At 32.1% G+C, this 144,179-nt stretch overlaps 1 protein-coding gene and 1 non-coding gene across 2 annotated transcripts; one reads left to right on the plus strand and one right to left on the minus strand.

Annotated features, from left to right (window-relative positions):
* The first annotated feature begins 1,016 nt into the window (after window positions 1-1,016).
* LOC145256416 (rho guanine nucleotide exchange factor 39-like) lies at window positions 1,017-101,851 on the plus strand. Its single transcript, XM_080115292.1, has 13 exons — window positions 1,017-1,092; window positions 29,165-29,222; window positions 31,554-31,723; window positions 32,924-33,139; window positions 56,459-56,577; window positions 59,354-59,424; window positions 59,834-59,994; window positions 62,777-62,971; window positions 70,296-70,384; window positions 71,546-71,654; window positions 73,400-73,600; window positions 95,796-96,028; window positions 100,465-101,851. The coding sequence occupies exons 1-13, from the start codon at window positions 1,090-1,092 to the stop codon at window positions 100,571-100,573; spliced, it is 1,734 nt and encodes a 577-aa protein (XP_079971418.1). The 5' UTR covers window positions 1,017-1,089; the 3' UTR covers window positions 100,574-101,851.
* Window positions 101,852-115,967: 14,116 nt separating this feature from the next.
* LOC145256688 (small nucleolar RNA U3) lies at window positions 115,968-116,190 on the minus strand. The gene has a single exon (XR_013864011.1). It is a non-coding gene; the product is annotated as a small nucleolar RNA U3 (small nucleolar RNA).
* Window positions 116,191-144,179: the final 27,989 nt, after the last annotated feature.

Genomic DNA, 144,179 nt, shown 5'->3' on the forward strand with positions numbered 1-144,179 from the left:
TGTACTAAACTTGACCATTGTACTTTATTCTGCGACGTCAGCAGGTTTTTTTTTTTTTTTTTTTTTACAAACTGGTCACCACTTATCAGGCTCGGAAGCCACTCGGGGATAAGGGTTATTGTAAGTACAGTATGTTAGTGTGGATATTTAAAGTGTCTACTTAAGGGAGCGGTTCATCAGGAATTTGTTTACGTTGGACTTGAAGGCATCCAAGTTGTAGTCAGGAGGGAAGTAGGCAGACGGAAGAGTTCCACAGGCGTGCAGTTCTTAGAAAGAAGCTTTGTTCATGGAATCTACGTTTTGATTTAGGCATAGATAAAGAGTGGGGAAAGCTTTTGACAGTGGATTCAGCTAGACGGGTGTTTTTTGTAAAAGATTGGCGAGGGGGGACCAGACGAGCAGTGGAGCACCTGCCATGGAAATAACGATAAAACGTTAAGGTTACGTAGTCATAGTGGAAGGGCCTTACTTTTTTTTTGGTAAAACCCGTTGGCTACGCTCGAATAAGTTAATATACGTGTTTGACAAATTTTGATGGAATTATTTGTTGAAAATATTATTAAAATTTAAAAAAGGAAACATTTTCCAATCAGCAAAAAAAAAAAAAAGTATTTGTTAATAATTAAACAAATTACTAAATATACATACAAAAAAAAAAAAAAAAAAAAAAAAAAATACGGCCTAAATATAATGTAAGATTTTTCGACCGTTCACAAATTTCTATATGACACCCATAAGCAAGTGGATATCTTCTATTTTAGCAAATATTGTTGAGGGTGAAAATTAAGCCGAAGTTTTGATCATGCTTTCTCTTTTCCCTGATCTAACTTACTATAACTTACTAACTATTACTTTATATTAGTAAAACCTAATAACAGGCAGTTTTCTTCTTTTTTAAAGTTAATTAATTTTGGTTTCTTTTCCATTTCATGTTATAAAAAAAAAAAAAAAAATGAAGTCGCATGTTAACGGTGCAAATCTCGGACATTTCAATTTTAACCAATCAGAATCGAGGATTTTCTTTCTGTGCGGAATTCACTTGGCACGAAATTCAAATCTGTACTCGCTTTGCCACTTACACATAAACTTATGGTGAGTATAAACAGATGTTTACATATTTGCAAATATACTAACAGTCATTTATATTCAATTTTAAGTGGCTTTAAAAATAACATTCACCTGTTAACAATCAAGAAAGTCAATTTGTTTCGTAACTATAAATAATAAAAGGCAAGTTTTGTTTTTTTCAAGTTTGTTTCGTAAACAAACAATCTGAGCAATCCGTGTGGAAAATTAAAATGATTTTTCCCACATTATGATTACGTAACTAATGTATTAATATCTTCATTAAGGTATTATTGCAGATTATCCCCCCACGAGATTCTACCTTTTTTAGCGATTACACATGAACACTCTGAAAAACATGACGGAAAAAGAAACGAAAATAAGAATTTAGAGATCAGTTTTGCATATAAATTTCAATGATCTATTTCCGGACCATTTATAGCGTTTGAAAATAACCATTTTTGGACTTGCTGATCCGCGCTATTTTTTTAATCGTATTTCCAAGTTTTATGATATGTTTTTTTTTTTTCTATTCAATTGTAAGGTTAAAGTACGGAATAGGTACAAAACACCCTCCCCAGGTTAAGAATGGCCTTTAAAATAATAACGTCATTATTTTAGCACTGTGCACTAGTACCCCATTTTTTTCTGCAATATGAGTAAATACTGTGCGTTTTATTTTCGGTTTTTTTTTTCGGGGGGTGGGTACGTTTTACGTGTGGCTTTTATCACCCTGCTACTTGGAACTAAATGCTAAAGAATTTGGTTAACTGCCCTCAACGTGGCCCGAAAATCGTGAATCATTTTGCGCCAAGTTTTGCAGGATTCACATGTAATCGCCTAAAAAAGTAGAATCTTATTTTTAGGAGGGATTTAATCTACAAATTTACTTTGTAATTATTCTTCATCAAATAATTGTGTAACCCTTCTTTCATTTTAACGATTTCACTTCTACAATACACCAATCATTCAGCGTCCATGAAGGAATCAAGGGCAGACAACCGACTTTCATTTCAATTTTGTTTTTGTTTTTGGATTAATGTCGGGAAAACAACGGAAACACAAGATTTGAAACCAAACAATAATTTATTAACGTGTATTTTTTATTTTTCAGAACATAAAGTTTTTAAATAATGAAAACATTATTTTCGAAGGGTTATTTTATATGTTAAAAACAATTTGAAGAATAGGAAAATGTTTACTTTGGGTTTGTATTACTGTACACATAGATTCGAAAAAGTTGTCAAAAAACAAATATATAACAAATAAATGTTATCAAAAGCAAGATAAGTTACTTTTCTACTAAACTGGATATATTTTTTGTGTTTTTATTCAATGTAACATATTTATTGAGCTCGAAAAACATACAGTGTTTACCGATGTATTCGAAAATTCAAGATGGCGTCTCACACCCTCTTTAACACCGTAAGTTTGGAAAATGTGTTATAAATAAAAAACTATACAAAATACTATTAAAAACCCGCCGAATATATGTCAACCTATGTCACGGTAACATATATTGAGCGAGTTTTTAACAGTATTTTATCCGTTTTTTTTATTTATAACATCTTTTCCCAAACTTACCGTGTTAAAGAGAGAATCAGACGCCATCTTGAATGTTCCAATACATCGGTAAACACCGTATGGTTTTCAAGCTGAATAAACATGTTACATTGAATAAAAACACGAAAAATATATCCAGTTTGGTAGAATTTGTTATATATTTGTTTTTTGACAACTTTTTCGAATCTATGTGTACAGTAATACAAACCCGTTTACGCTATTCTAGGCACCGCCAAAACTGGGGGGGGGGGGCAGGTCAGTACTTTTTGACGGACCGTCTTTTTAAAAATCTACCAAAAATCAGGTAATTATCCGATCAATACGAAATTTTCAGCGATTATTAGGAGAAGAATGAACTTTATAACAGTGTACTTATTTTTCATAAACGATATTTATATATATATTTTTTTTTGCTTACAAAACCCCCCCTTGTTTTGAAGTGGGAACAAATATGCTTAAAATAATCATCTGAAACTGAAATCAACATATTGTGTTGTAAGGGACAGAATTATAGATTAAAAAAAAAAAAAAAAAAAAAAAAATTGTTTGCATACCTTATTTAGACGTCTGAATATCAGAACTTCAATTGTGTTTAATTATCCCGCTTTTGAGTTTTGAAGTGTGAAATTCGGTGAATATGTTAAGTAAAATAATTAATTTAAGTTAAGCAAAACAAAAAAAAAAATTTTTTAATATTTATACGAAAAAAGCTATTTTAAAATTTTTGATAAATAAATTAACAATTTTTTTTTAGCGAGCCGAATAATGCATGACCATTATTAAACAGGGCATGCTTTGAATAATCGATACCAAAAAAAAAAATTCGATAAATATTGTGCCCTTTGTGTTAAAAATAGCATCTTTTTTTTCGATCCCGTTTGAAAACGTTTGCCGCCTTTGACTATGGTGGACCAAACGCGCTGAAATAATTTTTTTTTATTCTGCTTTAAATTGCCCCCCCCCCCATTTTGGGGAGTGGCCCCCACACACATACACATTAAAAACCAAACGCATACAAATGGTCACCCATCTGGTACTGGCCAGCCTCAGCTTAATAATACATTGAAATTTTCGTCACTGAAAAATAAGTTTTTTTTGGCCTGTTTGGTCTTCCATAGTTTGCTTTTTATCAGACGAAAACGTAAACAGAGTCGATCTGAACTCTACGTCAACGCGAATATCTGGTTACCTATATGAATAAGTGGAATTATTTGAAATTCAGGTACTTATATTATAATATTTTTGCATATTCTCTTAGAAAATCATCCTAAATCTTAGTTAGACAATAAATAAATTAATTAATTATTTCAAAAACCCTTTTTTTTAAATATTTAAGTACGTTTTTTGTGCAAGACAAAAAATGTCAATTGTTAACTTTTTGGGAAAATTTAACATTTAAAATTGAATTAAAAATAGTAGAAAAAGTTTTACATTATTCTGTTTTCTATATGATAAAATTCAGGGTTTTATCTTTCTGGAAAAAAAAAGTTACTCAGAAATAATGGATTTTAATAAACGTAATTTCGTTTTAAAAAACAACAACAACTTGATTTTGCGGCCATTTTTGGCGGTGCCTACGCTATTCTTACATGATGCGTTTGCGCGTGCACGCACGTAGTAAAGTGACTTGTCACATCAAGGAGGATTTTTTAGTGGACATTTGCAATAACAAAGATTTCAAAAACAAAAAAATGTGGTTCATTTTTCTGTGTTACGTAATTTTTTGTGCTTTTTAATTGATCTAAAAAATTAAGTTTTCAGGAGCGAGTTACAAAAACATTTTTATGTTTTGTTTTTTTTAAGGGGGAGCATTCAGTTATAGAACTTGTATAGTTTTAACAGGTGCTTCTGCAGTTTAATTAACCGTTTTTGCCGGGGGTGTTTTACTATACACATAGAGTCGAAAAAATTGTTAAAAAACAAATATATAACAAATAAATGTTACCAAAGGCAAGATAAGTTACTTTTCTAACTAACTGGATAAGTTTTTAGTGTTTTTTTTTTTTTATTCATTTCGAAAAACATAGTGTTTATCAGTATATTTGAAAAAGACAAATAGTGGCAAGGCTTCTGTTGAATACATTAAGTTTGAGAAAATGAGTCGAAACTCAATATATGTTACCGTGACATAGGCTGACATATATTGAGTGAGTTTCTAACAGTATTTAGTATAATTTTTTATTCATTCAAGCAAGAAAAATATTAGAATCTAATATTTTCCTTGCTTGAATGAATGTGAAATTTGTGGCGTAACATGATTTTTAGGTACTTCTGCAGTTTAAAGTCCGATTTTCTGGAAGTCTTGCTCGGCAACGCCTGGCAGACGACGAAAACTGCCAGATTATACTGAGCAAACGGAAGTCAATAAAAAAAAGACAGCAACAACAACAAAAAAATAATAAAACAAACAACCTACTATAATAATTTCATAAATTTTACGGTTTTATTTTTTTATGGCAACTTTTTTTTTTTTTGTAATAGTTTTGTTTCTTTGAATTAGTGAACAAATATATATATTTTTTTGTGTGTGTATGGAAAGTTATTTTGGTATTTTTTTACAAATGCCCCAGCATAGTATAAACACCCCCCAACCTCCCTATGTTAAGAATGGTTTTTAGAATAAACACTCCCAACTTCTCCATGGCTTTCGGAATAAACACTCCCAACCTCCCCATAGCTTTCTGAAAAAACACCCTCAACCTCCCCATCTTAAGAACTTTCGAAAAAAAGGCCGGAGGGCGATATTCCAAGGAGAGCAGGCAACAATCTGGGTTGCAAAAAAAAAAATACCTTTTAAGCGATCCGCCCAACAGAGTCTGGTAACAATTAGTATATGTTTGCAGAAGCAAACTTCAAATGGTTTGGTCACCACGATAACAAAATCTTGACCCAGAAGAGAATGATAGAACCTGCTTTATAGATTTTTAAATTACCTTCTACCCCTTTTGTCCATAATTACCATTTGCCCTACTTCACTCATGTTAGTTTGTTCATCCCCCGACGGTTGAGCTCACCCAACGTAACATCACTCTTTATTTATTTTTTCCAGAACTGCTTTCGAGGTTGGGGGTGTTTATTCTAACAGCAGTTCTTAACATGGAGAAGTTTGAGGTGTTTATACTACACTGTGGCAGGTTTTTTCCTTGTCACAAGTCTTGTTGCTTGAAGAAGCGCAATGATACTCTGCCTTTTCTTTTCCTTTTAAACGGTTTCCTTTTTTTTCTTCCATCATTCACGGAGTGTTGCCGAGCGAAACTAAAGGAAAAATGGACTTTAAACTGCAGAAGTACCAATTTTTATATAATCTTGAAAAATAATTTTTTTTAAAAAATTTTTAAATTTAAAAAAAAAAAAAATTATAGAAAAATAACTAAATTAAAAAATGGTAAAAACTATACAAACATTCACGATTGGAATGTATGGCTAGGGAAAAAAGAAAACCAGCATTCCCTACCCCCTTTTAACTACCTAACATCATTTTCAGACAGCCTTTTGACTTTCTGACATTTTGGGATTCCATAGAATCCACACTTGGATGATTTTTCGTTTTTGGGGACTAATTAAGCTATTTTTTTTTGTACAAACAAGGTGTTTTTTCGTTATTATTTAATTCAATATCTTAGGACTTTACGAATCATCTTTGAAATACACCCAGAAAACTAATTTATCTTTCAAAGGATTTTTACAATGAATTTATTTAACTTCAACATTTAGTTGAATTTGTCAGCTTCTGAATGTCGCTGTGAAAATATTTTTCATTATAACATTTTTTTTTTCAGATGTATAAATATATTTTTTTTTTTGGAAAATTAACTTAAGGCGCTAATCTTTTAAATACAATCAAAAAGTAGTCAGAAATCTACAAAAAATATGAGAAACCGGTTTTCAGAACGATGTCTCTATTCTTTTTTGGCTATTTTTGCCGGCACCTAATATTAGGCACCTTCAACACAAGGTTTTATCATGGCTACCGAGAGAGAAGGAGGCCAGTGAACATGACAGTGTGACGTCATTGCCAAATCGACGTGTAGGTAAAGGGTACCTTAAGTTTCCTGTATTCAACCACGTGGTCATGGTAATCGGCATAAAAAATATGGCTGTGGTAATTTTATGAAGATAGTCCAAAGGTCCATGTATTTTCTTCTTCTAAAGAGAAAGAACAATTCTCCATTTGGATAATTATTATGATTGCACATTAGGATAATTTTAATTTAACAAGTGTAAGTTAACTTGTTTTTGAACTTTTATTTCTACCGGAGAAACTCGAATATTTCATTTTATTTTATTTTTTTACTGCAAAACAAACAATTTTTATATAAGAATATTTTTCAGTCTGTTCTTTTAATAATAAAACTTTTCATTGAGTATTTCCAAATATTTTAAAGTTAGAAGCATTTTTCACAGCAGTTTTGTTGTTGTTGTTAACTGCAACGATTGATGAATTCAATATTTAAGCACAGGGCGTAATTATTTCTTTCTTATTTTAAAACGTAAAGTTTTTGTTTGTTTTATAACATTTTAGTACTTCTATTTTATTACAAAATACTGTTAAAAACTCATTCAATATATGTTACTGTGACATAGGCTTACATATATTGAGTGTGTTTCTAACATTATTTTGTATAATATTTTAGTTTGAACTCATTTTCCCAAAATTAATGTATTCAACAGCGATTTTGTTGCCATTTGTCTTTTTCAAATAGATCGATAAACACTATTATTTTCGAACCAAATAAACATTTTACATTAAATAAAAACACTAAAAACTTATTCAGTTAGGTAGAAAAGTACCTTATCTTGCCTTTGATAACATTTATTTGTTATATATTTCGTTTTTTGACAACTTTTTTGAATCTGTGTATAGTAAAACAAACCTACTGTAAAAATTTAATTTAACTTGGAAATACTATTTAAAATACATGTGCGTACACTGCACAAGCACCCTTATTATTATTATTATTATGATAATAATAATAAAAAAAAAACTGGTGTAGATGACATGGACTGGCGCCAAACCAACTAGTTGTGAAGGGTCAGTTCAAATCTGGTACCTTGGGGAGGCATTTTGTCACCCAAACCCCAGGAAACACCAATGGCCTGTTGAGGACAAAATGGTCTGCTGTGTGATAGACGACCCCGCCCCATGTGTGTAATGGTGGATGTATTTAATGGTAGAGGAATTAAAAAGGCAAAAGGTTGCATAATGAAGATGAAAACATATCGTTATATATCAGTGGAAGAAATGCAATTTATTTACATAAATATACATGAAGAAGCGATAGAAAGAATGAGAGTTCGTTAGAATAAGAGTTCGTTACTTGCGATCAGTAGCTGTGAAAGGCTGACTGGCTAGTCAGGGCGCTGTGGGGGTTCATGCCACCCGGAACAGTGTTTGTTACATCTTGACTGCTTGAAGGTCCAGCGCGAAAGAGTAAGAAATATGGGGAACAGGAAGTAACGTAGCTAGGTCGCTCTTCTTAGTTAAAGGGCGACAATCGAGTTAGGCTGGGAGTTTTCAATTCCCACAGGCCGATACCAACGAGAAATCAAATACAATATGGCTGTTGCGATAACGTGCAATCATCTGCACAAGTGGGCAAGAGGTGAGAACACTGGAAATCTGGGGAGACTTGTTGTCACTCGGTCTCCAGGGAACATCACAGGTTATTGTCAGTGAGCGATCACTGATGATGGCCTGTGAGACAACTTGTAATGAGTGAAATAATAATAATAATAATAATAGCCTTTCCCAAATTCACCACCACCCTGATTTAATATTGTAAATGTTTACTATACTTTCTTAGTTTTTAACCAATGTTCACATTATATAATTGTCTTTTAGTAGTTATGTGAACTTCATTTTCGTATTCATGTATTAATATGAAAATGAAGACTATAGCGGAGTATAGGATTTTTTTTTTTTTTACAAGGTGGTCACCACTTATCAAGGCCCAGAAGAAGATAAGGGTTATTGCATGTACAGTACGTTAATGTTGAGATTTGATAAAGTGTCTCCTTAAGGGGTGGTCCATCAGGAATTTGTTTACGTTGAACTTGAAGATATCCAAGTTGTAGTCAGGTGGGAAACAGGCAGACGGAACAGAGTTTCACAGGCGTGCACTTCTAAGAAAGAAGCTTTGTTCATGGAATCTACGTTTTGGTTTTGGCACAGATAAAGAATGGGGAAAATTTTTGACAGTGGATTCAGCTAGACGGGTGTTTTTCGTAAAAGATTGGCGAGGATTAGGATTCCTAACCATGTAACTAATGAAAATACGTTACACATTTTGATGAAAAACATGGGGGAAAAATGGACATAGAAGAACAGAAAACCAACACTTTAAATATAAATTCTGTATTTAAGTAATAGTTATTTAAATATTTCAACATATAATCTTGTGGGCAAAATCCAGCTTCCCCTTATTGGGAAGCTGAATTTTGGATAGGAACAAAAATAATCTCAGTCATGAAAGATTTCTCCTCCACCGACCGAGGACAGAAAAGGTGAAGTGTAGCCTCAGAACAGATACTACACTGTGATCTTGTCCTGAAGGCCAAGAAATGTTTGTGTTTAATGTTTCTTTAATTATTTGTTCCCTAAATTCATAATTCAGTTTTATCATTATTAGATTGTATATTGCTTTAAAATTACGTAATTTTGCATATTTATCCCTATATATATATATATATATATATATATATATAGAATGAACTCATTTTTCCCCCTGTGACTTTGACCTTAATAGAATTGAAAATCAAGACATTTCATGCAAATGTAATATGCACAAACTGCAGCACATTATCTGAGGTGTGTTATAGGCCTATTACCTCTACACTTCCTCGATAATCGTAGATGCCTATATTTTTTCTGGTGAGAGTTCACTGCCAAAATCAGTTAGAATCAATGGAAGTTGTAAAATCTTTTCTCTCTAATAAATTCCTCCTACCCCCGCTACCACTTACACCGTTGCGGAATCGTTCACAAGGGACAGTACGAAGAAACACCGGTTTACGTTTTCTTTACTTCGTAGTTGCTTTAAAAACGGGAATGACATTTTAACGTTCCTTTTCGTTCTATGTTTTCTACTGGGTGAAACCACGGCCACCGAGAGTAAGAAGAAGGCATGTTAACTGAAAAATGCATGCAGGCAATGTAGGTAAGATTTATCAGACTGTCAGTACTATATGAGGTCTATTTGAAAAAGAGCAATAGAACATTTTTAAAAAGAAAAAGGAACACAGTTCGATTAATACTGAAACTGAACTTTATTCAATATAAAATATAAATATTATCTCTGTAAAATTAAGTAATTTTAAACCAATATACAATTTAATACTGATAAAACTGAATTATGAAGTTAGGAAACAAAGAATTAAAAAACATATTACACTAACGATGAATAATTTTAAAAGTGAAAACCATCGATAAATAATTTTTAAGAATGAAAACAAACGATAAAATACAAAAAATTTGAAATCAAACAAATAATTTAAATACAAACAAACAATAAAAGTTACTAGTGCAGAAATATTTTTTAATTTAATTTAGAGAAAAATCACATGGGTTGAATGTTATTTTTTGGAACTTTAGAGATTATTCGGACTAATGTTCTCATCTTGTGTGTTTATTTCATGTTTTATCATCGAATCTTGACTTCTCCTTTATTACATCCTCATGCCGAAAATGATGTTCACATACCTAAAAACATAATTAAAGAAAACATTCATACCATAATGTAAACTATTGCTAAGATCTAAGAAAAGATAGTAAACAAACATTTACAATAATAATCACAGTGTAGTATCTGTTCTGATGCTACACTTCATTTGTTCTGTCCTCGGTCAGTGGAGGAGAAATCCTTCATGACCGAGACAATTTTAATTTTATTTTTTTCCTATCCAGAGTGCCTCTTTTTGGGGAGCTAAATTTTCCCACATTAAAAACCGACCTTGTGTCTAACTGTGCCCTCGTGGGGAGGCAAGTAAATAAATTAAAAAATATATTTTTGACAGATATTCTCATGTAAAAATTATTTGTTTATAATTCTAAAAAGAAACAATTCTTATTCTTTACTTTACCCTTTACCCCCCCCCCCCCCTCCTTACACACACCTCAAAACAACCGGGCAACGCCGGGTACCCCTGCTAGTATATAAAAGCAAAACTGTATGTATGTTTGTGTGTATGTTTGGATGTCTGCTAAAAACTTTTGACAGACGAGACGAAAATTCACAAACTCGGTATCACATCGAAGCTCCATCCTTTGCTCGAAAAATATCGAAAAATTGGCCAAAAACGTTAACTTTTTCATCCCCAAATCGACAATTTTTGACAGGGCGGGGTCAACAAAAACGGTCCTCTCGTGACAATGACCGATTCTACACATGCGTCAGATGACGTGACCTGATTTACTTTAAATAGTTGAAAAACCGAACAAATTTCGTGAACGTCGCCTTAGTTCAGTTGGTTAAGGCCTTGGTTCATTATTTAAAGTTTTGGGTTCGAATCGTAGTGTGAGATGGTTTTTTTTTTTTTTTTTTTTGATTTTTTAAATTTTAATATCGAAACAGGCTTATTTAAGCCATTTTTCACGCATTCGTTTTTCTGTTTTCATCGTTCGTGTGCCTTACGTTAGTTTTTTTTCCTGCTTAGTGTTAACGTTATTTTCTTTTTTTACTTCGCTTATAACAAACAAACCTACGTCGTCGTTGTAACGCTCGACGACTTCCGGACGCGCACCTGTCAATTTGGTTCTTAAATAAATTCAAACATCTTTCACTAACTCATTCTGGCTGGCCGATTTTATTTTCAAACTTCGCCTCAGGGCTTCGGGTTTGATCCCCCCTAGTTCTTTTTTATTTAACACCACACACACCTCCAAACACCGGGCATCGCCGGGTACCCCCCCCGCTAGTATTGAAGTTTCATTATTAATCGAATTGGGTTGCTTTTATTTTCTTTTTTAACATGTTTTAAATCTCTTTTTAAAAATGCTCTCATATACATTAACATGACAGTGATAGTTTGACAAATCTTACCTACATTGCCTGCAGGCATTTTTCAGTTAACAGGCCTTCTATATCTCGATGGACATGGTTTTACACAATGCCAGTGACATCATCATTTGGTGCGTACATTATTTTCTATGTCAAGTCTACGGATGCTCAACAACGCTATAATGGTTAATGGAAGTAACATTTTTTTTGCTATCGGATTTTCATATTTACATTTATATTATATTGATTTAGAAAAATTATTAATTTAAAATATATATATACATATATATTTATTAATCCGCTTGGCTTATATTTTCCCCATTACAATAAATGTATTCTATCATCTGCAGGATGAAATATTTTTTAATAGGTTTTCCTTTTTAATAATAGCATTGAAATTGTATTTCAAATGAACAAGAAAAAATAGGTTATCAATTATTCTGTTCGTTTGCTTATATGAAAAAAAAAAAAATACAATCATCCACTACATGTAACACGATGAAACCAGTAATAGTTTTTTTTTTTTTTTTTTTAATATTGTCTATTTTTTAAAATATAAGTTATTTCTATACAAATATCAAGTCCTTATTCAGAAATGACTTTTATTTTTCATAAAATAAATTTGTAGATGTTAATAAAAATGGTGTTTATGTACTTGTGTTACCATGTTATTTTTAAAAATCATATTTTCAATTTCAATTCGAGTTCTACAATATTTTTTAATCAAATTGTTAGGTGAAAGTACAAAACAGTTACAAAACTCCCTCCCCTCATGTTAAGAATGGCTTCCTAAATACTAATGTTATTATTTTAGCTCGGTAACATGTGCATAAATTCCCCCAAAAGTAATTTCTCATATATTATGAAAAAACTAGTCTGTGTTAATAATATCAATGTAAGTGTAGAAAAAAAAAACATGCAAAAACTAATAAAAATTTATACGTTACTTGATAAACTTTTTATACGTTTTTTATGCAGAAATTTATGAATAAATAAACATTTACAATAAAAAAATTGGATAAAAAATAATATAAAACTTACCTTTTATAAAACAAATAGATTTGTTTTAACGAACTTACGTACATGAGAGTTAATCATATTAAATTAATTTTAACGTCATTCCCTGTTGACAAAATTTATTTAAATGACGGGACTGTTAATTAGAGGCCTCTGTACATTTTTTTGAAAAAAGGCGTGAAATAAAATTGCCTCTACTTCAATTCAAACAATCAAATGAAAATTAATTTTTTTGAGGCTGATGCTGAATTTCCGATTTTAACATTGCCAATAGTCATATATTCTATTATATGAATTTATTTTTTCAATATTGGAAACCTGTTATTAACAACTCTATGTTTAAACTTCATATCGCGGAATATTGGAATTTAATATCATTTAAATCATCAAAAAAATTATTTTTAGAAGTCTGTTTTTTTTTTTTGTTGTAATTGAAATAATTATCAAGAAAAAATATTATTGAGAAAAAGCGTTGATTTTTTTTAACATAATAATATTGATTTTATGTCCATTTTTTTATTTACAACTTTAAGGTAAATGAAATAATGGCTTTATATATATATATAAAACTATTTTTTAATTATTTAAATTCTTCAACTTTAAAAAAATGTTGCAATTTTTGGGCCTAAATTTATTTTGTTTAGTTTTCATAACATGAAATAAAGGGGGGGGGCAGTAGAATACCTAAAAAGAATATTTCCGCTCGTATATTTAATGAAACCTACTTTTAATATATAAGTTATTTTAAAAATGAGTAAGTATCGAAAATTTCATGAAAATCTGGCTATTAGTTGATTTTTGATAGATTTTTTAAACCTGGGTATATTTACGCCTTCACAATTGTCACTACATAGGAACATTGTTTTAAAGCATCAATAATGTAAACATGATTTTAGTCTCACGTTTTATTATTTTCATATGCTGTAAAAATTTTTTTTAAATATTAGCAGTTTATTTGAAGCTTCTTTTAAATGGTAAAAAGTTGGGATGATAATATTAAATTACAGTTACATTGTGTTACATATAGGGGAGGTTAAATGTGTAGTGCGCATTGGAGGTACTTAAAGAATATTATAATGGTGTAGGCCTTCACTTATTGGTAAAAAAATGGCAAATTTACTTTTTTGAAAAAAAAAAAAAATACTTGATCAATTTTTGTGATTTTTGGAATATAACATCTTCATTCTGTGACAAGTAGGTACACAATAAAAGTTTTTCTTCATTTTTGTTTATAAATGCCAATCTGTATAAGCACTGTGTTTTTTTAGATCATTAGAAAAAAATCCACCTTAGTGTTAACTCTCTATAGTTCAGTCCCTAATTATCCTATTGAAAAACAAAAATCAACAAAAAAACAGTACTTAAACATTTATTGAACAGTGCTGAAATAATGACATTATTATGGGGAGAGAAGGGTGTTTTGTAACTATTCTGTATTTTCACCTTACAATTTAATAAAAAAGATATCGTAAAACTTTAATTTAACTTGAAAATACTATTTAAAAATAGTGCGGTTCAATCAGTGCACAAGCATAAAAAAAGCATGCAAAAAACTTACATTAGAAAGAAAATAGCAAGTCAGACAGCCGTCACCATTTAAAATAAATTTGAAAAGAAATCCCTCACTATAACTAAAAAAAAAATCAACAGTAGATATTTTTTTTAAATTATCAAATTAAATAATTATCAATAATGATAATAGTGTATATCTGAAAAATGTAATTACTGACGTAATTTTGTGATTTGATGTAAATATTAATACAAACACTAGTGAAGTATACTTTTGTTTGTCAATTTTAACTAGTGTACACTAGTCTGAAAATAATGCACATATTTTTAATTTCTAAAGTGTGTCTAAAATTATTTTGTGTCAAGTCATGAAAAAAAAAAAACAGTAAAACAATTTTTGGTACTTATGCGCTTATGTTACCATGTTGAAATAACAACACTATTATTTAAAAAAGCTATTCTTAACATGGGAAGGGTGTTTTGTAATTATTCTGTACTTTCACCTAACTAAGTAAAACTTAATTTAAAAATACTATTTTAAAACTTGAATTTAATTTGAAAATACTATTTAAAAAAAAAAAAAGAGTGCAGTAACATAAGTGCAGAACCACCTAATTTTTATACATAAAAATAATTACAATTAATTGTAATTATTTTTATTACAAGCTCATATAACTTCAAACTTTTTCATTGTGCAATTAACTGTTTGTTTAAAAAAAGAAGTAAAATGGTTTTTTTTCTTTATAGCAAAAACATGTCATTAAATTCCTTTATAAATATCACCTTGTCCTAAATATCTTCCAAACAAAAATTGTGATGAAAAACTTTTCAATTCTCAATTTTCTTGGCCTTATTATTTCCTAATCCATAGTTAGAAGCACTGAACCATAACATATTTTGTTATTAAATGCAGTTTGACTCAAATGCAGTTTTAATGCCTTCTTTTTTCCATACCACAAACAAGGATGACATCATTAATAACTTCAAATTCTATTGAAAATGGCAGAGTTATCTGGTGTTGCCCAGGGACATGGATAACAAAATATAAGAGTTAAAGAAAGTTATATAACATCTTTTTAAGACTCATTTTCTCTTTTTGACACCTGGTTCAATTTAATAGAAAAAAAAACAAACAAACAACAGAAAAAAACAAGAAAATGTCATCAGCAGACAACTGACTCTTTGACCTAGTTTTAATCTTATTTTTGAAACTCCAGTATGAATTATTATTTTCCGTTTCCATTTTCTTGTCTCATGCTGAGATAGGATATTTTGTGAATGATTACCAGTTTTTTCTGCCTATTGTCATTTCACTTGTGTTGCCTGTTGGGATCAGGTTGATCCCCTCGATGTGACTTTGGACCACCAACATTGATGCTGGACACATTTTGAAGCATTTTTAGTAACTGACGGCAGGTAATGTGGCTGGATGGCTGAAAAAAGTATTTTTGCTTCCCCTTCACCGTTTTTTTTTTGGGGGGGGGGCGCTCAATGGGAATGGATATATCATCCCCCCCACCCCCTCCTCTCCCTACAACCAGCTCATAGGTGATACAGAATCCAATAATATAAGGTTTGTAAGTGTATCCATTAGTAGTTTCTGAGTTTTTCTTTCAAATGAAAATATAACTTTCTTTCATATGATAAACTAGCTGTACCTACTTGATGTTGCCCGAGATACAGTGAAATCATTTTACTTAATTTTTATTTGTTTATATATTTAAAATTAAAGTAGACTACTTCTATTATATTTTTCAAGCTAAAATATGAGTTCTACGCATTACTCATAGAGTTCAAAATAGACTTCGTAGCCTCGTAGGAGATGTCCTTTTCTCTTCCCTGCAACCTCTATCTCACAGAAGAGATGTTGCGAGTTTGTCTCTGATGTATCATTATTTTCATGGAAAGTGTTCGACTGAGCTTCAGTCTATGGTCCCCCCTCGCCTAACTTTCACAAGAAAAACTGAAAACACTATCAATAATTTCCCCCACTCTTTATCTGTGCCTAAACCTAAACGTAGATTCCATAAACAAAGCTTCTTTCTTAGAACTGTACGCCTGTGGAATTGTCTTCCGTTTTCCTGCTTTCCGGCTGACTACAATATGGTTGTGTTCAAGTCTAACGTAAATAAGTTCTTGATGAGCCGTTCCATATAAGTTATCAAATTTACCGAATTTTCATTACTAATGATTACTATATTGTCCAATTTCTACTGTACACTCTTTAACCCTTATCCTTGAGTGGCCTCTTGGCCTTTATAATGTGGTGATGCCTGTGTAAAAAAAAAAATTACTGATTTTTATTTTTAAATGATTATTTAAAAAATGTTCCTTATCAGCAGTTGTCTAAGTAAATTTAAAACAAATGTATAGCTAAAAACATTATATTGCCAATAACATGGTAGAGTAATAAATGAAAAATGGCTTGTTTGTTTCATTTTACTTCAGTCGAAGTTGTCAAAAATAAAGGGGTCCCTTCTTAGGGGTTAACACTTCATCTCTATATGAGATACATAGATATTTGAATATTCCAGTAAAATTCTCCTTCATGTTTCAAATGTTGAGCTAGTAAAGAACTTAAGAACATTACTGGATTTCAAGAAAAGAATACATCTAGTCTGGTGGAGTATCCAGCTTTGTGCTATTACTTGAGGTAACATCACTTGGAGAACGTGGACCATTCCTTGTAAAAGCCAGTGTGGGTTAGCCATACTGAGGAAATCTTATTTCGACCATGAATACTATTTGATTTTGAATATTTAGTCATGATTTACTTGTAGGAAAAAGTATTCTCATGCCAGATTGTCCTGACAAACCCGTGTACAAAGAGACATTTGACACTCGAGGATAGTGTTTAGTAGGCATTCAAGTTCTGAAGTAAAATTTGATGTGTCAGTTTAAATGCTATTTGGATCTGACTTTGAAAATTTGATGAGTGTATTTTTGATATTTATGAAAAAGTTACATTTTTGTCAGTTTTTTTTTTTTTTCAGTTCTTGTTGGGGAGATGAACAAAGTTTTCCTTCAGTCCTTGTTTCGTGTAAAGAAGCATTGATCCTAATTTTTTAACGGATTTTAAACATTTGAAAATTTTAGATATTGGTAAAGGAAATTTCCATTTTTCTACCATCTTAATTGGACAAATCAATTTTGTTGAACTTTGTTCCAGCAGTAGTAGCAATAGCAGCAAAACATTTTCCAGAAATACTTCATTCTGATTGGCTGATTTTTGCAAAATACTCAATTTCGATTGGTTACCCAAATTGGACTTCAACCAATCAGAAGGAGATTTTAGGAGTCAAGCATCTACTTTGTTTTAGCTGTTTAAACAACAACTAAAAAGCAGTCAGCAGTGAGAGACTCTACTTGCCACATGAACCCTTGTCAGTCACAATGTTATCAATTACTACCAAACTTCTTGTGTGCAAACCACTATACAATAGGCTCTTGACAGACAACACAAGAAACATTTGCAGACTCCTTCATACATAGTCCACACAACTTTGTCTTACTTGTACTTATGACCGCTATCACTCTTGTCAGATTAAGTTGGGCTTCCTCTTGAGCACAAACTGCGCAGTCCAGTTTCAACGATTCTGAGACACGTCGCAGGAAATGGCTAACCATCCCCAATTCTAACGCCAAAGACTAACTACTTGTGGGCCCGATAGTACCACTAGGTCATCCTTAATCATTGTCGCCCGTGTCAACAAGTTTGTGGCAGCCAGGTAAAGAGGACAGAGAGAGAGGACTTTTCGAATGAGCTCTCCCTCTGGTTGATGAGCTGCATGTCCAAACCATTGGAGATGTTGAAGAAGGATGGACTGTAGGGGGGAGGGCGTATCTTTAGTCTTTGGAAGAGAGTAGAAACTGGAACAGCTTTCTCTAGCATACAGGAAGTACATCTTTGCATGCTGCTTAGTAAGTTTGCCTAAAACTTCCATGCAAATTCTTGTAGATGTTTTCAGGGTAACAGTGTTCAATTCGTAGTTACTATGCAACTGTTTTGTGAATGAACTATGCACATGCTCCTGCTGATGAGAAACTCCAAATCTTTCATTTTGATTTTAATAAACAAATTCTTTTCTTAAGAGACTCCACATTTTTTACTTGGTTTTTAAACTGAGTTTATAAATTATAATTAATATTTGAATGAAATGTCTTCTCATTTATTGAATTGATTTTCCAAAAACCTAAGTACGTCAGTTTTCTGCATTTGTAGTTCAAATAACTTCACGTAAAATTTCTTGAAAACGAATCTTGAGTGGAGAGTCATTCTTGTAACAGAAAAATGATTCAAAAAGAAATGGCAAAAGAAATAACTTGTAGAGGAAAAAAATTCAATTGCAAATATTAAGTGTAGTTGTCCAAAGTCGAAATTGGCATCGTTAATCCAGTCAAAAAAGCTTTGAATTGCAAAGAATTCCAGGTAATAATGGTAGCATCGTTGCATAGCATAGTTCCCTTCTTGTTTCATGACAAAAAGCTATTGCTGAAGAATTCAAAGAGGTTCAGTATATTTTATACAGTGATTCTGGCACCTAATTGGTTCGTTCTTATCATCCCTGGCTATAAATATAATCGTCCAAATATTTGTCATCATATGCCAAAAATATTGCAACAACTTATCAAGCAAGTTTGAAAAAAGTCAGAAGAGAAAGAGGATAATGAACAAATGCAAAAACAAAAATCCTTTCTGATTCAGGGAACTAAAAATATTTGTTGTCAAGCGCAATTTTATTAAAAGCAGCTGCATATATATATATCTATATATATATATATATATATATATATATATATATATATATATATATACACATTTTATTACCATATTTTTCTGTTTAGTTACATTTCAGCTACGCAACTGTTTTTTGGCCGTCATGTAGCCTCCTCAGACTTTTACAGAAGTTGTTGCTTTGAAGCGCGAAGCTCCACTGAGTTCTGTAAAAGTCTGAGGAGGCTACATGACGGCCAAAAAATGGTCGCGTAGCTGAAACAATAATGTAACTAAACAGAAAAATACGGTAATAAAAAAATAAAACGCATATTTGCTCTACAACAGTATTGAACACTTTCTTCGGTTTTTATTAATTACCATTTCTATTAAATATATATATATATATATATATATATATATATATATATATATATTATGATACATTTATTAAAATGTATAATTTATTATTTTATTGATTTTTAGCCGAGAGAAGATATATTTTCACTATATTTTATTTACTGTATCATTTTTGCACCAAAAAGCTCCATTCTCGTCTGATCGTTCACATTTTGTAAACAAAACAGAAAAGAAGGGGAGGAGGAGACCTGCGAGCAAGAGGAGAAGGAAGAGACAGAGATACTGTGAACGAAAGGTGGAAGAGGAAAGAGAAAAGAAAACTCATAGACGAGAAAGAGAGGAGAGAGAAAGGATTGCGAGAAATAAACCGAATAGAGAGAATTAAACTGTATAGAGAAAGAGAGAGATGTAGACCGTATAGAGAGAGGGGGGACTGAAAAAAGTTGTCAACACGCAGTGGAGCTTCGCACTTCAAAGCGACAAGGCGTAAGTCAGCGAAGGTCAGGGTGGCGAAGCTGACGGCAGCATGGTAGCAGCGTCGCGGAGGTAAATATCAATGACACCAGCCGATGTTGGCGGCGACGGTAAAGATCTGTTTTGATCAGCGGTCAAAGTTAGAATATTGACTGAACAAAAGAATGAACCCAGCGAAGGAAGGATCCATGGAACAGTGAAATTTTTATTATAAATCAAGGGCTTCGATGAGCTTCGGAAACAAATACTTGGAGCAATTAAAACGCACGCGCGTAATGAAACATAAATAATCCGAAGGACAAAAATATGAAAATTAACCTGCACACCCGTAATCAAATATAAACAATTTACAGGAAAGAAATATATATAAAAAAAGAGACGAAAGAAAGGTCACATTTCAAAGGACATTAAGTGAGTTTTTCAATCAGAACTTTCATTTCTCCAACATCTCTCTCTTACCCTAGAACCTGTATCTAATTGAGCAGACGATTTCTTATTTTATGTGAACATTGACTGTTAATATATTTTTCTCTCGGTAGAATTTGAATCATTAAATCATTTCATTTAGTTAGACATATTTAATTTTCTTTTCTTGAAGTGAATTTTATTTTATTTTTATATAAATAAAAGTTTGTTAATTTTTCGACGATACTTGTTCTTGTTATTTTTATGTGATTTCGTTGTCCAGTACATTTCATTTTATTGTTGTCTTCGAGACGGTTGTCCCATTCCCATAACAACGCATTATCAAAGAACCTGGGAAACTTTATTTTTTTTATATATTTCGTTACGTCACCCATCTCTACCGTCCCCAGTAGGACTGGGATACGTCGTAACAATATATATATATATATAACCATCATTGCTTGAAAGTCTTTCTACTTTAATTTTCGATTTATTTTTTTTGTGGAAATGAATAAAAACAGGTATTATTGAACTGGACCTGTAAGAAAAATGTGTTAATGTTTATTTCAGGTGTTCTAAATTATTAAAAAAAAAATGGTATTATTTAAATTAGAAATTAGTCCAAACAATTTTGTTTTGTTAATAAATTCATAATTTATGATGTAAAAAGTAAATAATATCAAATTGAAAATCATAAAAATGGATATTTTATAGTCAACTAGCTGTATAAACCCGGTGTTGCCTGGTTAAAACATATTTGCTGGATTGAAGGCTTAATCACATACAGCTAACTAATACTGATTAAAAATAAATTAAATAAATCAACTTAAAATAATTTTCCTAAACAAAATAATTAAAACAATTCTGCTACTAATAACCATTAGCATAGAGCTAATTATTAAAATAAATTTGCTTGAATGTAATATGCAAATGAGGTTACTCCTTGAATGTAGATTTCCTTTGAATAAATAGTTTATATAGAAATGAATAAATAGTGAATATATAGAAATCATGCTGGAATAAAAGTTTATAAAAGTCCGTTTTCAGTATGAAAATTAACTTGTGAAACGGTTTATCTTTTTTACATATTAAATTAAATTGTGAATAAACAAACCAACAGACAGGAATACGACTTTATTATAATAGATGTACAGATTGTAAAATCTTAAACTGATTGCTTGTAAAATTCAAATGATTTTATTTAAAATCTTAGTTTAAAAAAAAATGATATTCACATTTTTAAATAGCATACATATAATGAATTTATTAAACACTAAGTTGTTTTGAATTTAAATTCCTAACTAAATGAAATTTTTGTGAAAATTATTTATTAATGTTGAAAATAATCTATATTGCAAATGTTTTTGTCTTCAAGAAATAAACCAAATGGTTTCTTAAGCAGTTAAAGTTATTTATTTTGTTTAAAAAGTCGTCTCAATTAGACCTTTCTGCATAAAAATCTTCATTAAAAATATAAAAATATAAAAAGAATTATGACAAGTTGACCGATTGAAAGGAAAAAATAAAGAAAATTATAACGGTTCTGTGGACATGGAGTAACGAGAAATTTTGAAAGCAAATGATATAAAAGGCGTAACTACAATGTATATTGGGTGCATGCTAAATTTGAGAGAGAAGGGGGAGAGGTGATTGAAAAAGTCACTGCAATTTTTTATTTTGCTGGTAAAACAGTTGTTGACAGGACATGAAATTAGAGTAGGAAAAGTAACAACAACACAATCACCTTTATCGTCCTCCTCCGCCATAGCAACAGAATTTTGAAACATGATAACCATTGTAATGTAGATTTTAAACACAACCATGCTACTAAGAATATTTCTGTTTTTTTTTTTTTGAGGACAACAAAAGCACTATTTTATAATAACACAAAGGTTTTTAACATTTTTTTTCTTATTTTGAGCATTTTTCAACATATATCAATTTTTTTGTTTGTTGGAGTCAGACAATTTTCACAGCATCTTAAAGCATTGAATTTGCTCCATCAGTTCAAAGCATCTATCTTGACTAGACTTTGAACTTTTTGGAGCTCGAATTTGATTTTGTTTGGTATTCCTCATCCATGTTTTTGATAAAAGAGTAAAATCAAACTTTTGGACAAAGAGTTGTTCTTTATAGAAAATAAACCGATTTAGATGATCACTACAATATTTAAACAAGTTTGCACAATTCTATGAAAAGAATAACTGTTCACTTATTCATATGTATGTGAGTGTGTGTGTGTAAAACAGTTGAGTCATTGTAGTGGTTGTTTGTCTGTATTTGGATGCTGTAGGTAAAAGCCATCATGTGTGTAGAGTAAAAGATGTGATCACCAATTTGTAGATGGATTGAGAAGTTAATTCTATGGATTGTTGAGTGGCTGGATATGATAAAAATGGGTTATTTTCATTTGGTTAAGGACAAACTTCCACTCTACAATTGAAATAAATTTCATTAATGCAGTTTCATCAACACAACAAACATGATCTGCAGAGAGTTATGAAAACAGAAATACAAAACTATATTAACCCAATAGACATACATATACTGTTATACAAGTGAGGTTGAGTCCTGGTTTTTCATCTTGCCTTTCACCGGAGTTGTGATGATGAGCAAGAAAAGAAATATGACATCTTGTTGACTTGACTGCCAAAAACAGACTGTTTGAAAAGTGCAGAAAAAGATTTTTTTTACTTGGGAATCACTGCTTATCAAGGCCCAGAAGCCACTCTAAGATAAAGGTTAATGAGTGTACCGTAGTTCAGTGTAGTAATTGTTTGGGGTGTAAATTGGGTATGATTTAATTATTTAAGGGGACGGCTCAACAGGAATTTGTTCACATTGGATTTAACAACCATGTTGTAGCCAGTTGGAAAGCAGGCAAGCAGAATAGAGTTCCACAGATGGGCAGTTCTAGTTCAGTTTTGGGCAAACATTGCCTTCTACACAATCAGTGTTCTTATTGAATAATGTATGAATCACTGCACGAGTAAAAACATATGTAAAAACCCCCAAAAAACAAATCATTTAACCGCAACATTATGTGTATTCATCATCAAAAAGTCTGTAGAGATGCTTGCATTTTGTTTGACTAATGTGTGTGGTATTGCTCAATTCTCACCTGATCTATTGTCATCATCATGATGCTGGATGCTGACCTTGCTGCTTGTCTGTAGCAGAGAAGGAGCTTGCTGCACACATACTATATAAATCTATCTGTTTTTTTGAGTAGGAAATATTTGATAATTCAAAACTCGTAGCAATTTTGAAACCATTATTAGTTTGATAGTGAGGATGTAGAAGAGATAATTATTCTTGAGTTTTGCAAAAATGTTTTGATGTATTTTTGGAGATGTGTATTGTCTCTTCTCCTATTGATTTTAAAACATAGGACTATAATATATCCTATAATCTATTATCATTAGTCTTAGTATTTTTGAAGTGGGAAAACATTTTTGTAAATGTTTTGTTAGAAATTGCTTCATTTATCTCGAAAGAATTAATATTTTGTTTTATTATGAGATGAAATTAAATGATGTTTGCCAATTTCACATACTAGCATGACTCGTGTCCTGGCCTTGCAGTGATGGGAAATATATAAAAGAATAATTTAACTTTAAAAAAGTAAATATTAAAGTATCATTCTAAAAAAATCAGTAATGAACTCATTTCACTGTAAGTAACTTAGGTCATTAAAATAGAATTTAGCCATGTTTTTTATATTAAGATAAATAATTGTTGTAAAAAAAGATGTAAATAAAATCAAATTAATGAAGTTTGAAGTGAGGGCTCAGTTCCCTACTATAAAGTTTTGAGTAATATAGTAATAGCAATAACTAACAGAAATTCCACAGGGGACTCATTCATATTTAATATATTGATGTTGGCATTCCGTAGATGTTCCGCATAAATGGAGACACTCTGATATTATTGTAGCTTTTTTGTTTGCAAAAGTATTTATCTAAGATTTCAGGGACGCTTAGCGTAGCTCGGTTATGAAGTACGCTTAAATATGATATTTTAATTCTTGCAGATTTCGTATATATTATTATAGAGTTATGATTTTTATATATAAAGTTGCGATTTCCAAAATAAAAAAAATATATTCATGTGACTTTGGTGCACCAGCTTGAATTGAAATGAAAACTTATGAAAAAAATATATGTATATAAATCACTTAAAAATACAAAAAAACAATCGTATTTACTGACTTTTTGTGTCAATTTAAACTAAAAGCAATGATGTCTACTTAATTATCATGTCAGAAGTACTTAAATATTACCGCATTATTTAGAAAAAAACATGAGTTCAATCTTTATCATAAAAACAATCGCCACATTTCTTTGGGAAGACGTGACATAATAACAAGAGAAGTAACTCAGTTACAAGCAAAATGCACAATTTATTGAAAAAATGGATAATTTATTGAAAAAATGGCATTAATTACACACAATTTATTGAAAAAATGGACAATTTATTGAAAAAAATGGACAATTTATTGAAAAAATGGCATTAATTACACACAATTTATTGACAAAATGGCATTAATTACACACAATTTATTGACAAAATGGCATTAATTACACACAATTTATTGACAAAATGGCATTAATTACACACAATTTATTGAAAAAATGGCATTAATTACACACAATTTATTGAAAAAATGGCATTAATTACACAATTTATTGACAAAATGGCATTAATTACACACAATTTATTGACAAAATGGCATTAATTACACACAATTTATTGACAAAATGGCATTAATTACACACAATTTATTGACAAAATGGCATTAATTACACACAATTTATTGACAAAATGGCATTAATTACACACAATTTATTGAAAAAATGGCTTTAATTACACACAATTTATTGAAAAAATGGCATTAATTACACACAATTTATTGAAAAAATGGCATTAATTACACACAATTTACCTCCCTTTGGAACTCTGCTGGTTTTTAGTGAAACATTTTATTTTTGCTAACTTTCATCAAAAAAATCTTTTTTTTTTCGTAACTTTTACATATATTCATTACTGTAACATGACTGTCAAATAAAAACCATAGGTTTGCCTTGAACTTCAATAGTAAAAATTTTGAATTTCGCTATTATAATGTAGTTGCACTGAAAAGGTTTTTGTCACCATATATGAATTATGTCTTTTTTTTTTTTATTCTGTTCTGTTCTGGAATAACTGAATGCGATTTAAGAAAAAGTACAGTATAACTTGTTTGTAAACCCCCACCCACTAAAAAGGAAGAAAATGAAATTAAAAACAAAGAAATAAAAACAAAAAAAAAAAACAAAATAAAGAAAGACCACAGAAGATAATCTGTCAATGTAGGAAAACCAAAAAAAATAAAAATGAAAGGAAGCATTTTGGAATCGAAAACATCGTTGTCTGTTGTAATTATTGCTATTACTGAAAGGATACCGTGTTTTAATTTCAATGGTTGTTTGTTTAGTGTTGTCAATCTTATTCAGTTATTCTAGAATAGGAGGATCATAACCAATCAAAACACTGTAAAAACAGAAAGCATAAGTTATAGGGATAATAGAAAGAACAAAATAATGACAGTTAATGTCTCATATGATGAAATGGTGGCAGTGGCAGTAGATTTTAGCCTGTGAATGAAAGAATAAAATTGTTTTTGTTTTTAAATTTTTATTATTTTGTAATCATTTGAACTGAAACTTCATAATTTGTGTATTCATTCTTTTGTGGATTCTTATCCACATTTTGATAGTTTTCGTTGTTTAACCACATTTCATCCAACTCATCCTCTGACTTTCTTCAGGTGATTAATTGTGACGGGATAGAAATGCTGAGTCTTGTAAACGTATTGCCAGTAATTACTGCCTTCTGTAGTTGTTGTCTCATGTTTTGGCTAAGTAATCCTCTGGCCTGTTTGGGTAGAATTGAAACCGCTATCTTCAGACAATGCTTATCTGAAACAGTAGAGACCCAACACCTCTATCTACTGCACCACAAGTTACAAGATTCAATATTCCTATCCTGCCGCGATTAATCACCTGAAGAAGGCCAGAGGATGAGTTGGCCTTAATGTGATGAGACAACAAGAACTATGAAGATGAGGATAACAATCTGTGAAAGACTGAATAGACAAGATTGCTTTTGTTTTAGTCTAATCATTGTACATATTTGCTGTCTTTTTTTTTTTTAATTTATTTTTTTATTATTTGAACGTTTTTATATGTATTTTTGACAATCAAACAATTTTAGATCTATGTAGGGAGATTCCTATGCTGAACTAATAAATAATAATATAAACAGATTAAAAAAGTAAAATATTTTCGTTTGTTAGATGGATAAAGCGTTCACCTTTGATTCAGTTTTATGATATTTTTCAGAGTTTGAAGCAAACGCTAGACATCTTTTTTTTTCTTTGCTATATAGTGTTTCAATTATTTCCTAGCCAATATCGAGCAACATCATGAACATTTTATTATTTTAATTTCACTGTGATTCTATAATAATATAATGTTTATATTTAGTAAAAAACACCAACTGTTTTTCATTTGAACTGATATGCAGAAAGGAAAAAGCTTTAAAAATCCAGCATTGGTGACAACTTCAAATAATATTGTAATAAATGGGGCAAATATTTTTACTAGGTCATAGATAAATTCTATCCAGTCCAACTCTTGAAAAATGGGCCGCCCTCATCTACATAGAAAATGTCAACTGTTAAAATGTAAACTTAACAACAAACTAATGTAAGTATAACTTTCATGAGCCAACCACAAAATGAAAAGCTTTTGGGGATGGGGATGAATTAACACTTATTATTGTACACTAAAACATAGCACAGAAAATGGATGATTATGAAAATAGTGGTAGTTTACAATTTTTTTTTTTTTTTTTTTTTTTTTTAGATTATTGGTCCCCAATGTGGTGGAATTTCATTTTGGTAGAAGGTGGTGGGATAATTCAGTGTGATTGTGTAGTTCGTATTTTTAATTTTTATTTTTTGTGATTTTTCCATCAGGTAAAAATTGAAGCGTTTGAATGTAAAATGTGATAAAACCAATTTCTTAAAATTGAGAGATTAAACTTTACAAAAACAAACGTATCAAATCTTAATTTATATTATTTGGATTATTGTTCTCATTTTGTGTCATTTTCACAAAGTTTCAACCAATGTAATTTCTGACCTGTTGAACTTGGAAATCTGCATAGAAGTTCAAATGAAACCCTTTATTTAATTCATGGGGATAGCATACTCTTGTTACCTTGGTAGAAATCCTAAATTGCAATTCTAAGTGTCGCCTGCACGGAGGACTGAACCTACAACCTCCAGAAGAATGTAACTTACAACTGAATTTTACCAAGTACTTTATTAGTATGAATTTTGGGAGCTTTAATCCTATTCTTGTTTTAGATATACAATCTTACTATTTATCTCTATTTATTGCTATATAGTATTAAGTAACTTTAACTATTATTTATGGTTTCCATATTGCATCAAATTCTATACTAGGTCTCCTTAATACTCTTCATATATAGTTTATACCTCAAATGTTATCTTAGGTAAATAATTTTGTCGGGAGGAGGAGAAGTTACAAAACTGTTTTATTTTGTAGCTATTACATAATCACTGGTTAGACGGTTTGGTTAGAAGCAAAATGTAGTATTTTCTGATAATAAACTTCATCTTTTCTATTTTCAGTTAAAAGAGAAATCCTTTTTAGTTGAGGTAATTTTTTATTTTTGTCCCAATCCAAAGTGCTCCTTTTGGAGGAGCTGGATTTTCCCTACATTAAAAACTAGCTTTTTGTTTAACTCTGTCCTTGTGGGGAGGTGAGTCAATTGAAACGCTACTGTTAAAAATATGTTGTAAGATAAACTTCAACCTTCAGGTTGTGATCAAAGTGTAGTCTGTTCTCGATTGTGAAGATCCTATTAGACTGAGGCAATTTTTAGTTTTGTTCCAATCCAGTGCCCCTTTTTAGGTAGCTAAATTTAGTAAATTTTCACTGACCTTAAGTCTTACTTTACTGTAATTATCTTATATGAAAACAATAAGTAAAGTTTCAAAACATAGGTCAGAGGAAATAGATATTCTAAAGTTAACTCAGCAAAACTCTTGGCATAATAATTATTAGGGCTCGGACAACAAAATAATCTTATCACTATATTCTGTTGTCGTAGACCTGGTGATTTTTGGAGATAAGGATTGATAATTCAGACTTCCATTCTCATCTTGTGTTATTCTCACAATGTTTCAGACATGTAACCTTTGACTTTCTTCAAGCGTCTTGTTGAACACTAATAACAAAGCCCCCGTTAGTAAATCCTGCATGATATTACAGTCAGTATGTCAGCTGTTGATCTTGCAGGATAAAATCCATATTGCTTGTCACTAAGTAGATTGCTTTTGCTGAGTTTATTGACAACTTTCAAAATACTTTTAAACTTGATATGTTTGTGAAAGAAGTCTTTATTTTCAGTAAGAATAGTTATTACTTTATTAGAATGACAGCTTTTACATTTGTTTATTCAATTTTTAAGGTTAGATAGTGACTCTAATTATTAATGTTGTATTATGAAATTTTGGATTACTTAAATTATTTGTTCTACTGCTATCATCTTGAATGTTATTCTCACATTTCGATCGATGTAACCTCTCACCTTCTTCAGGTGTATCTTGTAAAACTCGGAAATCTAAGTGGAGTTTTCAACAGAACGTTTTATTTGATCCACATAAGTAGCATACTCTTGTTCCATCAGCCATGATTGGGTTGAAATCTTAAGTAATTTGCAATTGTATTCTTAGTATCGCCTGCACTGAGGATTAAACCTATAACCTCCGGATGAATGTCACTTTAAACTGAATTTTTATTTAATGTTTCATCTGTTATGCCACAGGTCCTTGTTGTGTCCACAAGATGAGAACAGTAATGTGAAAAATCCAAATTATCAATCCTCATCTAAAAAATTGAAAACATAATATTAATAAACTGTTTTGTTTGTATTTTGTTAATTATAATGCCAATTTAGTTTTTAATTTTTCTTTTTTATATTTTAGCTTTTTGAAAATTATTCTCCCAGCAACAAGATGCTTTCAATAAGGAGCCGACTTCAAGGTAGGTATTTGGTATTTAAAAAAATATTTTGTTTTAAACCAAATCTGAATTTAAACTTTTGTAAATCTCTTTTAAACAGTTTAAATAGATTAAAAAATGAAATAAGTTTTGAATAATTTGCTGAAACAAAAGTAATTGTTTGTAGAAAAGAAACATTTAAATCTGAGAGAAAATGGATAATTGCAAAATATTGAAAACAAATCAAATCCAAACTATTTTCCGTTGACTTTTTTCTTTCTTTTTATTCAAAGAACTTTATCAAAGTAGTCTGTTTGCCAGACTCTGAGAACAGATTATTTGCAAGATTATATTTGAGCACAAGTCCAGCTATGTATTGAGCTTGGTAGACTGTTGGGATATTCTGGGCTGCTTGGCACACAAACCTGGTTAAGCTGTCAGAGTTTTTAGGATCCACTGGGAAATGGTCAAACTTCCTTTCAAGATCTTTTTGGTAGTCAGGAGAGTTCACTTTCTCAAAGATGAATCTTGTTCCAAAGGAACTGTGGGTGGGCTGATTGTAGTGTTAACTGTCATGTTGTGTTTTGGGCAGTAGTTCCAGTAATTTTTTTTTTTTTTTTTTTTACTGATAAACACAATATTAGGGTTTTATCCTGCTTTCTACCATCTGCTGTTCAAGAATTTTAGTTGCTTCCATTGTAGATAAGATAAGGTTTTCATTATAGATCAGATTAATCTGGTTGGTTTTCATTGCACCTCCATATGCATTGTTTTTGGCTACTATAGCTTTTAAAATCTCCAATTTCAAATTTTGGTTTCCCAGATAATGGTGGCATTTCAGGCATCATGAGTGGTATGAGAGGTGGTTTGTAAACAGAGTTGATTATTCCTCTGAGTTCAACAGTTAGGATTCCAATGTTTTCATCAGTCTTTGGTATTGATTCAATGATTCTTCCATTTTTTACTAGCAGGATGCTTTCATGCTTTCCTTGTGGTCTTTTTATTATGATGGTCATTCCATCCACATTTGGGTGGAGATATTTAAGTCCACAGTAGATTTGTTGCAGAGTTTGCAGCAAGTTCTTTGGTTGTTGATAGTTCTTTAATATTTAGAGATATGATAATCAATACTGAGCTTGGCCCCTCTTCATAGTTCGGACTGGTAAGCTACTAACATTCATTGAGCTTAATTTTTTGGTTTACTTTAATGTGTTTGGTAGAATTCATAGATAATAGTAAATATTACTTGACAAGGATCATGACATGAATGCTTCTACCTTAATCCTCATTTTTTTCTATTACAAACTAATAAAAGCTTAAAAGTAGTTGACTCATGTCTCTTATTTTAGTATAAACAGGAAAGATTTTTGAATATGCATAATATAAAAGACGGGTTTTGAACCATTGTAATTCCTTATTGGGCAGGATTACAGAACTTTCTGGATTTGGAACATCTTACAAGTAAGAAAGTTTCTCAAGAGGTGAAGTGAGCCAAGATTGGGAAATTTTTTTTGCTTTGTGGGTCAAGGGGCAATATTTGAATTGTCAAATGGTCATCTATTAAAATGTTCACGAGAGGATATGCGTTGCATGGAGAGAAATGATATGAGAATGATACAATGGATGTGTAATGTAAGTTTTAAAGACAGGGTTAGATGTGATGATCTAAAATGAAGATTAATGTGAAGCGTGTAAGGAGATGTGTGTTGGACAGGATATTTTGATGCTATGAAAGAATGGATGAGAGTTCTTGAATTAATAGATATAGAGCAGTTGAGGTAGTAGGATCAGTTCATAAGGGAAGACCAAGGAAAGTATGGGAAGAATTGATAAAGATGAATTTGAGAAAAAGAGGGATAAATAAAGACCTGGCTAGAGATAATTTAGTTTGGAAGTCAATTTTCAAAAGCTGTCTAACACATGCCAGCATGTGAAATGGATGTTAAATGAAATATGATCATGATGATGATGGTGATGAATCTGTTTTTGAATAAATTCAAAGTGAGTTCATTTTTTCTAATAGTTGTCCATTAATAAAATTTCTTTTCATATAAATTGTTTCAGAAATGTTTTGAATATGAAAAGTTTTTTTAAATGAAATAATTATTTTTCTGACAAAAAAACCATTTCTTTATGATATTTGAAATACAGTTATGATGAGTATTCAATCGGAGCCTCTACATATTTTCCAATGTGTGTAATCTATCCTGATGATGTTTTTATATTCTTTGTCCCTTGTTTTGGTCTTTTATTAATTAACCTGCTGAATAAAAGCATCTCTCTGGCCGAATGTGACTTGTGTGCCATAGTTTGGTGACGCCTGAAAATTGATATTCAAAATTTTTTCTGTTCTTTGTTTTTTTTTCTCTCTAGTTTTGAAGGAAATTGCTTCCGATGAAATGTCTGAGAATCCAATGAAAGAAGATCTCGCCAGGCAGAAAGCTCTTCAAGAATCTAAAAGAGAGAAGCGAAGACGAAGAATAATAAATGAAATTTTTGAAACGGAAAAAACCTACTTGAATCACTTGGATCTGATACATCGGGTGAGTTTGGTTGCAGTTCGATTTCGGGTGTTTGATATTGTCAGTTTTGAGAGTTGCCTTCCTGTTTTAGTATTGCTAGCATGATGCCCCCCCTCCCTAAAAAAAAGATGGATGTTATCATGACAACTGAACAAATACTACACTACAACTCTCAAAAATAGGATGATATCATGATAAATGAACATGGACTATGGTACCCCCTTTCTCCAAAGTAGGACGTAATACCTGGCAGGATGGTTTCATGATAACAGAACAGATACTACACTACCTGAATTGAACATTGAAAGATAGCACATATTAAAATGATATAGCCAACTGAACTAAGCATTAAATGATAATACAATCGAAGTAATAGTAGAGTTTCAGCATCAAACAGCAAATCTCTATTAGTAATAGACATTTGCTGGCATTGCTTGGAAAATAGTAAAATATTTTTTATCTCCCTTCTACATCAAGATGATATGACACAAGGGTCATTTCATAAAGTTCATAATTTTTATATTACTAAAAACAAATTTAAACAATGAAACAGTAACATTTTATTTATTATTTTATGCAAAAAAATAAGTATTATGTCAATTTTATATCTAACACTGTTTGCTGCAAACTTTAAGTCGCCTGTTCTGATTCACCAAATTCTTTTTTAGATAATTTATTATTTTTTTACATACAGTTCAGATATTTTAAAATAAATCTGTAAAACCAGAAAGTTTTTTATTTTTGGTAAAATTTAGAAATGTTTTTTTACCTAATAAGATCATAACATGATAACATTTTTTTTTTACATTCAACATTTTAAAATTTACTTTTCATATGGAATTTTGTTTTTAGCATTTCTATATAATACAGGTAAATTGTTTTCATTTTACAAGTTCTTAACATTTTTTTAGTGTATCTTTTCTCTATTGTGTAATAAATGTAAATAAAATCATGTTGCAGGGTATTTCATCTTTTTAGCATAAAGAAAGTAAACATTTTAAAATAGGAAATACTTTTTTCAGTCCTTAATAATACAACCCAAATTATGTTAAATCGTTTTTATTTTGAGAGTTCTTTATTTTATTTATTGTTAAAGCTGGAAATCTTTTTAGCATTACTAAATATATAAAATGTTTAAAATTGAAATTAAATTTTTATGCATTATTTATTTATTTTTTTTTTTTAACTATTTCCATTTTCATATTTATTTTATTGTTGTAGCATTTTGATTTTCCATTGCGTTACGCATGCATCATTCCGGATTCTGTTCATGCCAAATTGTTCAGTAATGTCGAACAGATTCAACAAGTGAACATGAAATTATTTGAACAAATGGAGCAAACTACCATTGGTCAAGCCTTCCTTTATCTTGGACCTTTTCTCAAGCTTTATTCAATGTATGCCAACAACCACAGCCAGGCATTGGCCACTCTGCAGGTGAGTCCTAATTTTGATTCTTTTTAAATTTGTAACATGTTTAGACTTTCTATCCAATAATCGATGGTTTAAAATAGACATAAAAATTGACTTAGTTTAGTTTCGCCTTCAATACTTTTTTACATCTGGTTATTATGTATAATCTTCTACGTTTCTTCAGCTCTCCTGAATACTAACCCAATCTAATGACACATCAGCAGTAACATTGGCATGTACGTATACTTTCAATGTCCTATAACTTTTCACTTATGACGCATTTTTAAAAAATTTTTCTTTTCTTTTTTTGCCGGCTTTTGCTTTACACTCGTTTTTTTTTCTCTTTCAATGGATTTATTTCTTTTTGCTATAATATTGTGGGTTGTTCCTGACATTCATGAGCAGCAAAACGTGCAAATTATATATAAAACAAAGAATAAAAATATTTTTAATCTTATCTTTATGTATCTTAAATAATTTTAATCTATCTTTATGTATCTTAAAATTTCTTTATATACTGTTATTTAAATACAAGGAGACTAACTCTGTTTTATGCCAAAAAATTATCTCCCCTGTCTTCAAAAAATAATTCCAAACTATTAAATACTTTCAAGATATGACAGTGTAAAGTCGAACAGAATGAAGGAAGAAAGCGACCACGTGTCTGCGCGTGTTGTCTTACCTGCTGGGAGGATCACAGGGAGGGCAGAAATTAAAAATGGCGGCTGTGGTTTTTGTAAGATTATTGAGCGATGATGTCAGGCCTCACGTGACTGTTTTTCTGGCCGCCGATTGGCTGATGACGAACGCTTGGACAATAAAAGGAGTATGTTCAGAAGATCGAGGACAGTGTGTATCAACTGCATCAGTGTGATTAGACGTTCGACGTGTGTGTTAATCGACTGCCATAGTTGCAAAACGAATTCAAGCTATTTGGGTGAAATGGGGGAAAAAATTGACTTCAAATTAATACCAGAGTTTGATGGATCGACCCCGGTACTTGACTGGGTGGAAAAGGTGGAATTACATTGCCTTTTGTCTGGCGTAAAAAACTTTGAACGTGTTATTCCTCTGCGTTTGTCCGGCGGCGCTTTTGCGATGTATCAACAGCTCAGCCATGAGGGCAAACAGGACTACGAGAAAATCAAGGCGGCGCTGTTCAAGGCGTTTGCGATTGACCCCACCACTACTTGGAAGCAACTTGAGGCAAGGACCTTATGTCCAGGCGAAACGGTCGACGTGTACTTGGCAGAGCTGACGAAGTTGACAGTGTTGTTTGATGGACTGCCTGAGCGGGCCTTAGCATGCAAATCCCTAGCAGGACTCCTGACAGGAGCAAAGCAACTACTACGAGCTAGCTCAAGTGCAGATTCGTTGCCTAGTAGATCGGGCCAGGACTGTAATGAAGAATTACTCCCAGATGAGGGAACCAGTAATTGCTGCTGCTCAGTCCACACCGAATGATAAGAAACCGTATCAGGGACCCGGTCCACGTGGTGGAATCATATGCTACAGATGCAGTGGACAGGGACACATTGCAAGGAACTGCCGGCAACAACCAACGGCTGTTCGCTGCTATCGGTGTAAGGAAACTGGCCATATAGCTCAAGAGTGTCCGGAAAACGGAACCGGGGACAAGGTGTCAGCGTCGACCTCTTCCCCACGCTGCCGGTCATTCCGATATATATCAACGAAACACTGTGCTCAGCACTCCTTGATTTCGGGTGCTCCCGCGCTATCGTATGTGCAGATCTCTGCCACACTTGGAGAAAGAAGAACGTCAGAGTGACTACCATCAGTGGAGAGACGCGCACATGTTGCGGGGTGGGCAATGTAAACATTCGGACGAAAAATGGAAGCTCCGCTAACCTAGAGGCGCTGGTAGTGCTCAATAAACCCCTGAGTTTTGACCTGCTCCTAGGATATGATGCCATCAGAGCCCTTGGTGGTGTCTATATAATGGCGAGAAAGCCCCAGTGTGTGCTGCGCCAAGGATCGACCAACCAGACTTCAGCGTCGAATTTGACGAGCAAAAGAGGGCTTGGACTGCCTCATGGAAGTGGTCGGAAAACCAGGAACCAGCCAAACTGCAGAATGGAATAACTGAATACCATGTGCCCGACCACATGAGGCCCGCGTACGAAGAAGAACTTCGCAAATGGATCAAGGATGGCTGGCTGATTCCCTATCCCTTACAAGAAACTTGGACCTCCTAAGGGTCTGATCCCATTAATGGCGGTAACTCAGCACAACAAAGCCAAAGTCAGGCCGGTAATGGACTACCGAGAACTGAACTCGTATGTTGATGCATTCACAGCTGATGCTGACGTGTGTGCTAGCAAACTACGAGAGTGGCACCAGCTGGGTTCTAATGTGTCCCTGTTGGATCTGAGAAGAGCATATCTGCAGGTCCGGATTAGCGAGACAATGTGGCCGTTTCAGACGGTAGTGTTTGCCGGTAGGAGGTATTGCCTCACAAGACTGGGCTTTGGGCTGAACGTTGCGCCCCAAATAATGGAGACGATCGTCAATGCTGTATTGTCACAGGATAAGACCGTAAAAGAGGGGACATCAGCATACCTTGACGACATATACGTGAATGAAGACATTGTGCCGTCATCACGTGTGAGGGCCAAGCTAGCCGAACTTGGACTGATGTGTAAGGATCCAGAACGCTTGAAGGATGGCGCTCGTGTCTTGGGGTTGAGCGTTCAACAGGAGCGAGGGACCTTGAAGTGGGGGCGTGGAACTGCAGTTCCTGAAGTGCCCCATGTCCTCACGAGGCGGGCTATATTTTCCCTGTGTGGAAAACTGGTGGGACACTTATCAGTATGTGGATGGACTCGGGCCGCGACAGCCATCATGAAGAGGAGGGCGAGTGCAGTTACCAAAGGCTGGGATGACGGTGGACAATCTGTTGCTGCGCATGGTGAAGGAGACCATCACAAGAGTCAAGCAGGAGGACCCCGCTAAAGGAGATTAGTGCGTCCAGGGAGACAGGCTAAATGTGTGGGTGCATGCGAGCTCCCTCACAATTGGGGCGCTATTGGAGATGAACGGGTCTGTGATTGAGGATGCCTGCTGGTTGCGACCAATGGATGATGCTGCTCACATCAACCTGGCAGAGTTGGATGCGGTAATAAAAGAAATAAACTTGGCACTCCAGTGGAAAGTCAAAGAATTATGCATACGCACAGATTCGCTGTGCGTATACCATATTTTACAAGCGGGGGCCACCTGAAGAGATTCTCACTGACAACGACACAGCCTTTTGCAGCGGAGAATTCAGGCGTTTCGTAGACGAGTGGGGGATCCGGCTTAGACACAGGTGTGCGTATGTACCGAGTGGCAACAGTATAGTGGAGCGGTGCCACCGAAGTGTGAAGAGGATAGCAGCAAGGAAGCAATGTACGATTGCAGAGGCAGTATATAGGTACAATACAACACCAAAGGATGACGCAACTGCTGAAAGAGCACCTGTTAATGCGATACATTGCTATCAAATGCGTGTTAAGGGCATTGACGCTTGCTTGCCTAATCAGAAGAGGACGCAAGGACGGTACAAGTTAAGGGACACTATCTGGGTAAGGCCTCCCAATAACCGATGTATGACCAGTTTCAGAAGAGGACGGATCACTAATTAGTGAGCAGGCTGTGCTGGTTGATGGTACTCCACGGCATGTGAGGGATGTCTGGCCCGCCCTTGATACAAACCAAATGGCGAACAGCGAAAGTGATGAGGACAGTGTGTATCAACTGCATCAGTGTGATTAGACGTTCGACGTGTGTGTTAATCAACTGCCATAGTTGTGAAACGAATTCAAGCTTTAGAAGTTCGATGTGTGTGTTAATTGACTGCCATAGTTGCGAAACTTGATCTTTTGGCTAAGAGCAAAGTGTAGTATCTATTCTAATATTACACTCGGTTGTTTCAGTCTTTTTTAGGCATGGCAAAAATGGTAGGCGGGAGTAAGAATTTTCTTGACAGTCTCTTTTTAAAAATCTATCAAAAATCCAGTAGTTTTCATCAACAAAATTTTCACCAATTATTAAGTGAAGAATCAACTTTATAATGGTGTACTTTTTTTTTTCATAATCGATATTTATATATATATATATATATATTTCCCCCCCCCCCCTTCTTTATTTATGGGTACAAATATGCTTAAAATAATCAGCTGGAACTGAACAAGATATATTGTATTATGGGGAGGGTGAGGATTGTAGATAAAAAAACCAAAAAAAAAAAACAACTACACACGTATAAGATTTTAAGGTTTAAAATCCGAATTTTGAATGTGCTTTATTTTTCATATCAAGAAATAACTGCGCATTTTGCTAAAATTATGATAATTTCTTTTGGCAATTTCTTGTTAATTCATATATGGTGGACCAAGCGTGATACTAGCTGCAGGAGTTGTTTTCAACACATATGATGCCTAGCATTCCCAAAACTGTCACCCATCTGGTACTGGCCAGACTCATCATTGCTTAACTTCAGAGGTTATGTAGGCAACAAATTATATATATATATATATTTATCGCTTATGAAAAACAGAATTAAACCCATCACTTAATCGCCAAATCAAACGTTAATAATACATGGCTAAATAAAGTCTATTTAGTCCTATCAAGGCATCCATATTTTATTTTAAACTACCATTAAATTTTGTTTTTATTATTTTGCTACACAAAATTTATAGAGTGATATAAAAAATTGAAAGTATTTGAAATTCAGGTACTTATAATATTTTTGCATATTCTTATAACAAATCGTTCTAAGTCTTATTTAAACAAAAAAAAAAAATTAATTAGTTCCAAAACCTTTTAAAAAATATTTAAAGGTTTTATCGATTGAGACAAAAATGGCGGTGAATGGTGTGGTTTTGAAAAATTTTAAGTTTAAAATTCTATTAAAAATAGTAGAAAAAAGGTTAATATTATTCTACTTTTCATATGATAAAATTCAGGCTTTTATTGTTCTGGAAAAAAGTTGCCCAAGAATAATGGATTTTAATAGATTTTAATTTGTTTAAAAAAAAAAAAACTTGATTTTTTTTTTTTTTTTTCATTTTTTTTGGCCATGCCTAGTCTTTTGTTAGTGAAGGAAAATTCCTCTAATTAAGGTAATTTTAATATTTTTCCAATCCAGAGTGCTCCTTTTTAAGGAGCTGGATTTTCCCTCATGTTAAAAACTGTTATAATGCAATGAACTAGCACCCCTCCATACAAATAATATACAGACAATGTAGATCTACTCCTCTGGGAATCAGAGAGTTCCAAGACATCGAGAGTGACAAACTCTCACCTTGTATCCCCTTTGTAAATAAACCTTTGTATTAATCCTAAGTAAGTGTCCTGGGTTATGATTATCTAAAGAAAGATATATCATTTGGCGACAAAAGATGAGCGTAATATTTTGGAGACAGAAAAAAAAAGAAATTTTCTTTCTAAATAAAACTCAAAGGAAAAAAAAAGTGAAACTGAATTCAGTAACGCACATGGTTGAATGGAAAAAGAAAATCCTGGAGTGTGAATGAACGACAGAACTAAGTTAAAAAAACTTAAAAGAAAATTTTAAAAAGAATACGACACAAAAAGATAACACAAAACTAAGATGCACAAAAAAGTAAATAAATTTTTTTTTTCAAAAAGAAAAAAAACGTAATTCTGTCTGTTTAGTTTCATGCTGAAAAAAAAGAAAAGAAAAATATTTTTTCTATTGCTAATCCATTTCAAATTTATTTTCTTCTAATAAGAAAAAATGAGACTGCAAAAAAAAATAAATAAATAAAGGAACTTGTTCTCATACTACTGGGTGTGTCAGCGGTCAGTTTAGTGTCACTGTGTATGTTCTTCTCCAAAGCTTTTCTAAATTGTTACGAAATAATATGTGCTTTTTAAACAAATTCATTGAATTTATTAGCCCTTTCTTTTTGTACAATTTTTTTGTTGTTTTATTCTGTACTTAAAAGTTTAATATGGAACAAATAACTGAACTCTCAAAAACCATGCAGTTGGCCCAACAAATGCAACAAAAGCAAATGGAATATTTACAAGAATAACAATTAAAACAAAGTGAATTATTACAAACTATATTAATGAGGCAATGAAGGAAATGCAAACAATAAGGAGAAGTAAAAGGAAAAGGGCTGAATGCATTGGTTCAAGCTCAAAAAGAGAGTTTCAAGATACCGAGAGAGACAGACTATCACCTTGTATCCATTTTGTAAATAAACCTTTGTATTAACTCTAAGTAAATATCCTGGGTTATCATTATCTAAATAAAGATATATCAAAATCTAACCTTGTATCTAGTCCTGTCCTTGTGGAGAAGAAATTAAATACAGACATTCTTTTCTCTTTCTTTCTCCCAACAACTCAGTTTCTTTTTTCCTCTCCTTTTTCTTTTTCTGAAATCTCTGCTTTCATCTCTCCTTTCAATCACACAAACTAGCAAAGAAAGGTTAACTATTTAAACTTTATGCCTTTCTTTTAAAAATAGTTATTTTATGCCCTCTAAAATATTAAAAGAATGAATTATATTTCCGAATTTTTTAGATAAGGATTGATAATTATATTATTCAAACTAATGTTCTTACTTTAAGTGTTATTTTCATGACAATATGAAAAATTATGCAATTATATAAATTGTAGTGCTTATTTAGAATCAAACATATTTTCAAAGCAAAAATACAGAAAAAACTTTGTGATATATGTACCCCTCAGGGAATGAAGATATCATATTCCAAAACTCACGTAAATTGATCAAGTATTTTTTTTAAATTAAGAAAATAAAATTTTATGATGAAGCAATATGTTTTGTTTTGATCCACCATGTTTTATAAAAACACAATTCGAACTGTTGAGATAAAATCAGCCATGTAATAGCTACAATTGCATATTAAAAATCACAAAAAAATAATTTTCTATATATTTTTTATAGAGACACTATTGCTATATAATTGACCACAAAGGCTAAACAACACTTCACCTCCCCCCCCTTTTTTTTTAAGTTTACATTAAAAATAATAACTATCTTAATACTCCCTCTAATTTCAACTATACGTTTAAATAATATTCGTCATACCATCAAAACTATATTTGTTCATAAAGTACAATTTATATAACAGTAGGGGATAGCTGTCATGGGATAGGTAAAAATTTCTGAACAAAACTGTTTTACACCACTTTGAGTCCCTTTACAAAGATTAAAATCCATATATAATCATACTAAACCTTATATTGAGAATTATTGTTAAAATTTCACAAAAATTGGAGGTATCTGAATTTTCTTCTCATTGTCCCTTTTTCATAAAAACAAATTAAACTAAATATAAAATATTATTCACTGCTATGCCTAGCAGCCGTCTACCAAAATTCACAATGATCAATTAATTAGTTTAAAACTACGACCTGTACATACCAATATGTAAACATATACACATACTTTGGTTCTTATTTAGGAGATTAATCTAATTAAAAATGAAAATACAGAAAAATCTTTAGGATGTATGCGCCTGTCATGGAATGAAGATGTCATATTCCAAAAATTATGTAAATTGATTGAATAGTTTTATTTTTACCTAAGAAAATCAAATTTTATTATTAAGCAAAATGGGATTCTTGTGTTGGCATCTTGAAAAAAAAAACAAGGGTAGATAAGTCCACAATAATTCAAACATGCAAGATCAACCTTGTAATGCTACCCATTTTGCATTGATCTCTTTAAATCATTCAAAAATGATTTTCTTTATAAAAATAAAACTACTTGATAAATTTACATGAGTTTAGGAATATGATATTTTTAGTCTGTATGTACATCATAAAGATTTTTCTGTCATTTTGTTTTTTTAATGAGGTTGGAGTCTATCTTTATATTGGTAGAGATCATAATAATTGAGGCAATTTTACGTGTGAGTGTGTCTTGCATCAACATAACCTTTGATAATTACACAATAAATAATTTTTTGTTGTTAATTGAATATTTATTAAAATCAAAAAATGAATGAAAAAAAATTTATAATTATTCATCACTTATCACTTGAGAATCTGTGTTAATGAGATGTTGAGAATATTATGAAAAAAAGATGAAAATGATTGGAATGGACAAAATTTAATTATGTATGAAAATGATTTATGATAACAATTTGTTCACATTGGATTTGAAGATGACCACATTGTAGCTTGCAGAGAAGTAATCCTTTGGTAATGTATTCCATGAGTGGGAAGTTCTTGGAAAGAAACTTTGTTCATGGAAATTTCATTAGGTGTTAATGTAAATATAAAACAAGATTTTAATAATCTTATTAAAAAAATTGTTTACGTACAAAATTGAATCCCGGTTATCTACACACAACACATCAGCCGTTTGCCACAGAAATTTTTACTCACTTTATAAGCCTGCCTGCTGATATTGTAAACAAGTTTGTCTATTTTTCTTAGCAAGAAAACAAATCTTTTCTTGATTTTAGTTATAGTTTTATAAGAATTTAGTTAAATTAGTGATTAAATGATGAAATTATGTTATAATGGTAACATTTCACTTTAAAAATCCTATTTTGAAATAATATATTGGTAAATAAAAAATAGTTAAAAAATATGATTTGGAGAAAATAAATATCATTAAAAGATTGAACAAATTTATGACATTACAGACGTCCAATTGGTTTTATGATAACAGATATCTATTATTTTTTGGATCTTGTAAAGTATGAAATATCTTCATTATATTTTGGAGAGATTTTTTACTTGGATTATTGTTGGTACTTTAAAAATGCCTTCTTGTTGAGTTTACTGTAGGCTGTGCTGCTGTTTTATCTTCTAGTTTTGCAATAACAGATGTCACATACTAATTCATTAGGTCTAGGCTATTAGCCACTATTTTATGTAATTTTCAAACACAATTTTAGACACATTAAGTCATTATAATAAAATGCTACATTGCATCCTAGGAACAACACCACCATCAGTGCAACATCTATAGAGGAAGGAGTCCCTATTTTTTTTATAAATATTTAATCCTCCCTCTGCTACCAGTTGAAACCAAGATCTATTCTACATTTTCCTATGATACTTACATTGCACCCATCGTAACTGGTTATTAGCTACATACACATAACATAATCTTTCAATAAACCAATTCAAAAACTAATAAATTCTCCCTTCTCAAAATCCGCTCCATCTGATTGGCTGAGACTGGCCGTTTCTATTATTCCAGAATTCACTTCTTCATACATAAACGCATGCACGGCTACAATTATTTATTTTTCGAATTTGGAGTGTCTTTTCAACCCTTACACAATCCTATTTTCTTTTGTTTTTTTTGGGGACGTTTTTATATTTTTCTTATTTTTTTTTTAACATGTACTATTACAGTGAACGATTTTACTTATATATTTTTCTATGCTTACCTAGGCTTCAATTATGTTACTTATTGTGTCAACTATTTACTACCCATACACAATGCTATTTTTTGTTTTGTTTTTGTTTGTTGACAGACAAACAAATTATAAAAACATTTTATTTTTATATAAAACACATTTTTAGACCCAAAGGCTGAAATAAAACCAGAAAAAAATTTCATTTTTATTATTTTTTCATCATTTTTTATTTGACTAAATTTACACGAGTCAAGGCTACCACATTGCTTTTATAATTTGGCCTTTCTAAAGTTTGACAGATTGGCTTTTTTATGAGCAAATTTGGTCTTTTCTACGCTCTTAATTAAAACATTTCCATGAAAGGATGTAAAAAAGGCCAAATTTAGCCTTAAAAAGGCCAATCTGTCAATCCTAAGAAAGGCCAAATTTTTAAAGCACTACAGTGGCCTCCAATGATGAAAAAATAACAATAAAATGTTTTCTGGTTTTATTGGGTCTAATAATGTGTTTTATATAAAAATAGTTTTTACATTTTTTGTGTCTGTCAAATAATTTATGCTGCTAAACTACAAATTTACCTTAAATTACATTTCCTATGGAAACACTTATTTGTTATATATTTGTTTTTTGTTTATTTCTCTTTTCTAGGCTCATTATCGGCACTGCTCAGACATTAAATTTTTTTTATAGGTAAAGTTTTATCTTAGCTCCATCTCCACAATTTCCTTTAAAATGACTACTTTTGCAGGTTTTCGACTATGTTGTATAATAACTCTTTTAACTTTTTCGGAGACTAGTAGTTTTTCAGATATAAAGGCATGCATTATGCGCTGTAATTCACTGGCTGCCCTATTTGTACGCATGCGTGATAAACAAATCTATTTCTCTCCATCTGACACTGCCACCTCTCCAATTTTTTTATTTATTTATAGTCTTTGCAGGTTGGTATGCTGACAACAAATATCAAGGTTAGATTTGAGGCAAATGCTTTGACCCCCTCCTCATAAAATGGGGTATCTATTCCAAAAGCCGTTCTTACCATGGCAAGGTTGGGGGTGTCTATTCCATAAGCCATACTTAACATAAGGATGTTCAGGATTGGCCACCAACAACAACCGTAGTTACATTTTTTGAGATGGGAGCATGCTTCCACTGGGTAACGCTGGTTAACAGGTCCTGCCAATACTTTATAATGTCCAAAAACTAATGGGGGAGGTGACATGTTATAAATAGACACTCCTTACAATTTTATTGCAAAGCCATTTTTTTTTAATACGTATATATTCCTTCATTGAATTATGTCTATAAAAATGTAAATATTTTCTTCCGAGAAATTAAGAGAAAAGGAACAATGAACTAAAAAAAAAAAAAAAAAAAGCATCCGGACAATGTAAGTGTAAAATTAAAAAGTAAAATGTTATTGTTAATTTATTCTATCTGTTTGTTTTTCTGTCCCCACAATCTCACCAAACATCCTTATATATTTAGCTCACAAGAACAGAGTTTAACATAAGTTTTTTTTTTTATGTGGTGAAAATTCACTTTCACAAAAAAAAGGAGCATTAAGGCAAAATTAAAAATGTCCTCAGTGTAGAAGTATTTCTATTTTATTGATCAAAGACTGAACAAGTGTAGTTATAAGAACAGATACTTCACTTTGCTCTTAGCCAAAAGACCAAGGTGTTGTATCTTGAAAATATTTAAGGGACTTTTAATAATTCTTAAGTAAATCATTGAAGAAAAGGGAGATAATTTGTTTGCGTAAAACAGTTACTTCCCCTTGTATTCAAATAAAAACATTCTGCTCTTAAATTTCATCGTTTCTCTCCTCAGTCAGTGAAGGAAATATATTTTTCTAAATAAAAGGTTTTACGAAAATGTTACAAACTGGTCCAAAAATATGTAATCATTTGTGATTAAGTAGTATTTATTATTGAAAGAAAAACTTTATATTTTTTTAATATGCCTTTTTACAGACATGTAAGTTTCTAACGCTTTGTAATATGATGACTTCTTCTTTTGTCTTTGGTCTCTGATATTTCTTCTTCATTAGAGCCAAATATCTTTCCTTAAATCATTCTTTTGAGCTTTGCTAACAGCATGTAGGCACTGAATGCCGGATCTTGTGAATAGGGTGGGGGCGGAAGAATTTCAAAATGCAATTCTTGTAGTTTTTCCATTATTGTGATCAACTTGTGACATAATGCATTGGTGAAAGAGCACTTTTTTCTTTATTTGTAACCATTTTTGTTGATTTCTTTGTTAAAATGTACCAATAATTCTACATATTTGCTATTGATGGTTTCTCCTTTGTCAAGGTTGTTAGATATACATGAGTTATTTCCCTTTAACCGTGTTTACTCATACTATTCTTCATGCTGCAACCTCCCACCACGTTAGATGCAATAGACATTGGTTGGCTACTATATTGGAGTTCAATAAATATTTTTCAGTGTTCACACGTGTCTGTTGTTCATTATACTAATCAGCTACAAACCTAATATAAAATGGTGTCACAATAAACTTAAAAACTGAACTTTCAACGTTCACAGAAGTAAAATGAAAATAAAAAAACAAAGAATCACAAAATTTCTACTGCATTCAAAGGAGTTAAGCTTTTCGCCAGACAATCTTGGACAAGAGTGAGAGATATGGAAAAATAATTTTAGTTGTTCTTAGTATCTACAGAGTCAGATAAAAAACCGGAGAAGGTAAAAACATAAATTTTATTGACCTAGGAACACAAATCTACAATACTTTCAATTTTGAGAACAAAGAGCAAAAATTTAATTTGGACAAAATAGTCAAAATATTTTATACACACTGCAAACCGAGAAAAAAAATCTAACTTTTTTCGTATATCAATTCCTTACATGCAAACAAAACAAAAACTAAACGTTTGACGAATATGTGGCAGAATTGCAGCAAAACGCTAACAAATGTGAGTTCAGACAACTCACAGACAGACTTATAAAAGAGATTCTCATATGTGGCATTAATGAGAACATGCTAAGGGAGCCAACATTGGACTTGCAAAAGGCAAACCAAGCAGGTCTCAGTGCCAAAGAAACGAAAAGGCATTAAAAAATAATGGCTACATCAAATACAGAAAACATATCCATGATTCACAACACAAAGAAAAATGTCACGAAAAACAAGAGGTCGACAATGTACAAGCAAGCAGACAAAAAACTGGATAGACCAATGCATGTACTGCTCTGGTTCACATCAGAAAAACAACTGTCCTGCATATTACAAGAGTTGTACAAATTGTGGAAAAAAAACAAAAAAACGGACATTTCACGTGGATGTGCTGAATGAAAAAGAAAAAATTGTACAATGTTGGAAAACTAATTAAAATCAAATTGAGCTCAAATTTTGACATCTGCCATTTCAAGGTTAGTACTTTATAAAAAGCATACATTAAAATTAAAAAAAAATTTTTTTTTGATTAATGGTGCCATTTGTATATCCGGTCTAGGACATCTTTAGTGATGCATTACAAGATCATTTTTGGGGACTATCTAATGAAATATTTATCTGTATATTTTGTGACATATATTCCAGTTGCAAACAAGAGAGGAGTTAATTTTCATATGTTGATATATAGTTAAACGCTATCTAAAGGAAATGGGCATTGGTATTCCAAACTGGGAGGCACAAGCAAGTGGAGAAGGGAGTTGACACAGCAGCCTACATGAAGGGAAGGTAGTGATCGAGAATAGGAAAGAAAGGTTTCAAACCAGCAACGACACCTCTGAAGAAACAATTCTGGGTTGCTTTATATGTGCTACCTGCGGAAAGATGTTCCACACCAGGAGAGGAGAGCTTTAACATTGGTAGACAATGCACTAAGCCTCTGTTTAGTTATTTTCACACATGAGGGGAATGGAGATATATATATATATATATATATATATATATATATATAATAATGGTGGTATTTCCCATACACCATCATTGATATTCGGATATGTACATGTTATTAAAAAATAACATTATTTTGTCTTTAACACTAATCATGTCGGTAAAATTTCTACCTTAACGCGGAATGAAGGAGTATTAGAATTAGTGGTGGGATGATTAATCGGAATCGGAATCGTTAGAATCGTGTATTTTGGGAGGCATCGGAATCAGAATCGCATCGTTAAAAAATACCTTAATTTTCCGATTCCTTCATTACGATTCTTTTAGTCTGATGTTGAAAAAAAGAAAAAAAATTCCTGATATTTCTAACCGCAAGAGAGAAATAAAAAGAAACCAAAGAAATTCATTATTAACAGGGCAATGCTTAGTGCCCCTGCCCCTCCCTTACAAGGTTCATTCATTCAGATCTATTGTACCTATTTACTATGCCTCCCCACGGGACAGAGTTAGACACCAGGGTCGTTTTTTAACGTGGAGAAAAGGTACAAAAATAAAAATTGTCTCAGTCGTGAAGGATCTCTCCTCCACCGAAAGAGAACAAGAAATAGAAGTGCAGCATCTGAAGAACAGATACTACACTTCGATCTTGTCCCGAAGGCCAAGGAAATTGTAATCAAAACTACAAAAGAGTTAACTTGAAAAGAAGTATGCAGGGCTCTACATTGCGAGTAAAAATTAAAAAAAAAACGCTTATCTTTTTGGCGATTGTTTTTTTTTTTTTACTGACAAATCTTCTAATACTGAATGAAAATGCTTTTTCAACTTATATTTTCTTAAAATAAAACGAGCAAAGTCAAATTATTTAAACAGTAAAAGGTTTAATAGAACAATATACTTTTTTTTCTTTTTTTAAAAGAAGACTTTTGAAAGAAATATCTCTAAAATGAAATTGATCACGTATTATTTCGCAAAGCTTTGACAGTAGTCGGTTTCTTTTGAAGTTTCAAAAAAATCGACCCCATACCTATCTCTTCCAAACCTAAAGTTATTAAATAACCCCTTCGTTAATTTAAGGGTAATTAATTCAATTCAGTCAAGTTTTTTTTTTAATTTCATTGAAATAAAATCCATTATTTTTTTTTTCTCCAGAAAGATAAAACCCTGAATTTGATTATATTAAAAGCAGAATAATATAATCTTTTTTCTAGAATTTTAAATTGAAAATTAAAAGTGTTTTGCGCAGTTCTTTGCCGAACGAAAAAGAAATTAATATATATATTTTTAAAAGGTTTTGTAATCAGTTAATTTTTATGTCTAAATAATATTTACGATTAATTAAATAATTTCATTTTAAAAAGTATTTATAAATAGAATTTTACTAAGGACTTATTGTTGGGTTTGTATTACTGTACACATAGATTCGAAAAAGTTGTCAAAAAACAAATATATAACAAATAAATGTTATTAAAGGCAAGATAAGTTATTTTTCTACCTAACTGGATATATTTTTCGGGTTTTTATTCAATGTAACATGTTTATTCAGCTCGAAAAGCACACAGTGTTTACCGATGTATTGGAAAATTCAAAATGGCGCCCGAGACTCTCTTTAACACGGTAAGTTTGGGAAAAGATGTTATAAATAATAAACTATACAAAATACTGCTAGAAACTCGCTCAATATATGTTACCGTGACATATTTTGATATATATTCGGTGGTTTTTTTAATAGTTTTTTGTCTAGTTTATTATTTATAACACCTTTTCCCGAACTTACCATGTTAAAGAGAGTGTCGGGCGCCATTTTGAATTTTCCAATACATCGGTAAACACTGCATGTTTTTCGAGCTGAATAAACATGTTATATTGAATAAAAACAAAAAAAAATGTATCCAGTTTGGTAGAAAAGTAACTTATCTTGCCTTTGATAATATTTGTTTGTTATATATTTGTTTTTTGACAACTTTTTCGAATCTATGTGTACAGTAATTTATAAATTATTAAATTAAATATTTATCTTTTTTATATTTAATTAGTATATATTTTCTTTCTCTTCGGCTATATTTTTTTTTATTGAATTCATTAAATCTGTTAATTATGAGGACCAAAATAATGAATCGTGTGTATTTATTCTCTAATTTTCTTGTTTTTGTTCTATTATATAAATTCTATTTTATTTGTTTTTTCTCTGAAGGATAAATTCTATTTTCTTAGTTTTTTTTTTCTGTATTCCAATTAAGTAAAATTTTCTCTAGAATAAATTTTGCTAATTTTTCCGTTTAGTTTGCTATATAATAATTTTATTTAATCCAAAACACGACGGTGTAGACATAAAATATCTCTTCCAAAGTTAGGGAACATATTTGGGAACTACCGACCATAAGTATAAAACTACCTGGTATATTTCAAAACAATAAATTCCCTAGGAATCGGAATCGGAATCGTACTTGGTATCGGAATCGTTAATCAATATTTTCCTGGAATCGGAATCGGAATCGTATAAAAATTAGGAATCGTCCCAACACTAATTAGAATGAATACTCAGAAACATGATTAGCATTGAACTATATTTACGATATCACTAAACTAAACAATAACATTGTTATCATATTTTAACTTTTAAATTAAATCTTCAACTTATACAAATATTTTATTTAAAACATTAATTACAATATTTTGTGCAAACTTTTGTTGATGCAGAAATACATAAACAGAAAAAAATCAAATGAAAAAGAACTGAAATCAAAACACAATAACATTTCAAATATGTTGTTAGATTTATTGCTGGTTGGAATGTTTCTTAGTAAAAGATAAATTAAAATATTGTCATATTTACCATTTTTACCTTGCATTAAAAGCTAAAAATAACATTTGCAAGATGAGTTTAAGTAATAAAAAAACTTGGTACAATGGTGTTTTGAAGAAAAAAATAATTTTATAAATAATAGCTATTGATTTTATTTAAGACTTTGAGTGTTTTTTTCAAAAGATAATGTTTGTGGCTACTTAATCAAATTTTTGAAGTCCGACCTTTGGGCAAAAATTGGAAAATCTAAAAACCCTACTTGTTTTCTGTAAGAAAATGAACTTACTGTAACACAACAAACGATTTTAACAAATTCGTTTTTATTTAATTATTTTAACATTTTAAAAATATGAATAATAGTAACGGTTAAAATGTTTTAATTTTCGTTTTAATACATTCTTTACTGAGATATTCTTTGTTTAATGTTATTTTTGTTTTATGAAACTGTTAAAATGTTTTTGACTCATAATAGGGGGTATGACTCCAATGATTTCGACAATCGTTTTTATAACCACAATTATAATAATCAACCAATCAGAAGCTTCAAAAGTTACTAAAAAAAATGTTGAATTTTGGATTCAATCAGTTCGCCTTTGCCTCTGTCATGAAACTGCATTTGATTCTTCGCCATTCTCTTTGTTACTAGGAATTACTTAACACTCAAGATCGGGCTACATTAATTCTTCGCCGAATGGATTTACTGCCGCCATCTTTGTTCAGCATAATGTCTCAACACTTAACAGAAACAAAAAAATTATATTATTAAAAATGGATTTCATTTCTTTGTTCTAATACATTTCAGTTATTTTATGTTTTATGAACCTAATCACCATTGACATCAGATGAATCAAAAGATAATTTTACTGGTGTCTTTAGATTTTACGAAACCTTAAATCCTTGGTGAAACTTATTTGAAGTTTCTGTTAATATATTATAAGACAAATGTTTGCTTTTATATATTAAGATACAGAAAATGATTATTTTGTTACATTCAGTTAAAAGTAATAAAAATATATAAGTGCAGATAAATGTGGGAATTTTCTTTCATGTTAATAAGTCAATTACAATATTAATTCCATCAGAATGCATTTCTATTAAATGTTCTGCTGCAATTGCACACCAAACTAGAGCTTGTTTCCTCCTTGCTGTATTCAAGTTAATATTCACTCCCTACGTGCCTGCTGATATTGTGAATAACTTTTTGATTTGCTTCATCATTCTTTGTAGATGAGAAAAATGATCTTTTCTTGATTTTTAATTGTAAGAATTTGGAGCAAAAGTTAAAAGAAATTTAAATTATTTATAGAATTTAAAGACGTTCAATTCATTATATTAGAAAATCGATTTTTAAAAATATGATTTTATAAAAGGTAATAAAAATGATATCATCAGCTGATAAAACTAAAATTTTCTTTAATTGTAAAGTTTCCAGGAGCCCTCCTAGTATTTTCTAACATCTATGGAATATTGTATAATTAAAGTTAGGTGTTCTTTGGATTATCAGGATTACTGTTCTCATCTCAGTTCTTATTCTCACAACATTTTCACCGATGTAACATTTGATGTTCTTTTTTTTTTTTTTTTTTTTTTTTTACTCATGTTCACCTCTTACAAAGCATATCACCACTTGAACGTAAGGGGCTACTATTTGGGGCCATGTCTAGGAAAGATTAATAAGATACTTGTTTATGTTAAATTTAAACTTCTTCATATCAGTACAGCCAAGGAAGGAGAATTTCAAAGTTTAGCTGTTTGAGGGAAGAAACTATTAGAATAGAAAGCTTTCTGGCATTTAGGGGCATCAACAGTGAAGGGGTGAGATCTTACTTCTAAGCGAGTTTGTTGGGGATATGTATGTCGAGGGGGTACAAGTGAAACGAATTCATCAGAACACATTCCATTAAAATATTTGTAAAACAGGCACAGTGATGCAACATTGAGGTGATGGAACAGGGGCTGGAGCTTAGTTGAACAAGTGGGACCGATTAGATTGATAACTCTTTTTTGGACTTTATCTAAGAGTAAGAGACTAGTGGTAGATGCACCAGCCAAGATGTGACAACAATACTCCATGCATGGGCGAATGGTGGCCTTGTAAAGGTACAGGTACTCTCAGGCATGAGTAGTCTTCTAGTATGATAGAGGGAACCCACCTTCTTTGCAGCAGCCTTTGCAATGTCCTCTATGTATTTTTTCCAGTTCATATTGCCCGCAAATGTTAGGCCGAGGAGTTTGAAGGTAGGATGCTAATTGTCATGGATATAGGTGGTTAGAGAGGCATCTTGTAATTGTTAAAGAAGAGCAGCTTAGTTTTCCTAGCATTAAAAATTACCATCCATGCCCCATTCTACTATAGTCAGGCCATTTTCTAACGATTCTGCCATTGTGTTAGATTTATGTACATCTGTTCTTCCCTCATGCATATTATAAAGCGTTGTATCATCAGCAAATATACCCATCTCGAACACAATATTATCAGGGCGGTCATTTATGAATCTCAGAAAAATAATGGTCCAAGGATCGACCCTTGAGGCACTCCCACATTAATGTTATGCTGCTTGGATGTACGTCTGTCAGTGACAACCTGTATGCTTCTATTGTCTAAGAAGAATCTAATTATATTTAGTATACATCCAGTTATACCGTACGATTTAATTTTCATTAGCAGCCATTTATGCCAGACTTTGTCAAAGTCCTTGGATATATCAAGGGCTACAGCCCTGGCTTCGCCCGCCTTATCCAGTACATGGTAAATGCGTTCAGAGATGACTGTTAAAATATCTGCAGTAGAACGACATTGCCTGAATCCATACCATTTGTCAGAGAGAAGATTTGCTTTTGCGAGGTGGTGAACTAGTGTTTGATTAATTAAGGTCTCAAAGATTTTAGCAAAGAGTGGAAGGAGACTAATGGGGTGATAATTGAGAGGGTCTGTTCTTTCACCAGAATTCTTGTACACTGATACCGTAGAGGCCATCTTCCAGCTATTAGGGAAGCAAGATTCAGCAAGGCATTTATTATAGAGCTTAGAAAGTATGTGGACTAGCTTGGCTGAACATTTCTTAATTAGTATAGCAGAGATGAGATCAGGCCCACATGCCTTTGAGGTATCTAAGTTTTTATGATATTGCGGACATGAGAACGGGTGATTTTTACATCATCTAATGTGGCTTCAGTCTGCATAGGGAAATTTGGGAGGGAATTGTTTGTTGGCTCTAAGGTTGAGTTGGAGGTTAATTGCCAGGCATGCAGTTCCGCCTTCTCAATTGCCGTGCATGCAACCTTATGGTTGTTGCTCAGTGGGAGAATTACTGATTGCCCTTTATCCACCACACTATTATAGATTTTCCAGAAATCATGAGTTCCTATCTTTTGCGATTCTATGCTGATTATTTCAGCATGCTTTCTTTTGAATGTCACTATTTCACTCTTACAAAGATTTCTAGCATCTACAAATTTTTGCCTATTTGTATTTGACTTATGACATATAAACCGGCAGAATGCATGCTGTCTTTGTGCAATGGCAGCTGCACAATCTGTAGTGAACCATGGGGGTGAGTGGGGCTTGCTATAATACTTCCATGTGGGAACAAGTTCTTCAATGCCTGCTTTGTACCATTCAGTTGTCTCATTGGCACACTGTTCAGCAGGAAGAGAGAAGACATCGGTCCATGGGGCATCTCGGATGTGTTCTCTAATGGCTTCCCAGTCAGCTCTGTTGTAGTACCTTATTGTTTTGAGCAATGGTTCCTCACCTTGAGGTTGGGATTTAAATGTGATGTCAACTGATACCACTAGGTGGTCTGCATTTCCAAGTGGACTGTGGGCATCAGTCACACAATCCTCAGGTACTGTGGTGAGGAATAGGTCTAGAAGTGAAACCTGGTGAGGTTCACGATCTGGTAGACGGATTGGAAACATTACTGTCTATGTGAGGGAATGGGCTATAGAGAAGCTATTAGTAGAGCATCCAGCTGCATCTGTGTAACCTGAGAAACCAAGGCAATTTTTATGGTGGACATTAAAGTCACCAAACGCATCTATTTGGCCGTTACTATCCAAGGAGAGTGCTGCATCTATACTATCAGAGACATGATCGATTAGGGTACAATCCTGACTTGAGGAAAAAATAGTAAAGAAAATATAAGTAACTAACGCAGTGGTGAAATGTTAGTCGAAAGCACATAAAAGCCTGGTCATCCGATTCAAGATTTTTCTCTCTAGTTAAAGGAAGGGTGCCACAGATATAGACTCCAAGCCCGTGCATATATCTATCCGAGTCCTTATGGCAAGAGGTATCCTGGGGATTGAAGTGTGTAAGTTTGTTTCACTTAATGCTAAGATATCCGGAGAGTTTACTAAAAGGTAAAACTCTACATCATCTATATTACCTCTAAGCCTACGGATATTTGTGAAAGCGAGCCTCAAGGGTGAAGGCAAATTGGTTTTGTTTGGGTGGTTGTCTGGTTTTATCGTGATATTTGTTTGGGTTGCCATTTCATTATGTTTTTGTTCAATGTCAGGTTGGGAGAAGAGTATTGAGCAAAGTGGGTCGGTTTTGATGCCAAGTATACACACAGTGGTCCATTAGCCAAGTTCTGTCTAGAGGGTTGTGGCCTCTAAGCGCTACCAAAGAGTTAGGGCCCCTGTACTGTCAGTCGGAAACAGCAGCTAGACAAACTGTCAATCAGGTACCCTTAACCTCTCAAAGAAGACCGGCCCAAACAAGTCAAGTGAGCACAAGTGGCATGTAAGCAAAACCAATTTTCTCAGTTTCTGATGAAAGAGAGAAATTTAAAATAGGGAATAGGGGAACAACGTTCAATGTTCTAGTCAGGAAACAAGGTCAATCACAGGGTAGCTCAGGTGAGTCCCTGGTATTGTACCTCTGCACCTGACTAATAGATAAAGAAGGAGTCTACTCCTTAAGCAAATTAGGTTTGCAAACCAGGAATTTGTTTGAGTCACCAGCTCTAGGAAGGTTGTCGTCCATGACTGAAGAGGCCTCCCTCCCCCAGTTTTATTATCAGATTTCTTTCTCTTAGATGGATGATCTGACAACATGTACAGGTCCATCACACCAAGAGGGGTAACTATGCCCCTGGTTTCTACCCCAGGTATTTCTACACACTCGCGTGCATGAAGATATTGAGTATGTTACTTTAAGGTTTTTCTCTATTCTGCATAAATAAGTGGAGGATTGGTGATAGATTCCCCTCTAACATTTACAAAAAATTGTATCTTTCAAGTACTGTGAGAAAACCTATCTTTAGCAACTGATTTGTATTAAAATGAATGAATAGGATATTAATAATTATTTGAATATGTAAGAGAATATAAAGCAAAGAAAACAAAAGAAATGGTGGGACGAGATTTACATAGAAAGGCTACATACAACACGGATAGATAGATGCACTTAACTTGGTGTTCTTCAAGTGACCCATGTTGGTCAGCTAAAAGATCAGTATCTCAACGTGAAATGAATTGGGGTGCAAAGATTAGCATTTATTTAAGAGCAGTAAGAGGGAGGGATGAAGAATCTATCTTAAGAATAAAATATGGGCTTTGATTTTATTACTTCCTTCTTTTATTAATTGAAACAATATAATTTTCTATTTCCGTATTAATGATTTAAAACATACAAACGCTCTTTCAAAAGGTGATGAGTGCTAGAAAAAGAGATGTGTATTTCCAATTTTCTATTGTATCTATACATGTATATTGCTAACTATTAATATATTACATCGATATATATATATATTGCTAACTATTAATATATTACATCGATATATATGTATTGCTAACTATTAATATATTACATCGATATATATATATTGCTAACTATTAATATATTACATCGATATATATATTGCTAACTATTAATATATTACAAACAAGATGACATGCGAGACAAATCTGGGACAGTAGAATTTCAAGCACAGAATATAGAAAAGGAATAAAATAATAAAATAAAACATGTTTTTCTTTTAGTAATTTCCATTTTAAAAGCAGATTAAGGCATGGTTATAATTATAGAGATTAAAAAACTTTTTTTTTTTAAATGTAAACCCCCCTTACAAAATTTAATTATTGTATTTTATTGTATAACATGGGGAGTAGACTCACAAGTTAATATCAATTCAGATAAGAATGGAACTCTGAAAATGTGATTAAAAATACACTATAAATATATTAAAAATTACAAACTAAGTATTGTACTTAATATAAGTTCAAAAAGACCTATTTTAGAGGTTAAAACATCGATAAGTCCCCCTCTCACTATGCGTCCAATTTGAAAAAACAAAAGGGACAAGATGGATAACAGATTACTTTAGCATACAAATTATATACCTTATTGTAAGTGATACATACCAGAAAACTAATGGACATTTAAAACACAATAAAAAAAAAAAATTTACAAGTAAAATTAATAATTTAAATTAACATTTGCATCCAATAAAATAAATAAAAATCCCAAAATTGACAACTCATCTCTTCGAAGAATCCATCTTCAAATGCAAACTCTTAGAGACAATCCTAACTTAGATTTTGCATACTGCATTCCATCAGATTAAAAAAAAACAAACAAAAAAAAATGTTAGAATCATAACGTCGTTTGATGAAATTAAACTAGTGTGTCGTTTTTATAATTACTACAATGTGCGAAGGGGGTTGAGGTAAGGGGGTGGTGGATAGACTTGTTGAGTCTTTTTAATGCTATGTTTAAAAAATGACATCTTGTTGAACTCCAGAAGTTATACAAAATTTTGAACCAAACTTTATCTCATCCACAAAGGTAGATTACTATTGTTCCATTAGCCATGACTGGGAATCTATCTTAAGTAACTTAATTATATTCTTAGTATTGCCTGTACTGAGGATTGAACCTTTGGTTTTCAAAATACTGCCACTTAGAATTGATTATTATTTAATACTTTATCTGTGGTGCAACTTCTACTCGGTCATGGTTGACGACGCAATAGAAATCTTCCCCTGTGATCTATATAATGAGTTTGGTTCATTACCTACAAATTCTTGGGTTCGATAAAGATTTCTAAGATCAATAAAATATACTTGGGGGTTACATTGATTAAAATATTGTGAGATATATCTAAAATAATCCACATAATACATTTCAAAATTTCTGAAACACAATTAAAATTATGATAATAATAGGTTAATACTTGATGTATTGAAGCGGCAACTCGTGAAAATAAAAATTTAAGCTTAAAATTTTAAATGATTTTATTTTTTTAATATTAAACATATCTTTTGTTTCCTCTTTTCAAGGAATGGCTGCAAAAGCATTGTGAATTTGCAGACTTTATTCAGAAACAAGAAGCTTTGCCTGATGTTAATGGCTTGAAATTGAATGCTTTACTCATCACACCCGTCCAACGAGTCCCCAGGTAAGAAGATGCCATCCTTATAACGTACCACTTTTCTGTCAAATAATAATGAGTGAGCATCATTTGTTTCTTTTCATTTTGGTTGCTGCAACTCCATTTATTTCATTTTTTATCCTCCAAGTCAGTTTAGCATGATTTTATTGCTAAATACATTTTTTTTTAAAAAATCAATACATGCTTCAACATTTGACAAAATATAAATATTAAATTTCAAAGTTCAAGAAAATCTTTTTCAATCACTAAATTGAAAAATTCTATATTTAGAGCATCAGAAAGTTTCATTGGGTGCCTTGCTGGCTTGGCAGACCAAAAGCAGGCTCTCCTCTAATTATGGCAATGGAGAGCCACTCATAAAATCGTCAATTCGCGATGGTCCCTCAAGAGGGTTGAGAAAGTCTCATGTGGTGGAGCCAATCACTCCACTTGTCTCCATGATTATTAGTTAGACTTTATCCTATAGTCACGTGAGTTCTTTGAAGTTATAGTATGAAAAAGCTACATTATCGTTAGTTACTGTTCACAAGAAGATTGGTATATTTTGATCATTTGCAATCCTTCACTGACACTGTTACATGTCCAGAGTTTGTCACGATTTTGTTATTGATTAGGGTGTAAAAGTGTTGACACAAGTCACATCCCATATTAGTGATTGAGCCATCTACCATTCTCTCCATCAAAACCAACTGATTAAAGGATTAACGGAAAGCCAGTGATATCTAAGGACCATCAGATGATATTGTGGAAAGGGCCATGTTTTAGGGAATGTACCAGCGCTTCCTCAACATCACAGGCTGTGGAGTTCATATGCATTGACGGATCACAATGGCACCTGTGAGCACTCCTCACTCTCAAACTTTTGATAGTGTTATTAAAAAATGACTTCTAAATAAATAATCGTTATTTTATCAGATTTGATTTTAATATTCATTTTCTTTTTACAAAATATTGTAAATTAAGAAGATTAAAATCAAAATATGATGCTACTAAACTTTATGTCTAGAATCCTTATTCTAATTCTTATGAAAATCGATTACATAATATTGATTCTAAAAAATGTCTAAAAGAGTCTTAGGAAGAAATTGGGATTTAGGGAATCTTGTTTAATTGCTATCTAATGCAAATCTGAAATATTTGAATTTTTGTTACATGATAAGGGCTGTCCCCTTTTCACGTAAGTATAAAAATAGAGATATTTAGTTAAAATGAAAATTAAATAGAATAGACGAAATTCGAACCTCGTAATTTAGGTTTAGAAATAGATTACGAGAGAGAATTAGAAAATGGAATGTAAAAACAAACCATTGTTTAGCTTAGAGATAAAATAGTTTTAAGAAAAGGAATGCAACTATAGGATAATTTAATAAACATGTTTTTAACATATTGGAAATATAGGTTAAAATTCCTTTTGTAAACAAAGGAAAATGTATTGGACACGCATTTTCAGAACACGTGAAAGAAGACACATGTTTTAACATGTGTATGACGTCATGGAAAATGGGAAGTTCTCAATATAGTTAGAAACTTTAGAGTTAAGCAGAGAGAGTCTGAGGACGACAGACGACAGTCTGGAGTCAAGAGATGAACAGTCGAACGTCTGGAAGCGAGACGGTCACTTTTGAAACATAGAATGTAAAACTTTGAATTCCTGACTAAGAAAGCCACCGACCGGTCGAAGAAGAAATAAACCCATCATGTGTTTTTATAAACGTCGTCTTTGTGTTGTAATTCTACCAAAAGGTAAAGTGAAATTGTCATTATATGTCTTATATATCCTGTGTTTTAAAATGTCTTCACATCTCATATCTACAATGTGAACACTAAGACTGTCTCAACACTGTCTCCTCACTACACTTCTAAGTATGAACATTTTATATATATGAATCTCTTCATAACACGAACACAGAACGCAACATCTCTCTTAATAAGACTCTCTAAGACTCACTTTTAATAAGACTTCATAACAACGAACAATAACAACAAAAAACAATAATAATAATAATAATAATGAAACACTATATATAACATTTTGAAGGAAAGGTTATGCCCATATTATGCACCCTAAAAACTCTTTTAAATATTAAAAATAAAAAAATGGAATTTGAGGCATATTTATTAATTGATGTCTAATACCTACTGTTAAAATTTCAAAAAAATTGGATCTATCTGAATATTCACAAAGAGCTTCCATCTTCTTTGCTTAAAACTGAATAAATAATAATTCATTTTTAATTCTTTTTTTTTTTAGTTATTTGGTATTCATTTTTAATTACTTTTTTTTTTTTTTAGTTATTTGGTATTCATTTTTTTTTTTTTTTTTTTTGTACATGGGTGTCACCACTTATCAAGGCCCAGAGGCCACTCAAGGATAAGGGTTAATAGGTATACATTAGTCATTGTGATTTTAGTATAGTAAGCAGTGGGAATTTTGTAACTTGGATTACTTAGGGGGACGATTCAATTAGAACTTGTTCACATTGGACTTTTTCTTTTTTTTTTTTTCTTTTCATAGGTATCACCACATTATCAAGGCCAATAGGCCACTCAAGGATAAGGGTTAAAGAGTGTACAGTAGAAATTGGACAATATAATAATCATTAGTAATGAAAATTTGTTAAATTTGATTATAATAATCATTAGTAATGAAAATTTGTTAAATTTGATTTTTAATTACTTTTTTTTTTTTTTAGTTACTTGGTATTCATTTTTAATTCTTTTTTTTTTTTTTTTTAGTTATTTGGTATTCATTTTTAATTACTTTTTTTTTTTTTTTTACCAGGTACAAATTGTTATTAGATGATTTATTATCTCAAACACCAACAAATCACCACGACTATTATAGTTTGCAAGGTAAGAATCAGTTGTTATCAATTGTTTTAGTTGTGATTATCATATGTTCAGATGTAGTGAATTCTTGCTCTGCTTAAAAGAAAGATGATGAACATAAAAATATAATGGTATATCATGATTGTCATTGCAATGAATGAGCAGTGCTAGGAATGGTCAGGAATTGAATTCTTGAATTCTCAAAACAACTGCTCTCTGCCAAATAAAAAGTTGGTATTTAGAGATACAAGATGCATCTCTCTGTATATTGATAGCAAACAAGTGCGTTTATTTCAGTGGCAGAAAGTGGAACTGTATCCAAGTCACTTTGACTTGTGTAATTTTTTCATTGATTTTTAATATCTTTTTAAATAAATGTTACTGAAAAAAGATAAGTGCATTAAAATCCACTTATTTTTAACATTTCTTGCAGAAGCAACGAAACAGGTCAGCCTTATTGCTTGTCATATTAATGAACATATCAGGCAACACGAAAACTTTCAGAAAATGTTATCCATTCAAAAGTCTTTGGGTACAGCACCGAAAATTCTTTCACCAGGACGAGAATTCATCAAAGAGGGAACACTTAAAAAGGTGAGTTTTCACTTTTATAACCTTCAGTTTAGTTTATTAAAGTCAGATTAGGTATTCCAAACTGGTTTGTTTTTCAATATACCAAAAAAAAAAAAAATGTAGCTATGCATATATAGTGTTATAAAATGGAACCAAATTTATCTTGTATTTAATTCTTCAGGTTTCTGTTCTCAACTTGAGTTTTGTTTTCACATTTTGGTCGATATAACCTCTAATCTTCTGCTGTACTTGTTGAACTTGGAAATCTTTTTGTTGAACTCTGGAATCTGAATGGAATTTTGAACAAACCTGTTATTTAACCTATGGGGATAGCAAACTCTCGTTCTATCAGCCATGGCTGGTAGTTGTATTTTTGTGTATTGCCTTACACTGAAGATTGAACCTCCAAGAAGATTGTAACTTTACAACTGAATTTTACAAATTACTTTATTCACTACAACGCTTGGCTGAATACCATCTCAGTATTCCTACATTATATAGCCTCTCCAAAACTCACAAATCGAATTTTATCAAGTACTTTATCCATTACGCCACATATTTCAAATCATACTTGAATTATGATCATTCAAAGTTGTACATTGCATTTTGTGTAATACAAGGCCAACTTAAGCATCATATAACTGAAGAGCAAAACTTCAGATAAGTAAAAAATCTTGATGAATAAAATGCCATAGTTTATTAAAGAAAAGATAATATAGATGGAATTAATAATTCTTAGATATACCCAATCTTAAACATTAATTAAAATCACATATCGTCACCAAAAATGTGCAGAAACGATATAGAAGAGCAACTTTGACTGTTCATAGAAGTTTTATTTCAACAGCTAACACATTGAAATTTATTACGGTTGATAATATTATACAGATTAAGGTAATCTTTTTCATTGGTACATTCATAAAAGTCTCTTATTTCCAACGTGTATACATGGTTTGTGGCTCAGTTTGGTAGTTTGAGAAATGGGTTTTACTATGAGAAAAGTTTTTTTGTGGAGTGGGTGAGGGTGGGGCTTTTTAATGGAAACATTTTAAAGGAAAACAATTTTATAAGTAATACTTAAATGTGAGAGTGCAATAGAAATGTTATATGATAAACAAACAAAATAAAGAATTCAAAGGCATGTTCACGAAAGAGAGATATTTTAAATATGTTTTAAATGATAAGAAAACATAGAAAGTTTGTTCATATTTTGAAAACAAGAAGGATTCATTAGCTGAGATATCGAGGCAGTCTGAGTTGATAATTTAAGGGCATTGAATTATTTATAGATCTGAAAAATCATAATCAATTACAAAAACTTGGTCTATAATTGAAGATAAAAGCTTCAGATACATGAAAAAATCTTCATAAAAAAATGCATCATTAAAAGAATGATAATATAGGTGAACTTAATAATTATTAGAAATACCCAATTTTAAACAATACTTAAAATCACATGCCTACACAAAAATTGTGCAAAAACAATACAGAATAGCAACTTTGACTGTTCATCGAAGTTTTATTTTAGCAGCTAACATGTTGCAAGTTATAATTATCATTCATGATATACAGATTAAACTAAGTCTTTTTTCTTTTCATTAGTACATTAATAAAACATATTTGTTGAATAATATGATAGATTTTATTAGCAGTTTTGCTTATCTTATGTAACTTAAATTTGGTCATACATTTCTATTATAGCTAATATATAAGGTGTCATATTCTTCTATTGCATGGTCGAAGATAACCAGAAGATCCTTTTTGATATCATAAGGGATGACACTATCCATTAAAATCGATTGTGCATGACCTCTAACATAAATAATAATGGGTCATCAAATGTAAAACAATAATCTCATATAAAAAAATATGTTTTGAAGTAAAAATCGGATAAAATTCTTTTGGACGTGAAAAGTTTGCAGAAAATTGTAAATATTTATTCAGAGAGAAAGTGAGAGGATAAAGAGAAAAAAGTAAGAGATAGAAAAAAGAGGATAGAAAGAAAGAGATAGAGGACAGAGAGAAAGAGAAAACAAACTTAAGAGAGTGAATGGAGAGAAAAGAGAAAAAAAGAGAGAAATAAGAAAAAGGTAGAAAATAGGGAGAGTGAAAGATACAGAGAGAGAGAAAAAAAGAAAGTGTCAGAGAAAGAATAGATATAACGACACTCTGATTTTGCTACTATTATAATGTGTATCATTGAAGAGCAAATGGGTCTCTTCATATGCACGTTGAAGTAAAGGAGAAGGCATGTTTACACATGTGTTGTCTTAACAAAAATATGAATTTACTCCAAAAAAAAATGATGTTAAATATGATCAGCATTAATTCTATTGATTATTATTGGGAAATCCTGTTCTTTCTAATGAAGCATACTTTATAAAAGTAAATTTTTCAACTTGGAAATTTTTAATGAAAATTAACTCAAAATTATATACTTACATGTCATGTTAAAATTAATAAAACTTCCAAAAATTGAATGGGTGGAAAAATAATTACAAATAAAAATAGAGTTTTTACTTGAAATGCATTTGAATTTAACTTTATTAGAAATCCACCAGCATCAAAAAATGTTACATTTTTGTAACTTTTATATTTTGCTGTTCATGCCTCTGTTGCAATTCAGTAAATGAAATCTATCAAATAAAACTTTAACTCTTTTCTAACAAAAATCAAAAATGACAATTGCAGTAAATTTCAATATGTTTTTCGATATCAATAATATATGTGCTGTTGTTTATTTAAACTCTACTATCTACCAAATACTTTAGTATATGAAGCTATATTTCTCATTTGTTGCCAGGTTGCACGTAAAGGTGGAGGCAAATCACATGAGCGGATGTTCTTCCTTTTTTCGGACATGTTGCTTTATGGGAAACCGAAACTATTGGACACTACAAATTCTTACACATGTAGTTGCGTATTGCCACTTCGGCATTGTTCTGTGCAACGTTTGTTCATGGATAAGAAAAAATTGGAAGGAGGTGGAATGTTTCAGGTAAGTAGACAATTTTTAATTCGGCCATTTCAATCGAGATTGTCAGAAATATTGACATTGTAACAATCACATATCTTCATATACTTTTTTTCTTTTGATGTAGATAGACAGGTTTATTGATGAGTGATTAGCCCATTGGCCAATCCAATGTCTGGGCGTAAGAATACTATTTATTAGACTTATTGCAACGTCCATGTAGTCTAGTTTTTTCCACTTGGAGTTTTGCAATTGTATTTGCTGGATGTTCTGTATTTGGTTCTTCACCAATGACGACATAAGATCTACGAAGATGTGTTCCACCCTTTTTTGTAAAGATTAACTAGTCTACCATATTCGTCTAAAATTTTCTGTGTATGTCTATTTAGCAGTTTTGCATGGTGCTGAACTCAAATTTACATATGTTAAGGCCTAAAACTGCACCGTTTGTTCATTTTCACCAGGATTTGACATCCTCTAACAATTTATCATAGTGAAATGAAGCGAGGTAAAAAATTCATGACAAAAATAGAGAATGTGAATGGCTAATTTAATGTTCGCTCTCTTTTCCCATTTCTGCACTTCAAAGAATAAGTATATGACCAGTTTCCTCTTTGTATTTATCAAGTAACCAGCACCTTTGCTCTATCGGTCTGCTTGCTGATTTGCTACAAGTAGCTTTTAGCTTTTTATTATTTGTCAATTTAAGAGTTAAAAATTATTCATACAATTTAAAAAGAAAAAAAAAATCAAGAAAAAAAAGACAAAAATGTAAAAACTCCCAAGAAATGTTCGGTACCTTTTTATAAATTTGTTCATAAATATTACAGACCACATCCATGAAAATAAATTGCACAAGATTATCTTTTCTTTATGAGTAAAAAATATACTGTGTACTTTTGCTCCCATCCCTGAGCCACATATTACCATTTTTTTTATTTTTTAAATAAAATGAAACCTTGTCTTTGCTTTGTAAAATTTTCAATAGCAAAAAGTTCTCTATACATATGTATAGAGTGTTTATATGCGTGGGTTTCTTTTTTATTTTCTTCATCTTTGCTTGGCCCTGTTGGTGGGGCATTAGAATATGCCGTCTGCCCCCCTGCAGAGAGTAAAAATGGGGCTACCTGTTGGCCGTGGGTGGCAACCTATGATGCCTAGGAAAAGGATCCTGGTGGCTGAGCAACTGATACCTAGAGAAAATAAAGGTATCAGTGGCAACACTCCACTTTGGCCTCGTATTAGGCTAGACGGGCGGTCGGAGAGGCCCAATCCGATCAATCGGCTGGTCAGGTCAAGCCCTAACGTGTATCATTAAAAGCCCAGTCAAAATAAGAGAAAACCTCAAATACTAAATAATAATCTCTTATCAAATACAAGACAGAGAAACAATCCAACATCATTTCTATAATAGACGTTAGAAGGCGCTGGCTAAGGGTCAATTGGTAAGTGAGGAACTCAAATCCAGACATGGCTGATAATGACAACATTTATGCACTAATGATTTGGAGAGTGTAATAAATCTGGCAACAGGTGCTCAGGATTTCCCACTTCACCAAGTATACGGTCTTGTGTAGCCCTGACATTGTCAAGGCGAATGGGTTTCCCTCGTGACAGGTCCCAATAGCAGGCTCCGAGGTGGGTGGGGAACACAGACAAAGAAAATTTCCACTTAAGTCAATGTCCAAACAAACAAAAAAAAACAAACGCACCTTATCTGATTCAGAAGAAGAAGAAAGCCTGGAATTCCCCAGATTCTACGTTATAGAATCACTAGAGGAAACCCTGATGGCTAAACTCTCCCCTTTTCTAATAGAAAGAGTATTATCAAATAAAATTAACCCTAAATGAGGATACTTGTGGAAGTGATCATTTCCCTATTATCCTCAAAAACTCAAATCCTCATTCTGAAAAAAAACAAAACACGCTGGAATATCCATAAAGCTAACTGGGGAAAAATTTTTAAAATTATGCTCATCAAAACTAAACCCCGAATCTAATCCCAGTAATGAAGACTATCTTCTCTATTTCACTAAAACCTTAACATCTATAGCAGAGGAATGCATATCTAAATCTTCTCCCTCAACAAAATTTAACAAACCCTGGTTTAATGACCAATGTAAAGAAGCTATTAGAGCACGGCGTGCAGCTCGAAGAAAATTCGACTCTAAACAACCAAAGAAAATTTATATTTCTTCAAAAACTCTAATTGGAAAAATTATATTTCAAAATTAAATTCAAACACTAAAACTAAAGAAAATTTATATTTCTTCAAAAACTGTAGGGCCAAAACCAGACAAATTATCAAAGAATCCAAAAAAACTAATTGGAAAAATTATATTTCAAAATTAAATTCAAACACTAAAACTAAAACAATATGGGACATGATCAGAAAGATATCAGGAAAATATGACAGTAATCCAATAAAATACCTCACCATAAACAATGTAAAACTCACAAATAAAAAGGACATTGCAAACCACATAGCAGATACTTTCTCACAAATTTCATCCCCCCCAAAATTTAGAAAGAATTTTCCAAAATATTAAACAAGAAGAAGAAAAGAAAAATATCAACTTTCAATCAGAAAATACGGAAAACTATAACCTGCCTTTTTCGATTACAGAACTCCAAGACTCACTAGCCAAAACCCATAACACAGCTGCTGGCCCAGACGAAATTCCCTATGAATTTATAAAACAATTGCCAAAAATTTAACTTACATACCTACTTAATATATACAATAATCTATGGATAACTAACAACATTCCTACACTCTGGAAACAGGCCACTATTATCCCTATTCCAAAACTCCAAAACACAACAGATCACTCAAACCAACCAACTATCATGACAAACCAAACAAACTTCCAACCAATTGCTTTAACCAGCTGTTTAAGCAAAATACTAGAGCGTATGATCAATAAAAGATTAACATGGTACCTTGAAACGAACAATCTACTAACCAACCTACAAACAGGATTCAGAAAAGGAAGAGGGACAATTGACCACCTTATCCGACTCGAAACATTCATATGTGAAGCTTTCCTCCAAAAAGAACATCTCACTGCAGTTTTCTTTGACCTTGAAAAGGCTTGATACCACGTGGATATATGGTATAATGAGGGACTTAAAAACACTTGGCTTAAAAGGAAGATTACCCATGCTTATTGACAACTTCCTAAAAAAACAGAACTTTTAGAGTCCTTTTTAATGACACTTTCTCAAGATTACAAAAGAGCAAAGAATGGGAGTTCTGCAAGGATGCATCCTCTCTACCACATTATTTAACATTAAAATTAATAACATCACAAAATGTCTTACCCCTGGTATAAAAGGCTCACTATATGTGGATGATTTCTTGATCTGCTATAGATCAAAACACATCCATACGATAGAACGTCAGCTTAAACAATGCTTAAACAAAATAAGCAAACGGACCACAGAAAACGGCTTTAAACTATCAAAAGAAAAAAAAACAAATGTCTACATTTCTGCCATGTACACAAAATGCATAATGACCCAACTCTGAAACTCTATGATACAGAAATCCCAATCGTCAAACAACATAAATTCCTTGGCGTTATATTTGATCATATTTACTCTCCTTTATCCCACATATAAATCACCTGAGAACCAAATGCAACAAAGCCATCCATCTCATAAAGACTATAGCCCACACTGAATGGGGAGCCGACAAAAAAACTCTCATTAAACTTTACCAAACATTAATATGCTCCAAACTAGATTATGCATGTTTCATTTACTAGAAAATCTTACGTACTAAAATTAGATACAATACACCATCAAGGTCTAAGACGCACAACAGGGACTTTCACTACCTCCCCAGTAGAAAGCTTATATACAGAAACAAATGAGCTCCAACTAAACCTAAAAAAGGCAAAAATTGGGAACACAGTACTATATAAAACTTGCTTCAAACCCTGCTTACAAAACTTTGAATCCCAATTTAACCTACCCCTCAACATAAAAGAAAACACTATTAAACCTTTCAGCTTTCACATAAAAGATCTCCTCTCCGAGACACAAATAAACATTACCCACATACACAAAACTGTCACTTCAAAAACACCCCCATGGCTACTAAAGCCTCTAACAATTAGACGTCGCTAAACATCCCAAAACTAAAACAAACCCGATCACCCTCCAAGAAAAAAACCGAATCCATCATAAATGCTTTTTGCGACTACTTACACATATATACTGATGGATCCAAAAATAAAGATAAAGTAGGGTGCGCTGCTGCACGACGAATTCCAAACAATACTTCAATATGTAGTGCTGAAATCCTGGCCATCAACTTAGCCCTAGTCATCATCACAGCAAACCAATCCAACAAGTTCATCATCTCAGACTCCAAAAAACAAGATGATGAACTTGTTGGATTGGTTTGCTGTGATGATGACTAAGGCTAAGTTGATGGCTATATATACACTTTTAAAAATACGTTAAATAAATATGTACACTTTTTTTTTTTTTTTTTCTCTAAACTTATTCATTTTGTTGAATTATCTAAAGATGAGGGAAAAACGGTTAACCAGGATCTGTTTTGATATTTTGTTCTTTGATTATTATTTTCCCTATATTAGTAATAATAATCAAAGAAAAAAATATCAAAATAGATCCTGGTTAACCGTTTTCCTTAATCCTTAAATAATTCAACAAAATGAATAAGTTTGAGAAAAAAAAAGTGTACATATTTATTTAACGTATTTTTAAAAGTGTATATATATATATATATATATATATATATATATATAGACATTGAACAACCCAACCTTCCCATACACACACATAGTTTCCTTCCCGATATGAGTGGGATTCTAACACTGTTTCCTTTTCATTTTCATATGGTCTATGATCGTTTTCTTTTTTTTTTTTTTTGCATTTTTCATTTTAATATCCTGAAGATGTCCTCTGCAATAGGGACGAAACGTTGATCATTTCATAAATTCATTCGGTTTTTCTTCTTTTTTCAAAACAACATAACGTCAACCATCGCTGGTATTTTTATTTTATTTTTATTCATAACTTGAGTTCATTCAGCCATAATGAAAACTGAAACCAAAATTTATGAAGAATTCTTGATACAATTATTTATAAAAAAAAAATAGATTACTGAAGTGCCATCATTTATTGAAACTGAAACCAAAACTTATGAAGAATTCTTGGTAAAATTATTTATAACAAGAAATGGAAGTACATAACAATTAAATGACCTGGATGTAAATGTGACACAGAAAATAACATGCTATCGTATTAATATATAGATGAAGTAGAAGGGGGGTGGTGTTCTTTTATTTTACCATGCACATATAAAGTTGAGTTTTTTGTTGCACTGACATTGATATTAAAAACCTACTTTTTCTGTTTATAAATTATTAAAACTAACTTCTTAATGTAGTCCATCATTGATATGAGCAACTTCATAAAAGTTAACTAATTTGCATAATACTTTGAAAAATCGACTGTGATTAATTATTCATTTTTATGGTTTCTTATTGGATAATTGGTTTCATTTAACATTTACACTCAGTTCTGTTTATTGCATATTTTCCACATTGTGTATAATTGCATAGCATTTAGGATGAAAAAGCTCTATCTAGCATATATATATATATATGTATATGTATATATAGTGACTTTGTGGGTTTATCTTTCTGCAACATGTTTTCTTTCTTTGGCCCCTTTCCAAGTAACACATCATTAAAAAAAAATTTGTGAAGTTAAAATTTTGAATAAAAAAAAAGTATGTTGAAGGTAAATTTTGTATTAGAGTTTAATTGGAATGCATTAAAATTGTTTTGAAAAAAAAAAAAAAACTTAGATAAATAAACATTATGAATTTGTGACATGTAGTTTAGAAAGGATTCATATAGACAGCAACAAAACTCAGGATGTTAAAATCAATTTTCCAAACAAAAGTTTCGTATCACTTTTATGTCTTTTTACAAACATTAAAATCAATATATAAAAATACTAAATATATTTCACATTTGGACCCTTTATGCCTATCAGCTGTGTTCCAAAATTCATTATGATCAGTTAATTAGTTTAGAGGTTAATCCTGTGTAAACAAACACATAAATATAATATTTGTATAACTGTCCCCATCACATAAAAGTTAGTGAGTAAAGAACAACTGCTAGATGGATTTATTTCAAGTATTTAGGGGAATTGAGAAAGCAAATCTGTTTCCATTTTTTCTTGATGTTTTTTATACATTTTTTTCTTTACTTTTTAAAACTTTACAGTTTTCTTTCTTATTTAATTTCACTGATTCACTGAACATTAGTGCAGACACTGGCAAAGGATAAATTCTTTCCATGTATCATTGATGGAGGGTGTATACTTGTTTGATAATAATAGACATTATAGATTTATAAAATCCATTAGGTTCCATAGTTGTCTTTCTTTCTTTTTTTTTTTTGTCTGCCCGCACTTTTCTCAATAACTATACCTCGGGATTTTTTGAAATTTTGCACAAACATTAAACATGATATGAGTAAAAAAGTAACAGAACGGATTTTCCAAGAAAACTCTGGTTGCCCCCTAGGGGTGCCTTTCGGATTAAAATGGCTAAAATTGACACTTTTGTGCTTATTAAAAAAAAATTGATGCCTTGGATTTTTATAACACTTTATGAAAAGTTGTAACTAACTGATTTCTATATAATTTTGTTTGTCTATACTTTACAATAATTCTTGAGTGTGCCCCAGTGGCTCTTTTAGGGCTAATAAAAAGTACTCCATTTTGGGGATTATTTTACCAGATTTGTCCATAATTTTCTGTGCATGTCTATTTAGTAGTTTTGCATGGTGCTGAACTCAAATTTAAATATGTTAAGGCCTTGGGGAATTTTGGGGCTAAATGGAGGGGAGCAAATGATGGACTTAATCATTTCTTTTTTGGCATGGTGCAGAACTCAAATTTACATATTATAAAGCCTAAAACTGCACCATTTGTTCATTTTCACCAGGATTTGACGTCCCCTGAGGACTTTTGGGGCTGAGGGAGGGGGGGGGCAAATGCTGAACTTAGTCATTTTTTTATGCTTCGTTCACTGTGCACTCACGGGGGACCATGCATGCTTCACTTGTCGTGTTTGAAATTCTAACATGCATTCAAACTGGCACTGATGGTTGTACAAATAATTTGAACAATCTGTGCTGAGTAGATTCGTTCTTGTCGATATGAACACTGGTGTATCCCTTTGATATTTTTTCCTTCATGATTAATAATTCTTTCCTCATCATTGGATAACTACAAAGATACTAATGAACCCATTTTGCTAATTTAATTTTACTATTTTTTTTGTCATTTCCAGATTATCTGCAAAGAAGAGACTCTTGTCCTTTATTCTGCGCATCCTGAAGATATTTCATCTTGGGTTGATGCATTGGAATCGGCCATTAGGTGAGATGCATTAGATTTTATGTCAAGCAAAATATGTCAAGTATTATCTGCGTGTGTCAAAAAGAAAAATAACTTCCATTTTCAAAGGCGTCACTTAAAATATAAATGATTTGCATTATAATTATAATCTTTATTATAAAACACTTGTATGTCCATTTGTATGCTCATTATCACTTTTGACACCCATCCATCCAATAGCCAATCATGTAATTATCTTAAGTTGCTGAAAATGTTATATTTTTTGTACATTTCTCCAAATCTTGCTTCAATGGTTCCAAAATCTATTATTGTAATAATACAATCGAAATAGACATAATATAATTTGACTGCTGTCCATCTCTCTATTAACACACTTTCTATTGCAATAAACTTTCCTTTTTTTCTTATAATTGTGTGTTGGTTGTTCTTTCTTGTCACTAACAATCTTGTCTATAGTCCATCTTTATCAACAGTATGACAATGTAGATGAGATTCAAAAAATTTATAAATTTCTTCAGAATCAAATAATGTGTCATAAATAAAATTATGTGATTGTCAACTCAAAACTAACTTTTGTAGCATTAAAGAATGACTAATAATTATTTGTACAGTAAGAGAATTTATTTGTAAAAGATATAAATTGCTACAATAAATAAATGAAAAGCTTAAAACGTTTATGATTCTGAATTTTTGAGTTGAGGATTGATAATTCATATTATTTAGAATATTTGGACTACTGTTCTCATCTTGACTGTTTTTTTTTTTTTCACAACATCACAACGTCTATCTAACCTCTAGTATTCTTCGTATACATCTTGTTGATCTTGAGAATCTTTTGTCAAATTCAGTAATCTGTAATAAATTTTTAACGGAACCTGGAATAACATGTTTTTGTTCTGCCAGTCATGACTGGGTTATTTTAGATAATTCAGAATTGTATTCTTAATATCATCTGTACTGAGGATTAAACGATCAACTTCTAGAAAAGTGTCACTTATAACTGATTATACTTAGCACTTTTATCCATTACACCATGTTTCTTTGTCGACATTTTACTTAGGGCTTTTGTTTCTTTCTTTTTCCTTATAATACAACATTTCAAACAAATTTCCCTTTTTTTTTCTAACCCCCTTTTTAATTCTTTGCTGACTTTGTATAACATTTAAAATGTTGTTATTGCAGAAAACTATCAGAAAACCGTTCTACTCTTCGCAAACCAAGTAGCAACAAGGTACCATTACGAGGCAGAACGTTGCGACAAAAGAAATCAGAAAAGAAGACGGGGAAAAGGGTACAGTTACCTCATTTTTTTCTTTCATTAATTCATTATCAACTTTGCAGAAATTAACTTCTAAACTAACTTATCTCAGATCAGGTCCTTATCACTTTTTCTATCAAGTTGATTTATATCACTCCTTCCATTTTTTTCTTTGGCCTTTCCCCATAAACTGAATCAACTACCTTAACTGATTTACATCTACCGACCTAATCACTCTCATCCATTCTTTCAACATGGCCATACTATGGAAATCCTGTCTTGCACAGATCTCTTTATACTGTAGATTTAATCTTTTTGCTTTTTATACAAGCCACAGATTTGAATTTGAAGCAAAAATGGCAAACATCATTAATGGAATCGTCTGTTGAGATCTGTTTACTGCATACAACAATTTTTCTTTGAAGTCTGAAAATGGATTCATATAATTATTACATAGTATGCACATTGTTTCAAATTGAAAGGGTGGGGTAACTTATTCTCTCGATTAGCTATGAGCCTAAACTTACCTGAAGGGTTGTGGTCCGATACGACTAGGTATCATATGTACCATGCTCAGACAGAGAACACAAATACTTTGATATGAGCCAAAAAGCGAACTAAGCATAAAAAAGTATTAAAAAGACCTGGATAAGGTGCCTCATGTTCTAATATTTAATTTTGTAAAGTTAAATAATTCTTTTTGATTCCCCACTGGCAACACTGGAACAGTGGTCTTGCTAGTTTAACATAAATGTAAGAATATATACATTTCTTTGAAACTTACTTTACAAGAAGTCAGTCTTTTGTGGATTAGGGGTTAATGCTTTAGGTTCTGGATGGAGCTTGAAATTTCAACTTTGATGTGCTAATTCAGTGGATAGCTGAGGTGAAAAGCTTTTCTTCTTCAAGGATGGAAATTGGGGGCAAAAGGCAATTTTCCCACTCTTAACTTCTTCCACTTCAACTCAAACTGAATAATCTCTGCTCAGTCACACTTTATATATCAAAGCAAAGTCACTGAGCAGTGGTCAGATAAATTCTACTTGCCCCAGCTAGCAAGCGATCTGTTTGGTTGTCCACTCACAGAGTCCACCCTACTTGTCAATCACTTTCCCGGCTTTCAATGTTGCTGGTTGCAATTTAAGCCATGCATTCTCACGGCATCTTTTGGTCTAGATTATCTCTGCATAAACTCAGTTTTCAAATTATGACAACCCCAACAGTTGAGCTGACCTCTAACATTCCTCTGACCACTGTACCTTCACATTTCAATGATTCTAACTAAAAAAACAATGTCTCATAAAATACAAATAATATCCATTTCTGTACGAAAAAAAGTAATTTTTTTCTTTCAGTGCGAGTTCCAAAATGTATATTAATATATTAATTACTTTAATTTCTTCATAGGATCCTGGCATTCCGTTATAGGCTTAGATCTGATGACCTCAAAGGAAGATTAAATCTCTAGAGTATAAGGAGATACATGCAGAACAGGAGACTTTGTTGGTTTGGTCACATTGAAAGAATAGATGTAAGTTCTTGGGTTAGATGGAGAACAGTTGAGATAGCAAGATCAATTGGCAGGGAAGACCAAGGAAAATATGGGAGAAAGTTATGAACATTGGATTTTAGAGAAAGAGTAAAGGTTAGTTTGGAAGTGAATTTCTAAAAAAACATCCAACACATGTTAACGTGTAAAATGCACTCAACCAAATATGATAACGATGATGTTGAATTTTGATTTCCCAAGTTGATGATAATTTTTGTGTTTTTTTCAGAACTTGCAACACACTTTACAACTTTTTCGTGATGAGAATGCATCTCCAAAGCCTCTAGAGAATTCTTCTTTAACAGAAGAACAAACTGATCAGGTTCCAATCCAGACAGAAAGTTCTATTCTCCACGAGCAGGATATGAACCTTGATAGTTCATTCAGGAGGAAATGGGAAGAGGAGGCTCAACATCTCTCAGCTGGAGAAGTAAGTAGACGCATTAGTTTTTAATGAAAAGATTCTTTATTCATTGATCACAGTTTTTTTGTTTTTTTAATTTTTTTGTTATTAGAAATACTGCATTTTAGAACATCATGAAATAAAATTTGAATTTATACACATTTGCAAGTTTTTTTTTGCATGGAATATTATGGATTAAAAAAATGAATTAAGTTAAATTGGAAATATGGAAATATGGTCTGGAGCTTAAGGGTTTAAAGGTGAACTTGCCTAAAACCAAAATGGTCATGTGTGGTTTTGGTCTACAATCGCAAAGAGACTTTAATCAGCATCCTTGTTCTGTGTGCCAGAAGGATGTTAGAAGCAATGCAATACAGTGTAACCTGTGCTAATTGTGTGGTTATAAACAGGTCAGTGACCTGAAGGTTAAGTTAACTCCGAATCCCAACTTCAAGAATAGAAGATGCATGGGAGAAGTGCATCTTATTGACAGTTAGTCGGAACAAAGATAGCACTAGATGAAAATATTGTGGAGGTAGTAGACTATTTATGCTATCTAGGAGATATGCTAAGTCGAGGTGATGATTATGAACTCAGTATGGTCATAAGAGTGATAGCAACTTCGGCAAGATTTCATGAGTTGTTGCTTCTGATATCATCATGTGCTGTCCCTCCCTCCATTGAGGGTAAGTCATAATATATAGCAGTCAATCTCCCAATCCATCCATAGACAGCCTCAAATGCATTCTCATAGTCTCCGACTTTAGGATACAACAACAGAGAAGAAAGTCTGAAAAGAAACTCATTGTGAAACTCAACACCCAAATCTCGGATCTAAACAAATGTTTGGAACTGCTCAATGACTATTCATTTTTATAAAAACACAAACTGACTCAAAACATGTTCCTATGGTGGGGGTGGGGATGAGAGTGATTTAGTGCTATGGGAGAATAACTAATTGTCTTTCATTGGCAATTTTTTTTTTGTTTTTTGCTTTTCAAATGCTTTCACTTGTTTTTTATTTTTCAATTTAAAAAAAAACTTTCATCATATTTTAATTTACTTACTATTTTCACTTTCATATACTTAGTGTTTTACTATTCCCTATGTACGCCTACATGCACACATGTGTGTATGAGTGGTTGCATATATAATCTAGGCAAGCAAAGACGACGTTACCCATCTCCCCTCCCCCATTATCATTTTATAACTTTAAGTCGTGCTACTCTTTGGTTTGCTCAAAACTTTCTATGTAACCTATCTATTCATCTATCTTGCCTTATCATCTCCCACTTTCTCTCTTTGTCTCCTTCTCTCTCTCTCTCTCTCTCTCTCTCTCTCTCTCTCTCTCTCTATATATATATATATATATATATATATATATATATATATATATATATAATATGTTATTTTATTTGTCTTTGTTTTTGCAATATGTTTTGAATGAATTCAATTATTTATACGTAAGTGCATTTTTTACCTAAATGCGAGTTGGGAATAATTTTCCCTTTTACCAATTTGGTACCCCAAGTAGGGAGCAGCATATATATTGTTTTTAAAATATGATTATCCACTGACATGTGTTTCGTCATCTATGACTCATCAGAGTGGCTGAATCTAGCGAAATTCGAAATTGGGACTTCATGGATCATCTCGCAGGACTGTTTGGATATATCACAATTTACGTAGATGTTATTTTGTTTTTGTTTTTGCGATACTTTTTGAATGAATTCAATTATTTATACGAAAGTACATTTTTACCTAAATGTGAGTTGGGAATAATTTTCCCTTTGACCAATTTGATATCCCCAAATGGGGAGCGGCATATATATATTTCCTCAGCATCAAGGGTAGACTTGATTCCAAATATTTCTCATGTTATATCTCCCCTTTTTTGGAAATAGGGTATGGTTATGAATATCTCCAAAATCAATAAGCCTTATACACTGAAATGTACTTTATGTATGAAAACCAAAAAGGGGAGATATAACATGAGAAGTATTTGGAATCAAGTCTCTCCTTACTGTTATTTCAGATCATTTGAAACCATAGAAGCAAGTTTTAGTCTCTCCTCCATCAAGGCCAGAGGTTTTGGGGAAATATCAGATATTTTGTAATTCATATGCAAAACTAGGAAAATAAATGACTGATTAAAACATTTTAAGGCTGTAAAAAAGTGCCAAAAATAGGCTCTGGATATAATTGATGATCTCCTAAATGGCAAATGTCACATAGCCCACTACACAATTCAGGTCATTAGCTTTCCAGTGATCCTTCATTTGTAAAATTCTAATCAATATTCGCTGAGATTTTGAACTCATAAAATTGTCAAAAAAGGTGATGTGTGTGTGTGTATATATACTAGCAAAAGTACCCGTCGTTGACTGGGTTCAAAAACAGCCTACAGAAAATGGACTCTGATTTATGAAAGTATGATAGGTTATGAAATAGAAGGGTTTTAAAGAGATAGCTTCGAATTTGGGGGTATCAAAACCAAAGCAAAATATGATGAAAATAAAAATAAAATAGATAAACCCCATAATTTATTATACCATATTTCTTCAAACTGAAACATAATTATCAAGTATACTTATGCAAATAGATATGAAAAGTCTTTGTTAAATTTTGTGCCATATTTCCATGGAGTACAGGTGCGAACGCAGACCCCACAATTTTATTATACCATCCCTATTTTAGTTGAAACATACTTATCAAAGTATTCTTATGTACATCTGTATCAAAAACACTTGTAAACGATTTTTTTCATTTTTTATTTCCATACTTTGGGGGCAAGGCGTGAACGCAGACCCCACAATTTTTATGAACCACCATTCTGCCAGATCAAACATACCCATTCCTGATCCTCGATACATATCCTATCATTATATGTAATCAATTTTTTAAAATAGTCAACCATATAGGAGCCTATTCGTGACCAGACACACACACACACACACAGATATTCAGCTTTATATTATATATATATATATATATATATATATATAAAGTTATATAAAAAAAAGTTTTTTAAATTTTTTTTCATAATATTATTATTTTGTATTCCTGCACGTCACCAATTAAAAACGAATAAAGAAAAGTTATAAGCTTTTATACTTTTCGCATTCTTTTTTATTCATATATATATATATATATATATATATATATATATATATATATATATATATATACTCATATCCAAATTGAATATTGAATGCTCATATCTTTGGTCCTATGGGACGAAACTACATGAAAATTTGCAGGCTTTTTGAAGATTATAATACTATTCTATCGTTAAAATTTTATGACAACTGGTAAAAAAGAACCTATATTTTCAAACCAATAAAATATGCCCAAATTTGCCTACATTTGTATATATAGTGTCCGGGCAAGCCAGCTTTAATGTTGCCACTTTAGGATGGATATTGTTTAGGTTTTCTTTTGCTTGGTTGTCTCCCCTGTGACCTTGCCAGGCCACTAATATGTGTGTGTGTGTGTGTACATACATTTCCCTTTGTTTTATTTTACTTCAAAGTTCTCAGAAATCAAGAGGTCCCTTCTTATGGTATAATGATTGATCTTTATATGAAATGCATCGATATTTGAATATTCCATTAAATCTCCTTTACCTCTCAAACACTGGGTTAGTAAAAAGTTAGGAACATTAATTTCCCCCTCTCTAATCGACTAATTAAATATTTTGAACCAGAAGGGAATAAGGACTCCAAATGACATGAGGCAAAGAAGGACAGATTTCTGTCAACATCAGTTTGACCTTGACCTTTGCACATGCTTTGCTCAAATTTTTGCAGCCAACATTTATTTTTTATGTAGAGTGCATTTTTTTTTTTAGAATATATTTATAAAACTTTATAATAAAACTACTTAAACCAAACTGTTTTTTTTAAAATAAGGAAACACCTGTTAAAGCAAACATTTTAATGGCAGGCATTGTTTAGGTCAATGGTGTCTCATTTTGGAAGGAACAAGCTCGCTATAAATGAGGCATTCTGGGTTGATATTTTTATTTAAAAAAAACAAAAAAACAAAAAACGAGTTATATCATTAACCAAACATTTTGTGAGAAGAAGATTTTCCCTAGATTAAAACAAACATAATAATTGAGAATTTAGGATGGTTTATTAATGTTCGATTGTAGATTTTACTTAGAATCGTATCTGAAAGAATTCCTGTAGCATGAAAGACACTCAGAAAATACCTTTTTCAAATTGTGTGACATCATCTCTGCACAAAAATCAATTTATTTAAATATATATTGTTTACATATGTTTTCTTCTTTACATTAAAAACTTACCTTGTGTTTAACTTTTCCCTTGTGGGGAGGCAAGTAAATGGCATTTTTTAAAATATCTATAATATAAATCTCACCTGTCTGTTTAAATGTATGCATGTATGTTTGTATTTCAGCCTAAAACTTTTGATAAAGGCGACAGATTTTCACAAGATTGGAATCGTTTTGAAGCTCGACCCTTCGGACGACAAATATAGAAAAATTGGCTATAAAACTTAATTAATTCACCCTCAACTGGGCACTTTTCCACAGAGAATGGTCGCTTTTTTCACCAATATTTTTGAAAGTCATCCCCTCATTTCGATTGACTAGCCTTAATTTAAACCTTTGTCACTTATGGTTTGGCGAACAACGGCAAAGACGTCAGGTTTTTTTTCTCACATTCTTTTCCTCCTTCGTGGTACAGGTCCGAGCCCGCCTGCCTACTACCACTTTTTTTTTTTTTTGGTCAACACACACCTCCAAACACCTGGGCAATGCCGGGCACCCAGGCTAGTAAAAACTAAAAGTTACAAAAACATTTTTAAATAATGCATTTTATTATTGATTACTATGAGGACACTTTCCTGTCTGCGGTTAGTGAAAGAGAAATCCTTCTAGACTGAGGCAATTGTAATAAAATGGCACAATAATTAATAATAAAAGACATAACTTTATTTAGAAATGTTTTTATAATGTTTATTTTTTATAAAAAACTTTGCTATTTGCTTGTTTCCCCACAAGGACAAAGTAAAAAACAAAGTAAGTTTTTAATGTAAAAAACAAACGTATTTAAACAGACATATATTTAATGGAGTATCCAGCTTAGTGTTGTTACTATAGACAACATTAATTAAAGAAAGTGCACCATTCCTCATAAAAGCCAGTGTTGGTTAGTTGGAAAATATTTTATTTGGACCGGAAATACTATGTGGTTTTGAATATTTAGTCAGTGTTTACTTGTGGGGAAAAGTATCCTCATGCCGGGTTCTTCTAACAAACCCCTGTACAGAGAGACCTTAGGGACAGTGTCTGGTAGCCATCTAAGTTCTCTCCAGTATGCATTCAAGAGTTTTATGTGTGTTCATGCGTGTGCATACATATATGCATGTAAGTTTATGTATATGTGTGCTTACATGTGCGTGTATGCATGTATATACACGTCAACATTTTATGACAGATTTGGTTTTGGAGAAAAGCCGCCTAAGTTGATGACTGTTTTAAATCTGAAAATGCTGGGATGGTCTCATGTAAGCATTTCTTCATCACCATGGCTATATAGTCTTTCCTCTTTTGCTACTACCACCACCGTACACTCACATATCCATCATTCATACTGAAGAAAGCCGAAAATTTTGTTCTTATAAAAAAGTTATTTCCTTTTCAAAAGACATTTTCTATTCCTACAAATTATAATATTGATAATACATACATAAAACTCTACTTCCCTCTGAAGTGATCTCCTCCAGCTGCAATGCACTTGTACTGTTCCAACAACTTCTGAAAGGACCCATAGAAATCCTCTTGTGTGAGCATGTTAATGACTGCATTACAACCTCTTTTATGTCCTCATTTGTCTCATTACGACAGCCTCTAAGGTTTTCCTTGAGCTTAGGGAATAACCAAAAGTCACAGAGAGCAAGGTTTGGACTATAGTGAGGGTGAGGAACTTTCTTGATGTCCATCTTGGTTAAATAGTCTGTGACAAGTATGGAGTTGTGGACTAGTGCATTGTCCTGGTGGGAATACCACTGACCTGATTTGAAAACGGAATCTCTTCTTAGACTCCCTTAAAATCTAAACAGGGTATTCCTTATTGACTGTCTGCACAATGGGAACTGAGTGCATGTAAATCATACCCGTGTTGTCGAAAAAAGGGATCATCATAAGTTTCTGGGTGGGTTTGCTCTGTCTGGCCTTTTTGGGATTGAAAAAGCCAGCATATTTCCACTGGGAACTCTGTCTCTTGGTGTCTAGATCATAGCAGTAGATCCAGCTTTTATTGCAGGTTACTAAAGCATCAAGAACTGTGGGATATTAATTGATCAGCTTGATCATCTCCCTGCTATCATAACGTCTTTCTGATCTTCTCTGAGAACCCTTGGGACATACTTTGTGCAAGTCTTCTGCATCTTCAGTTTTTTGTGAATAAATATGTGTACAGTTCCCACACTGACATCAAACTTTGCACTTATTGTCTCTATAGACATATAACAATCCTTATCCATGAAATTCTTTCTTTGGCCAATCAGCTCCGATGTTCTGACTTCTTTACTCTTCCCACACTTCTCATTATCCCTCACAGACTCCCTACCTTCCTTGAATCTCTTATGCCACTCAAAACTGATGCTCTGTTAATGCAAGATAGTCCAAAAGCAGTCTGAAGCATTCAATACATTTTTGTGGCATTTTTCCCAACTTTAAAACAGAATTTTATTGCATATAGTTCTTCTAAAGTGAGCTCACATCCAGATTGCATAAAAAAAAGAAAAAAATCTTCTGTTGTATGAAAAGATTCCATTATTCCAAGATTCCCATTAAAAAATCTCTACAAGACTCATTAATGCAAGTAAATAAGTGACTGAAAAAATTAGTAAAAATATTAAAGAATAAACTGACAACTCGAAAGTACTTGAATCAATTGATAAACACTGTGCACATAAAATGTTGTTAAAAAATTGAAAACAAAGATATTTATTTGTTTATCCATTATAAAAAGACTGTTTTGAGAGTATTATGAACTTTGTTAAGGTCCTTTCCAACATCTCAAAAGAGGAAATTAATATAATTAGGAGGAATAGATCAACTGTTCTTAATAAAAATGAATAGTGAACACAAAGCAACCAGATTGGCTCTTTTGATGAGTCAATAGGTTTTTAGACTCAGCTAGGTATTGGATTTAGTAAGTCTTCATATTTTATATAATCTTACCATTAATATCAATGTGGAAAGCATATGTCTCTACAGAGATAATGGTTTGTTAGAAATTTTAATGACATTAAATGTGAAAAAAATTACTAAAACAATAATTAAACAAATGAAATAGCTTTAAGGTAGAAAGAACATGTAATATCAAATAAGTAAATCTACAAACTATACTAAAAAGTTAGTGCAAATCTCATTTATGTTCACCCACTTTCAAACATATACCAAATCTATTAAAAAACAAATCAGTAATAACTCCTCAAAAGAAATTTTCATTGAACATAAGGGTTTATATAATAAAGTATTAAAGGATAGTGGTTATAAAAAGACCAACATTAAATGCAATAAACTTGAAACATTTAATAATAGATCCAGAAAAAGAAATAGGAAAATAACTTGGTTTACACCTCCATTTCACTAAATGGTAGAATCTACACTAGGCCATAAATTTCTAAACTTAATTAATCTACACTTTCACAAAATAATATTCTTCATAAGACATTTAACAAAATTAAAGTTCAATTGAGTTACAATTGTAGTGAAATCTAGAAAAATTATTAAAAAGCATAACAAAATATTAAAAAGTAATACTAGAAATAATAATCACTTAAGAACAAGGTGTAACTTAAACAATACAAAGAAAACTGAAAAAGATACTTGTAATTATTAAAATGCAATGATTACTCCCTATAATAAAAATGTTTTTTTATCTTCTTTAGAATACCTTGCAATTATTACAACTAAAGAAAATCAGACAGAAATAGATTTTCTATAAGTAGCAAAGGAAATATTTTTAAAGAAAAATCTTTTCTACAAATGTTCTTTCAATCATAGAAATTTAAAAAATAAAGCATTACTTGGTTAATATTTTTGGTTCTTAATCAATAATAAAATGCCAATAGTTAAGTGGAAAATAGTAAGGAAAACTAGTACTCGCCTTATGTTTGTCTTGTTGGCCCTATCATATTTGTATGATATTTTAGAGGTTTAATTTAACCAAATTTTTACAATCAGTAAAATTATTTCCATAAAATGTTTAGTTTTTATTTTATTGTTACAAACTTCCTGATTATGTAAGCTACTTTATTTATCAAATGCTTTGACAAATACAGCTTACAAATAGGGAGAGAAGGGATGATCGACAGATACTTATTGCAAAATAATACAAATTTTTATTCATCATATTTAAATAAAAATTGTGGCATTTTTTATACGTGTTTATTTATTAATACAGGGCTTATCCTTTCACAAAATTAGGAGACAGCAACACATGGGGAAAGAAAGATCATTTTAAAATAAAATGAATTTATATAGATCAGACTTAACAATGTTTTTACAAATAGAGAGGAAGAGTTTTTTTACAATCCAGATTTGAAGGCCACTTGGGGATAAGTGTTACTGAATGTAAGGTGGTAGTGTAGTAATTGTTCATGGTTTAAGTTGGGTAGAATTTGATTATTTAAGGGGACGGTTCAACAAGAACTTGTTTACATTGGACTTGAAGGTTACCATACTGTAATCGATCAGAAATCCAGCAGACAGTTTTAGGAAAGAAGCTGTGTTTGTAGAATTTGTGTTTAGATTTAGGCAGAGAGAGAGAGAGAGAGGGAGAGAGAGAAATTGTTGATGGTAGTTGTAGCTATTTGTGTGTTTTTGCGAAAGTTTGGCAAGTGGGGGATCATAGATTGGAGCTCAGATAAGCACTTGCCATGAAAATAATAATAGAGCAGAGATAGGCTCACAACATATCTTCTGTGGGAAAAAGGTTGTAGGGAAGAGAAATTTTGAAATAATACAAATTTTTATAAATTATACTTAAAAATTTATTTCCAAATTTCTAACTTTTCACTGTAATATTTGAGAGGAAGGCAGAAAGAATGAAAGAGAAACCCTAGGCAAGATAGTGCACAAGAAAGAGAGAAAGAAATAGTGAGATAGAGAGAGAGAGAGCGATGGGTACAGCTAATTGGGTAGAGAGTTTTTGAAAAAAGAAATTACAAAGCATTTTTCTTTTTATTATATTTTGCTATCCATTTCTCTGATAACATTGAATATCCATGCCAGTAATCCATGAGTTTGTTGTTTTTATTTATAAATTTTTATAAACATATTTTTGATTATATATATTAGAATACTGAGGTGAATAGGATCGCAGAATATTGAATCCTGTAGTATCAAGTCTTACAAAATATTTTTGGGAGGAAATATTTTATATAAGACAATCCCAGCCAAAAAAGGAATAGCTCAATATACTAGATAGAGCAAAATAAAATTAAAACTTAATTCAGAAAAATATAATTTTTCAATACAAAAATTTATTGCTTGAACAAAGAATATAATTCTAACTAATTTCCTTAACCCATGGATTTTTGATGTAGGCTCATCTCCTCAGAGGAAAAGTCATTAGCAAAATATTAAATATGATTTGAAATAATTTTCCTATTCAGCACATACATAGAAAATATATTAAAGTAGCAATACCACACCATTTTTTTTCTTTAGATCGAATAAAATCAAATCAAGCATTATTAAAAAGAAAATAAAAAACAAAGAAATATTATCTTTGGTCTTTTTTTTTAATCGGCCCATTAGGACTGGAATTATGTCCATTCAAAGTATCAAAAACTGTGTGGTTCACTGGACATTTTGCCTTAAGTCAGTCCTATTCAAAAGCACATAAACTTGTGACTGAAAATGGTAGGAAATTTGCACAATTTTCAGACTAACCCATCTTTAAAAAGCTGTATCTTCAGATCTTTTTAAGTATTTAAGTGTTTATCGAGGTAGGTAGAAGAGTTATTTACCTTTGGTAATATTTATTTGTTATGTTTTTTTACCGCTTTTTCATACCTCTGTGAATTGTAAAACAAACCCAATAAAAGTTATTCTTTTACTTAACTGGATAAGCGGCTTGTGTATTTTAACTCATTTTATGATGAAATTTTGAATATATTATCATAATACCATAAAGATTCAGGTGGCTTTATTTATAACCATCTCACTTGGTAACTTACGGCTAATTAGCATATTTCAGTTTCATTTTAATGGCTTTAAGTAGAAAACATTATAAAAGCAGCTAAAAAAAATCATAAGTAAGGCTTTATCATCATAGAAAGTATTATTCTGATGGACATTATCATCTATTATTATCACATTATGAAAAATCCAAGATGGCGACCAGGAAATTCAAGATGGCCACCACAATATGATTCAAATAAATCATCAACAATTAGCATAATTAAATTTGATTTTAATAGCTTTAAGTAGAAGCATCATAGGAACAGTTAAAAAACGGGAGGTAAGGCTTTATCATCATGCAAAATATTATTCTGATGGATTTTATCATTTGTGATCATCACACTGTGAAAAAATCCAAGATGGCAACCAGGAAATCCATGACACAATCCCAAGAAATTATTAACAAAATATGGCTTGTAGCATATCAAATGAAAGGAAATTTTGTACAGATTACAATTATAATTATGTTTTCAAGTACATTAAACAAATTAGAATAATTAAATTTAATTTTAACGGCTTCAAGTACCCGTGACAATTATGAGGTGAGTTTCTACCACTTTTGTATAATTTTTTATTTTTAAATCAGAGTCAAGTCTTCAAGAGACATTGCAGCCATTTTTTCTTGTTCTCATGTAACGCTTGACACTACTTATTTTTTCAACAGAATAAACATTTACAACACCAAAACTTTATCGAGGTAGGTAGTTTTCATACCTCTGTGAATTGTAAAACAAACCCAATAAAAGTTATTCTTTTACTTAACTAGATAAGTGGTTTGTGTTTTAACTCATTTAAAAGTGTGGTCATTGTCGATTATTCTTTTTCAAAGAATTTATTTTTTTAAAATATTCTTTTCCTTTCCATAATTAAAAACTTATGTTTTCTAAATAACAAAAATAAAACGAATATTTTATGCTCATAAGTTAGTTTACAGATTTTTGTGCGCACTAACCCGACACACAAAAAATCTCATGTTTATATGCGTTCATTACTACTTCTATCGATTCGTGCATAAAAAGATTTTATTCAATTCTTTTCAAATTTTAGAACAAAAATTAATATATTCGCTATTAAATTGGTAAAATTTATTTGTTATATATTTGCTTTTTGGTCACTTTTTTCATACCTCTGTGGATTGTAAAACAAACCCAATAAAAGTTATTCTTTTACTTAACTGGATAAGTGGTTTGTGCGTTTTAACTCATTTAAAAGTGTGGTCATTGTCGATTATTCTTTTTCAAAGTATTTATTTTTAAAAATATTCTTTTCCTTTCCATAATTAAAAACTTATGCTTTCTTAGTAATAACAAAAATAAAATGAATGCTTTATGTCTGTAAGTTAGTTGACGAACGTTTTGCTTACAAATATTTTGTGCATATCACGACGCACAACAATTCTCATATTTAAATGCATTTGTCACTATTTATATCGACTCATGCATGTTTTTATCAAATTCTGTTCAAATTTTAGGACAAAAGAAATTAATATTTTCGCTATTAAATAGCGTTTGAACAGTTTCTATCTTTACTTATGTTTTTACTGCAAAGTGTAAAATTTGAGATAGTCTAACTTTGTGTTCAAAGATAATTCTTTTCTCTAATCAGCTAAAAAACTATAAACGTTGTTGATGGGAACAACTTCTGCTTTGAGTTTTTATGTGAACACACCCCGACCACTTATTTGCAAAAAGTGATCTACCACCAGTGGGCACGCTATGCTGGCATGTTTCGTCATTAATAATCGGATTTAAATAGCGATTTCTTTGAATATACAAGTCACAACAGAAATATTAAAATGCCATTTTAAAGTGAATTTTATTGTGAATCCAGTTATATAAGTTTTATTTTGATGGAGGTAGGAGAAATGTACTTATTACTGATTTAAAATGAATGTCAAATTAAGTAGCAGTGTGTGCCTTGTCCAGTGCTGAAAGTTATGGTTTCTGGTATTGCTAATTAAAGATTTATCTATTTGAGGGACATAGATAAAAAAAATAAGGGTTGAAAACAAAGGAAGGATTTGAGATTTTGGTATTCAAATATTTGGATACCAAAATCTCATATCTTTTCTTTATTATATATATATATATATATATATATATATATATATATATATATATATAAAGCTGAATGCCGTGTGTGTTTGTGTCTGTACACGAATAGCCTCCTATATGGTTTAATATTATACAAAACTGATCACATACAGAAGAGATATCAAGGAGCAAAAATGGGTATTTTTCATGTTGAGCAGGAGTGGTTTATTAAAATTGTGGGGTTTGCATACGCGCCTGGTCCCCAAAGAATGGAAATAAAAAAACTAAAAAAAAACTTGTGCAAGGGTTTTTGATATAGATGCGGATAAGAATACTTTGATAGGTATGGTTCAGCTTGAACAGGGTATATAAAAATGGTGGGGTCTGTGTTAGCACCTGGCATCCATAGAATTAAAATATGCCACAAACTTTAATAAAGGCTTTTAATATCTATTTGTGTAAGTATACTTTTATAATTATGTTTCAGTTTGAAGAAATATGGTATAATAAAATTATAGGGTCTGTGTTCGCGCCTGATTTCCATAGAATGGGAAAAAAAAATATTAAAGACAAAAAGATAAAATTGTGCTCATGCTTTAAAAAGCCCTCATAACCTTGAAATCACTATTATAGAAGCATATGTGGGCTTTTAACATTTATATATATATATATATATATACTGAGTTTGTGTAATTCAGTAAATTTTCATATACCAATGAGTTTTAAGCCAAAAAGAGTTGACTTAAGGAGTAAGCTGCAAAATTATCATATTTCATAATTGAGCATTTATATACTGTGAAAGCAAAATCAAGACTTCAAAAAAGGTGTTGATGGCAACAAAAAGTGTATTTCATTTTACGTTACAATTGTTTCCATGTCCAGTCGAACAATTTCAAACATTATATCGTCTGAAAATTTTCTAAAACCAGCATTTCTTCAGACTTTATGAATAAACACACTTTTGACAATGTAGCATTTTTGAAGAGAAAGAAAAAAAATGGAAAAAATTCCCTTAACGGGAAAAGCATGCGAGAAACATTTACCTTTGCTGTAGTTATGGAAAAGCCCATTTAAATATTAATATATCGCCTAATTTTCGTATCCTTATTTAAGAACAGAATCATAAGAAGTTTTCACAGAAAACCCTAAGCCATTTAAAAAACATTTTTTATATATCCCATTCGTTGAGTTCCTAAATTAGATCTCGCTGTTTCTTTATTTCCCAATAATTAATTTTTTTATAAAAAGAATTTTTTAATTTTTATTTCTATATTTATAGTATGGCCTTGCAATAACGTTACGGTTAATTTTAGTTTCGTATTTGTGGCAAGTAATGTTTACAGATTTTCAATATTATAGTACTTAGATTTAAGACCGTGTTAGGTTTACAGTTTAATTGAATATGAGAATAAATAAAAAGGCTGTATTATATATATATGAATCCTTGTATAACATTTTGAGTAAGGTATTCTAATCTATTTATTATTATTTATTATTTAATGTTTCAAAATTTATTGCCGTTCTACTTGAATATATCTTCATATCGTTTCCAAAGACAATTATGAAGGAAGATAATCCAATTATATTGTTAATTGCTATTAGTTAATTCTGTTGGAAACTGGGTCGATTTTTATTTCCTATAACAGCTAAAGGAGATAATTCAGGCCGTTTGATGTTTTCGTTTCATTACTAGAAGGCGTCTATGATTTAATAATTAATTTAATCAGACAGATCCAGAATGTGTTACGATGGTTTATTTAACAAATTAAGGATATAAATTATGTTTTTAATCTTAAAAAAAGATTGGTTTTTACTCAATCTCCCGACAAACAGTAATCATCATTTCCTATACTCATGAGTGCATAAGCATGAAGCACTATTGTCCGTATAAAATAATTGTTAATATTTATTTTAAAATATTGTAATTATAAAGCCTCTATAAGAAAATTAAAGTTATTTAACTATTTATGGAATTATGAAAAAGTGGTCAACTTCCAACTTCCTGTTGTTGAATACTTTGTCTGACTGCCAACTCTGAATGCCCACCGAGAGTATATTTCTGTTACTTGAGAGACGGTTAGAACAATAGATTTTGAATTTAAGTTAATTAATAAAGGGAGACTACTTAATGAGCTGATCTATTGTTCTAACCATCTCTCAACTAGAACCCAGAAACATAAACAAACAAATAAATTAATATACAATAATTATGTTTAAATACAAATCATTTATAAGTGCAGGTACAAATGAACATATAATAATTTCCTCAATATAAAATATATATTAAAAAAAAAAAAACTTAATTATATTAAATAATATAAAATGCTAATTAACACGTTCCAGGCTATTGTTTGCTGCAAGACTGTTACTGTTTACATGTTTACAGAAGCTCATTTAAACCAAAATCAAATAAATATCTGACAAAGAGATCTTTCTCGAAATATGATAGAAGAACCAAGGCAAAATAAGAAGAATATTTGAAATTTTACATAAAGTGTATTCACACGTAGGGCAAATTATGAACAGTACATAGGGCCCAAGCAAAACTTGGCTGAACTGCTAGTGTGTATATATATATATATATATATATATATATATATATATATATATATATATATATATATATATATAATCAGCAGGCTGCCTGGCATTACCCGGTCGTAAAGTATGCTTAAATATGATATTTTGATTAATGCAGATTTTGTATTATTATATTATATTGGATCCAATATAGACTAATGATTTACAAAGTTAAAAAAAAATAACGTAATGAAATATATAAAAAAAATAAAGTTTCCTAGGTTCCTTGATAATGCGTTGTTATGGGAATGGGATAATTGTCTCGAAGACAACAATAAAATGAAATGTACTGGACAACGATATCACATAAGAAATAATGAGGACAAGTATCGTCGAAAAATTAACAAATTTTTATTTATATAAAAAAATAAATAAAATTCAATTCAAGGAAAGAAAATTAAATATGTCTAACTAAATGAAATGATTTAATGATTCAAATTCTACCGAGAGAAAAATATATCATCAACAGTCAATGGTCACAATAAAAGCAAGAAATCGTCTGCTTAATTAGATACAGGTTCTAAGGTAAGAGAGATGTAAGAGAGATGAACGTTTTGGTTGAAAAACTCACTGAATGTCCTTTGAAATGTGTCCTTTCTTTCGTCTCTTTTTTTTTTATATATATTTCTTTCCTGTAAATTGTTTACATTTGATTACATGCACGCAGGTTAGTTTTCATATTTTTGTCCTTTGGATTGTTTACGTTTCATTACGCGCGCGCGTGTGTTAATTGCTCCAAGTATTTGTTTCCAAAGCTCATCGAAGCCCTTGATTTATAGTAAATATTTCACTGCTACTTTGACCCTTCCTTTGCTGGGTTCATTCTTTTCTTCAGTCAATATTCTAACTTTGACTGCTGATCAAAACATATTTTTACCGTTGCCGCCAGACCCCTGAAAATTGACCTTTTTTTATAATTTATGAACACAGCCTCAAAACCAAGGTCTGATTTCTTGCAATACAGAGTTAACCCCCCTTTTCCTTGGAAAAAAACATGGAGTCTACACCTGATGAAGGTCGAAGGTTTTATTGACTGAAATGTTGTACCAGTAACACCCAGGATGAGAATAATTGTCGAAACAATCAAAACAATACAAACATTATTAATCTTTAGTTTTACGTTTGCAAAAGTCTTTGTTCATATAAACTTTACGGTGATAATTTTTTTTCAAATTTGACCAGGGAAATACCGAATGAGAATGTGTTAGTTTTTTAGTTTCTTAGATTATCTTGGACACACACACAAAATTTAATTTGCTTTATATAGCAGTATAGGAAAAATATCTGTTCCAGGATGAGTAAAATGAATTTTCTGAATAGAACAGTTTTGCACCACTTTTATGGCCTCTCACAAAGACTAAAGTCAAGAGAAAATACTTCTAAAACTTGTGCTTGTATTCCAATTTTGACTCAAATCCATTATAATTCTAGTCTAAAATGTCTAAAATTCTTAAGAAATTGAAATTCAGAGAATCTTGCATAATTAGTCAAATGAATACAAGTCAAATTTAATGCAAATCTGAAATATTTGAATTTTTAAATCAAAAGTTGTGCTCATATTATGTCTTGTAAAACGCCTTTAAAATAAATACTCCAAAGAAACTGACACTTTGAGAAATATTTATTAATTGATATTTAACACCTATTGTTGAAATTTTAAAAAATTGGAGGTATCTGAATTTTATGAAAGGCATCTACTCCCTTCTTTGTACCCTTTTCATAAAACTCAAACTAAATATGGTCCATATTATTTTTAACATCTGGCAGCTGTGTTCTAAAATTCATAAAGATCTGTTACTTAGTTTAGGAGTGAATCCTGCATATACAAATATGTAAACATATACACACACACATCTAACTTTATATAAAGATTAGTAATTTTGCCATCAACTCCTTTTGTCTAATAAACCTTTCATATTGATAGAATGTTTACATTAATAATCTGGTGATTGTTGATCGTGGTCTGTAAAAACATATCAAAATAATAATATTCATATAACAGATTTTATTTTGTTTTGTTTTCTAAAAGATATGAGAATAAAGAAATGGCAGTTAGCACTTATTCTTTCGTCAGAGGTCAGAGTGGAGGTTAAAATGATTCACTAGCAATAAATCATCATGACTTATATTTTTGTAAACAGAAAAGATTTGTTTTTTGTTGAACACAAAAGCATACATATACAAACACACTGACAAAGTGAGAGAAAAAGAAAAAAACAAAAACAGACGTGTGTGTGCGCGCGTGTGTGTTATCATCTATGTGATATACAAAATAAAATGTTTTAGTCAAGAGAAATGGAAAGCAGAGAAAAACAGCAACTCCCAAATGAATATTTTTATTTATGAGATTCTTCTACGTTCATTTATTAGCAAAAAATGGATGCCATAGAAATTGCTTTGCTTACACAAAATCTGACAAAAGTGCATTTTTTTTCTTGCAATGTGAATAGCAAGAATTATAAATAAATCATTAAGTAAAAAAAATCATGTTTTTCATGTTGAACTTATGTTAGTGCTGTGTGTGCAGGCATACATACACACACATATATATATATATATATATATATATATATATATATATATATATCTATACTCCTATAAATTTGGGTTCGTTGTGTATTGATATTCATATTAAAAACCTTTTTTTCTATTTATTTAAAAAGAAAAAATAACTTTATTATATATGGGTCAAGGAATTGCATTCAACTGCAAAAGATCTAACTAATTTGCATATTCTTTTTAATATTCATTTTAATAAATTCCATATTAGTTTTTTTTTGGTTTTCTTATATCATCTTTAGTTAACTATTATGTGTAATTATATTCATGCAGATATTCTACATGATTTATATTTGCGTAATATTTGCTTAAAAAGGTAAACACAAACCTCTTTCTATATATATTTATGTATGCGTATATATATTTGTTTAAAAAATTTTGCCTAATAAATTTGTGTGTTAGCTTTTGGCCTACAGATATGAAACTTAATATATAGGATAATCAAACCAATGCAAAACTTTATATTTGGGTTTTAGCAGGGGAAAATCGGTGCAAAAATGTGAAAATTAAAGAAATGAAATTTACCAGGTGAAGGTCGAACGACGGCATTACTAATAAGCATGTGTAGCATAATAGCTATTGGTTTATGTTTTAATTTTTAGCCTTGCAGCAAACATGTCTTCATAGCCCAGGCATTAATGTCAAAGGAAAAAGTAAATCGGAAACTAAACTTTTTGGTTTCAATTCTCAGTGGTGGTGCAGGAGTCATTTTTTTTTTTTAACCCAAGAACTCCTTGAAAATCTACTGTTTCTGCACATCTCTCGATTTTGTTCAGATTTAATCTGCCTCTGAGGTCATCAGATCAAAACTTGTCTTTAAAGAATCACATTACCTATCCGTCTTATCATTCCGATATCATTTCTCTCCATGCAATGCATGTCCTCAACTCTCATTGGCCAAGTTTCCCTTCCATATATTATCATATTGCTTAAACAGTGTTGTAATTTATATTTAGTTATTTATCCCTTTATTATCCGAGTGTATTTTTATCAGTAGTTGTTTACAAATAATTTCGCAATTTTAATTGAAAAATAATATAATGTTAAATATATCTGCATAAAAAATTGTGTAACCACTTCTCGTGTGTGTATTTCTCACCTCTGCGTAACTTACACATTATTATTCTTTTATTTACTATTATGATTATCAATTGATTTTGGTGGGTTGTTTTTTGTTTTACGGCATATCAACCTTTTTCAGGTTATTTAATGCCGAATCTAGTTATTTTGAGGAACGATTTTTAATGGAGTATATATTTTTTTTAAAGTCAGATTCTATTTAACCCATAGTTGGGACCCTAACAGGTACTACCACTCCGGGTCAGAGGGGACCTGGGAGCAATGGCAATTAAAGGGTGGCTCCACACTCCCCAAAGCCCGCAAGGTGGGGCCTCACCATCGGATATAGTTTTAGGTCATATCCAGGACCGATTATCAATTGATGTAAAAATATCATAGCATAAAGTACTGAAACAGACGTAAAAATCTTATTTAAAAATAATAATTTAATTCTGAAATGAAATCCACTAGAATGTATTTCAGTTTCTTTGTAAGCACATCACATACGGCATAATCATGTTGCTGGTTCTTGTTAGATCACCAAAGTTAAGCAACCTTGGTACTGGTCAGTACCAAATGGGTGACCAATTTGGGAATATCAAGTGCTGTATGTAAGAGGACATTGACACCTCCCTGCAAGAGCTGCAAAAACGTAACGCCCTCAGCTCCTCTAGTGGAGATATACATGCGACTGAGGACCCTTTGTGAATTTCATACTCCCACGGAACTTCCTCCTTCAAAGGAAGCCGGTTAAACCTGTCTAAGGTTAGTGCTGCAATTTCATTTAAGTTAGCTATTTTAATCTTTTGTTAATTGTTGAAAAAAGAAGTAAATTACTTAGTGACCCCTTGAAAGTTTAAAAAGAATTTGAAAGCATTCAAACTACCAAAGAAAGTTATTTAAACTGGATTAAGTTTCTTTAAAAATATCCTCAATTAATTAAACGAGTGAAAGTTTCGTGAACTATTTACATTCAATTATTTTATAAATAGAAATTTAAACGTTCCATTAATACAAGTAGTTATAATTTTATAACAATTTGGTTTAAGTAATATTTTAATAATCAAATGATGCTGTGATAATGAAATTTAGGTTTCAAGATCAATTTAAAAAAAAGTGTTACGAAAAAAAAGAGTTAGTTAAAAAAAAAAAATAATAATTGAAAGAAATCTGTAAAGTAAAAATGAATCCCAGGCAATGCCGGGTAGATAAGGCTTGTTGTTATATATGATTTAATGCTTGAAAGTATATCAAATATTTATGGTTAAAGATGAACAGAGAACTTGTTTTATGGTTTCTTCATTCGAAAATAATTTGGATAAATAATACACTTCTCCTCGCAAACGCATTACATATTGGGGGTAATGTCGTTAAAGCTGCCTGTTTTTACATGCATGGTGGGACACATATTTATCTCCCTCCATCTCCCCAGGCTTCCAAATTCCTAGTCTATTTTATCTGTCTCTGTATAATGGTGTCCTGTATTAGAATGACATTGACATTTACTGTAGAATGTCAAGCCACTTGGCTGGACCTGTATTACTCTATCCCTTATATCACCCCTCAGCCCCTTCCCCTAACAAGGAGGTCTTGATTTACGGCCCTTTTTTTCTGAACAAATTATTCATGATTCATTGAAGTTTGCAGAGTTATCCTTTCCTTTATTTAAGCCACTCGCTTGTATTTTTGTTGTTGTTTTTTTTATGACAATATGTCCAAGTTTGGCCCATATTGATGGAGAAAATTCTTTTTAAAAGAAAACAGAAAGTAAATTGTGGTCAAGTAGAAAAATGGATCATGGCGTTGGTGGTTCGTAAATCTGTGCACGTTCTTCCTTCCTCATCGGGGGGGGGGGGGGTTATTCACTGTTGGATGAGACTTGCTGCTTTATTGCTGATGGCGTCTACATTTCAAAAATGCTTACCATTATATCCTATTATTAGATTAATGGAAGGTGTGATAGTGACAGCATTGTTAAAACACAAATCTCTCTGATGTTTATCCAAACATGTAAAAACACTGGAAGAATACCCACCTCTCGATAGGTTCAGTCTATCAATTTTTATTCTATTCATTTACTATATTTACTCAGTGTTGTCCAAGAGTCAATATTTCTTTTCTTTTTATAAATTATTATTATTAATTTTGGTAAAGTTTTACTTGATTTCTACCTTAACATTTTCCTTGAAGGTTTTTGAGTATGCTAAAAAACGAATATTGCATTTAAATCTTCTGCAAATAAGTAGTTTTCCACATATTAAGCAATATAAGTTCTTATCTTATCGCTGGTGGCCATCTTGGTATACATGAGTGTATAAGTAAATACAATCCTAAGAAACTATGTGTAAACGCGCATATAAATGAAACCGCAACTGACAAATAGAGTTTCACAATTTTATTAATTTTTAGCATACCTGAAAACTTATAAAAGTTGTCATTTTAAAGGAAAATGTTAAGGTGGAAACCAAGTAAAAATTTTACCTTTTTTTCTTAAAGATTTGCCTTGAAAAGATCTCACTGTTAAATATTAATCAATTATTATTTTCTAATATTTTTAAGGCTGTTAAAAGAAAAAAAAATTATGGTGGACCTGTACAATACACACTCCCTCCTTATGTTTTTTCCTTTTCATCCTTTTTCAATTTTTTTTAACGGATTATTATCATTTGGACACTAATCTACCATATTATCAAAGAAATAAAATTCCAATATTTGTAGGGGTGCTTAGTTTCGAATACGATGTTCTAGTAAATCGATCCGCCATATTCAAATGCTCTATGAGAACACACACACCCTTCTTATATAAAGTATGGTCCTGGATATGACCTTAAACTATATCCGATGGTGAGGACCCAGCTTGTGGCCTTTGGGGAGTGTGGATCCACCCTTTAATTGCCATTGCTCCGAGGTCTACTCTGACCCGGAGTGGTAGTACCTGTTAGGGTCCCAACTATGGGTTAAATAGAAACTGACTTAAAAAAACAAATGTATTCTATTAAAAGTTTTTTCTTCTGAATCACTGGATTCGGCATTAAATAACCCGAAAAAGGTTGATATGCCGTAAAACAAAAACAATCAAACCAACCAAATATATTTAAAGGAATTTTCATTTATTAATATAAGGGTAATGATATTATCCAATGTATTCCATATTGTTTTCGCTGGTCGCCATGTTTGTTTTCATGTGCACGTGCATTCAATTTTTCACTCACTCAAAAACTTAACATTAGATTAATCATCCAACCAAAAATGTCATTTTCTGAAACCTCATTAAGAAAAGAAAACGCCATATGTTAGAAAGAAATAAAAATTACGTCACCCAATTTAAATGAATTATAACAATGATGTGTGAATACTGCGTGGATCTTTGGACTTTTGATTGGAATTTATGTCGAATTTATTAAATTGTAATTTTACTTTATAACCAATAATTCAAAGTATCTCTTCTAATACTACACTTCATCTGTTCTGTTCTTGGTTGGTCAAGGAGAGTTCCTTCTAGACTAAGAGAATTTTTATTTTTTATAATCTGATCATCTGTTTAACTCTGCCCTTGTGGGGCGGCCAATAAGCAGGGGCATGTGCATACAACTGGAGTCAAACCGGGGTTCTAAATGGGAGCCACTTTTCCTGATGTTCCATTTTACCAAAACCCCAAATTTCTTTTCTAACTTGTTTTTATTCTTCAGTGAAAACCTTTTTGTTCTATCAAAACTGAAATATTTTATTTTTATACATTTTAAAAAAAATATTATTTCAGTGTTTGGCAGTATCTCCTTCAAAGCCGGAAGATTCCTTTATGTTGGTTGATGAGGGTTTATTGGATGATCTTGAAATTGAACCAGTCGCCTCAAACTTTTTGGCCCGCCACAGAAATAGCCGTCTGAGTCAAAGTACAGACATGTTAGACACGCCTACCTGTACCCGCAACACATCACCACGAAACCATGACGACAATAGGCAGACTTTAAATTATAGGTTGTCTAATTCTCAGTAAGTTATACATTTTTCTTGTTTCTATTTCTGTTGTAGAAATCCACAAATTACCCCTCAGCACTTATGGTTACAATATTGGGTATTTAATGATTGTTATTTCCATGATGTAAATCTTGATGGTGTAATAAGTTGACATTATGGCTGAAATAGTTAAGAAACAAGTCAGTGTCTTATAAGCAAACTGATTTTATTTTCTGTATTAAATATTTGTGCATGAATACAATTGTAGCATAGTGGAGCATTCTTTGATCTAAGCCTGCAATGAACATCTCTGGTTGGGATTCTGCTTGGAATCCAGTGCTGTTGACTTGTTCACAAATTTTTCTGTGGATATTTCATCTCTCAACTGAACCAATAAAAAAACTTTTCAATTGGATGATTAATATCATGATATGATTGTAATCGGAGAGTGGAATGGGCAAAGAAGTTGATTTTACAAGAGGATGGTTTAACAAGTATTTGTTTGCATTAGGAGAAAAAAGAATTCATTGCTGTGGTGAGTTCTTGCTGTGAATGTTTTTTTTCTGCAAAGAGTCACATCATTCCTTACTAGATTGCGAAGTCGGTTTTCTACACTGTCAAGGCAAAAAAGAGTGCTCAGAGCAATACATTCTCATATATGACAATGGTATTCAATCTTAGGATGTACCTTGCTCTTATACAGGTAGAGGATTACATCAGGATTGAGAGACTTTCTGGAGTAGTAGAATGATCCAACCATTTTTCCAGTGACCTTAGCAACAGATTTGAATAAGTCTTCCATTTCAAGTCTGGAGTGAAAGTCAATTGAAGGAGTTTATCAAAAAAGGGTGTTTTATGACTTTAATTATGTTTAAATATTGACTGTATCTAAAGTTGCCTACGAGTCTTTTACCCCCCCCCCCTTTTAGCTGTTTTTTTCCAAATTATGTTTCACAGTTAAATTTAATTATTACAGTATAGTTTGGTCATTAAATTATTAGTTAAAGTCAAATATTATAAAACTGTAATGTTTTGTTAAAGTATAAATGTTGTTTGGATCTTTATGAAATGATTGAATGTAAATAGCTTCCAAAACTTTCAATCTTTTATTTAAATAAAGACTTGCTGAGAATTTTAAAGCCAAAACTGATTTTTTACTTGATAGTTTAAATGCTTCCAAATCCATTTCAATTTTTTTAATTCATTCTTTCTTTCAACTATGAACAAAAGATTAAAATGACTTCCTTGTTTACAAAGAAACAGAAATGCATTCTGATGGATGTAATTTTTTAATTAAATAAAAAAGAACACTTTAAAAACTTAATCATGTTATGCTTTTGCATTTCCGATTAATATAAAAATAACTCAATTGCCAAAGATACATAGATGTGAGAATTCCACAGCGGCAGTAGAAATAATTGTTGATTTTGCTTCGATAATTATTTTTAATTAAAAATATTTTTATAGAATAAGAAGACATTTAACTTACTCTGAGTTAATTATTTTTTAAAATAAACAATGACACGTATTTATGTTAAAGGTACTAATAAATTATTAAATATTTCAAAACTATTTTTATATTACAATTTTTAGAACAAATTTTCTGAGAAATCATGCCAAGGAGGCCATTAATACAGGATAATAAGGTTTTGCTAAGAAAATAAACATAAAATTAAAACACATTTTCTTCAAAACGTATGGCCAAACAGCGACATCATTTAAAAAGAAAACATTTTTTCACATTGCGTTTTTTACATTGCGTAGATCCTATTTATTGAAAGGGAGGATAGAAGGTAATAACATACTACAAATATTAAATTAGTGTATCTATGTATTAATTTAATGTTCGTAGTATATTATCACTTTCTATCCTCGATTTTAATAAGATTTCCCAATAATTTATCATCTGGAAACCATGACACGTACGTATGTACATTAAAGGTTCTACGATATTAATATATAGATTGATTTTGCATTGTTAACGCTTTCAAATGCTGATAATGATTCTATATTTTTCTCTTATTTGAAAATCGTTTTAGTGATACACATTTTTTAAATTGCTATAATATGCAAATACATTAAGATATATATATATATATATATATGTATTAAAATTCTTAATAGCTATTTGCGTTTGATAAATTGTCAAAGATGACAAATAACAACAGGAAATTTGAACAAGCCTGAAATATCGAATGATATTAAAATGTTCACCTTGAGATAACATGAAAACATTTTATTATTAAAAAATTGTTTTTATTACTAATGAGTTACCAATTATCAAGGTGAAAAGCCACTGAAGGATAAAGATTAATGGGGATCTTTGAACTGGAACAAATACATTGAAGACATTGTGAAGGCTGCTGCGAAGAAGGTGGATTCCCTCTATCAAGCTAGAAAACTAGTCAAACCTGAGAGTATCCTACAAGGCCACCATTCGCCCATGGATGAAGTATTGTTGCCACATCTGTGTTGGTTCATCTGCCACTGGCCTCTCCCTCTTGGATAGAGTCCAAAAAGAGTCTTCAATCAAATATATCCCACTTTGTCAACTAAGCTCCAACCCCTGTCCCATCACTGTAGTGTTGCATCTCTGTGCCTGTTTTATAAATATTTCAATGGAATGTATTCTGATGAACTCATTGCACTTGTGCCCCCTCGACGTACATATCCCAACAAACCCGCTTAGCAACAAAATCTCACCCCTTCACTGTTGAGGTCCCTAAATGCCAGAAAGCTTTCTACTCTAGTAGTTTCTTCCCTTGAACAGCTAGACTTTAGAATTCCCTTCCTCTTACCTGCTTCCCTGACTGTACTGATATGCAGAAGTTTAAATGTAATGTAAACCAACATCTTGTTAATCTTTCCTAGACACGGTCTCAAATAGTAGCCACTTACATTCAAGTGGTTATATGCCTTGTTAGGGATGAACGTGGTCCAAAAAAAAAAAAAAAAAAGATTGAATGATTTTGATTAAAAAGATGAAGAATATTATGAGATGATTGAAAATAATTACTATCAGCAAGATCGTGATCACCAGTGTTCTTTATGGTGCTGCCATAGACAATTGTGTTGTCTGCATCAACAAATGACCTCAGAATATGATTTAGATGATCATTAATGTAGATCAGAAAGATGGTTGGGTTGAGAATGGATCCTGAGGTATGTCAGCATTGATACTATTTGCTTCAAACTTCTATTCATGAACAACTACTTTTATAGATCTTTTATCAGTGGAAAAGGATTTGATAGCTGTGAAGATTGATTGCATGTCATTAAATATATTTTGCTGAGATAGTTAACAATTTCTTGATTTATCATTGTTTCAAAAACTTACTCATGATGCAGAGGAGAATAATCAGTCTGTACTATGATGCAGAAGACCGATTGCCAGCATTTTTTAGTACTGAGTAGAATAATAAAGTTTTCCTTTAAGTAACTATTAAACCATTTTTTAATGATAGGAGCAAATTTCATCAGCACATTCTTAAATATGATGACTGGAAAGTTGTCTGGGCAAATTTTCTTGCTGGCATCAAGATTCTTGAAAAGTTTTGGTCACATTTAAAATATAATTTTTTGGATGCAGATTGCTAATTTATAATTGCATTATTTCCACAACGATTCTCATCTGTTTAATGTTCTAGCAGATGCAACCTCAAATAAAAGTTTGAAATAATCTAAATTGGATTGCTATTGGATTGACAACTAAATTCCTACATTTTTTTTTTAATTTAAAGTTGAATAATTTAATGAAAAAAAAACCTAAACTACTTAATCAGTAAAATATTTTCGTTGCTGTTTATAATTTCTTCTAAACAACATTTTTCATACCTCGTTGAAAGCAAAAATAAAATCAAAATGGCGTATAAAATGTTCTTGATATTCCATTTTAATGCTCTGTGAATAAACATAATTTACTATAAAACAAATTATAAAATTATTCCAAAATAAAATTCTAAAAAAATAGAGGTGCTTATTTACATTGGTGACCAATGCATTTCAGGTGCAAACATGTGTCACAGCAAAATTTGTATAAATTCCAAAAATTAGGAACAATGATTCAATAGAAGATGTGCTAAATGTACTTTTAATAAAAAATCATCCACAATTATGCTCTGAGATTCTGTTTAAAAATGACAAGTCCTTAATTTAAGATAAGGATTATCTCCCTTCATACTGAATTAGTCACATAACTCTTCCACATTAAAACATATGATAAAACTCAATAATTTGATAAATTATATTTTTATTTGTAATTATTTTTCTACTGGATCATTTTTTGTAATTTTTTGAATTTATACTAATTTTTTCATGACATGTAAGTACATAAAATGTTTTTCCCTAAAATTTGTTGGTTTAAAAGATCACCCATATAAACAAGCACCAAAATAGATTTCAAAACAAAATAAAAAAAAAATTAATTGTGAGAACGCAAGATTATGTATTGTGCAATGATTGTTTATTTTCAGAGGTCCTTCACGACAAAGTCCTCCTGGCCATCACAAATCATTAAACAGTCTTTTTACATCCACAAAACGACGACTGAAAGATAAAGACCAAAAATGCAGCATCCAATGAAACTTGAAAGATGAGTGAATATCTGGAGAAAATAAAGAAAAAAACTGAGTATTTAAAAAGAAGAATTTTAGAACATTCAAGTCTTTGTTTTGAATACGCATAAAATTGATGTCAACAAATTTCGAAAACAAACCTGCAAATTTTTCAGTATTCATTTTTCTTTTCGAATGATCTCCAGTGAAGAATGTCTGTCGACAAACAGAACCCAAATAGTTTTTGGATATTATGAAGTATAAAACAATAATGACACAGCCGAAAAGACACAATGGCACAGTTGAAGAAACATACGAATGATGACATTTTTATCTATTGACAGTAAACCAAGTCAAAAATATCTCCGTTTCGTTTTGGCAGATATATTCTATTAAACCACATAGAATTGCTATTTGCCTTCTTTTCAGTTTTTACCATAGCAACCTTCTAGACTGTATGAGTGTTGAAACAAACTGCTCTTGGATTACTGTTTCTTTCTTCATTAAGACAAATTCATCTTCTTATAATGTAATCCATAAAACTTTGGTCATTTCCAAGCTAATTTGATTGTTGATTTTTGCCTCCTTATAAAGCAAAATGCAAACAATACAAAAAATGTGTCTATTTGCAATGTTGAAACAAGGGAGGTTGCACTTCTGTTTACTTCTGTAAGATATATCAGTGAAAATGTAATGGCAATATTTTTGGCTTGTATTATTTATCATTAGTTTAAAATGCTGTCCTTTATTGTTTGTTGCTGAGTTTGCCTTAGACCATGCAGCTGTTCTGTTTTATATTTTGCAACGTCCAAAGTTTAACCGCAGAGGTGTCTCTGTTAGCAATCAACATCCCTCACTACTACAGATCTATTTAAAGACTTTCATATCATGATTTCTCTTTTCACATTGATTAATCACGGACAGTTGAGATTTCTATGTTTTTTTTAAATGAGATTGTATATTTTTTTGAAATATGAGATTGTATAATTGGGTAATTCTTGTATTTTTTTATTTTTTGAAACATTTTTTATTTTTCAATCATTTTCTTTCCTCGCCATTTTTTAAAAGATAATAAGCTAATTGTTTGTGTGGATAAACAAATACTAATAAAAAATAGCAAAAATTGTCTGTTGCTCCCAAGGTGAGAAATGTGTGACTGCCCTAAAGGGAAAAATAATAATGTAACGGCTGAATGTGACATCATCTGCCTGCAGCATTTTTTTTTCAGTAAAGATTTAATCAATTTTTTTGTCATTTCAAATCAAGCGGATTCCTTGTAATTGTCTGAATAAATCTGGGCAAAGATTTTTTTCTTTTTATTTATTTTGTTGTTGTTGTCTTAATTAAATTTATGCCTTTTTTGACCTCTCTTTAAAAAACAATTTGTGTTTAAAAAATAAGTTTATTTTAATAAACCTTGACCTATTTAAGTTATCTGTATGATAACAGTAAATGTACATGTGTCCAGCTCACTTCAATAATCATGTAGTTAAATTTAATTTTATTAGTAAAAAAAAAGAAAAGAAAAAGAAATGCTTAATCCTAATAATAGTTGATAATAATAATAATAAAAAAAGGAACAATAATCACATATGCAAATTCAGATTTTATAGAGTGGCTTATTCTCAACAATATCTTATAATAAAATAAAAGAAAAATAATTTTTACTATAGACAAAATATATTCCATTATTATTTTTATAAACTAGGAGTTCTTACACAGATCATCAAAGATCGCTCATTGACAACAGCCGGTGGTGTTCCTTGGAGTTTGGGTGACAAGTTTCCCCAGATTTTCAGTACTCTTTGCCTCTTTTGATAACCTTGGCAAATGAATTTGCATTATCATAATAGTCGCTTGCTATTGATTGCTCGCTGGCAATGACCATTAGTCATCACTGGAATTTGGGTGGTAATATGTTTCCCCAAGGTTCCTAACTAATATTTGACTTGCAACTTTTCTGTTTATTCAGATTTTAATATTCATGCATTAGATATCCTGCCAATTTTAGTAATAAAAACTTGCTTTAAAAATCTAAATTAAGCTGAATGAAGAGTAAAGAGGTCCAGTAGCTATGGTAATAACACTGAAAGGGTGCAACTCTTTAGATCATAAACCTTTAAATCTTATATAAAGTTTTTGGTCCATCTTATTAAAAACAAAAATTTTATTTTCAATCGATTTCATCAATTTTTATATTTAATCTGGATCAATATTTTTTTTTCATAAATAAAAGAAGTTTGAATTTGTAAGTTTAAATCTCAACCAAGGTATAATTATTTTAATTCTGATTTTGTCCCCAAATAAACTTTGACATTTCAATATTAAGTACATTGTTAAGTTATAAATTTATTTTTTTGCTGCAATTTACAAAAATTAGGACACCAGGCAATGTCGAGTAGCCCTGCCAGTGATATATAAAAGCTGTTTCTAATTTTTTTCATCTGGATTTAATGAGACTTAAAAATTACATTCGTTGCACTCGTGCATGTATTGAAAGATTTTCCAGTATTATGAACATGTTTATATTTAAAATGTTTCATTCTTTTTTTTTTTTTTGTTTTTTTGTTGATATTTTTAAAATGTATTTTCAAAATTTATAAAAATTGTAATTACTTAATATATTCTTTGTCTTAAACAATGAAACCAAATTTATTTTGGGAGATTAATTAACTACGAAATGATGACTATTCAAAGTTTGTTGTTAATTAGAAAATTTTCCATTGCTATTGGTTCAAAAGCAAAATTTCACAGTGTGTAACTAAAAATGTTAAGCTTCAAACAAATTAAAAAAAAAATTAATATGTAATAAATGCAAATTAATCATAATGAAGCAATAATTGTTAGGTCAACCCAGCCTAAACATTGGGAAAAATTCCATTACTACTTAATAAAAAAAAGCACACAAAAATGACATTAAATTTTCTTAATATGATTTATAGTACAGTAGAGAAAATTAATGTTTTTTTAATAATCAATAAATAAAAAACAGATTTGGATCATTGTAAAGCCAGGTAAAAGCATAATATGGCAAAAATTTAATTTATAAACTTTTTAATTTGGATTTTTGTGGAAAACTCAGCATTTTGTTGATTATTTACCCCATTTTTTTTTTTTTTTTAAAGATGGAACTATTTTTATGTACTTAAAGATATACAGTACTGTGCACATTAAGTAGAAAAACATTTATATTAAAAATAAATTGCTATCAATAACCTGGAAAAAAAACAAACTATTAATAACACAAGAGAATTATTATTATTTTTTTTTTTTACAAGAGAGTCACCACATTATCAAAGCTTGAAGGTCACTCAGGGGTAAGGGTTAATGGGTGTACGGTAGTCATCAGTACAACAGTGCAGTAATTGTTAATAGTTGGAATTTGGTTTAATTTGATTATTTAAGGAGACGACTCGGCAAGAATTTGTTTACATTGGACTTGAAAACGACCATATTGTAGTCAGCTGGAAAGCAGGCCAATGAAACAGTTTTACAGATGGGCAGTTCTAGGAAAGAAGCTTAATTCATGGAATCCATGTTTAGATTTAGGCACAGATAGAGTGGAGGAAATTCTTGATAGTGGTTGTAGCTAGACAAGTACTTTTTGTGAAAGTTTGACAAAGGAACCATAGATTGGAGCTCAGACGAGCAGTTACCATAAAGATAACGATAGCATAGAGACAGGCTCACGTTTCTTCTGTAGGAAAGAGGTTGCAGGGAAGAGAAAAGGGCATCACCCACCCCCTTGAACTCTGCCACGGCAAGATAGGGAGATCTGAGCAGCTCTTCATTGTATGTTTAGCCAAATTTTATCAAAACAACTTTAACAAGTTTTTTAAGTTGTAATTGAAGAAACTTTCACTATATATATCCATTTTTGCACACTAAACTCTAGGCTGGTATGTGATACCTAATATAACAACAAACATGAGATTTGCATGAATTTAAATAAAATCTGTCATCCTATTTCATGCCTGGACAATGCTGGATCCATCTGTTAGTATTTAACATAATATGTTGGTCCATATTTGCGTATCATTTTTTTTATTGTAATAAAAACTGGAAATAGTTCTCTTAAGACTGGTTCAGAAAGCGGACGATTGCACAGGTGCACTATGAACTTTGGGGGAATCACAAAGACTGTTCACATTCCATGAGTTTTTTGGTTGGCGCTCTACATAAGCAAAGGTTTGAAAACCTTTTTCATTTCAAATTAACAATGAAAAGTTTTTTTCTTAAAATGTTTTCATTAACCGCAATAAAAATCAATGAATAATATTAGTTTAAAAAAAAAATGTTCTGATAACTTATGACAAAGATGATCAGTTTTTGAACATCATTCGTTCATTTCATATGAATCAAATAATTTTGTTGTTGGCATTCGTTTCCCTGATATCTTTCTAGTTAGACATCAGGTATTTACAGGAGAACCATGCGAACTCAATGAAAATGTTTCAGAGGAAATAACTGTATTTGAACTTGGCATGTCTAGGTTGTCAGTCTGTGTTGTTTACCATTTAAGCACCGTCACGTTCCTGAAAATGAGGGCTTTTGATTGTCAGTATTAGTGTTACTAATTATTACCTAACATATGAAGTTATCTTGTCAGATTTTAAAAGTTGGACCCAAATAGCATTTAAATTCGCATATCAAACTTTGATTTTGTATAAGTTCTAATAATTGATACTATCCATTTGGTTGGAGAGTATCATCGTATTATTTAATTGGAATTCATTATTGAGAGGAGTATTATCTATTAATTTATTCATTGCAGACTATTATCCTCATCAAGAAAGATGAGGATAATAGTCCACAATAAATAAATAAAGAGTATCATAGTGTTTTACACTATCAAAACATTGAAGAATCAAATTATTTTCGGTATCTTTAGTTTTGTGCGCTGAGTTTCCATTGTTCCATGAAAACGGAGATATCAATGAAAACTCAAACTAATGTACAGTGTCAGTTGAAATAATATATATTTATATATATATGCTGGTGTATAGCTTGCTCACCTATATATGTGTTGTTTTATGAAATATCAAGACAAACTAAGAATTGCTTCTACTCTTTCAAATGTATCTGAATTTCAATCAATTATTTCTGTATCCCCTCCACATCTTTTGCCTAATAAATTTTAACGCCAATAAGCTAATCTTTGGCATAAAAAGTTTGCAATTCAAAATGACTGCAATAATGCATTGCTTTCTACTAACATGAAAACAAGAAAAAATGAGTAGAGTAGGGTTAAGATTTTTTTTCTTTTTGAAAAGGCAATATGTAATAGCTTCAAAATTGTGTATTTTTAAATAATAAAACGTTATTAATGACATGAAATTGCTCCAAAATTGTGTACATTTCTTTTAATAGATCATGACATGCTGAATGTATTGGCATTAGAATCATTAGCGTATTACATATTAATAGAGGAAAAAAACATTTTTTTTTGACTGTCAGCATGATTGATATAAAAAGTGAAACAAAGTGTAATGAAAAGTAACGTCTTTTAGTGATTTACATATTTTTCAAAAATATGAATTTATTTATAAATATATTTATTTCACAACATATTTCTTATAAATATTTTTATTTAAATTATTATATAAGTCACTAAAACACTTTACTTCTTTCAATCAAACCTACTTCTGATTCTGTATTTTTATGTAGTAACCTTGATCCAATTGAAAATTTTGTTATCTAGGAAATAAACTGATAATACTAGCGGATATACGCATTTAAAGTGGGTTTTTTTTTCAGATTTTATATGCACCATTAAATTGATTTTAATTCTGACACATTTAGCATGTCAGAATCTTAAAAAAATATACAGTTTTTATTGCCTTTTCAAAAAACTAAATCGGACACTAATCTTCACATTTACTGAAAAATAATACATTGTTTTTCTTTTTAAATTCTTTTTTTTTTTTTAACATTCCTTTTTGTATATAAAATACTTTTGTATATTATTTGTTAACATTCCTATTTGTGTGGACTTTAAATATTTTTATATAATCAAGAATCTATTTGTAAATGTTTTTTTTGTTATGAAAATAAAGTATTCTTTTATTACAATCATCAAATATGAAGGCATCTTTTTTTATTGTAAAATATTATCTCCCTTGAATTTGAAGCAATGAATAATTGAAACAAAGAATGGAAGATTGCGTTGTTTTAATTGCCCAAGTAGGATTGGAACTCTTGGACCGAAGACAAGTGTTTGGATATTTTCGTTTTCAATTTGACCTCAGATTGTCTTGCTTTTTCTTCATATTTTTTAAATGAAGTTTTGATATTTTTTAAATGAAGTTTTGATATTTTTTAAATGAAGTTTTGATATTTTTACAATAAAAAACTTTCAAAATTCTCGTTTTTTCTTTTAGATTCATTTATGCAATTGCAAACAAGAATGGATTCATTTTTTAAATCTTTTTCTTGCTTTTAAAAGAGAATCACCACTTATTCTTGAGTTGCCTTTGGGCCTTGATAACGGTTAATAGGTGTGTGTGATGGTCATCAGAACAACAACTTAATAATCATTAATTATAATTGAATATAATTTGATTATTTAAAGCGGATGGCTCAACAAGAACTTGTTTACATTGGACTTGAAGACGACTATGTTATAGTCAGCTGAAAATCAGGCGAGTGGAACAGAATTCTACACACGGGCAGTTCTAGGAAAGAAGTTTTGTTCATGGAATCTGTGATTTATGCACAGATAGAGAGTGAGGGGAATTGTTGAGTGGTTGTAGCTAGTCATGTGTTTTTGTGAAAGTTTGGCAAGGAGAGACCATCGATTGGAGCTCAGACGAGCACTTGCCATAAAAATAATGATAAAGCAGAGACATACTACCAACATCTCTTCTGTGAAAAAGAGGCTGCAATGAAGAGAAAAGAACATCACCTACTAGGTTTCGAAGCAGGTTTTGAACTCTGTCAAAGCAGGATAGGCTGCTGTAAGTAGCTCCTGCCCAGATGTGGCAACAGCACTCCATCCTAGGATGTACTTGGCTCTTATACAGGTCGAGGATTGTATCAGCAGTGAGATGTCTATTGTAGTAGAATGATTCAATCATTTTTCCAGCAGCCTTGTTAACGGATTTGATGTATGTGTTCCATTTCAGATCAAAAGTAAAGATCAGTCACAGAAGCTTGTCAAAAAATGATGTAAACATGGTCTTAAAACAAATAAGGATAAGTGTCGTCTGATGGTTACTGGATTGCAATCAGCATATGTGTTTGCCTAAATTTGACTAGAAGAAAGTCCCCTGTATTTTACAACAATCTGTCTTATTCTCCTACTCAATGCAGGAGAAATTTGGTGTGGGGGGGGGTCTACTAGTGGATTTTGCTTTTCCATCATTCTCAGAGTTCTTTAGAAAGTTGCAAATCATAGTTTTACTGTGGTTTACCATAGCTGCGATCTCCTACTGTGACAAACCTTGCTTATGAAAATCTAGAATTCGAGCACTCTCAACTTCAGTAAGTTTGCTTGCTTTAGACATAGTGACACCTTTACACAGTAACTGCTTATCTAAACTAAAAAGCAATTTATACCCCTGGTCTTATAATTTTGATGAAGTGTAAAATGCTTCATTTTATAAAAATGTAAATTTCTGAATTAAATGTTTGAAATGTAGTTTTTTTGCCATAACTTTTTAGGTTGTAGTATTGGTAACCCTTAAGTGTATCTTGTCAAAATTAGTAAAAATTTAAAAAAATATGGAAAATGAATGAATAGAAAAAATATGCCCTTTGAGTTTTTTTTTTTTTCACTACTAACTTAAACAAATTTTATTCTAGGGGGCAAATTTGGTTTTAGTAGTGCTTGTGAGGTATCCTTACTTTTATTAAGTGTTTACAATAGTGCTTTGGAAGCCTCCGAAGTTTTATTTTATTCAGTGCTCACCTAAAAGAATAATTTTTCTTAAGCGGAGTGATAGAAACTTACTTTTAGTAGTGCTCTGGAAGCCTCTTACTTTTATTTTGTGCTTATAGTAGGGCACTGGAAGCCTTCTGAGTGTTATTTCTTTCAGTGCTCACTTAAAAAAATAACTTTTCTACTAGCGGGGGGGGGGGGAATAGACACTTGGTTTTAGTAGTGCTTTGGATATCTTCTAAATTCGGGTTCAGTAGCGTTTCTAGAAGCTTTCTGATATTTTTTCACTGCTCATTTATGAAATTGTTTTTGTTTTATTCATTATATTTTACTTAAAGTGCTCCATAAACATGATTTTAAAACAAATGAATTCTGGGATAAGGATAATGAGAGATAAAGAAATATGTTTTAAAAGGAAATATGTTAAGCATACTTTTTTTAATACTGCTTTATTATGTACGGCCATGGTCAATAATCTTAAACATTAGAGCATTAAATTTTTAATAAAGTAGGATACTCGGTAAATAATATATGCTACATAAAATAATGCTTAATTTAATAGATGTATCAGGTGCATGCAATAATGCAGTAGACCACTTTCAACGTGGTAGATGCTCAATCCAAATATACTCAATACTCTAACTATAGCTGGTATGTGTAATTATATAATTTTACTCTTACTATGGATTTATGATATGTACATTTTCTTGCACTTTTAATGTTGAATTGAACAGTGCTCATAAATCTAGATAGAATATATGTAAGGGCTGAGAAAGAGTAAGAAAATAGATACAAAAAGATGAAATAGAAGTAAAGAAGAGTAGATTTAATTGTATTCTTTTTTACTTCCGTTTTTTATCAGATTTTAATTTTTATTGCAAAAAACTTTACTCTTTCACTCAAATAAAACATTGAAACAAAAAATAATTTCAAATTGTAACAACCAAGCAAAATCATATTCATTTTTTTTTACTTTAAATTTAAAACTTAAACAAAATATATTCTTAAAAATATGAAGCATTTCTTTAAAGGCATGAAAATGGTTAAACAAAATGTTTTTGTTACAACCTTAAAAAATAAAAAAGATTTAATATGAAATCATCGTTTTTCAATATGCACTTTTATAAACTTTACAAACTAAAATACAAAACTTTAATTTAAATTGAATCTAAAAATTACTATGGATTTATGCTATGTACATTTTCTTGCACTTTTTAAAACATTTAGTTGAAAATTCTATATCATTAATTGTTAGATAGATAAATGTATTTTTATCTATATTTGAAGTACATTCGGCACTGTTTTCATAGAAATGTTAAGAAACTCATATTTGCTCTGGGTTACTGGTTTTTCTGTCCAAAAAACAAATTTTTGCACTATTCAGAAAATTACAAACTTTATCAAACCATATTTGATTTTTTTTGTTAAATATTTCTCATTCTGTGGAATTTCCATGGCTTCAGCTAATATATTTATATGCAGTAGAACCCCAGGATATGGTGGCCCTGGGATACAATGCTTTTCCAGTCCTTGGTTACAGTATTTGCCCCACTTTACGGTGTTATTTATGATGTTATTTGATTATATACATGTGTATATACTGTATTTTGTTACTAATTTTTAATATTTACTGTATAAAATTTTGCTTTGTGTCTGCCATATGGTGATTTCACCAACCACAGAATGGATTAATGCCGTATCCCAGAGTTCTACTGTATACCCACTTGATTGATTGCTTGAATGTTATCTCTACTGATTGGGCAATTCTATCTTTTAAAAAAGGAATGACGGGTAAATTATATATATACTAGCATGGGTGCCCGGCGTTGCCCGGGTGTTAGGTGTGTGTTGGAAAAAAAAAAAAGTGATAGTAGGAAGGCAAGCTCGAACCCGTACTGCGAAGGAGGAAAAGAACGGGAAAAAACATGACGTCTTTACTGTTACGATCACCACCAAACTGGAAGTGACGCTAGACAATCAAAAAGAGGGGATGACTTTTGAAAATATTGGTGAAAAAAGCTACCCCTCCCCATAGAAAAGTGGCCAGTTGAGGGTAAAGAAATTAATGTTTTTAGTCAATTTTTCGGTATTTGTTCTCTGAAGGGTCGAGCTTCAAAACAATACTGATCTTGTGAAAATCCATTGTCTCTGTCAAAAGTTTTAGGCAGACATGCAAACATACATACATACATTTATATATTGGTAGCTCAAATTTTCGACCCAAACCTATTAAAAAGCTTGCCCTATCTCTGAATACCCTTTATGTAAAATTTCAAATGTTTAGACCAGAAATTGTTTGAGTAATTTGGTAGAGACCGCAGAGGTCAATGTTTTTTTTAACTTTAACCCCTATTATGACCCCTTAACATTCATTGATTTTGGCTCAAATCAAGTTATTAAGTTTGATCCATATCGAAGGAACCTATATCTAAAATTTAAAGTGTTTAGACCCAAAATTGGCAGAGGAGTTTGGTAGAGTTTTCAAAGGTCAAATCGTTGAACTTTGACCCCTTAACAGCCAAGTTTCTGGCCGAAAACCAATCACAAAGATTTTCCCAAATCTGACTACCCTGTATATCAAATTTCCAGTCTGTAAACTGAAAATTGACTGAGTTATTGTGTAATGAAATGTACACAGACAGACACACACACACACACCCACACTGTCAATTTTATATATATATAGTCATCCACATACAGTACTGTTTCGCTGTATCACAGCTCATTAGTGCGGCTAGACAAGCAACTACCTCAAGCCATGATCAAAACCCGATTGCTCAAACGACAGTCGGAGCTTCTAACCGTTACACTATACGGCTGCTGCTATGCGGGCTGTGAATTAACAATGTTTTGAGATTGTCCAAAGTACCTAAGCTCAATTTGTTGTATGTTTTGGTTTCTATTCTAGCTGATGGTATGCAAGTTTTATGTATATATATATATATATATATATATATCTTTAGTTTTGATCTCACTACCATATATTATATTTAATACAATAATCAATAGAGAATTGTCTCTATAATAAAAAATATGTAATCTTCATGAATTAAAATATCGTATTTAAGCATATCTTATGACCGGGCAATGTTGGATGGCCTGCTAGTGTGTGTGTATATATATACATACACACGTATGTTAGCTACGACTTAAGAACTCTTGTGGGCTGCGATGCATGTTGCAGTTCCATCACATTGTATCTGAAGTCAGCTTCCTTCTGTTGCGATCAAATCTCAATTGTTTGCCTCCAATTCATTTCCCTTCTTTATCACCGTAAATCCACTGAAGCACTTGATTAGCAGTTCTCTTTTGAACCAAGCTAGACGTTGTTTTCAGATGACTGACAATACCAATTGCTGATGAGTGCAATCTCTGACTTCTTGGTTTATAGTTTGATCACTCTATTTGATCCCTAAAATCTTTCCAAAGCATTTTGAATCAAACAAGTCTAATTTTCTCTCTTAGCTGATTTTGAAATGCCAAGTTTCATTTTGATATAGTGGACCAAACATTGCTGGTGTAGAATTTTAATTTAATTCTGATGCTAGATGTAACGGTGTATAATGTGGGCCGTATTTAGTTTAATTCTAATTTATGTAGAAGAGCAATTTGTAAAAAATCAAATACTTCCGATTTTTGTAAAATTTTAACAATAGGTATTAGGCAGCAATTAATAAATATTTCTAAATTTAAGTTTCTTTGTAATATTTTCAATGATTTTCAAAGTAGGTAATATAGCAATAATCTCCTATTTGAAATTCATTAAATTTGATTCATAGTCATTTGACACGAACTAAACAAAATTTCTTAAAGTTCAATTTCTTCTTAAGATCCATCATATGAATGAATTTTATAGATTTTCTAGAAGCAAAATCATGCTATGGATTTTGAACAAAATTAGAACAAGGGTTCTAGACCTGATGTTTAGTATCATATGATTTTAATCTTCATAAGAGGGCATAGCAATGGTGCAAAGCTTCTGTTCAAGAAAATAATTTTACCTGTTCTATGACGGGTATCAAAATTTGTCCAAAAAAACCCCAACGAAGTTGCTTGATTATAAGTTTTACAAAAGTTAATATGAATTATTTCATTTAAAAACTATACTGTTTCTGGTAGGCATACTCAGGTTTTGTCATTATGGAGAGGTGTCTCTGGGTTAGATTCTGGCTTTTGCAGCTGTTCAAATCTTAAATGTCTCAGAAATCTAAGAAAAACAGGAACAATAAAAAAACAGAAATAAAATAATTCGCTGTCTACATGTGACGATGCCATTTTTTAAAAGTTCTGTGTTTACAATGGGCTCTGTTGATGAATTATTTTGAGTTTTTTTTTTTGAGTATTTTATTCAAATTTTTATTTGATCTTGCAGAGATTACATGTTTTTTTTTTCTTTTTATATGTGTTTAGATTTAGGGGTATTAGTTTAAAAGGTTTATATATTATTGATGTTAGTCTAACTGCACCGAAGAGCTGTGATACAGCAAAACAGTTTGCCTGTGGATGACTATTTAAGTTCCTCTTTCTTGGGTAGAGCACTTTCGTAGATGATTTTTGCCTACTGCTTGCTTAGTATTATGTGAAGTTCTTTGTAAATAAACAAACGAATTGAGCACTTTAAAGTAGTGCTCAAAATGTTTAAATCGACATTTGAAGATATTGTTTGTGGGTGCTGATTCCATGAACTAGAGGATAGAACTGCCGACTATCAACTAGGTGGTTGTAGGTTCGATTCCTGGCTTGGATAGGTACTAGTCTAGTCGCACTGAAGATGCAGAGAAACAATCTGCCTGTAAATGACTATATATATATATATATATATATATATATATATATATATATATATATATATATATAACTACTTAATTTACTCACATAAAATTAATATACAAAAGTATAGATTTATGCGTAAACTTTAAGTATTTACTTCAAAAGTGCTCAATATGTAGGTAGAGCTAGTTAGTAGTTTATAAAATATATATGGCGATTAAGCTACACTGAATATTCGGCGTTTGATCCACTATAGGATTCGTCAGGCTTATGCGCAAATTCTGTGGTTGTTTTTCGTTTTTATATATGTTGAGGATTTTATTTAGCCAATCAGCTTTCTAGTATCCACCGCGCCCCTTCCTATCAGCCAATGGGCATGCATTTTATCGAACAAAGGATCTGGTTTAGCACTAGGTTAGTGGTTTTAGGCAGATGATTTTCCTCATTTCTGCTCTTTTTTTTTTTTTTAATATATAAATATACATATGTGTACACACATACATGCACACATACATACATACATATATATATATATATATATATATATATATATATATATATATATATATATATGTGTGTGTGGTCGTTTATGTATATTCATGTTTATTTTATTTATTTGTTTGTTTTCTATTGTTTTTGTTAGTTTTAAAGCTATTTTGTATCGCTATCCTAGAGTAAGTTTTATTTTGTGAACACAATTGTTTGCTATTTCTCGTCTACAGTTTAATAGATTTTGGGGTTCTTTAAAGTACAGGATAGCAAATTTTTCATGGAGGCATAATTTACATGGGTCATCTAAATGTCTGCACGTGGTAGCTTGTCTTATTATTTTCCATTCGACTACCGGCGAATGTCCGCTTTCTTTGAGTTCCCAGTATTTATTCGCTAGTGTTGTTTTTATACGGTGTTTTTTTTATTTTTGAATGTACTTTTGAGGTGGATACTAGAAAGCTGATTGACTAAATAAAATCCTCAACATATATAAAAACGAAAAACAACCACAGAATTTGCGCGTAAGCCTGACGAATCCTATAGTGGATGAAACGCCGAATATTCAGTGTAGCTTAATCGCCATATATATTTTATAAACTACTCTCTCTCTCTCTCTCTCTCTCTCTCTCTCTCTCTCTCTATATATATATATATATATATATATATATATATATATATATATATATATATATATATATAAACTGGCAGACAGTTATTTATTTTGTATTTTTAGGAATTTGATATTCTGAGTACCAATGTGACTGTTATTGTCATTTCAATGATATTAATTCAATTAAAAGCTTCATATATTTTTTATTATTTTTGAGGGTGTCTAAGGTTGAACTTAGAAGGGGTTATCATATACTTATTTTATTTCTTTAACATCTGCTTACTGATGTTGGTGAGCTGATGCGTGTGTGTGAATTTTATTTCGGTGAAAACAAACAAAAAACTGTAAGGCCGTAAACGATTTTAATTATGGGAAATGAATCTTTATGTTAGTCTAGTAAGGAAATGTGGAATCAGTATCGTATGTTAATTCCAGTTGATTATTTATAAATTGTTTATTATGAAAAAATAAATTAAATCAAATTACAAAAAATATGTGCAGTTAGCAATAAAAACAACATCCAAAATGAAAATAACAATAAACTATTGTAAACTGAAATGTGGGTATCTTATGTTAATTTTGATAAAGGGAATCCGAAATTAGGATATAATTATATATTAAAAGGTGGTACTTCTTTTTTGGCACGCCAGCTCGCCAAAAAGTACTCCACGCGCCAAATTTCATTTCGTCATAAAAACAACTTTCTATAGAAAAAAACTTATTTTTACATTTTTATCTAGCGAATAAACATTAAATTATATATAAAAAAACACATTTATTTTTTTAAAAAATCCAACAACGGAGTTGAAGTAAATCTTTTCGATTGTAAAATAAAACTAATTTTTTTATAAATCTGTGTGTGGCGTACTCATGAATTACTTTTATTTCTTTTTAACACTAAATAAACTCTTTAAGATAAGTTTAAATACCAAAAACTTACAAAGCTAGGTGGAAAACGAAAACTTGGAAAAATCAATTTAAATTTTTTTAAAACAATAAACATGTAAAAATATTCTTAAAGATATGATGGGATGTGCATTATTACCTAAAAATACACAAATTTATTTTCTTTTGGAGGGGGGGGGGTCGTTTTAAAACTATATCTACCTTAATATTTTCTTTAATTTTCTAATTTTGAGCAATTATCCTCCTAAGACGTGATCCTTTTATGTCCGACATTTTTTGTTCATAAGTAACACTCGACATTACTTTTTTTTTTTTTTTTAACTAAATAAACTCTTTAAAATAAGTTGAAAAGAAAAATTAATTTAATTTTTTTAAAACAAAAGTAAACAAGTAAAAATATTATGGGATATGTATTCTCTTTTAAAGACAATATCTTCTTCAAGAACGGTCATAAAATGTGTTTTCAATCGATATTTATTCAATAAGGGACGAGTTTTCCTAGCTATCAAAAGGGGACGAGTTTTCCTAAATTCGTAAATTTTATAGCGAACGAATATTTAACTGAACTTTTGTGAGAAATAATCAGTGAAAAACAGAAAATGAATAAAAATTTGCAAATTAATTCGTCGGAGTTTTATACATAAAAGCAGACATTTTTATGAAAAGATAATTAGGCAAATAAAAGTTATATTTAAAAAAAAAGTTTATGTCTCAAACGCGTAATGAGTTGGTATAATAAAAAAAATCTAGTTTTAAATAAGAGACACCACTCAGAAGGTATTTTTCTCCTCCTTCTCTCTTATAATAAAAGGGAGAGGAACGATCATCAATGATTGGTTCTACCGGGTCAGAGCCACCCGATAGATCCAATCGGCTTCACGCTCAGAGAAAAATACTTTAACTCCTCATCGTGGTGTGTCGTCCGCACAAAAGTCTCAGACGTTCGTGCGATTCATACTTAAGAAATGATCCTTAAAAGTATGATTTTAACTTTTCCTACTTTATCTTCATATTATAATTCACTACTAAGCACACACTGACAGTGAGATAGCTCATTTGCATATCGGAATATTAATTTCCATTTAAATTAATTAATTAAGTAAAAATACTTTTAATTTTCATAACTTTTCATTGCTATTAGCTATTTTAAATATTTCTAATAATCATTTTGGATTATTAATCTAATTTTGTACATATTAAAAAGACATCTAAATTCTTTTGTGATAACACTTGACAAAAAGACGATTCAAGGGAGATAATATCGAATAAACTCACATGGACCTTGTGCCTAATTTGCTCAGTGGTGAACCAATTAAATACAAACTCACATGGGCACCAGAGTTAAGTGGGATTGAGAGGTCAGCGCCCCCGAGGAGAGGCACTTCAAAAAGTGACTGGGCAGCCCCGTCGGCATTCCCCGGTAAGGGCACTTCAGGCGATTAGCAATAAACTAACCCCTTTTCAACGAGAGAAAGTAAACCCTTGGAAGGTGGAGTAAGGTGGACATCCTATAACTGCACAGAACCGGTATTACACTGAAATCATTAATTTCATCAAGTAATTATTTCATTTTACAAACATAGAAAAATCAAGTATATATAAGTAAAAAATTGAACAATTTTATTTTACTTTAAATAATCTTTTGATTCGGAAGCGTTTTTATACATAAAATCATATTAGAATAATCTAATGTGCTAGTTTCTCTTTAGATCAATTTTTAAAATTGCGATTTTGGATGAGAACTTAAAACCATTTATTTCCACGTGTTGTTATTGTCATTGACAGCAACGCTACTACAATTACTACAATTACTACAACTACTACCACTACTACAACTACGCTTGCCATGGCGAACTATTGTTACTGACTCTACACTACATGTTGCATAGTTGGTCTTTCTTACAACATTTTCGTTCGTGTAATATATACATATATCAGGTACTTCTCTTTTGGACGATTACATTTCATGTTTTTATCCTTTTTTAAAGTAAGATTACCATATCTTTTTTTTTTTTTTGGAAATTGTTACACTTAAGTACGGTTACCAAAGCCTCCCCACCGCCCACCACATAATCGGATAGGAGTGTTGACGTTGCCGACAATGGAATTGACATATAGTAATGAAAAAAGTCTCAATATTCTTGGTGTGTCCAAGCGGAACTTCATTTCTTCTTTTTGTTATTTGTGGACTCGGGAAAGGTCGGGTATCTCTGCTTGTAATAAATGAAAATAAAAGTTGAATGTAACCGAAATCCATCAACTTTTTATTAAAAAAAAACCCAACAAAAAACAAAAAAAAAAAAAAACGAAGTTCAGCTAGAAATAAAATAATCCCGCAAGACGAATTTCAGTAAAAATGGTACCGATAAAAATGGCACTTTGACAACGGAAATTAAATATTTACACCTGTAGGGGTGGGGGCTAGACATTTTTTTTAATATGGGCCAATCAAGGTCAACAATGCTTTTTGATAGTTGGAGCGATTCTTTTAACGAGCAAGTGTGATAAGTCTTTATGGAGGTAGATATAAGAAATATAACACTAATTGCTTGTATATCCACTCTCATCATAATTTATAACCCTAAACAAGCCAGCAGGGCTGACATTTATTATGCTAGTTTGCCCCCTTTTATGTTCTTTGCTTTGCTCAGAAATAATAAATAAACTTGTAAAATTGAAATGATATTTTTATCAACTGATAAGACACCCCCATAGATATTGAACCCAAAACTATAGAGTTCAATTCTGGGGAAATTTTTCTCAATAAAGAATGGTTTTGAAAAGATTAAAGTCATTATTTAAGCATGTTTCATCCTATTCTGCATAAGTACCGGAAACTCTAATAATAACTAATTTTCTTTCACAACAAAACGTTATTATTTGCGAATTGAAGAAAAACGTAAACAAACAAAAACGAAACAAAAGCACCAATAATTTCATAAATATTGGCAAACCAGTAGAGTAGCCGATTCAAAGTTAGCAGCAAACGATATTATATCAGCTTCAGTCCCTGATATTAAATTTTATCAGTAATATAACTTCCTGCGAGTTTCAATTTTACAAGTTTATTTATTAAATTGTTAGGTGAAAGTACAGAATAGTTAACAAATAGCTCTCTTTTTCAGGTTCTGCAGATTATTTAGAAAGTCAGCCTTAATTAAGAGGCTCGACTATAGCTTAAAAATAAAAACAGAACAAAATACTGGAAACCCACCCAATAAATGTTATGGTAACATTTATTGGGTGACATTCTAGCAATAATTTGTTTTATTTTTATTTTTAAGTCATTATCGAGACTCCAAATATATAACCTTATAAAGTCGGCAATTTTTTTCTTGTACTCGTGTATTTGTAATTTGTAAATCAATTTTGCTAATTGTCTGTAGTATAACCTTTTTTTTAAGTAAAAATCTTTTTGGTACAAGAAAATTAAAAGCAATGGCTGCCAGCGATTAAATAAGTTTCCATTGTCAAGACTTGATAAATAAAATTACATTTAGGTAAATATGGCGGCGGTAAAATTTTATTTAGGCTTTTTCTGTTTGATTATTATACATAACTATTTATTACAAAACAATTATTAAATAAAACATTATAAATTTTCTTTTCGGTGGTGATCATTTTATAGTCTAGCCATGAACAACTACAGCATAAATGGGAATACACCCTACTAAAGCTTGATTGTCACAGCTGGTGAATTTCAAAAATGTAATCTGGACGTGAGGAGGACACGTTAGCAGAACGATATGCTATAAAATTATGTTCTAAACTTGGAAAAAATGCCACAAAAACCTATGTAATGCTTCAGACTGCTTTTGGACCATCTTGCATGAATCGAGCATCAATTATCAGATACTTTTAAAACTAATCGCTTCAATATAACCTATTATTGTTAGTCTTATTGTTAATATTATAATTATTATTAGTAATAATATTCAATAGTTTAAGGTTGGGACATGGAATTTCTTTAGTTAACCTACTTTCTCGGGCAACGCTTGGGATACGGATGGTTAGTTTATTATAACTTGTTTAGTTAGTCATGCAAATTAGGGAAACAAAAAGGTGGGTATTTATATTATATATAAAATACATTATATGTATATACAGTATTTCAAGAGACTATGTTGCATTAAGTGATCCGTTTTCATGGTAATATATGTGTAATCAATGGAAAAACAAACGTTTACATTTGTTCATTTAGATGAAAAATATTCGGTTATCTACAAAAAACAAAACAAAAGAACAGTTGAAACTAATTGCAAATAAATGTTTTCACTAGCCTTCAGTTTACATTAGAAAACATAAGAACAATTATTGACTTAATTGACAATGATTAGATGATTGGATATTTTGTGTTTGAAGTTTCCCTCAGCCAACAGAGATAATTATTACTCAAGGGTCGTTTTGTGATTGCCAGCATCGCTTAATTGTATCGTAATGACCTGCAGTCGATATTCAAATATCATTTGGACCTCTTGTTTTAACTTGGCAATTTGGCAAGAGAAAACATCTTGAGAAATTCTTTGGATGGTCAGTTTGTGTTAAAGAATGTTAAAAAAAAATGAATTTCACTTGATCGCCAACAATTAGCCAAACATAAAACCATTTTATCCCTTCGTTTCTTGAAATCGTTTTTCCTCTCAAGTCACCTGAAGACGTGCGTTCTTCAGTTGAAAACGAACATTCGTAAAATACGTTCTTTCCATTTGCACGTTAAAAAAACTATTTCAAACTTAAATGTGACAAATTGCCGGATATTCTATGTTGAATATAAGCGTGACAAATCGACGAAAATCCTATTTGTTGCAGTTGATTTTGACCACGTAATCGTTTTGTAACGTGTAAGTGCCTCTTTCACTGCTTTAATGCCCTCAAAGCATGACACAAAGACAATTATATCTAGCGCGGAAACCATATTCCATGCCCCACCCGATCTCTTAACATGCGAAGTATCAACTTCAATGCAAAGACATAGGGTAGAAGCGACACCCAACAACCCTAACTTACAAACCAACTGACACCGAACATTTTCCATTCACCTGCACCACTGCAATCGGCGAGCGATACAAAATGACGATCCATTTGTTCGGTTTCAAGTTGATGATGTCTAAAACAGATGACAAGAACCGATGATTGACGTTATCGAGGGATTTGAACTAGCAGTGTCAGAAATTTTGTGTAAACTATTGAATAATTCCATCCGCTATCTTTCGAAGCTTATAACTCCTCGAAAAATGTAATTCAACCCCTAATTTTTTTTCAATTAAAGGAGCAAGGACCAAGGTTTCATTAAAAAAAACAAACAAACAAACAACGTGGTTTAAAAAAAAGAAGGTTTTAAACTTCGGACTTTACAGGTAAATTTCTAAAAAAACACTACTTTTTTGTTTTAAATTTGAATATATTTTTTATTGATCTTTTATCTTCAATTTGTGATATATAAAACTTTGGTACATAAATTAATTATTTACTTTTTAATAGACATTTGAAAATGGAGTAAATTAAAAAAAAAAAAAACGTTTGTCTAAAATATTATATTCGATTTATTGGAAAGAACATAAAATTTCACATTGACCCTGAAAATATCGTAAAAATAGAATCAATAAAAAAATTTTGATAGATTTTTAAAGTTTAAAAATTGAAAAATACTGAACTCGTAACATTTAATTAAGTTCATTACTATTTAAAAAAAATATTTGTATTACTTTTTATACAACTTTAATAGTTTATTTTGGAAGTATAATCCATAAAGAAAATAAACAACCCACCTTTAAAAGAGAAATTACGAGTTTTTTATATTTTATTTGCAGTTTCGTGTTAGGGGTGTCAAAAATTCCTACAAAAGTTCTGATACAACTAGATTTGGACTGATTCATATATACAACCTGATCACCCCTTTGGCTCTTTGAGCAAGGATAGTTCCTTAATTAAACCAATGATTGAACACACCAACAAGAAGCGATATAAACATGTACGATATCTTTAAGAACAATTTCTAAGGAAATTTTTTACAGCTTCAACGCAGTCGAGATGTAACGTTTCGTAATCTTACCTTTCCAGCCATGTTGAAGCTGGGAAAGTCAGCCAAATAATTACCAAATCCCTGGACATCTGGATTGAGTGCTTCTGAAGATGTTCCCGCAATCCTTTACAGATCTACTGAGTCGATACAAATGCACGCCCATTTGGGTGCTTGATTTTCTGAATGTATTTATCGAACCTCAACGGAGGTCAGCGTCAGAGAGGCGACGGGCCTAAGTGGTTAACGATAATGACTGACAATCTGAGTATGTTCGAATCCAGTTCGTTCCCAGAAACACCCTCACTGAGGGATGTTGACAAGCTTCACGTGTCCCATTCTTTAAATACCTGATGTCTTTTTAGAAAGATATCAGGGAAACGAACGGCAACAATAATCATTTGATTCATTCGAAATCATTGAATGATTGTCTTTCTACTTCTCATCCTCTTGATGATGATGGTGATGATGGTGATGATGATGGTGATGATGGTGATGATGATGATGATGATGATCATCATCATCATCATCATCATCATCATCATCATCATCATCATCATCAACAACAACAACAACAACAACAACAATTATCTGCATCAAACTTCACAACTTCTTTAGATACGCCCTTTAGTCTATCCCTTACAACTAGTCTCGCACCGCAATCGCACTTAGCTAGTTCTTTAGTTAGGGGATCGGTTCCCTCAGCTATCACCATAGATCATTTAAATCGTTTATATAAGTCACTAAAACAAAGAAAAAAAGGCTCCATTTAGTTCGATATATAAACCGCTTGTTAGTGTTGTTCGATTACTTATTTGAAATCATTTAGCAAATATTTGCTTACACTAATTGATTATCAACAATGCAATCTAACGGAATTTACTCTAAGGGTTATGATCGAAAAAATAAATAAGAATAATAACCTAGATGGTAACAAGATTTAAGTCAGGGGTGTGGGTAGATCTCGCGTTTGGAATTCGTATGTGATTGTTGTGATAATTTCAAGGTTGAAACTAAAATTAAAATATAAACATTTTATTGTTATTTCAGGTATGTCGATTTGAGAAACGTGTTAACAACAATTGTCAGAATTACGTAACTTATCAAGAGTAAATAATAATAATTTTGTTTAAAAAAAAAAAGAAAGTTAAATGTTACTTCGAATTCATTTCAGAAAACAGTCCTTGTTTCGTTCCAACTTAATGCAAATCCTCTAAAAATTGATGCAAAAATACCCAAACGGGCGACAGGCGAACTATCTAGTTAAATGTTTATCCGAATTTATAACAGAAACCAGACGTCTTCCGATATTGACGTAGAAATTTGCCCCGCCTTTGAACGAGGGAATTAAATACTACCAAAGTGGCGGGGAAAATTGCCCCCCTCCTCTTTTCCCATACATTTCCAGCGCCTCAACCGTATGTTGTAAGGTAGACCTATTCTCAAACGCATGACTTTCGACTTTTACTAAGTCGAATACTTAGTTATTCATTTTATCTATCTATTTTTTAATTTTTATTTATTTATTTTATTTTTTTATTCTCTTATTTATTTACTTTTCTTTGTCCCATATGTATGTGTAATAGTGCACGATACCTCTTGGATACATAGGAGCTTTACACTATCCTTGCATCAGAACCACAGGTAAAACAATTCTGGGCTCGGTGTTGCCACAAACACCAAATCATGAAAAATGTCAATTACAAATAATCCAAACCTTGGGACCCAGAAGAAAGATCTGGGTGTTATGATTGGCAGGTGCTCCTTCGGTGGCCAACATGGGGGACCCCGTCGTCATCCTGCGAATGTTGGCCAACTTTCTTATTTCAGAAACTCAAATGACATGGATGCTGAACAGGTAAGTATAACCTCTAATTTCAGGGAACAAAATGATACCGAACAAACACAACACAGTCATGATAACCATCAAAAGAAAAACAACCGACGAAAGAAATGGACAACAAAGGAGAACAGACTCGTAATGGAATGCTACTATAGAAGCCATCCTAAATATAGATATGGAGGTTACCGGAAACGAATGAAAGAACTATGGGACCTATCCAGTGACTACCATACGACAGAACAAAGAATTGCGGACCAAGCAAGACTGATACTCAAGAAAGGTTGGCTCTCTAAACTAGAACTAACAGAAATACAGCGAAAAATAAATGATGGAAGCATCCCCCAACGGAACTACACATAGAGCAACACCACAAGTTGAAGCCTCACAAGTAAAATCACCAAAGGCCGAGGACCAGCAAAGAACGAAGCCTACAAACGGGGAAACCGAGAACAATGAAACAGAACTAACAGAGAATGAAGCAAATGAAATAAATAAAATAATACAGCTGATGAACGAAGAAAAAACAAAGCTCCAATCGTTAACGAACCAAGAGCAGAAGAAATTAAAAACTGAAACAGAGAATGTTAACAAACTCCTCCCACATATCCCAACAAACACAATCACAGACTTAAACAACCTGATTTACGCAGACGCCAAAATGGTAAGTATGAAACTTAAATCAGAAAAACAACCGGGGACAAGCGAACCAACAAAACCTGGATGGGAAATAAGACTAGAAACCCAAATACACAAACATAAAAAAGAAGCCAAAGTGATCAACAGTAAGAAAGCAATGTGGAGAAAACGGAATATTGGAAATGTAACTGACAGGGAGAGGCTAAACAAGAAACATGAAGAACTGGACCAAAAAATAAAAGCAAAAGAAGCGAGATTGAGACGATATAGATATAAATCTGAACAATGCAAACAAAACAGAACATTTGAAACTAATGAAAGCCAATTCTACCAAAATGTGAACGGAGGAAAAACAAAAACAGAACAACCAATTCCGACAGAAACAAAACTCTATTGATGATGGGAAGAGCGGCGAGACCACAATAGAAATGCCGAGTGGCTGAAAGACATGAAAGAAGAGTTACAACAAATAGAAGAAGGAACAGTGAATGAAATCAGCAAGGAAACCCCAAAGAAAACCATGGGAAAAATGGCAAATTGGAGAGCACTTGGGCACGACGGGATACATGCATACTGGTTCAAAAAATTCACAACCTTACACGAAAGCCTAGCCCAAAACCTGAGAAGATGTATACAGGAAGCAAGCGTACCAGACTGGATGACAAAAGGTAGAACCACACTGCTACAGAAAGACACGGAGAAAGGAACCGCCCCTAGCAACTATAGGCGAATCACGTGCTTACCAACTATGTGGAAGATACTGACAGCACAACTGAGGGAACAAATCTACCACCCCCTGAATAACCGTGGACTCATCCCCGAGGAGCAGAAAGGATGCCAAAAAGGAAAAAGAGGAACACATGACCTGTTATATATAGATCAAAAGATCCTAAAGGAGGTAAAAAGGAGGAGAAAGAATTTAGCCATGGCATGGATCGACCACAAAAAAGCGTACGACAGGATCTTCCAAGCATGGATAATAGAATGCCTAAAAATGTATAAAATACAAAGCAGGATCACCAACGTAATAGAAAATGCAATGAAAACATGGAGACTGGAACTGACAGCTGTTGGACAACACATAACAGAAATTAACATACAAGGAGGCATCTTCCAAGGAGACTCGCTATCACCACTGCTGTTCATCATAATGCCCTTGAACAGTATTCTGAGAAAGTGCCAAGCCGGATACAAGTTCTCCAATACAGAGGAAAAAATGAACCACCTAATGTACATGGACGATCTGAAACTTTTTGCAAGGACCGAAAATGAGCTAGAGACACTAATTAACACTACCAGAATCTTCAGCCAAGATATCCAAATGGAATTTGGAATGGAAAAGTGCGCACAACTAGTTATAAGAAAGTGAAAACTGGAAACGACAGAAGGCATGGAATTACCCAACCAAACAGAAATGAGGGCACTATGGAAACAAGATGACTATAAATACTTGGGAATTCTGGAAGCGGACACCATCAGAGCAACAGAAATGAAAGGGAAAGTTGGAAAGGAATACTTCAGGAGAACAAGAAAACTCCTGGAAACTAAATTATATAGTAGAAACCTAATAAAAGGGCAGTATCACTAGTAAGATACTCTGGGCCGTTTATAGGGTGGACAAAAGAAGAACTGAGACAACTCGACCAGAAAACCAGGAAACTCATGACCATGCATAGTGCACTACACCCAAAGGACGATATCGACAGACTCTACGTGAAAAGGAAAGACGGCGGGAGGGAACTGATCTGTATAGAAGACTGTGTGAAGGACACGACAAAAGAACTAGAAAAATATATAATGCAAAAGACTGAAAGAATAATTATGGCAGCGAGAGACACTGAAAAAAAAAAACAAAACAGAAAACAGAGAGACAAACGACAAAACGAGAAAAGAGAAGTGGGAAGAGAAACAACTCCACGGAAGATTCATAAGAATGACAAAAGATGAGAATAACGAAAACACCTGGACATGGATGCGAAAAGAACATATAAACCGAGAAACTGAATCTCTAATAACTGCAGCACAAGATAACTCGATAAGAACCAACCATATCAAAGCAAGGATCGATAAAACACAAGAAAACAGCAAATGCAGATTCTGTGATACAAAGAGACGAAACGATAAACCATATAGTAACCGAATGCAGCAAACTTGCCCAAAAGGAATACAAAAACAGGCATGACCAAGTGGGGAGGATGGTACACTGGAAATTGTGTAAACGACTGCATTTTGAGCGTACAGACAAATGGTACAAGCATAAACCTGCAACAGCACTCGAAAACGAGAACCACAAAATCCTATGGGACATGGACATACAGACGGACAAATCCATCCAAGCAAGAAGACCAGATGTCGTAATAATTAACAAGAAAGAAAAATCCTGTCTAATCGTGGACTTTGCAGTCCCAGCTGATCACAGGAGTAGGAGCACTAGGAACAATCCCGAAAAACTTCGAAAAAAGAATGTCAGAAATTGAATCAGAGGAATAACTGCAAAATTACAACGACTAACGATAATGAAAACGACTGAAATATTAAGGAAAACCCTTGAATGCGGAGAATAATACAAGACAATATAACGAATAAGCGTTACAGGGAATGAAGAACACCGAAACTGCATATTTACAAGTTCTACACCCCCCATCATGCACTCCCCTCATTGTTTCATCACCGATCCCCCCCCCCCAAAAAAAAATGATACCAAAGGGCCGAGAAGGGTCAATAAGGACTGAAAGACCGAGGAGCGAGCACCAACCAGACCTCGGCTGGACAAGCGCAAAGAGAACTGGGACCTTGGGGAGGCTGAGTGCCACTCAAATTCCAGCATAAACCAATGGCCACTACCAGCGAGAAATCAATGGTAAGGTGCTGTTGCGATGATGCAAATTCATTTGCAAATGCTATCGAAGGAGGTGGAGAGGTCTGGACGTCTGGGGAGACTTGTTGTCACTCAGCTTCCAGAAAATACCACAGGTCTCCAATCAGATCGTTTGATGACTTGTGTGAAAGCTCCATGTGAGCCGCCGCCGCCGCCGTCGCCGCCGCCGCCGCCGCCGCCGCCGCCGCCGACGACGACGACGACGACAACAACAACAACAACAACAACAAGAAAAGAAAAATGGAAAGAGAAATAACTACACGGAAGATTCATAAGAATGACAAAAGATGACAATAACGAAAACACTTGGACATGGATGCAAAAAGGACATATAAACCGAGAAACTGAATCCCTAATAACAGCAGCACAGGATAACTCAATAAAAGCCAACCATATCAAAGCAAAGATCGATAAAACACAAGAAAACAGCAAATGCAGACTCTGTGGACAAAGCGACGAAACGATAAACGGGAACCACAAAATCCTATGGGACATGGACATACAGACGGACAAGCCCATCCAAGCAAGAAGACCAAATGTCGTAATAATTAACAAGAAAGAAAAATCCTGTCCAATCGTAGATTTTGCTGTCCCAGTTGACCACAGGGTGAGTATGAAAGAAAAGGAAAAACGGAGCAAATGCACAGAGCTAGCCAGAGAGTTTAAAGGGATTTGGATAATGAAGAAAATCAAAATAGTACCGATAATAGTAGGAGCACTAGGAACAATTCCGAAAAATTTTAACAAAAGAATAGGAGAAATTGGAATCAGAGGAATGGCTGCAAAGATACAATGACTAACGATAATGAAAACGGCTGAAATATTAAGGAAAACCCTTGAATGCAGAGAATAATACACATGAACCACATGCGTGAGCCAGACAAACTGCTGCAGAGGCAAAACATGAAGAAACTTTACAGGGAATGAAAAACAGTGAAGCTGCATATCAACAAGTTCTACATCCCCATCACGCATCCCCTCCTATTGTCCCATCACCGTTCTCGCCCCAAAGTGATACCAAATAGCCGAGAAGGGTCAAAGAGGATGGAAAGACCGAGGAGAGAGCACTGACCAGACCTCCGCTGGACAAGCGTGAAGAGAACTGGGACATTGAGGAGGATTAGTGCCACTCAAATTCCAGTATAGACCAATGGCCACTGGCAACGAGAAATCAGTGGTGAGAGGCTGTTGCGATGACGCAAATTCATTTGCAAATTCTATCGAAAGAGGTTGAGAGAGCTGGACGTCTGAGGAGACTTATTGTCACTCAGCTTCTAGGGAACACCACAGGTTTTTCAATAAGATCTTTGATGACCTGTGTGAAAGCTCCATGTGAGCCAATAATGATAATAATAATAATAATAATAATAATAATAATAAAATTAACGAAACTGAATCCCTAATAGCCGCAGCACAAGATAACTCGATAAGAACCGACAACATCAAAGCAAGGATCGATAAAACACAAGAAAACAGTAAATGTAGACTCCGTGGACAAAGAGACGAAACAATAAACCATATAGTAAGTGAATGCAGCAAACTGGCACAAAACGAATACAAGAACAGACACAACCAAGTGAGAATTATGAAAACAACTCCATCTCGAACGCACAGACAAGTGGTACAGACATAAGCCGGCAACAGTAATTGAATACGAGAATCACAAAATCCTATGGGATATGGACATACAAACTGATAAACCCCTACAAGCAAGAAGACGTCGTAATAATTTACAAAAAAGAAAACTCCTGTAAAATCGTAGACTTTGCTGTTCCAGCTGACCACAAGGTGAATATCAAAGAAAAGGATAAACGGATAAAATACACAGAGCTAGCCAGAGAGCTGAAAGGGATATGGAAGATGAAGAAAATCAAAATAATACCTATAATAGTAGAAGCACTAGGAACAATCCCGAAAAACTTTGAAAAAAGAATGGGAGAAATTGGAATCAGAGGAATGACTTAAAAAATACAACGAACAACAATAATGAAAACAGCTGAAATATTAAGGAAAACCCTTGAATGCGGAGACTAACAAACACGAACTACAAGCGCAGACCAAACAAACTGTTGCAGAGACAAAACATGAAGTGCTACATGGAACCAAGAATATTGAAGCTGCATACCTATGAGTTCTTTGACCCCGCCCCATCCCCCATTATCACATCAATGTCCCCCCCCCCCAAAAAAAAAGAGTGAGTTCGAATAGCCAAGTAGTCAAGGAGAAAGGAAAGGCCAAGTAGTGAGCACTGACCAGACCTCCACTGTATAAGTGCGAAGAGAACTGGGACCTTGGGGAGGCTTATTGACACTCAAATTCCAGGCATTACCGTGCATATGTCAGGCAAGAATGAAAAACTACGGAACTATCAGAAACAGAGGGTGGAAGAAAACTTTCGTCGTGCCAATAATCATAAGTTGTTGATGATCTTATGAAACAACTGAACTCCTTGGGAATTAGATACAACATCACCGTACTCCAGAAGTCAGTTCTGCTTTGGTTAGCAAACATCCTAATGCTTTCCATCTAATTGACTCTTTGACTATTCTCACTAGCTTTAGTGTAAAAGCCAGCTCTTGAGGGGGGAAAATCCGGTGTAAAATATCACAACACTATGAAGTTAATGGAATAATAATAATAATAATAATAATAATAATAATAATAATAATAATAATAATAATAATGATGATAATAATAATAATAATAACCCAGACCCCAGGAAATATCAAAGATTGTTGTCAGTGAGTAATCTCTGATGATGATTTGTGTGAGAACTCCTAGTGAGCAATAACGCATTTACTTAAATTCTTCTTGTCATTATTTCATTCATTCATTTGTCATATAATTTTAATAAATAAATATACTTATTAAAAAATCGACACTTGTTTGCTTTTCTAATCTTCAAACGTTGAATTCTACTATCATATTGCTTTAAGAATGGGTTTCTATCATTTCGATGAACATCTATCAATCAATAAGGGCTTTATCACACAATGAGAAACCCCTCCCTGAACTTTAGCCATCTGCTCCGAGCTATTCATTCCCATGTGGGATCCATGTGTTGTGTACGGTCGTCCTTTCATCTCGTTCTTTGTCTTCCCTTTGGCTTCTTATGTTCACGAGGTGTCCATATCTATCTTTCTTTACTCCTATAAATTCGTTTTTATTTTGTGTGTATTGATATTCATATTAAACCCCCTCTTTTCTATTCATTTAAAAAGAAAATACAATTTTCTTATATATGGGTTGTGGAATTGCATTCACTAGCAAAAGATCTAGCTAATTTGCATATTCTTTTAAACATTCATTTTAATTAATTTCCTATTAGTTGCTTCGGTTTTCTAATGGGATAATCATCTTTAGTGTAATTATATTCATGCAGATATTCTACATGATTTATACTTACATAATATTTGCGTAAAAAGTTTATAGTAAACACAAAACTGTTTCCATATATATTTATGTATACGTATATATTTTTGTTTAACAAGTTTTGCCTACCAAACTCCTCCTAGAGTTTTTGGTCTACAGACATGCAACTTCATTTATAAGGTATTTGAACCATGCGAAACTTTATATTTGGGTTTTAGCCCGGAAAAATTGGTGCAAAAGTGTGAAAATTAAAAGAAAAAATGAAATTTGCCAGGTGAAGGTCGAACATCGGCATCACGAATGCATAACGTAGTAGCTATTGGTTCATGCTTTAATTTTTAGCCTCGCAGCAAACATGTTTTCATAGCCCAGTAATTGACGACAGAGGCAAAATAAATCGTGAACTGAACGTTTTGGTTTCGATTCTCGGTGGTGGCGCATGAGTCTTTTTTTTTAAATATATTTTTAAATCATTATTATATATTGCATCCAATATCTCTCTCTCTCCCTCATATATATATATATATATATATATATATATATATATATATATAAATTGAACGTGTCTGTGTGTCTGTGTGTCTCTCTGTCTGTCTGTGCGGCTGTGTACATTTTCCTTCGACATAACTCTATTAATTTTCAGTCTACAGACTCGAAATTTGATATGCAGGGTACTGAGATTTGGGAAAATCCATGTGATCGGTTTTCGGCTAGAAATTTGTCTTTTAAGGGGTCAAAGTTCAATGACTTGACCTTTGAGAACTCTACCAAACTCCTCCGACAATTTTGGGTCTAAACACTTGAAATTTTAGATATAGATTCCTTGAACATGGATCTAACTTAATCACTTGGTTTGAGCCCCAAACAATAAATTTTAAGGGGTCATAATAGAGGTCAAAGGTAAAAAAAATTAACCTTTTTTTTTTTGCTCAGCATACACATCCAAACACCCGGGCAACGCCAAGCACCTATGCTAGTATATCTATAAAAATGAACGTGTCTGTCTGTCTGTGTACATTTTCCTACGCAATAACTGTTAATTTTTAGTCTACAGACTCGAAATTTGATATACAGGGTACTGAGATTTGGGAAAATCGACGTGATAGGTTTTCGGCCAGAAATTTGACTGTTAAGGGGTCAAATTTAAACAATTATACCTTTAAGAACTCTACCAAACTCCTCCGATAATTTTGGGTTTAAACACTTGAAATTTTAGATATAGGTTCCTTGGACATGGATCTAACTTAATAACTCAATTTGAGCCCAAAACAATACATTTTAAGGGGTCAAAGTTAAAAAAATTGGCCGTTTTTTCTTTTATTGCTCAGCACACACCTCCAAACACCCGGGCAACGCCGTGCTGAAATGCTAGTTTATATATCTATAAAAGTGAACGTGTCTGTCTGTCTGTCTTTCTGTGTGTCTGTGTACATTTTCCTTCGCAATAACTCTGTTAATTTTCAGTCTGCAGACTCGAAATGTGATATACAGAGTACTGAGATTTGGGAAAATCGACGTGATTGGTTTTCGGCCAGAAATTTGGCTGTTAAGGGGTCAAAGTTCAACGATTTGACCTTTGAGAACTCAACCAAACTCCACCGACAGTTTTGGGTCTAAACACTTGAAATTTTAGATATAGGTTCCTTGGACATGGATCTAACTTAATAACTCAATTTCAGCCCAAAACAATAAATGTTAAAGGGGTCATAATAGGGGTCAAAGTTAAAAAAATGACGTTTTTCTTTTGCTCAGCATACACCTCCAAACGCCGGGCCGAAATGCTAGTATATCTATAAAAGTGAAAACGTCTGTCTGTCTTTTCTCTATGGTAGTTAAGGAAAACTATTATACAGAAAGGCATTACTTTACATATTCACACTTTTTAATATATATATATATATATATATATATATATATATATGCATATAACCTTATGAACAATACATAGGGCCCGAGCAAAGTCTGGCGGAACTGCTAGTATATCTTTAAAAGTGGACGTGTCTGTGTGTGTGTGTACATTTCCCTACGCAATAACTCTGTCAATTTTCAGTTTACAGACTCGAAATTTGATATACAGGTTCCTTGGACATGGATCTAACTTAATAACTTAATTTGAGCCCAAAACAACAAAGGTTAATGTGTCATAATAGGGGTGAAAGTTAAAAAACATTTACCGTTTTTTTTTTTTTGCTCAACACACACCTCCAAACACCCGGGCAACGCCGGGCTGAAATGCTATTTATATATAAACATACGAGACCGAGTCAAAAGGTCGAAGTGAACAGACATTTCGCTTTTTCCTCTCTCCATTGGAGGATGGGGAGTTGACTGTGTATATAAGGTGCAAAGAGAATGTCGATAATCTTCTACAATAAATTGTAAACTATAAAAACCTTTCTGCTTTTGATTCTTCATTTTGTGGCAACACCTTTCACATTTTTAACACGGTGCACAGTGCAACATTTACATATGTTTCTACAATACTTTGTGATTCGTTATTAATTCTATCTACACGCGTTTCGGCATTTGCGTATCACGTAATGAACTCATGGATATTATTAAAAGAAAAGAAAACTAGGGATATAATTTGATGACAGTTGAGACGATTTAGAGATATAGAAAATCCTCATTAAACATCGACGAGAAAGACTTCCGGTGGAAGCAGGTAACCATTTCTTTTAACTATTTTTTTTTTCATTAACGATTTCCATTTCTCTGTAGTCGCTCAGTTTACATTAAAAATGATGCGATGGTTTCAAGGAATTCCAATTAGTTTTTTTCTTCGATATTTGATTCTCATCGGACGTCATCGGAAATAAAAAAGAACCTCCATCTAAAAGGAGCAATGACGTGCAGAAAACGTACAAACAAAAAAAATCAAACTTTATACTAAAATAAAAATTGATATCGTGTGTGTGTGTGTGTGTGTGTGTGTGTGTGAGTGGGGGGGGGGAGACAGAGAGAGGGTGAAACCTCTATACAAACATTGTAACAGAGTCGGTTAACTTCGCGCACTATTTTCTTTTCCCTTCAAAGATTAATACGCAATCTTTTAAAGTGTCAGTGAATGACGTCGTCTGTTATAAAAATAGGCATTTCAGGCAGTTCTTTATCGCATAAAATATAGCATATCAGATAATGTGTTGGGTGTATCTATCGGATTTGACCTTGGGTACTTTTTCAATTTTCTTTGGCATTTTTCCCATATCCCCTAAATGGGAACTTCACGAAGGAATAAGCCAGGGTTTTACTTAATCTTTGTCTGTCTGTCTATCTATATGCCTGTCTGTCCGTCTGTCTGTCTGATTATCTCTCTTGGTTTATGATAATATGCATTGTGATGTGGAATAAATGTAATAATTAATGAGTTTTATCGAAGCATTTTACAATGAATCTATTCTTGTGGTTTTTGCTTTGTTCGAGATGGAAATAATAATTTTTAGACACTGTTGTTGATTTGTATTTCTGCCAGACACATACGAAAAATTCTATTTTAAAGAAAATCTTGTATTTAATTTATTGAAATTAATTTGAAACATCTGTAAACAACCACAATACTTTTGTGTACGCTTGCTGTTTGGAAGATTATTTCAACATGATTTCAATCGTAAAAATCCACGCACAGACACGCACATCTAATATATAAAAGGCTATATGTCTGTCTCCATATTTTCAAACTCTATCTCTTCCGAAACTAAAAGTCGCAAATGATTGGATTTTTTCTGAACCGTTCTTTTATGGGTTTTAGCCGGTTGAGATAGTTTTTAAAGGATCAAAAAATGGGTCAAAATTGAAAAAAATCGTTGTACATTTTGTACATTCATATTAGTTTATTTTTAATTTTTGTTTAATCAGTTCATATGCGTGTCACGTTGGTACAGTGGTAACGTCACCAGCTTTGGATGCTACAGTTTTGCTTTCAGTTTCAATTCTAGCTGATGGTACCCAAATACTTTTTTTTTACTTTTGAAATCACGACTTTATAATAATATATACGAAATCTGGACAAATACAAATATCACATTAAAGCATATTTTATGACGGGGAAAAGCCGGGCTCCCCTCCTCTCCGCTAGTATATATATATATATATATATATATATATAGTATTCCGAATTTTATTGGGTTCATATAATTGATAATTCGGTAACCGTTCATATACCAATAAATTTTAAGTCAGAATGAGATGACTTAAATTGTAAGCTTCAAAATCAATCCCTTGTAATTGAGCATTCATATATTGTTTTAACAAAATCAAGACATCAAAGAATGGATTGATATCAACAAATAGTGTATTTCATCGGTCGTTACAATTGTTTCAAGACCATTCGGACAAATTCAAACCCTATATATTTCGAAAATTTTCACAAAAACGGTCTCTCATCAGACTTTTACAATGAACAATATGGAATCCATTTCCCTTTTAAGGAAAACTACGAGGAAAAATTTTACCCACATCTCTTCCTTCCAATGTTTTGTTTTCTGTTTGTTAAAGATTTTTATATTTACCTATTTTCATATCTCTATTTTAAAAAATATTTATTTGACAAATGACATTCTTCTGGGAATGGAAGGTTCAATTCTTACTGCAGAAAATAACGTGAATTAAATGAAGTATTTAGTTCCAAATTTCGTATAGGTTTCTGTTGTGGAGACGCCCACTAATTAGCATACGTGGGTGAAAAGATATAGATAAAGGTATCAAGTCAGCAAGACCGAGGAGCTGTGTTCGAACGCCGGATAGGCAAGACGCATGTGCCGGTTGCTCCATGAAAAACTTTAACACGCCCTCTGCCGGACAATCTTCCAACTGCAGTACAACTGCACCTTTGTAAATATGTATTATCTTTTCGTCTTGATATATTTGTTTTACCTTTACTTTCTGAGTTCGTGTTGTTATTGATACAGACACAACAGTGGCGATGGGATTTCGAAAAATGATTTACGCGTGAGAAAATACACTATCAAACTCAACAGTGGCGACGGGAAATACTTACTCGTCTAAGACTGAAAAAAAAATTCACTCGGAAATTCAATGTTTAAAACGCAGCAACTACGAAATTGTCACCAAGATTTTTTTTGTGACTACTTGAAAAGGAAATTCAAAACCCGGGACACTTGAAAAAAAAAAAAAAAAACAGCAAGCACTTTATTTCAAAGTGCCTACGAGAAAAAAAAAACTTGAAAGTTGCAGTAACCCTTTCCGCAAAGTGCAAAAAAAAAAAGTGTTTCGCTAGAATACCGTGAACTTATTAGGTAGACGGTTTTGAAAGAAAAAGTGATTTTTTTCTTTGTGTGCTAAGAAGGGATTTTTTTCTTTCTTGTACGTAATTAATAACGTAACAAAAGGAATCGACTGTTCGTAGTTATTAAAGAAAGGAAATTGTAAAAGTGACTGATTTTCTAATTTGAAAAACAAAATGGAGGGTCTTATCAAGTTATTCGCGGAAATGCAAATGCATCAGCAAGAAAGAGACGAAGTACAGAAAAAAGAAAAAAAAGAACTACAAGAAAGAGACGAAAGACAGAATGAACGGCTTCTTAAATGTATAGAGAAAATGCAACTTGGTCAAAAAGATTTGTTGGAAAGATTAACAACTAATTCTGCACAGGAAAGCAATACGACTTTTTCCAACGCATCAATTGTGAATAGCATAGATGTGTTCACGTACTTACCAGAAGAGGATAAAACTTTTGAGACATACTTTAAGAGATATGAAGATATTTTCGAAACAGATTGCGAAAGCTGGTCAAAAGAAAGTAAGTTTATTACTTCGAAAGCTTGGTACCAGTGACCATTGCAAATTTGTTGATTTCATATTGCCAAGGAGAACGAATCAGTTAGACTTCGCTGAGACCGTAAAACTTCTTAAGGAGTTGTTCGGACCGAACATGTCTCTTTTTCACAAGAGATGGTCGTGTATGAACCTTAAGAAAACGGAGGAGCAGGACTACCTGACATATGCGTCAGTAGTGAATAAACACTGCGACAATTTTAAATTATCGGAACTTACGGTGGACGACTTCAAATGTTTAATTTTTGCACAGGGGGCTAGTTTCTACAAAAAATCAGAGATCCGAAGACGCGTTCTCTCAAAATTAGAGACAGAACAAGGTCTGACACTGCAAAAGTTAGCAGAAGATTGTCAAAGGGCAGTATCACTAAAAAAAAGACTCCAGAGATATAGAAGAAGCAGGAGTGTCGTACATAAGGAAGATTAAAAAATCTGGCAGAAACGTGTGAGACTCGTCAAAATCCAAAAGATTACGCGAGTTACAAATACTCAAACTCTAAGTACAGAGAACGAAATTACGATTCAAGTCAAAGGAACTATAGAAAATCGGGACCAAGTAATAATTGCGGAAGATGTGATGAAAAACATTGGGGAAAGGATTGTCCTTACAAAAATATCAGATGCTTCAATTGCGACAAAGTCGGACATAAGAGTATTTGTTGCAGAAATAGAGTACACCAAATGAGAACAAACGACAAAGAGAAAGACAATTTACGAAAATATATGTTGGTTAATATTTTCGGCAAACAAATAAAATTTCAACTTGATTCTGGAGCAGATTTGTCTGTAATAAACGTTAGCACTTGGAAAAAAACTGGATAAACCGACTCTGAAAAAGTCAAGTAAGGGTGCTAGAACGGTGACAGGAGACAAAATCAAATTCGAAGGAGAAGTCGACCTGCCCATTTATTTAAATGGCACGACGAAGAAATTGAAAATGTTCGTAATTAAAGAAAGCGAGAATTTATTTTGAACAGATTTTATTGAAAAATTCAACCTTTGGGATAAACCGATGAACGCTTTTTGTAAAAAAATAACTAGCTGCACCACAACGTCAGAAAATATTAAAAATAACTAAAGAACGAATTCCCAGAAATATTTACTATGGGACTGGGAAGATGTAATAAATTTAAAGCTTCGTTCGAACTAAAAAAGATGCAACACCAGTATTTAAGAAAAAACGGAACGTGCCGTTCGCCGGATAAGACAAAATAGATAGCGAATTAGACAGACTTGAAAGAACGGGCATTTTATTGAAAATCGAAACTAGCGTTTGGGCAGCGCCTACGGTGTACGTAAAGAAGAAATTGGAACAAATTTGAGTCTGCGGAGATTTTTCACCCGGGTTAAATAATATGCTACAAGATCACCATTACCCTTTACCAAGCCCGGAAGAGATTTTTGCCAAACTAAATGGTGGGAAAATTTTTTCAAAAGTAGATTTGTCCGACGCCTATTTTCAAATTCCGATAGAAGAAAAATGCTCCAAGATTTTATGCATCAACACACACAAAGGGTTATTCAAGTATAACTGATTACCGTTCGGGATAAAAGTCGCGCCGGCGATATTCCAGCAAGCGATGGACACAATGTTGAACGGTTTAGATTGTGCTTGTGCATACCTGGATGGCATAATCATAAGGAGCGCGTCCATAAGTGAACATAAGGAGCATTTAAAACAAGTGTTCACAAGAATAAACGAGTACGGATTCAAGGTGAAAGAAAACAAATGTGAGTTTTGTCTAGACGAAATCAAGTATTTAGGACAAATAATAAGTAAAGATGGTCGACGCCCTGATCCAGAATGAGCAATAGCAATTAGGAACATGCCAGCACCACATAACGTGACGACTTTACAGAGCTTCTTAGGCCTCGCGAACTACTACCAAGTATTTATCAAAGGCATGCACGACCTAAGAGCTCCGCTGAACGAATTATTAAAGAAAGAAACACCATGGATATGGGCAAAAGAATGTCAAGACTCATTTGAGGAAATTAAAAGGACTTTGACGTCAGATTTATCCTTAACTTATTACGACCCAAAATTACAAATAGTTGCTGCGAGCGACGCGAGCTCGTATGGTATAGGAGCATGTATACAGCATATCATGCTAGATGGAACGAAGAAACCTATAGCGCACGCTTCAAGGACCCTAATTCCGTCAGAGAAGGCTTACTCTCAAATAGAAAAGGGAGCATTAAGCATTATTTTCGCGGTGACGAAATTCCACCGTTATCTGTACGGAAGACATTTTATACTGAAAACAGACCACAAGCCCCTAGTGACTATTTTCGGCTCAAAAAAGGCTTACCAGTATATACGGCAAATCGGTTACTCCGTTGGGGTACGATCTTGCTAAATTATGATTTTAAAATAAAACATCTACGTTCGGGAAAAATAGGTCATGCAGATAGATTGTCAAGGCTTATACCGAAAAGGGATGAAACCTTTGAAGAGTCAGTAATTGCAGTTATACTTTTCAATTATGAGGAAAACAACATGGTGGTGAATATAATAAGAGAATTACCAGTCACGCTTACCGATATAAAAAATGAAGCTGAAAATGACGACGTCATCAAAGACAAAGAAAAAATTAAGGGAAAATACGGAAAAACGCAAAGTATATTTTCCTTATGCAATGAGGTATCATTATATAGTGAAAGAGTGGTTGTACCGAAAACCTTGCAGAAAAAAATCTTACGTGATTTTCATACAGGACACCCGGGTATAAATAGGATGAAGACACTTATGAGGAGTTATGTTTACTGGCGTAATATGGATGTGAATATTGCATTAACAGTAAACAAATGTAAAGGTTGTGCGTTAGCTGCTAAGGCACCACCGATGGTTCATAAACCTTGGAAAAAACTGACCATCCATGGTCACGCATTCATCTAGACTTTGCTGGACCGATCGAGGGACGATACTACCTAATCATAGTAGATAGTTTTTCCAGATGGCCGGAAGTAAAGCGGGTCAAAAACCCAACGACAGATAACACAATAAGTTTTCTGCACGAAATATTTGCACGTTTTGGGGTACCAGACATTGTAGTCACAGATAACGGAACACAATTTACTTCAAGTGTTTTCAAGGATTTTTGTGAATCGTTTCAGGTTAACCATATAACCACACCACCGTCCCATTCTACATCAAATGGATTAGCGGAAAGGTTCGTAGATACGATAAAGCGTGCCCTTAGAAAATCGATAGGGACACCGACGGATAAAGCATTACAACAGTTCCTGCAAATATACAGGATAACTAAGAACCCAAATACACCGTCGAAATTATCGCCAGCAGAATTAATGTTTGTAAGAAAAATAAAATCACCATTTGATAAATTAATACCAAAGCAAGCAGTCGTATATAAAACGACACACACATCACGTAAAAAGGTTTAAACCTGGTGATCAGGTATATTTTAAATGTTTTAAAAATAATGTCATATTGGGAGTTGGGTACGGTAGATAAACGTATCGGCGACTTGGTCTACATGATAAAAGGTCCAAAAGGGATACACAAAAGACACCAAAATCAATTGAGAAAACCTCATAGGAAGGACAACGAACAGGACAAACCTGAGGAACAGGGAGATCCAATTGATATAGTATACGAAACGTTTAATATTGAACCACCACAGACCATGTCCGAACCGAGGAGATCGGGAAGGAAAAGAAAGGTTATAGACCCAATGATAATGAACCTCAAAAGGAAAAGATATTGAAATCTACACGACTTCAAATCTTAGGAGGGGGGGGTGTTGTGGAGACGCCCACTAATTAGCATACGTGGGTGAAAAGATATAGATAAAGGTATCAAGTCAGCAAGACCGGGGAGCTGTGTTCGAACGCCGGATAGGCAAGACGCATGTGCCGGTTGCTCCATGAAAGACTTTAACACGCCCTCTGCCGGACAATCTTCCAACTGCACCTTTGTAAATATGTATTATCTTTTCGTCTTAATATATTTGTTTTACCTTTACTTTCTGCGTTCGTGTTGTTATTGATACAGAAACAACAGTTTCCGAGATGGGCACAGAGATATCTATTTTCAACTAGAAAGTTCACAAGTTCAAAACGATACGATCGAAGAAGGTTCAGGGATTTACACGGACCAAAACGATGTGAATATGATACACAAGTCGAGAATAGTTATCCGAATAATTCAAATAATAAAGATAATAAATCTAAAAAAAAAAAAAATGTGTGTCCTCTTGCAGAGTTTGACCCAGATCCTCGGGATTTTCCGTTAATTATGGTTCGGGCTCGACCAACAGTCATTGGATTAAGCCGAGCAAAGTAACAGACGCAGACGAATTTCAAAACAAACAAACCGAAACACACACACACACACACACACACACACACACACACACACACACACACACACACACACACACACACACACACACACACACACACACACACACACACACACACACAAAAAAAAACAGAAGTACAATAAATAAAAAAATAACAAAAACCTACTGTAAATTTACTGAATATATTTTTTTTTCAAGAAAGTTGCCTTTTGTATTGTTTATTTACTTTTATTATTTTTTAGCAATTTATTTTTATTAACGAAAGTTGTTTTTTTTTCCCAAGAAATGATGAATCCTTTTTAACCGTAAATTGTTAGGTTAAAGTACATTTTTTTTTGTAAACATGAGAAAAGATGAATGATTTTTATGAAAACTGTGAATTGTTAGGTGAAAATACCGAAAAGTTTTTTCAAGAAAGTTTACAAATTATTTTTTGTCAACAAATGTTGAAAAAATAAACACAAAAAATACCCTCCCCAATCACCCAAAAATTAATTAAAAAATTACATTTTCTATACAAAAAAAAAAAAAACAAACAAAAAAAAAAACTGTCGATTTAGTGTTTAAACATTTTAACAACTATCGGTTTAATCCGGTGATTGCCGGCCGAGCCTGAGCGATAGGCATTGCCAAACGAACGTGAAAAAAATATGCATGGTTCCGTGACGTCAGATTTGTATTAACTATACGAATTATGGAAAAGCAAAAGCGACTAAATGATTTTTAAAAACCTTTGTTTATCTTCTTCAAACTGCAATTAATAATTAATCTTTGTTATAATTTTGTTAGGTTTTAAGATTTACGCAGTTTAATGATTAATAATATTATAAAAATTTGTATATTAAATATGAAATACAGTTTTACTGAATGTTCATTTACAGCTTCCATATTTAAAATAAAAAAATTTTTTTTTTTACTTATTTGAACTCTTATGTTTCATAATAAATAGAAATTTCGATATATTTAAATATATTTTGTTCAAATTTCGAAAAAATAAATATGGGGAAACACGCATTAAAAAAATCCCTTCGTATATTTTACGAAAACCGTATTTTATATGTAATTTCATTCTTAAATGGATAAGTATCGAAAATTCCACGAAAATCTGACCATTAGTTGATTCTTGCTAGATTTATTAAACACGAGTATGTTTTCACGTTCGAAATGCTTACTACATGGGAACGTTATTTTAAAGCGCCAATTATGTAAACACGATTTTCATCTCACAATTTCATTATTTTCGTTCGATGAAAAAAATTTTTTTTTTTAAATTATTACTAGTTTATTTTGCTCTTCTTCTTTCAAATGGTACAAAAGTTATATTGATAATATTAATTTATAATAAAGTTACATCGTGCTACATATAGAGGGGAGTTAATTCTGTGGTGAGTTTTGGTGGTGTCTACTGAGCGATAATTGACGGAAAATCCCTGCAGGTGTACCAAAATACGAAACTATAAAAAATGTAAATGGAAACTGCAAATTCATGATTTATTTCAGCTTTGGAATTTTGCGATGATTAACTGATCCAAACCAAATTACAAGAAGATTTTCGGATGGCGATAAACAGACATTTTTTAATTTGCAAATGATTAGATCAACAACACATGTTTTATATTTGAAAGTGACACGTGTTATTAAAATTTTTTGTTTTTACTACACAGTAAATAGAAACGTCTCCTCTCTCGTGTCCAAACTAAATTGGGTTGAAATTTATTCTATTTCAGTTAATGAAAATGTATCGGTTTTCTTGCAAATAACAAATTGAAACTTGATTAAAATATTTTAATCAGTTTTGCCGTGAAATTTAATTGTCCAGACGCGCGCGTGTGCGATTGTGTGCATTAATTATGGACGGTTGCACATAAGCGATGGTTTTTAAATTGTCGGGTGTGCATTGGGTTTGACATATTTTTGGATTCACATTTTTCAGAAATGAATATGTTTGTGGCAATGTATGTGTCAATGTCTGTGTTAATATATATATATTTTTTAATTTACTCATCAGTTTGTTCAAGCTGGGGATGGGGCATCCTTCTGAATGCCAAACATTCACCCGCTAACTCAGATATTCCAACCAAGAGATCTTTTTATGATTCTGACCGTCCCTTTCAGTTCACTTGTTTGAATCTCTCTTGTATGTGGATAGTTTTTGAAATTCTTTTTCATGAGCCCAGTTGCTCCTATAATTAATACAATGGTAGAAATCTTCCTATGATTCCAGTTTCTTTTTTTTTTTTTTTTTACACAGTGATCACCACTTATCAAGGCCTGGAAGCCACTCAGGGATAAGGGTTATTGCAAGTACATTACGTTAGTGAGGAGATTTGATGAAGTGTTTACTTAAGGAGGCGGTTCATTAGGAATTTGTTAACATTGGACTTGAAGACATCCAAGTTGTAGTCCGGAGGGAAGCAGGCAGACGGAACAGAGTTCCACAGGCGTGCAGTTCTAAGAAAGAAGCTTTGTTCGTGGAATCCGCGTTTTGATTTAGGCACAGATATAGAGTGGGAGAAATTTTTCACAGTGGATTCAGCTAGACGGGTGTTTTTCGTGAAAGATTGGCGAGGGAGGGGGACCAGAGATTGGAGTTCAGACGAGCATCGGCCATGGAAATAACGGTAAAACAAGGACAGGCTCGCAACGTCTCTTCTGTGGGAGAGAGGTTGCAGGGTAGAGAAAAGGGCATCCCCCACTAAGCCACGTCATGTCATACGTAATATCTTGGTATTTCGTAATCTTTTACTCTAAGCTCTGTTTAACCCAGCATAATTGGGAACACTAACTTCTAATAGGGTTACTTCTTTCTCCTGCTTGAGGAAATAATCATGACGTAATCATTACGACACACTGGTTCCCGTTAGATGACCGATGATGAGTCTAGCCAATACTAAAATGGAAAATACCAGATGCTGTATGTGGTCTCCACTTATCTCGGCATTATTTCCAGTCATCATAGTAATGTAGTTCATACCTTGGAAACGGAGCCCTAAAACCTAACATAGTGATTATGGGAATATCACTATGTTAGGTTTTAGGGCCCCGTTTCCAAGGTATGAAGCTGTAGAGATTGCAAAGTTATAGTGGATAGTGTATGACTTATTTCCAACTATTCTAATGTATGTTTTGGTGTAAATCTTAATTTATTTGTTAGTATATGTGTTAACGCATGTGCGAGTGTATGTGCTATCTTATTTATTAGTATATGTGTTAATGTATGTGTTAGTTTATATGTTAATTTATTTATTAGTATATGTGTTAATGTATCCGCTAGTGCATGTGCTAGTTTATTTGTGTTTATAGTTTATATGTGTTAATGCGTGTGTTAGTGTATGTGTTAGTGTATGTGTTAATGCATGTGTGTTTGTCGTATAACTAAGCAGTAGTGGAAGGTTTAGTAGGTTGAAATCGTTGGGTTAGTGTTAGATTTGAGGCCAATGGAAAATCGTTTTGTGACGAGTCATATCAAATCTTGACTCATCATCTGACAATTAGTAACATTGAGTTGTGATGTCGATTAACCAATTAGAATAAGGTACATAAAGAACCTTTTTGAGACAATAAGATTTAATCAGTCAAGAATTGGACACGAAAAGAAAGGCATTATTATAGATTAGCGCCTTTCACTAACTTTCAATCCACAAATTTTATTCTACTTTTTAGGCGATGAAAACCTTGAAAAAGTCGGAAAAAAAGTCAAACAAAGAAAAAGAACAACAAAATAATTATTTTAGATTTTAGAGGAGGGATCAGGTGCGAATATAAATTTAACGCAAAATGATTCTCCATTTGCGACCTATTTTATGATTTTAACGCCGTTAAGCAAAACAAATGCTTTTTATTCTGTGAGATTTCTCGGGGTTGCTTTTAGGTGATTAAGTATAGGGTTACGATCTCGCCACTCGGAATTAGGGTTACTTGTATTTTTTAGTTAGCTATCATAAAAAGAGTTAGAATGGCCTAGAAATGGTCAGTATATTAATCTCATATTCAAATTCTGAAATAATATTTTTTTAACTTCTTTTCACCAATTTTTTCCGGGATGTTCACATGTAATCATTTAGAACAAGTAGACTCTCATTTTTTTTTTTGTGTGTGTGGGGGGGGGGG

This window comes from Euprymna scolopes, chromosome 32 (assembly GCF_053919585.1).
Source record: "Euprymna scolopes isolate OS-2025 chromosome 32, ASM5391958v1, whole genome shotgun sequence".
In the NCBI taxonomy this organism is placed as follows: domain Eukaryota; kingdom Metazoa; phylum Mollusca; class Cephalopoda; order Sepiida; family Sepiolidae; genus Euprymna; species Euprymna scolopes.

What these genes read in the sequence shown, in the direction of transcription:
- LOC145256416 (XM_080115292.1), top strand. An exon ending in AAGGAGGTGGAATGTTTCAG is followed by an intron (nt 62,972 to 70,295) that starts GTAAGTAGACAA and finishes TGTCATTTCCAG; the next exon opens with ATTATCTGCAAAGAAGAGAC. An exon ending in GCATTGGAATCGGCCATTAG is followed by an intron (nt 70,385 to 71,545) that starts GTGAGATGCATT and finishes TTGTTATTGCAG; the next exon opens with AAAACTATCAGAAAACCGTT.